General features: G+C 34.3%; 1 protein-coding gene across 2 annotated transcripts; it reads right to left on the minus strand.

The window, feature by feature from the left end:
* Window positions 1–33,977: 33,977 nt before the first annotated feature.
* LOC149937634 (uncharacterized) lies at window positions 33,978–92,274 on the minus strand. Of its 2 annotated transcripts, XM_090178339.1 has the most exons (10): window positions 92,208–92,274; window positions 77,333–77,421; window positions 69,649–69,734; window positions 55,163–55,266; window positions 43,185–43,218; window positions 39,732–40,068; window positions 37,896–38,113; window positions 36,112–36,237; window positions 35,981–36,029; window positions 34,095–34,363 (listed from the first exon to the last, which is right to left on the minus strand). In XM_090178339.1, exons 3-10 carry the CDS (start codon window positions 69,688–69,690, stop codon window positions 34,224–34,226), a joined length of 1,050 nt encoding a protein of 349 aa, XP_090034465.1. In that variant the 5' UTR covers window positions 69,691–69,734; window positions 77,333–77,421; window positions 92,208–92,274; the 3' UTR covers window positions 34,095–34,223. The 2 variants fall into 2 exon arrangements, with proteins under 2 accessions (XP_090034464.1, XP_090034465.1); XM_090178338.1 differs by having other exon boundaries at window positions 33,978–34,363; window positions 35,981–36,237.
* Window positions 92,275–144,179: the final 51,905 nt, after the last annotated feature.

Genomic DNA, 144,179 nt, shown 5'->3' on the forward strand with positions numbered 1-144,179 from the left:
TTATCAGTAAAACTATTTACTTTAAGTATTTTTTTAATCCGTTCGGTCTAATAGTAGATTACGCACCTATAATCCATGATGTTTTCATTTACCTTTTATAGTACTCTGAAGGGCTCTTAATACGTTTTGAACTTCCAAAATAAATTAATGTACTAAGTTACGTTTAAAAGAACCTTTTGTAACAATTCCAATAAATATATATATATATATATATATATATATATATATATATATATATATATATAAAACCGTGATAAATAGTAAAACCCACTTATTTTTCAATAAATACATTTCAGATACACAAATTAATTAAAGAAAAGTATTTAAATAAGAATTGCTTCACTAAATTATGCATTTGTACTTTAAATAATACCTGATTTTGAAATTATATTAGAATAATTATATTGTTAAACTTCTTTCATTTTTAAAAATGTAGTAGAAAATGAAAGATATTTTAATTAAAACATTTCTTAATTTCTTTATTACCTAAAAATATTTACAATATTTACAAATTTTTATATTGTTTAACTTCTTTCATTTTTAAAAATGTAATTGCTTGACTTAAATAAAGCGTGAAAATGATTAGTTTCAAATGATATTTACAAATCTTATCAACTCTAAAGTCTGTTTGTTTTATTTAAAAAATAGGCTTGTTCACTTTCGATTATTTAAACATTTAACAATTTTTATTTAACTATTGGTTATTTAAATAAATACCACTTTTATTCAAATAAATGCTTGGTTGGGTAAAAAACACAATTAAATAAGTTAAAATGATATTCTTTTTACCAACGTTTTTTAAATAAATCGGAAAGTTTGTGGATAAAAATTAATCGACTGCCGAACACTAGAAGCAATTCTAATTTAAATGCGTATATTTAAATAGGAAAAAATGAACGATTCGATCGGAGGCATATCATTAATTTAACGTATTGAACGTAGAGTAAGAGGCTTTTGTAGTAATTACTACCTATATTTGCATTTCAGAAATCTATTTAAACATATTGAACGCCAAGAAAAGAGGCTTTTGTAGTATTTACTACCTATATTTGCATTTCAGAAATCTATTTTAACATATTGAGCGCCAAGAAAAGAGGCTTTTGTAGTATTTACTACCTATATTTACATATTGGAATGTAATTTAACGTATTGAAGGTAGAGTATAGAGATTTTGTAGTATTTACTACCTACATTTGCATTTCAGAAATCTTTTTTAACATATTGAACGCCAAGAAAAGAGGCTTTTGTAGTATTTTTCCTCCTATATTTACATATTGGAATGTAATTTAACGTATTGAAGGTAAAGTATAGAGATTTTGTAGTATTCTACTACCTATATTGGCATTTCGGAAGTATATTTTAACGTGTTGAATGTAGAGTATAGAGAGTGTTGTAGTATTTTTCTTCCTACGTGACTACACCGGAAACGTCTCTGTGTTATTCGTTTTAGTAATCAAGCCGACTCTGAACATATGTTTTACTCTTTATTCTACGAGGTTTAAACATACACCATTTCAGTACATTCTTAACTTATTCCATACGCTATTTAAAACACATGCGATAAAGATAACGAGGAAACAAGTTAACTCTGAACATATATGTTATGCTCTATACGTGAAGGATGTTGTAAGCTTAAATTCATAATGGTTAATGTGTAGTATTTTTCTACCTTTTTACATTTTATAGTATTTCTTTGTCTATATTTGTGTATCGGAAATGTATTTTAACGTATCGAACGTAGAGTAAATTTTTTTTATATTTTCTTTATATATTTGCGTATCAGAGTTGTGTGTTGTCGTATTAAAAGAAGAAAAAGGAACTTTTCATAGTGTTATTCTACCTATTTACATATCGGAAATGTATTTATATTTTACCGTATTTAAAATATAGGTAATTGTTTTTATTGGCTTGACTTAAATAAAGCGTGAAAGTTATTAGTTTCAAAATGATATTTACAAATCTTATCCACACAAATTTAATTTAATTTTAATTTTAGTGTTTTATAGTATCTTTCTGACTATATTTGTGTATAAGAATTATATTTTACCGTATTTAAATAGTAATAAAAGCGAATTGAAAGTTTGAAGAAAATATGAATTAAGTTCGTAAATAAAATCCTTTTATAGTACTTTGAAGGACTCTTAATACGTTTTCAACTTGAATAAAATTAAAAACAGTAATCTAAGATACCCTTTAAAGTTAAATTCCTTTAGAGTTTATCAGTAAAACCACTTTAAGTATTTTTTCAATCCTTATACCTATATTTACATATTGGAATTGTTACAAAAGGTTCTTTTAAACGTAACTTATTACACTAATTAAGTATTTATTTAATTAATTTGTGTATCTAAAATGTATTTATTGAAAAATAAGTGGGTTTTACTATTTATCACGGTTTTATATATATATATATATATATATATTGGAATTGTTACAAAAGGTTCTTTTAAACGTAACTTAGTACATTAATTTATTTTGGAAGTTCAAAACGTATTAAGAGCCCTTCAGAGTACTATAAAAGGTAAATGAAAACATCATGGATTATAGGTGCGTAATCTACTATTAGACCGAACGGATTAAAAAAATACTTAAAGTAAGTGGTTTTACTGATAAACTAAAGGAATTTAACTTTAAAGGGTATCTTAGATTATTGTTTTTAATATTATTCAAGTTCAAAACGTATAAAGAGTCCTTCAAAGTAATTTAAAAGAATTTTATTTACGAACTAAATCCATATTCTAGAAGTTAGTTTGTATGAAATACTTACTAATACCTGAAAAATGGACTTTAGAGTTGATAAGATTTGTAAATATCATTTGAAACTAATAATTTTCACGCTTTATTTAAGTCAAGCAATTACATTTTTAAAAATGAAAGAAGTTAAACAATATAAAAATTTGTAAATATTGTAAATATTTTTAGGTAATAAAGAAATTAAGAAATGTTTTAATTAAAATATCTTTCATTTTCTACTACATTTTTAAAAATGAAAGAAGTTTAACAATATAATTATTCTAATATAATTTCAAAATCAGGTATTATTTAAAGTGCAAATGCATAATTTAGTGAAGCAATTCTTATTTAAATACTTTTATTTAATTAATTTGTGTATCTGAAATGTATTAACTGAAAAATAAGTGGGTTTTACTATTTATCACGGTTTATATATATATATATATATATATATATATATTGGAATTGTTACAAAAGGTTCTTTTAAACGTAACTTAGTACATTAATTTATTTTGGAAGTTCAAAACGTATTAAGAGCCCTTCAGAGTACTATAAAAGGATTTCATTTACAAACTAAATTAATATTTTCTTCAAACTTTCAATTCGTTATAATTTGAATTTAAATGAAAACATCATGGATTATAGGTGCGTAATCTACTATTAGACCGAACTAATTAAAAAAATACTTAAAGTAAGTGGTTTTACTGATAAACTCTAAAGGAATTTTGGAATTTTCTAGAATAGCAAAGTAAAACTAAAACGTAAACCAAGTTTAAAACGAAACTAAAAACTGGGAGAAAGGTTGAAGTAAGTAATTTTTTTGATTTTTCGTTAAGAATTATCACCGAGTATTCCTACTTACATTTTATTTTATTTCATATTTTATTTTATTTCATATTTTATTTTATTTCATATTTTATTTTATTTCATATTTTATTTTATTTCATATTTTATTTTATTTCATATTTTATTTTATTTCATATTTTATTTTATATTTTATTTAACGGTTCTTAAGCCAATCAATGACATACAATATTATCCCTTTACTTCTCTGCTCCCTTCCAACTATCTTGCAATATTTTCAATCCAATTGTATTTGTTTTTATATCTTTAACTTTATTTATCAGTACAATTTCCCTTTGACAAGCTTCTTCTAACTTCAATTCCCACTTTTTTAAATGCTTTTCCATTTCGTCCAAATGTTCTTTTATTTCTTGCATATCTAACCACGTCCTATTATACTCTTCCACTATTTCACTAACTTCCTCGAATGAATGGAAATCCATATGACTATAAGTAACAGAACACAATAAATATAAAACGTCCAGCAATGTTAAATGTTAGGTCACCAGAAAGACCCTTTCCTCTTGTTGTTTCTATTTCAGTGGAAACGAAACTTGGACTTCAAGACGCCCGCGTCTTTTACGTTTATATGGATTATTCATGACGGTTCAATTTTGATATTATAAATGGACACGTATAGTAGGGAGCTAGATCGAGAGTGTGGGGGATAAAAAATTAATCTAGGTGAAAAAATTATTATAAATAAATACCGATTCAATATACGAACGAAACTTAATTATTAATTTAATTAAACTCATTTATAAATTTTATAAATTAACTTGAAATATCGTAAAGCCAATAAAAATAATATAAATTTCCTACAAATCACCCATTTTAGGGATAAAAATGAAACGATTCAAAATACGTACAAAACTCAATTTTCATAAATAGACAATAGTTTTGAAATTAAGTTGGCTTATGGGTAAAATTAGAATAATTTAGGAAATTCTGTTAAAAATTAGTATAATTGGGGAAAATTGGTTAAAAGTTGGTATAATTTGGAGACTTGTTAATGTTAAAAATATAGAATTAATTAGGATACTTTTAAAATTGAAGAGATAGAAAGGCAATTACGAACGAGATGATGATTAAAAAAAATTGATTTTTAAATGAACTGTAAAACGCTTCTATAGATGGTAGCCTTGTCTCTTACCTATATTTAAATATTGGAATTGTTACAAAAGGTTCTTTTAAACGTAACTTAGTACACTAATTAAGTATTTTTAATTTACCGTTATTAAAATATAGGTAAGTGGTTTTTATCTTATTTTATACCTACGGAAGCGATAAATAAATTAAAGCAATAAATTTTTGGGGTTTGGAGATGGGTGGAAGAAAAAAAGGCTCTTCGTTTTTCCAACTGCTTTTCTGATGTACCCAAAAATGGACCAAATTAGACCAAAAGTACCCTAAAAACGACCAAAGTCACCATTTTCGGCCCTATGTACCCCATTTCGGACCAAAAGTACCCCAAACTGGACCTATTAGCTTTATTGTAATGTTAAACTCCCATAGAGATTCCCCTAAAAAGAAAAAAAACTTGCGGTCCAATTTTGGGTACATGAATTATTTCGGAGAGGGAATCCATGTTTTAAATTCAAATTAACCGCGCGCCCGGGCAATCCGCGCCTCCCAGGTAATCCGCGCACGCGCGCGCTATCTTCCTGCCTAGGTTATCAAGTATCATACAACTTACATAATTTCCACTTATTTCGTACGATAAAACGCGATAGAGATATTCGTTTTAAGAAATACTCGTGAGATTGTTTCAAGTGTCAAGCGTACTACAATGATATTAAAATGAAGTTTAAAAATATTTCCATTCTACTTTAACAACGAATATTCCATGACGTCAAAACACTTCAATTCAAATTAACCGCGTCCCCCGGGGTAATCTGCGCACGCGCCGCCTAGGTTTTCAATTTTTACATCATTTCAACTTATTCCGTACGATAAAGCTTGATAAGATATACGTTCAAGTGTCTTTCGAGATAAGCGTAGATAAATGAACAAGTTGGCCTGGACACAATATGTTGATATATGAGAAAACGAATCGTCGCGAGAAATATCATAAATACATTGACTTTTCGACGATTTTACCCCCATTTCATCCCTTAAATCCCGGATCTCGATCCCGAACCTAAACCTGAACCTGGGATCGGCGTCTCGCCCTCACTTTCCTTCTACTGTCTACTAAGGGTGTATGGGTTTGCCCACTCGAATACACTGATGTGGAACTAATATTACGGCCTGGGCCGACTTGTTCTATATTACACTCGAGAGCGTGCTGTGTCTACTCACGAAAAAAGGAGGACCTCCGAGAAATTCAAACTTTCTCAAAAAATAAGAGCGCAAGCGCGTGCTTTACTCTCCTCGGCAAAGGAGCGGCAAGCGTTGTCTTCCTGTTTTACGCTTTTTAGCTTGACTCTTCTTTCTTGACCCAAAATGTTTCCAAAAATAACCAAAAACCTGACCAGTTGTTGATTTCCATTTGTCAGAGTCAGATTCCTAATTTTCTTAACGGTTAAAATTTTTTGCACATAAAGAAATCCAACTATTCAACTGTTAAAGGGGTCCAACAGTGACGTGGCAGGAGTTTAGTTAAAATACAACTGTTCCGTCATTACATACCTTTCTATAGTCATTTGTTTACTTAAATTATTTGTATTTTTTAACTGTATGAACTTTAGACAAGCGCTAATACGTCATGTAGTGTTACCCCTGTGGAGCCATATGGCGAGAGAAAAAATAAAAATTTATCTAACCACATAAGTAAACAAGAATAAGTAAGCCTATAATTAAAATTAAAAAGGAAAACTAGTAAATCTAATAAATAAAATAAACAATTTCAAACCCATAATAAATTAAATCTATAAAATCATTGTCATAAATATTGTTTGTTTCGTTATTAAATGTTAAGTTTGTGTTTTTCGTTTCATATATCCCCTAAGTGAATGTTAATAGAATTAAGAATGTTTCTCATTTGTGTAATGTATCCCATAATCCTACCTTTGATAACTCCCCATAATATAACTCAAGTTTAATCAAAAATCCCCAATTAATTAAAATCCTTTAATAAACGTAATTAACCCCTACGATACTTGGTATGCCATGCGTGGTATGGTTAGAAAGCCCCAGAAAAATCCCAGAAAATAGATATAATTTTAAACTTCTAAATATTAAAATTAAATTAAACCCCATAAAACGAAAAAGTTTATTTAAAACCTTAGTTTAGCGAATCTATTCTATTCATTGTCCCACCTTCGTGTTACTTTCCCCAAGATAGAAAATCCGGCATCCAGAAAAATAGATTAGAAACCCAGAAGGCCAGATTGCACCATGAGGCGACAGTTCCAAACAGAAAGAGCGTCCCAATTTCCCCCCTTTTCCATGCAAACTATATAGCGGCCGACCTAACCCCTGCCTTACAGTGTGAAAGGTCATATTCGGCTCTGGAAAAATCCCTGAAATTTTTTACGACTTTAATTTTTTTTAAGAAAAAGCCCATACTAACAAAACTTTTGGACGTCACCTTTTAATATTTTTGAAGGCCAAAAAATCTTAAATAAGGCGTCCTCCAAAAAATATTTTATTTGACAATTGATTTATCTTGTTTCTTAACAAGTGTTTATATGAATTTTATTCGACCAATACGTAAAACGAAGACCAATTAAAGCTTAATAATTAACGTCTTAAATTCTAAATCTAAATATATTTCGGAGTGGAAATATTGGTCTCTTTCAAATGTAACAAGTAGATAATATTCTGTCAGGAAGAGCGATTGATACGGATTCACCCCCTTAATGGTTTCAATAGGCTTTCCTCTACCTGCTTAACCATGTTCAATTAGTTAAAAATAGTAGCTGCGATTCAGCGCTACAATTAAACCCACCTATAATTTCGTCGAAAATTTTATTCATGTTTTACGCACCATGTATAAGTGCCTCAGCAAAATGATCCTCAGTAGCGCATTATTTAAATAAAATTTCTTAAACATTGTTTTAGGTTTAAGGAGGTCCCCTTTAGGTATCTAGCTCAACACCGTGCGGTTGTCGGTTTCAAATATCCTGATTTAATCAGGAAAATTAAATTTATATTTCCGATTCCTATTTCGTACGTGCTCTAGCTTTGTACGGTTCCGTAGTTTTAGGGCCTCAAAATGGGTGTGCATTCTTGCCTCAACGATAAAAGCGAATGTATTCAATATTTTGGTCTTGCTCAACGAGGGAACCGTCGAACTGTCTTCTTTCGAAGAGCGAAAGGAAATTGACGATAACGGCGTTTTTGAGATTCATGCAGAAGGCGTTTTTAAAGAGTAAATACATTTTCTGAATAAAAATTAATATACTTTATATTTTTCTTGCTCACTTGATCATGGGACTTCAATAAATGAAACTTAATTGATGAAATAACGTCTTTAAGTATATTTAATATTAAATGTAGGTTTACTTGCAGCGTCTCACTGCGACTTTTATTTGGAGCGCTAATTTTATTGCGCTTAGTTTGTGACGTCATTGACTACGGTTTGGTCTGAATTATTTCCATTGCATCATGTAAATTATTTAATTCTCATAATTCTACCCAGTTCCTATTTGTATTATCATAAGGAAATATGGTGATGTCAATAAAGCGAGCACTCTAAACAATAAGCGAGAGCGCGTGGTTTTTAAAATATGTAATCACTAAATTCAGAAGTAGAATCCCATGGTTCTATAGCAAATTTTTCGGATTTGGCCACCGTATCAGTAGCATCTAAATGGTTGGTCCTCCCCACAATGTTGGTATAATTTTTCAATATTTAGTGAAATTGCGAAAAAAATACTTTTTTGTGTACTTTTGCTTAAACCTCATTCACTATGAGTCCTAGAGCTTCGAAGCTGGTCTCATTCGACTCCGGATGAAAAACGTCCACGGAAAGGACACCCCACTCGACCGGCGTTCAAAATTTAAAAAAAATATTTGGCAATTTAGTGACGAAACCACGTGGTTTAGATCAAATGACGTCATCTAGCTTCGCGCTGGGCGCTTGGTCGTTTCTTCCTTCAAACGAAACTAATGAAACCGATTCTTCCATCCGAACTTCAACCAACCCCAACCGATCTAACGATACCGAACTTCGTCTCTATTCGTCAAACCTCAACCAGTCGCGTTCCACAACAATTACCAACATCCATCACCGCTTTACATTCAGATAATCCGCCGCATCTTTTTCGCAATGTCGCACCGGTCTCCGTGCTCAAGTTCCACTCAATTACGGATTCGTCATCGATGCTTCATTTTTTCCATACTCGAAACAAGACTTTATTAATTAAGAAAGAAGTGGCCCCTCGACAATTTCACTCATTTTCAAGAGTTCAAGGTAAGTTCCAAATATTTTTTAACGATTCTGGAACACCTTCGCACCTACACAAATATTATTCCGGCCTTAATAAATCAACTGGCCTCCACTCACGCGAACAGCGGCCTATCCAATTTCCCCCCACGCCCCATCTACCAGTGGGAACGCAAGGTCACCGCTGCCACCATGACAGAACGGGCCCAGTACCATCTAAAAATAATTTTCCTTTTTGTTTGCTATTTACAATCTGTTTTCCTTGGAATTCACATGTTTTTTCTCCAAAATGTTAATTTTTAATGTTTTTGGTTTTATCACTTAACGCTCAGGGTATCGGCACCCCAACCCCGAACACGGCTGCCCCCCTCTTTGTTCGGGATTTGGCTCCCGACATCCTCTGCTTGCAGGAAACCAACATTCACGACGCGTTTTTTAAATCTCCTATTTGGTTCGATTGGTCTCTACAGTTTATTCACCTAACATGTCCGTCCCCTTCCGGGCCGGGCGTCTCGATAGGTTTTTCCCCATTTATATTCTCAAATATCGTTCTCAGAGACACAATCGCCTCAAACGGAATTTATGTCAAATTGGCTCTCCCTTCCCACTATTTCTTTCACATTTTTAAAATTTATGTCCCCACTTTTTCTAATCATAGTTATCCTTTTAACATGAATTAGAGCTTCCCCAATTGATTAACCTTACTTAAATTTAGGCCACATTTTCACAATTTCATACTTTTCCTACTTCTTATTTAACCCCCTCATTATAAAATCCAAGATAAAAGATTTAACAAATCATTTAGCTAAATAAAGCATTTTGCTTTGAAAGAAAACTATAGGAAAACCTATTGATTTATTAACTTTAATATAAGATAAGCGCCTATCAAAAGCATTACTTGGCCTAAACCCTATTTAAATTCTAAATTTAACTAAATCCTTCTGACAAAGTAATTAAAATTAAACTATAACCCCGTACAAAAGTCCAAAGGAACCTAATACTAAAGGTAAGATATATTTTCAAGCCAATATCATTAATTTATCATAGCGATAACGAGGAAAAGAACCACGTACTAAAAGAAAAGAAAATATAACAAAACAAAATGAAAATAAAATTTATTTAAAAAAAATAGATAACAACTTAATAAACTCATAAAAATAATATTACCATACTCTGCACTAAAAATTAAAGCAAAACCCCCTGCGCCATATTCAATATTAAAACCAGAAACTATTTCAGACTCACTCTCAGCAAAATCAAAAGGGCAACGATTTGTCTCCGCCAAACAAGATAAAACCCATACACCTAAATAAACCCCCAAAACCCCTAACTTAACTAAAGGAAAATCTCAACTGGACATTGAATTATAATCCCCTACTAATTGAACTACATTTAATAAAATAAGAGCTAGACTTACTTCGTAAGAAATAGTTTGATCCACATCACGATAACAATCTTATATTCTATAAATAGAATTAGAACTCCAACCTGCACCTAAAATAGAATAAACACCCAAACTATAGACAATACTAAAAAAACACCACCCCATATTGATAAAAAAATTGATCCTACCAAATTACATAGAGATCACTAACAACCCAATTACATGACTAAGATAAAAAAAAATTATCCTATTAGAGAACAAAGGCCAAAACCTGTTCTTTAACTAACAACTTAAGACCGCCAGAAAAAGGTTGTAACAAACTTAGAACACCTACCCTATTAGGCCCTTTTCAAATCTGGATAAAACCCAAAACTTTACGTTCTAATGAAGTATAAAAAGCCACTCTAACCAAGAGACAAACTAATATTAAAGTAAAACTTACGATCAATAAAATTATTAAAAAAGACACTGTCTAAAAAATGAAGCTTATATTCACTGCACTAATCTGCCATATTAATAAATATTCTATAAATCTTTTCAAACCAATTTAAATAAAATAAACAATTTATAGATTCTGGTCCTTTCGTACTAAGAAACTTTTAAAACACTATTGATAGAAACCAACATGGCTCAAACCGGTTTGAACTCAAATCATATATTTTTTTAATAGTCGAACAGACTAACTCTTAGAGCTTCTTCACCCTAAAATTTAATTAATTCAACATCGAGGTAACAAACATATTCTTCGATTAGAACTCCAAAAATATATTATACTGTTATCCCTGAAGTATCTTTTTTTTTACCAAAAGTGTATCAACATACCCTTAAATCAGCTTAGTTTAATAGCTACCGCCCCAGTATAATTCATTTAACTTTAAAACTAGAAAAAAATTCAAAGTTATATAAATCAAGATTTATAGGGTCTTATCATCCCATAGATATATTCTAACTAAAAATGTAAGTTCAAAATACTTAAAAAAGACAGTTCTATTCAATTTATCCATTCATACCAGATCTCAATTAAAAACCTAATGATTATGATACCTTAGCACAGTCAGACTACTGCGGTCCTTTAATTAAATCAGGGGGCAGAATTTACTTTGACTCAAGAGGCTCAAAGAAATGTTTTTGATAAAAAGTTAAAATAGATACTTGCCGAGTTCTTAAACTTAAATTAAAAATACATTAAACACCCCTCTAGAAAAAGGTTAACAAACTCTAATTTCTACTAATTAAGTCATTTATTTACATGGGTGAGCTTTCGGACCGTGGTACCTTTTCAAGCCGAGGATTACAAATTAAAATTAAAAATTCACAATCATAAGATTTCACACAAAATACATTTTTTGTAACAATTTTACGCGTTATCACTATTTTTTTAGTCAAATCTTCAAATTTCCCAAACTTTTAATATCTATCTGTCCGTTATATTGGTTTAATTCCCTTTTATTTTTAATATATGCTGCCTCCTTAAAGTTCCTTCTAAAACAATTATTTTCCTTTGATAATATTTTGGCATTTTCCCAGAGTATTTTATGTCCAAAGTTCTCATTTACATGATTGGCCAACCCGTTTTCAAGACTTAATTTTTTCACCTTCTCCATGTGTTCGTCTATTCTTTTTTTAACCTCTTTTAGTTTGACCTTCATAATTTTTATTATAGTTACATGTTATATTATAGACAATTCCTGTTTCATAAAATTTTTCAGTTTTCTGTTTGTTCTTTATCAGAATCGTTCCTAAGTTTCCAAAATTGTTATTAATAAGACCTATATTTTGTATCGCGAGTTGGCGGTTCGTTTTTTCGATAATTCCCTTAATGTTTGGTAGTACTTAGTTTAATTTTTCTTTTAATTCATTGTTTTTATCTTTTTTTTCCATAGGATCATTTTTTACTACATTTTCATCAAAAATATTTTTTACACAATTTTGAGGGTATTTACAATCTTTTAATTGTTCTAACATTAATTTTTTATCCCTAATCGTTTCTATTTTAAATTTTAAACTTTTAATTAGGCCAATTTTTATTTTATCCGGATGTGCCGACTCGTAATTTAAATTTTTTTAGCGTGTGTCGGTTTTTGATATATTTTCGTCACAATCTTATCTTTTTCTATTCTTAATTCTAATTCTGAAAACGGTTAATAACCCTTAGAATCGGCTTCATATGTAAATTTAACATCGTTATCTTTTCCATTAATGTTGTTTAAATTTACGTTACTACTTAATTTTTTATCATTCACAATTAAAATATTATCCATATATCTATTATATAATTTTATTTTAGGCCATATTTAATTAGCGAAAAAAACGAACTGCCAACTCGCGAGACTTATAGGTCTTATAAATAACAATTTTGGAAACTTAGGAACGATTCTGATAAAGAACAAAACAAAAACTGAAAAATTGAAAGAAACAGGAATTGTTTATAATATACCATGTAACTGTAACAAAAATTATGTAGGGCAAACTAAAAGGTTTAAAAGAAGAATAGACGAACACAGGGAGAAGGTGAAAAAATCAAGTCTTGAAAACGGGTTGGCCAATCATGTAAATAAGAACTTAATAACGTCCTTAACGGGGATCAATGCGACACTCGTTTTCCCAAATGTGACATCAATAGAATGAGTTCTTCATTATCAGATTGGAATATGATCAATAGTAGATAAAAAGGGGGCTAATTTAATGACCGCCCCAAAATTAAAAAATGAGTAATTACAATAATTCAATTATGCCGTTAACGAGGACCAATGCGACAATCTTTTTACAAATGCTACATCAATAAAAATAGTTCTTCGTAGCTAGATTGGTATGTGACTAATTTAAAGGCAACCCACTAAATGCGACGACATTATAATGCATGTAAAACTGACTAATATATGTACTCAGGTTTTACTTTAGAAGAAGTACATTTATTCTAGAAAGTACTGATGAAATTATTGTTTCTAATCATCTCGATACGAATATGATATCTAAACAACCTGAATGCGACATCATTTTATCTGAATGCGATATTTTGAATGAATGAGACGTCATTTTAGATGATTACGACCAACGGGGGCGCATTCGGGAAAAAATGTTGCTCCTTTCTTGAAAACGTTTCTTTTTCTCTACCTCCTCCTGCGCAGTCGTGAGTGACGTCTCTGGAAATCGTGTTTTCGGGAGATCGAATTAGAGGGGGCTTATAGTTTACTTCCATTTGTCTGTCATTTCTTTTTTCTTTCTGCCCCATTCTGATTTGTTTACAATATTGCCCATTTAAAAAAAGTTAATTGTTCAAAAAGATAATTGATAAATTAATTATATAATTTAAAAAACATCTATTTTGAGTCATATTTTAAATTATGTAATTGAATGACAACCATTTATGCAATTTTATTTCAAAACTATCCGATTTATTGGATTATTTAAATTTAATGTTTGGAAAAGTATCCAGTAGCGTATCTAAAGATCCGCAGACCCCGCGAGTGTGAGGGGGGCGTAAAATGTTCACTAAATAGGGGGTCCTTTCGTTTTAAGTATTCATTTTCAATAAATTTAAAAAATAATATTCAATTATTGGTAAATATGTAGAAAGTTATCAATACCTCAAAATTCTTATTAGGAAAATTAATACTTACAAAAACATCAATTTTTTCTTGAACAATGTTTCGTTTGTTTGTTGTTTTTTTTTTATTTCTTAACGGCCACAATTTACATTTGCCGTTGTTTTTTATCGCGACCAGTTAGAAGAAAAGCCTGAAAAGGAGTGTTTATTTTCCGTTTCTCAACTTTCCTCGGTCTTCACAATAAAAACTATTTTTTATCTAAATTGCAATACACGGTTAGCGTATGCGGTAGTAAATCTTATTGTCAGGTGACTTATGCTAGATGTTTCCTAAAACCCAACACAAGAGTATCCCACTTGATAATAGATATTAAGCGCGGTGCGCCTTCAGTCCTTACTGAATAAACAAGTGAAACCAAATAAAACTCCAGCGACGTCACTCGCGTTTGCGCAGTGAGATACATTTTTATAGTCGATTCTGACGACAAAAGGGAGAGCGACGACTTGTTGCCTGACATCCAGTGACGTGTTTTTATGGGGGAAACCGGATAACTTTCCCCGTTTTTTAAAGGGAGTGTTTGTTTATTTTGGTATGAAAAGAGGCTGTATGCGCCAACCTAAATAAGAGATTTTTCTAAGAACCATGGATTACGACAACATTTTACTTGAATGCGACGTCATTCTATCTGAATGCAACATAATTTTTAATGAATGCGACAATTTGTCTGAATGCGACATCATTTTATATGAATGCAAGAATATTTTATCTAAATGCGATATTATTTTATCTGAATGCGACATCATTTTTAATGAATGCGACATTATTTGGAATGAATGCGACGACATTTAATCTAAACGCGACATATAATATTTATCTTATACAGTCGGGTCATGTTAATTGTGGCCCACCCACCTTGGATTTTCAGTTAAGAACTAGCTCATAATTAGGCACCCATTACGCACCACTTATTATTGAATACGCACCGCACCGGCTTTCGAGTTAAACATTTTTATATATTTATGGCCAGTGCTACTCCATATCACTCCTAATTACGTAGTGCAACCTTTTGTGTGCAGCCTAGTGCAGGTCGGAGTATACCAGAAAGGTAGTACCAGTTAGTGTTCGTAAGTGTAAGCTTGAACGGCCCTAAAGGACGATTTACCGTAAAAATGCATGCAAGTATAAAGCTAGAGTAAACCCAAAGCCCGAGCACGTGGCAGTTTTAATAAATCAGTTTGAAAGGCCGTCCCTTTAAATTCCCTTTAATCTCGGCGTAATGACTTTGAAGTTCGTAACCGAGCAAGACCTATGAAACTTATAAAACGGGGTACTAGATCTGAAATCCTTTAATTTTCAATGTTTCTTGTATATTTCTTTTCGAAATAAATCGGAACCGAAGCGGATTATCGGAAAACTTTTACGCGGGATTACTTCCGGTTGACTGCCTGATTTGATCAACTACCTTACTTAGACCGTAGGACCAGTTTTTAGTTTTGACTAGCTTAGGCTGACGACGGATTTCTAGTCCGCTGAGGTCACTAAGCGTGCTACTATGTGTTTTTTTTGTTCCGGCAAAATTTAACATGATGACCAGTTTTAATCCTTTTTTCCTACGCGACCACCTCCCACGGACCTACAAGACCACGCCTATTGTTTAACCCCGTCCCAACCTTCGTTCCCTCCTCCCTACCCAATTTTTCCCGCCTTAATCCGACTCCTGCGATATTTTTACCCCAAATGGATTATTGACCTCTTTTGGACCACTTTTTTGCACTTTTTGGACCATTTTACATGTCCCCCGATAAATTTTTCCCTCATTTATCTACCATATCTACGTAATTAATCATCCTCTTTCAGCCACTACCTGGGATTGATCCCGGCTCCTTTTGCTGCAAAGCGAAAGTGCTAACCACTCCCCCCACCAAAAATAGGCCCACGAAAGCTCAGAAAAAGTCATCCATATTAAATTGTAAATTTTTTTGGGACATCAAACCCAAGTAACATCCTATCATTTCTAATAACGCATTTCAGGTCGTTTCAAGAGAAGTGTTCACAGTGTCTTAAAAGGTTCGAACGCTTTTGATTTACGTAATTATACACCTAAAAAATCTTTAACAATGTTTAGGTTTTGCAATTTGTTAAAATATTTAAAAATAAATGCATGATTATAATTATTAACTATATACGAATTATTTACGTGGTAGGCTTGGAATGTGTTATTATATTTTATATATTTTAAATATTTCTTACTTTGTACCGAATCGTATTTTTCAAAAAATTGTCAGTACATGTAAGGCTTAACATATGATTTTATAATAAAATGTGATGTGAAGGGAAAAAGCAAATATACTGCTCATTTAACATTTTTTATAGCCAGCTCGGCAGTATAAAATAAAACCTTGTAGTAAATGAATAAAAATCAAGGTACCTCTGGTTCAACCATTTAGAAAAAACTGATTAGTTCTTATGTTCGTTTTCAGTAGGTTTTCGAGAAAGTATTTTATGTTCAGTTGAATCCATTACAGGAGTAAGTTGAAATTTACTATAATTGTTTCCACTAAACGGTTTTCCAAAATGGTTTAAAGAAAAAGGTAGAAATACCATATCTGCCTCCTAAAACAAAACCATAAACCCTCTTCGTTATTAAAAAAGTTCGATTATCTCATACATTACAACGATTATCTAGGAAAACAAAACTGTTATTGTTGGAGCATATTAAAAGGGCGATGACTAGGACTATACTTTAACCAATGTTTAAGTGTTTCGATACGTATTTACTAATGTACCCACGATAGCTATAGTGCTATCTGATGACTTCGTCTTCGAGGTTAGTTTTTTAATTTTTACTAAAAATAATAAAAGTGTACGGAAAACGAGGTCTGCGTAGCTTTGTTGAGATAAAATAACGTATAGGGCCCTTATTTCTTAGCCAATTAAAATAAAACTTCCTTAAGACAAAAAAAAACACCCGCAAAAGTATTCCTCCCTCTGCGACAGCGATATCATATACAAACTTAATTACCTAATGAAGTAAGGTTAGTCTATCCCGCTTCTTCTCGGTTAAACAATATATCTCTGCAGCGAGATAGCACTGCGGCTGCGAAGGAGAGCTGTCTTTTTCCCTTTGAACTGGAAAAAAATGGGCGTATTTTTTTTTATGAAGTAACAGGGTTGCATAGGGTACTTCATATTCCCAGACAACAATTATCGATTATGGATGTAATTTATATTTTTGCCCGGCAATCCTTATGATTATGATATAATCCAAAAGTGCCCAAGTTCGCTTATTAAGCATCGGTGATTCTTAGCATCGCGATCGCTCTATTGTACAAAACAATTTTCGTTGGATATGTAGTTTTTCATATCGATGCAATTGTTATATTGCGAATTCGACGATAAAAATATACATTTGAAATAAAAAAGGGTTTATTGACATTTTAAATTGTTTTTTAAAGAAAGGGTAAAAAGATGTTTCTATCGTTGACTGGGCTACAAACCTGATCTAATGGGCTGGGTATTGCTGCAAGGCAAGAGTGCTATCCACTCCCTTAAACCGCCTAATCGACCCAAAGATAATTGGATCATTATCGTACATAATAATTGATATTTTAAATTGAACTATTTAATTAGTTTTGGTCTATTATTTTACATGGCATTGAATTGTCTTGATATCAAATACATCCAACGCATAGCTAATGGAAACAAAAGAAAAGAAAATAAAATCATCTAACGTTTTTAACGGAAAAAATTGGCTTTCTTGCTTATTAAAATAGAACGTTACCTTCCGTTTTTAATGTAAACATATGATTAAAGATATCCTTAAATTGAGATGGTTTATCAAAGCTGCACTTGAAAAAGATTTTAGTTTTGTCACTAAGAACAAAATATAAAGGCACCTAAAAAAATGTATCTTTAACTAAAATGTTTTATTTGAGTATTAAGTGATTTGTTGGCGCAATTCAATAGCCGTTAACCACGTTATAACGCCCAAAACCAATTTAACAGGGGTCCAGTACACTGTTAAAAATTGCTGTTAAAATTTACAGGAATTTACCTGGCAGAAAATTACCAGGAAAATTCCTGTAAAATTACAGGTATTTTTTCCTGTAACCGTAGCAAGTAAAAACCTGTTCTAGACACGAGAAATATAAAGTACCATTAACAGTAAATTTTAAATTGCTGTTGTTCCGACATGAAATTTCCCATTACGTTTACGGTAATTTAAGAATAAAACTTTATTATCCTGTTGTCGCAAAAATTATGCTGGGGCTATAGGCCTACCCAAAATTAATTCCAAATATTATTTACTACATGATAATTGTACATGAATGGCAATTTTAAATTTAAATAGATAAAACTAAATTATTGATGAACTTTTTTATTTGAAAAACATGAAACAGCAATTGAATCAAATCAGGTTATGTGAACAAAATTTTTAAAACATCAAAAAGTGCATAAACCTCACCAAGATTGTTTTTACTAAAAATACTTATACAATTTATAAAATTTAAAGTTCAAATTTTCAAATCAATTAATAAAATAAAATCTGTCAACGTTCGTTAACATTTGTTTTTCGGTGAAATTAAATTATAAACGTGAGTTTTCTGCTATTTAATACTCTAAGGGTTAGGTTTTCTTCTTCCTGTCACCCTTTAAATTTACTTTCCTGCCACACAAATATACTGGTGGTAGGCCAACTGCAGAAAACGTTGGCCTACCACCAGGGTATTTGTGCGGCAGGTAAGTAAATTTAAAGGGTAACAGGCAGAAAAAAAGACCTTTAATTTAATTTAACAATTGTTTTTTGAAATTATCAGCTTCAGCTTTCTTGTTTGATTGCCATTGATGGAGATACTCGAAATGAAACTTTAGTCAAATCCTGGAATCCAGCTGTTTCCATTTCTCAATCTTGATTTTAATAAATTCAGCCAAAATATTTTTCAATTTGAATTAAACTCTTCATCAGTGTTCAATGTCTTCTATGAGTGTACTGCAGCTAAACAATATAATAATTTTAATAACTGGAAATTCTTCATACAAAATCACAATTATTGAATTAAAAACATATGCACATTAAGCATAGTCTTTAAGATTTTAGGCAGGTTCTTTCAGCGGTAGTGATTAAAATACAATTACAATTATTTTTAGTAAAAAAGTTTAAATAGATAACCAAATTTCAAACTCAATTTTAAAAAGGGAGCTAAATGGATTTTTTTTTCACCTAGCTTACTCAATGGGTGACCACAGACTAAGATAAATAATTTTTAAAGATATTTAAAGGCAACTTCTCTTACATTTCACCCAGAATCACATTTATTGAATAAAGAAAATGTAATCCCCTACTTTAAGACTTGGGCAAGGTGGTTTTTTAGAGGTGTTAAAACAATAACTTAAATTTTAAAAGAAGTAAAATTTTGGTGGTATACACGCTAGAGCTTTTTTTTTCAATTTGATACCATCACTTAAAAACAACTTTGCCAAAGTCTGAATAGCTATGTAAAGTAATAAAAGGGGGGTTAAATATTTTTGGATTCAATAATTGTGATTTAGGGCAAAACAAATTGAATATATTAAAGTTATCGTAGTGAAATAAAATAGTTACCTTTAAATGCAGCTGAAAAGAAACAGCATTAGTTTGTGTTCACCCATTGAATACGGTAGCAGGTGTAAAATTTTCACTTCGCCAACTTTTTAAAATAAAAAAGTGGTTAAATATCTTTTGGTCCAATAATTGTGGTTCTGAGTTAAAAAAAAATCTTAGATAACAGTATTAAGTTGGTTAAATAAAATTTTTCATCTGCTACCATACCCAATGGTCACACATAGACTAACAAAGATAATTTTTAACTATATTTAAAGGCAACTTCCCTTACATTTAACTGTAAAAACATTGAAACTTCCTTCACTGCCATAACTTTATTATATGCAGTTTTATTTTCCAGAATCACAATTATTGAATAGAAAAAAATACGTAACCACCTTAAAATTACCCAACACAGGTATTCAGACTTTGGCAAGGTTGTTTTTAAGTGATGGTGTTCAATTTAAAAAAAATGACTTAAGCTTTTAATAAGATTTTATTTTGTATCCACCCTATATCATTTACATATCATTTTTTTATTCTAATTTAACCATCACTTTAAAAACTTTGCAAGTCTGAATAGCTGTGTAGAGTACTATTAACAGAGATAATTATATGTGATGATTCGAGTGAAAAATTTGCATTTGTTAAAGTTATTGGATTGAAGGAAACTTCAGTGTTTTCAGGGTGATAATTAAGGGAAGTTGCCTTTCAATATAGTTGAAAATTATCTTTTTCAGTCTGTGGTCACCCATTGAATATGTTAGGAAGTGAAAAAATTTCATTTAGCAAGCTTTTCTTAAATTTTAGTATCCACCCTGTATCACTTAAAAGCTCGAGCATTTTTTTTTCAAATTAATTTTAACCATATCTTAAAACAAGCTTCCCTTAGTCTGACTAGCTTTGTAAGGTAGTAATAAAATAGCGAAATATTTTTTGGGTTTAATAATTGTGATTCTTATTGAAAATTTTGCATATATTACAGAATTAGGCTGGCTAATTTTATTTTCTCCTGCTACCATTCTCAATGGGTGAACATAGAATAACAAAGGTAATTTTCCACTATATGTAAAGCCAACTTTCCTTACATTTCACTATGAAAACACTGAAGCTTCTTTCAATGCGAAAACTTTATTACATGCAATTTTTTCCGCAGAATTACAATTATTGAATCGAAAAAAATATGTAACCACCTTTGAATTACCCAACACAGGTATTCAGACTTGGGCATGGTTGTTTTTTAAGTGATGGTGTTCAATTTAAAACAAATACTTCAGCTTTTAAATAAGATGTTTTTTTGGATCCACCCTATATCATTTATATAAAACCTGAAATAATTTATTTTTTTGATTCTAATTTAACCATCACTTTAAAAACCTTGTGCAAGTCAGAGTAGTTGTGTAGAGTACTAATAACGTAGATAAATATTTCTTGGTTCAGTTATGTGTAGGGAAGCTTGTTTTAAGATTTGGTTAAAATGAATTTGGAAAAAAAATGCTTGAGCTTTTAAATATATGATAAAGGGTGGATACCAAAATTTCAAAATAAAATTTAATAAAAGCTTGCTATATGAAATTTTTTCACTTCATAACATATTAATTGGGTGAACACAGAATTAAAAAGATAATTTTCAACTATATTTAACGGCAACTTCCCTTAAATTTCACCCTGAAAACACTAGTTTCCTGCAATCCAATAACTTTGACTTATGCAAATTTTTCACTCAGAATCATCACATTAAATGTGATCCAATCTGTATCGTAAATTTAAAAGCTCAAGCAATTTTTTTTTCCAAATTCATTTTTAACTTATCTTAAAACAAGCTTCCCTAAGTCTGACTAGCTCTGTAGGGTAATAATAAAATAGCTAAATATTTTTTGGATTCATGAGTGAAAACTTTGCATATATTACAGTATTAGTTTGGCTAATTAATTTTGTTTCATCTGCTACCATACTCAATTACAATTATTGAATCGAAAAATTACCCAACGCATCTTATCAGACTTGGGCAAGATTGTTTTTAAGTGATGGTGTTAAATAAAAAAATATACTTCAGCTTTTGAATAAGATTTTTTTCTATCCTACCTATATAATTTATATGAAAGCTGAAGTAATTTATCCATTCAATCCAACAATCATTAAAAAACCAGGTTCAAGTCAGAATAGCTGTGCAAAGTACTAATAACGTAGAAAATGTTTTTGGTTCAATTGACCTGATGAAAAATTTTAATATGGTAAAGTAACTGGACTGTTGGAAGCTTCAGTGTTTTCAGAGCGAAGTTCACCCACTGAATATGTTAACGAGTGAAAAAATTTAATTTAGCCAGCTTTTACTAAATTTAAGTGTGAAATTTTGGTATCCATCATCTTGTAAAATATACTTAAAAGCTATAGCAATTTTTTTCCAAATTCATTTGAATCATAACTTAAAACAACCTTCCCTAAGTCTGACTAGGGTTATAATATAATATAATAGCTATGCTAAATATTTTTAGTTTCAATAATTGAGATTCTGGGTGAAATATTTGTATATGTTACAGTATTAAGTTGGCTAAGTTTTTTTTAACTGCTATTTTGCTTCATAGTGATAACTATAATATATACAAAATTATCACTCAGAATCATAATTTAAGTTTTAAATTATAGCGTTTAAGGGGATAATTTACAAATTGACGCGTTATTGAGTTAAGCCTAGGCGATTTGTTTATACCAATCAAGCATAAATAAATACATTCTTGACCAAATACACAATACATATATCTACTTAACTAAAATGGCCCCATTATTAACTTAATTATTACTTTAAAATAATTAAATTTAAAATTCTACTCACTATTTTGTATTTGATGACAATTTGTGTTCCGTGATACGATCATCTTCAATTGCACCACAGCAAAGCCGTTACACTTTGAAAATAGTGAAAACTGCAACCTCCACAAGATGGCGGGCTCAAGCCGTCGGTTACACGGTATTACCGAAAATTTACTGTTAAAATAACGGTTAATCGACGAACAGGACTATAGCTGTTGCGTACAGCAACTATCTAGTAACTCTAACGGTAAAAGTTGGTACTGGAATTTACCTGTTTAAATTTAACAGGAATTTAACAGGAAGCTACAGTAATTTTTAACAGTGTACCTGGGGAAAAATCAAAGGCAAAAAACAAACAGTAATCAAGCGCTTCTATTCATAGCGACTCTCTTGGCTAAATCCTTACCAATATTAAACTATCGGTCAAGTCAGTAAACCTTTATTGCAGTATTACTGATTTTGCGCTTCACTCACTTTGCAAAATTTTCAGAGACAACCTATGCTATTAAAACGTTATTTTAACGTCAAATTTAGCTTAAATTGACAAAAGCCGCTCATTTGTACATTTTTTCAAGTTATGTCTTCTATAAAAGCATGACTAGTCTTCAAGGCCGTTCAGAATTGTCGCAGAAAGAAAAGGGGGTTGCAAATCATTTGAAAAATTGTTTAAATAGCTAGGGGAGTGAACAATAATAATAAAAATATACGATTTCAAGGTGGGTGTGAGTTTTGAATAACTATTCAATTATTCAACGTATCGTATCCATAATCTCAAATCAGTATACATTTATTAAATTAAAAACAAACATTAAATATAAAACCAACTTCATTCATTAAATATAGCAAACTACACATAATAGTGAATTCGGCGCTGAAAATACAAAAGTCATTTGCGTGAACAAACTGCGTTTCTTTCAAACTTAGGGTAAATGGCTTATGGTACTATTGATAAAAAGAAAAGAAAAATCATAACAATAACAGATGCTATCTCCAATGATTCCGCAGCTGACTACGATGGTCTACACACAAAGCCCATGAAATATATAGTTCCATTTATATTATTACCCCTCATATTCTTAATACATTTATCTTTAAGTACCAGATTACTCTCGAACGTGTGAGTGTTCAAGTTGTTAATAGTTGCTTGATTTTAGAGCGAACGCCCAGAAGAGTCGAGTTGCCCCCAGCTACAGAGCGTGTTCCATGAGAGCAAGAGGTATCTCGCTCTGGGCTGGTTCGCTCTCGCTACGCAGGGCGTGTTCTCTCTAAGCGAAGAGACGCTTTGTTCTCTGAAATTCGCTTACGGCGTCTCGAGCGAGCTTATCGAGATCGGAAGGCTTCTTTTTCTTTTTTGGTGCTTTCGCCACCGAGAAAGGTCGATTTCAATCATTTTAACGTATACCGTTCACAAGTTACATTTTTTAAACCGGCGAGTGTTTTTTCGCGAACAGAGTAAAATTTTGTTATCTCCTATTGTTCTCGGAGCCGTTAAATCGGCGTCCGGCTGGCGGACAAATTTACGGCTTCATAATGTTGACCAAATCCAACCAATTTATGCTTTTGCATTAGTAACGGACTGTTTTATCACAGTCTAAAAGGAACTGCCTTATTTTTAAGCTTCTAATATACTCTGTTTTCAGTCAGTGGTGAAGCAAGACATTTAGTGACCTAAATATTGTTAATTGTCGATGATGGTACTCACACCGACGATGGTGGTACATGCACCGTCGATGATGGTACTAGGAATGTCGTTGATTGTACTTGGACCGTCAATGATGGTACTCGCACCGTCGATGATGGTACTTGGACCATCGTTGATGGTGCTTGGACCATCGATGATGGTACTTGAACCCTCGATGATGGTACTTGGACCGTCGATGATGGTACTTGGACCGTCGATGATGGTACTTGGACCGTCGATGATGGTACTTGGACCGTCGATGATGGTACTTGAACCGTCGTTGATGGTACTTGAACCGTCGTTGATGGTACTTGGACCGTCGATGATGGTACTTGGACTTTCATCAACGGTAGAAGTACCATCAGAATTATGCTGTTCGAGTTTCGCGCAGAAAATTACAGGGCATAGTTACTTTTAAGTTGTTTTCAATAATAAATAGGAAACTTGCTTGTTAGTGTGGTGTATTTTAGATAACCTGATACTACCATGAAACCAAAAGCTTTTTCAAAACAACAGTCGAAATGATTCACCGTAGCCATGGTGTTGACCGTGCACGAGATGGTAATAATCAGCTAGGCTAATACCTAAGGCACCACCTTAGGGATCGAACCCGGCTCCTCTTGTTGTGAGGCGAAAGCGCTAACCACTCCGCCACCCCAGATTAGTCGGTCATGGCCGTATATCTCGCGCACGGTTGCCCAGGTAAATCATTCGCTTGGTGGTTCATAGTTGTACCATGCCATCCAATACACGCCACAACCACGAGCTAGCTTCCTATAAATTATAAAAAAAACCACCTCAAAAGTAACTATTTCCTATCCTTTTTAGCGCGAAACCCGAACGGCAGAACTATCGCCGGGAGTGAGGTTTTATTGCTTTTTTAAATCGCGCTCTGTCTTGTTATTTATTAAATACATATAAGGCGTTAAACTTAAACAAAATCTAAATAAAGTTTCTAGAAATATTTAAAATTTTCTTATTAATATTTTTCGGCATCCCGTGAGAAAGAGAGAGAAAAGAACAATCCTAGTTGAAAGTTATGTCTCGAAATATACCTCATGGAGTACATGAACAAGATCTCACGGACATTTCCGTACACACAATCCCGCTGATTTTTGAAGAAAACAGTGTTACATAATACAAAAAGTCACACCAAAAAATACCAAGCATAATAAATTATCACAGCCGGATATAGAACATTCACTCAGTTCAAAAAAATCGTATCAATTGAGACTACTCAATTGCAATACAGTTCAGCACAAACCATTCACCCTGTATATAAATTCGCAATAAAAATTCTCAAACATTGTTAATAATCACAGCCCAATATAAAAAATTAACCCTGTCCCAAAATTTGTAGTTGGAAGTACTCATCATAGAATACAGTCCGACATTAAACATTCACCCTGTATAAAATTTCATATCAAAGAGTTCAAAACATAGTTTATAATCAAAGCCCAAATATAATATATTCACGTGATTCACTAATTGCGTACCCACGCGTGATCTTCGTGAATATTCGTGTAACTTTGTAGGCAAACGACGTTTCAATAAATTTCTTATCGAGTGCCGTTGACGAGCACTCCCCGACCTCGAAGTAACTTTTGCTTTTGGAGGACGAAACCTTCTACGATTAATAACAACGGCGCTGCTTTGGCGTAGTTATACAGAGGAAAATAATACCAATCGAAGGACGTATAAATTACAATTTTATTGAGTGCCGTTGAGGAGCAATCGACTTTTCACTAACGACGTAAGTCCTTTAGGAGGTAGCTCCACGCTAACGACACCGTTAATTACACCGAACACCATATGAGTGAAAATATCAGATTCAATTCCTCTATAACAAGTGAAACTAACAATCCCTCATTACCAAAACGGGTGAGGCTAACAATTCCTCTATAACAAGAGGGATGTGGCTAACAATCCCTGTATAACAAGAGGGCTGAGGCTAACAATCTCACTATAACCAGAGTGGTAAGGTTAAAAATTGATAGTGGTATAACCATAAGTGTATAATATTATTGTTACATAAGTGTGACACTTCCTTTTCTTCACAAGCAAAAGTTTTGCCGAGAGCTATTCACAAGACAGACTGCATTAAGGGCTTCGTCGACGTTTTGCGTCCGCTTACTAACGCGTCACACGTAGCCTTTGACATCGCCTCGATAGGAGGAGATTTTCTTCTTGTGATGACGTCACACGGTTAGTAACTCTCAGTAAAATATTCCCCAAAGTGACAAATTTATGGACCAATATTATAGACTTATGATATTACGACTAAAGTTTTCCTAAGTGAGCTGACCAGTAGTTAGTAGATGAATTGTGGTCTGCCAATATGAAACCATTAAAAAATGAAACTTGAAATGCTATTAGACATCTCTCACAATCCTTCCTAACGTAATTCGAGCACTAAAGAGGTAATAGGTGGTATGAAAATGACAAGATTGAAGAATCACCCATTTTCCGTTTGATATATATTTAAGGACACCGAAATAAACTAGCGAGGATAGCACTGTCCACTAATTGGTTAGTTATAATAGTTGGTTACGCTTTATTTTATTTTTAAACGTTTATCTCGTCAACACTATATAGTCGTGAGAGGTAAATTTGTTCACCGTGACGTCCGCAGCTGCACGCGAACCTGACCCCGATTTAATCCGTAGCGACATAATCCAGCTCTGAGAACAATCGGAGAGAACATCATTTCCCTCTGTTCGCGAAAAACGCTCGCCGTTCGAAAGAGGTAGCTTGTGAACGCCACGTCGAAATGATCGGAATAGACCACTCTCGGCGCGGAAAGCGCTAAATGTAAAAAAAAAATTAAAAAATAAGCCTTCCTCTCGCGCTAAGCTCGCTCGTCGCGCCGTGAGTCAAGCTGAGGTTAGAGAGAACTCGCTCTGCGTAACGAGAGCGACCCGCCCCAGAGCGGCATGCCTCTCGCTCGCAGTAAAAACGCTCTCTTAAAAATCGGCTACTCATGTTCACGCGAACTTTTAGGAGTATTGTAGTTTTCGCTGTTAGCAAGCTTAGAACAATATATTTTTGTTTGCTTACTTTTTGAGTAAACGTGATAAGGATAAGATTTTTTATCTTAATCTTTAAGCGATATTATTTATTTATGAACAATGACATCTTTTGCCCACCTCTGTTAAGTACCGGTAAATACCCTGAGAAACTTAAAAAAAAAAACGTAATTGTTTACATACACAAAAAAGGTGCTCTAGCTGATTGTCAAAACTATAGGCCTATATTGCTACTACCTTTTTTCGCAAAACTCTTTGACAAAGTCGTTTGTGAGTGACTTAAAACATGTGTCCGTGGAAAATTCCAGTATGTTATCCCTCGATGGTAATTCATTGTTTACAAGTGATCCGGTCGATGAAGCTGTAAATGCGTTAGTTAAACGGTTGAAAGAATTTGGTTATCCACCCAGTGACGTTAAGGATATAACGAAGTTGGTACGTTTTTGTGTTACATCGAGCAATTTTATTGTTGATGGTGATATTTACCAACAAGTGTCGGGTTTAAGTATGGGAAATTCCCTTAGCCCCCTCTTGTGTAATATATTTTTGCACTATATCGAGGCACAGGTGTTAAAATCGGATAATTTTTTCAATGAGTTCCATAGAAGATACGTAGATGACATTTTTCTAATTGCCGACAACGATAAGAATAATTCAATTATCTTTTAATAAAGTCAATATCGCTATCCAGTTCACCTTAGAGACAATCAAATACCGTTTCTAGACGTATTAATTCAACGAAATCAATTTAATACAATATCAACAGAAGTTTATAGAAAACCCGGCACGGTTAACTTATTCCCCCATTCCAAATCGAGCTCCCCCTATGATCACAAAATTGGCGTTTACAAAACTATGCTCTGCCGAATGAAAAATGTCTGCTCGGACGATTTAGCTGTAGAAAAGGAATTATACTACATCAAATCTATAGCATATTATCGGGGGTTTAACCCCGAAATAATAGATAAAATGTCTGTGGGTGGGTCTGTCTGTCTGTCAGGACTGCGAACGCGTTCGCATTTTCGGTGCAAAGTGTAATCACTGCGTACGCAGTTTCTCAAAGGGTTGGCAAAACCACCGTGTGACGGTGAGCGTTAACGGATGCATTTGCGGTTTGGTTTGGATGGTGTTTTTTCGCTCACCGTCGTGACGGTTTGGTGTATTACGTTTTTGTAATGTTTATGCGTAGGTTGTGAGTGTTGAATTTGTTGTGTTTGTGTTCTGATGGTTGTGCATGTTCAGTCTGTTGTGTTTATATGGGCGTTTTCTCTCCAACTTCTTCTTAATGACTTTGGGACGGACCGAGTGCTGAGTGTAATGCTACCTCTCAACGTCCAATGGCAGGGTTTCCACCAGTTGTACACGGTATTCGTCTTAGTATCAATTTGCGATCGCATCGGGCGGGATTTGAACCCGAGACCTCCTGATTGGCAGGCGGACGTTCTACCACAGAACCACCGACACTTGTTACGCCTTATTGAAAATTAGACCTTCAGCTTTATTGGAAGCGTATTTAATAGAGTAGGAAATTTTGGTTTAATTGAAATAGAATTGAAATTGAAATTATTGCATCGAAGAAATTCTAATTTAGCGTTTCTCTATTGATTAAAAACAAATGCGCCACCCAGGTTTCGAACCCAGACCATTCGGCTTGGCAGTCGAGCGCTCTACCACAGAACCACCGATAGCTGCTTAGATTCATTAAGACGGGCATCGTAAGCATAATAGGTAATAAAGTCTTTTTTTATTAATGAATTTATGAAGGCCTAATCTGGTATTTTTTAAAGGTTAAATCTTGTTTTAGCGCAGTCAGCCGAGATTAGAGGGTTAAAGGGTAGACCCTGTGGGTGGTCCACTTTCTTAACGACCTATATATAGTTATGTTAATTCAAAGGAGATAATTTAACGTTAATTGCTTTAAGAGCTGGCGGTTAGTCAAGTGGCTCTCTGTGCTTTGTTGATGGTAAGGTTTTTGCTTCTTGTAAATACATTTGGTGTGGATATTTGGATATCTACGATTTCTAACGCAGTCAATGATTTCTTGGGTGTGCGAGTCATTATATGATATTGGAAATTGGACGGCATTGGTCTTTTTCATGTGGTATGCGTCACAACGTCAACAGGAAGTGAACGAGTCGTCCACTACCAGATATCTACGGTATCTTCATCAAGGGCGAGTGTTGAAATAAAATGAGCGTTAAAGATGCGGCAAGTATTTCGTAAGCGAGTAATTCCAAAAAGCCTCTGTAGATATTTCTTTCATTAAAATTTGCTTCGTATTATATTTAACTGATAAACTTGTTCTGTAAAAGGGTTTAATTCAAATGTGCATTGTTATAGTACGTCTAACTTACTGTTGTAACTACTTAACTTATGATATTCTGAATAAATTAAAATTGGTCGTTTCGTCTCAATTATTTTAATTATAATAAAAATTTTATACCGGGCGGGATAGAAATGGGTTAATATTTTTAACAAATAACTCTAAATTGCGGAGATATATCTTTAAGGGTTATCTCGAGAAATTAATACCACTAGGGACAATTCTTCCGAGGAGAGGTATATTTTGGCTTGCCAACTTGTTGAAAGCAACATTAGGGAGAGTATTGAGATTTTAAAAAAAGGAAACAACAAGTCGGCCAAGGCCGTAATATTAGTTCCACATGGATGAATTAATTAATTATTCTCTAAGCCTTGGCGCGTGTCAAAAGGTTAAGCATTACGTCAGACGTAAGCTTCTTTATCTGTATTGTAAGTTTGAGCTCCGTATCTCAAATCCACTAGGAACTACGAAGAAAATTCACATACGCTCACTAACCCTTGGCGCGCGTTAAAAGAGTTAAACATAGGGTCAGACTTCAGCTTCTTAAATGTATAAAAAGTTTGAGCCCCGTATCTCAAATCCAGTCAAGGCTGCGTAAAAATGCTAAGCCTTCGTTAATTTAAAATTAAGTCTGGTAAAATATACGCAATACCTATCCTAATACCTACATCAAGTTTCAAATCGCACGCGAATAGCGTTAAAATTAGGCCAAAACAAGCTAAGCCTTGGTTAAATTACAATTAAGTCTGGTAAAATATCAGCAATGACCATCCTAATAACTACATCCAGTTTCAAAGTTATACCTCGAATCGCACGCGAATAGCGTTAAAATTAGGCCAAAACAAGCTAAGCCTTGGAGAAATTAAAATTAAGTCTGGTAAAATATCCGCAATACGAACCCTGATAACTATATCAAGTTTCAAAGTTATACCTCAAATCGCACGCGAATAGCGTTAAAATTAGACCAAAATAAGTTAAGCCTTGGTTAAATTAAAATTAAGTCTGGTAAAATATCAGCAATGACCATCCTAATAACTAAATCAAGTTTCAAAGATATTCCTCAAAACGCACGCGAATAGCGTTAAAATTAGGCCAAAGCATGCTAAGCCTTGGTTAAATTAAAATTAAGTCTGGTAAAATATCAGCAATGACCATCCTAATAACTAAATAAAGTTTCAAAGATATTCCTCAAACCGCACGCGAATAGAGTTAAAATTAGACCAAAACAAGCGAAGCCTTGGTTAAATTAAAATTAATTCTGGTAAAATATCCAGAATACCAACCCTGATAACTATTTCAAGTTTCAAAGTTATACCTCTGACCGCACGTGAATAGCGTTAAAATTAGGCCAAAGCATGCTAAGCCTTGGTTAAATTAAAATTAACTCTGGTAAAATATCCGCAATACCCATCCTAATAACTTCATCAAGTTTCAAATTTATACCTAAAATCGCACGCGAATAGCGTTGGCAATACACGGCTTCGATAAGTGAGTGTCACACTTATTTGTTACTTCTGGTCATACATAGCTTCGATAAGTAGTGTCACACTTATTTGTTACTTCTGGCTATCCACGGCTATGATAAGCAAGTGTCACACTTATTTGTTACTTCTGGCCATACGCGGCTTCGATACGTAAATTACGCACTCTAAGTGTCACACTTATTTATATCTTCTGGCCATACGCGGCTTCGAGACGTAAATCACGCACTCTGCGTAAGGCAAAAACGAACGTCAGCGGGAATGTGGTTTATGCGGCGCCCAAGGGCCCCTAATTTTCCTAGGGCACCGAAACCTGGCAAACCGTTAGAGCTAAAATAAATACGTAATTTAAAAAAGAAATAAAATTTTTAAGTCACTCAGTTGGGGAATAATCAGCGTGCGTAATTCAACGCTCACAATCGGAAAAGGGGGGCTTTTGCGCCCCCTGTTTCCACGACAGAGCTGAAACGTGCGCACATTGTAGAGGTATAGCGGTTATATAGATTAAAACTGAAACGAAATTTAAAAGTCAATCGTAACCAAAATTGCAAGGCTGCGACTAAGGGGGGTCGGATAGAAGGGGCTGGCAAAGCGCCGCTAACTAAATTTAACCCGTGAAACTTGGTTGTGCAGATAGTGGCAACCATATTAAGCATTCTTAGAAAAAACGGTGGGGTTATGTCACCCCGTTCAAAAGATATGGAAGATGTTGCAAATGTGGACGACGACGACTACACTTCACAACATTCTAACGAAAACAATAGTCCCACTCTATATATACATATAGGTGTGGAACTAAAAAATGAATAATGACTTTGGCCCCTTTTCGGACTTTGTATGGCCAGATCTGTTTTAACTTTTTTAGTTTTTACCTGGTTTTGTTATTTTGTAATTTTATCCTGATTGTTGAATCAAACAGTTACCCTTGAGAATGGAACGAGGGTCGTTCCGAAACTATAGTCGGGTTTTTTGACGTCGTATTGTATACGCGAAATCCTTTTAAATTAATTTTAATTAAAAACTTAACTCGTGCAAATAATGAAAGTTTATTTTTATTTCTATTTATTTATTAAAGCCGTTAATAACCGCTTAATATCATTTACCTCACAACCTTATATCAGACTCGCAATTCAGCTTTAGGGCAGGTAGGGGAACAATGTCGGCCATAAGTGGGGCATACAAAAGTATTATGAATTTTTTAGATAAGAGCCAAATATGTATTGGGGTTTTCTGGACTTGAGAAAGGCTTTCGACTCCATTTCACACAAACTTAATGAACAAATTAGGCGCAATGGGTATTAGGGGAGTTTCGGGTGATTGGATCGCGAGTTATATAAGTAAAAGACCTTGTCACACAAAAATAAAATTAAGACTGTTCAATGCTAGATTTCTAGAAAAACGGAGTCCCCAGGGGTCCGTAATGTCCCCCCTGCTATTCAACCTCTACATTAATGATCTGACAAACACAATTAAAAATGGTCTGTTTTGTATGCGGATGACACATTATTTCTATATGGGGGGAAGTGTGTTAATTACGCAATCAATGAAACTAATATATTATAAAATAAAATTAGTAGATGGCTGAAAAATCTAAGTCTAAATCTAGGAAAAACAGAAAACATAAAATTTAGTAATATAGGGAAAAACACAAATAATAATACTGATTTACAAATAGAAAATTAAAAATTAAACCGGGTTCAACAATATAAATACTTGAAATGGAATCAATTTTGATGAACATTTATATTGGAACTACCATATAAATACTTTATGCAACTTCCTACTAAGAACTTGCGCTAGCCTGTATGAATGTAAGAATATAATAACTCACAAAACATTAAAAGAAATATATCACGCCCTCTTTGCATCTAAAATGAGCTATGGTCTCTGCATTTGGGGAAATACCTCCGCAAAAAAACTTAAAAAGAATTAGTGTCTTACAAAAAAGAGTAATAAGATCAATAAACAACGTACCATTTCTCACCCACACATAAGACTTATTTTTATAAAATTAAATTTTAGCTTTATACCAACTATACAAATATTCTTCAATTACATTCTTATATAAAGATTATCATGGCACACAAGAATTTTTTAATGTACATAAACAACGAAAAATACTACAAGTAACTGGAAATTTAAATTCCCCCAATGCAAAATATCAAAAAAATATCATCACTCATGTATAACGGAATAACCTTTATAAACAACGCCCTCGAATTTCTTGACATAGAGGAGGAAGAATTCAATTTCAAACGAAAACTCAAAGCTTTAATCTTAACAAACATTGTGTGAAAATAAGTTACATATTTCTATCTTTACTCTATCGTTATTGTGAAATTAGTGCTGTTGTTTTTTTTTCTTTTTTCTTTTATCCTTTTGTTAATTTTAAATGAGAATTAAATTAATAATTAATAATCACCTAGGCTAATGCCCAAGGCACCACCTTAGGCCTAAGTCATCAAGCGACTTTTGAAGCCCTTAATTCAGGTGGCCGGGTTACAATGCGTAGGAATGTGGTGGGAAGCCCTTCATGCCACGCGAGCCAACAGCTCCTTACACTAACTATTACCGTTAACCTCAACAAGTCTTTATGGAAGGGGAAACCGAAGAACTCGGGGAAAAACCCCTTTAACCAGTTGGGAGATAACTTCCAAATTCAATGCAGGAGTTGTTCCGAATTAATCTTTTGGGTGTTTAAATATAATAACTGGGCTCACAAGTCACAATGATGACTTAGTCCAACCACTCTGTAAATATACTAATATGTGGTTTTAAATAAACTTTGATAAAGTCATTTGCGTGAACAAATTGCCTTTCGTTTCAAACTTAGGATAAATGGCTTTTGGTGCTATGGATAAAAAGAAAAATCACCGTAACCTTATAACGGCCCCAACGGAAAGATTGCATGAGAAAAATGTTTAGTTAAATTGTTTTAAATTCGCACGTGCCATTTTAAAATAGCGCGATTTTCTCACTCTTTGTATCAACAACTATTCACTGAAGAAATACATACACCTAATCCGGTAAAGTGAGAAAAAAATTACGATTGTATTTTGGAATTTAAGAAATTCATTTAATATTTTTTGTAGTAATGTAATCCAGTAAGAAATTAAAACATTTCACAAAGAAATCTCAAAATCTGACAAGAAAATGGAAATCCAGTTAATCCTGTACACATTTTTGTTTTTAAATGCTATAAATAGTTTCAATTTCATTTCTATACATGTGTAGAGTGTAATTTTATTTCTATATAAAGTTATAATTTATTTTAATTTCATTGGTAAACGTGATAAATTTGCTTAACCATATTCTCAAAATAATTGTAAACTTAATACGACTTAACACTGTTTCAGGAGGTGTGTCTGAAACAATGATGCTGGATGATCCATCCTTAGTTGAAGTTGTTGAAAATTTGACAATAGACCATTTCAACGATGAGAGTCGCCATTGATAGGATGATCCCGCTTAGCCACAATTTCAAAATGGGCGCCAGGAAATGAATAGTCGTCTCCTTAAGACGAGCTGCATTGGGTGCTGGATTTTTAGATTTCGGATAACGAGAGTAAAAGTTCCATTCATATAGTTGCTTTTGCACAGTTTCCACGTAACGAGATACTCTGAAAAAAAAGTGTTACTCAACACGTCATCAGTGCCGGAAATTTAGGGCATGCAACTGCCTATACGGTCCCAAGATGTTTTGGGGCGCAATTTTTTGAAGAGTTTGAGTTGAATAATTTTATTTTGTTGCCTGTCAGATCGTAACTGGACGTTACAACGGAATGCTGTGATAGTCATGTCTTCAAGTGGCAGAGTCAGCCAATGATCGGGTTCACCTCTTGGGCGAAATAGCTACTTGCTGCTTTTATAGGTTTTTTGCTAGGATCCCTCAAACAAAAACAATAAACATGTTTAAGCATTCTAATCTTCTCTGCTTTATCATGAGGATATATTTTTACCTCCAACTAATCTGACATTCTACTTAGGAAAACCTTTTAAAAGAACCCCCTCCCCTTAAATTGATTTCATACCACTCCTTTTACATAGAGTTATCTCCCCACTGGTTAAATAGGTTTTTCCCTCGAGATATTCGTTTTCCACTTCCCATAAGAACTTGCTGAGGTAAACCGTAATAGTAAGTGAAGGCACCTGACGGTTGGCTCGCGTGGCATTAAGGGCTTACCGCCACCCTCCTACGCATTGTAACCGGGCCATCTGTTACTTGATCACGCACAAGCAAAATTAATTAAGTGGTGCCTTGGGTATTAGCTCTATTTAAAAAAAATAAAAAAAAGTTAATTAAAAAATATATGTAATGTGATTAACCATAAGTATACAATATTGTGGCCTTAACTGATACTGGTTTAATACCGAAAAGAATCTTTTTTGTGTCAGACTAAACAAGAAGAAGTAGTCGTTTGTGTGGATGGTAGATCGGACTCACGGAGGTCTTAGCTAAGTATGCAGTGGCGTAGCCAGGGGGCACAGCGAGCATAGGACCCCCCCGAAACATAGGGTTGTATATTAAAATTTTGTATTTTTTGTTTCATTTTATTTCCTTGTGTCCCCCTCCTTAAATCAAATCTTAGCTACGCCACTTAGTATGAATTATTCAACACAATGAATTTAAAAACGAGCAATAGTTTGCACTTCAAACTTGTTTTGGTAGAAGTTTTTTAATTCCAAAATCAACGTTACCTGGCACCATGGGCAATTAAATATAAGTCTCCTCTAGTTATTTTTACTATAGCATATTTAAATTCCATAAAAACATTGCAAGCCTCGGTTAATAAGAATGGTTTATTCCTAGCCTTTTGACAGAAACGAATTTCTGAAAAATTAACGTGACCAAAAACTGATTTAATTAGTTAATTAAACTTAAGTATAGGACAAAGCAAGGGCGTGAGAGTGGAAACAGACGTATAAGGAAGTAGGTGCGAACGTAATTACGGAAACAGCTAGGAGCAAGAAGCGTTTCCCCTTTTGGTTTAACACTTTAATGACGAGAGAAGTCATTATTCCAAAAATACACGGAGTTTGCCAAAATGGACCGAAAGGCTTGGAAATGATTTCGTGTTTATTTATGAATGTTTTAAAAATTACAACTTTAAATATTTTAGTTAAGTTAATTTTGAAGATAAATCAATTAAAAGTAGGTAACTCTCCACAAGTTGACGTACTTTCCGCGTTTGCCAGCAGATTTATCTGTGGTATTTGAAAATTCTAAATCCACTCACCGATAGTCCACTTCCTCCTTAAACCACAGCGGAAGTCGCCGAGAGACCACTACCACAAATGACGAGAATTGGTATTCAGCTTGGCTTCGGTAAATATTTTTGCAAAGATTCTGATTAAAATAATTCAATACATAATGCATATCGTCCATAGATCCATATAGAACCGCTTGACTATTGACGATGCTATCGAGTTTGTGATCTTCAGGATCCATTAACTTCTTCAAAAAAGCATCGGTGGCCGGGTTTCCCACCTGCGCCTAATGCAAAATATGGAACATGGTCAGTGGTACTTTAGTTCAGAATGTGGATTCATAATTCTATCCAGATATCGACTGCTAGCTTCTTGCTCTAAGCTGAGATAATTCAGTTTTATAACTTTATATTTAATTTTTAAATGCACGATGCCTGCATGTAAACGGATTGCTTAAAAATCTGAATGTAATTTAAAGATAAAATTTTTTCCGTTTATTGGTCTAACCTTAATTTGATTTGAAAAAACATATGATTGTCGTATTTAGTAGTTCAGATCATAAAAATTAAAAGCTTTAGCCAAGAAGACTTCAATTTCGTAGTAACTTAAATATGCTCTTGGTTTGATCGGTATTTAGTAATTAATTTTTGCCAAAACATAAAATATTTCGTAGTTTTAAAAAAGTGCATATACTTTATAATTTACAGTTATAAAAATTGAAATAATAAACCACTCAATGTACGTAATAAGAATTTGTAAAAAATTAAAAAAAACGACAAGTTTCGCGCTATATACAGAGGCATCATCAGGTCTGGTAGGGGACGTATGAGTACAAATTTAGAAGTTAACTTTTTTGTTGTCAACGAAAAGGTGTCTGATATTCGTTGTTGCGTGGGTGCGACTATTTAGAAATAGCGCCGCTAAACAATGATGGACGACTATCGCCATCTATCGATTAGATAGTGAATCTCCCCGTATGTGTAATGATGTTAAATGCCGACCAATTAAAGCCAAGCTTATTTAATATTAAAAGGTATTAAATAAGCTTGGCTTGAAGCTCGCCAAAGATTTTAAATATTTTAAATAGACATTTTAGTTATTACGTATCTTGTTAATTTGATTTAAATAATTTTTATTATAGTATAAAGCCATGTCTGAAAAAAAATTATAGTTCAAGGCTTTAAAAGTCGCTTGATGACTTGGGTATTAGCCTAGCTGATTATTATTATCTCAGGTAAGTGTGATTTCGAGTAAAATTTCCAAATAATTTAAAATAGTGTATTTATTATTTTTGTTAACAAACGAGTAATAATATTAAAGTAACCACTCAAAAAAATTCACATTTCTTGATATGCCATGTAAAAATTCAAATTTCGACTGAACGGGAAGTGATCTGAGGTATTCTTGCAGCAACTGTACTATTTCGCCTTACTTAGCCTGCAACTGACAACTGCCAGTATAATAAGAACTTGCGCGCTCATAAACATAATACACTATACAGTTAATCAGACCACTTCACTGTATCTTACTAATTGTCAGTAAGAAAATTACATAGTGTGAACAGAAATAATATAAACATTTGTTAAAATTATTCTGTTTACGCCAAACAATTTTCTTGCACTACTCTTGGAAAGTTGGGAATGCTCAAGTGTCAAATCGTGTTGGAGTAAAAAACATTAGTTGAGATCGATTACAGTAGACTTTTGTTATGATGTAGTGGGATACGCGACGATATAGAAATAATTTATGGACCGAACTAAAAATCGAAACTAACCGTAAAGTTTCCGAAATGGAACATTTTAATTTTAGTTAATTTTTAAAATTTTATGCGTCTTAAAATTATCGCAAAGTTTAAAGAAAGCTGTTAAAAAAGATTATGTTTTTATCATTTACAATAATCGTACACCTTTTGTCAGTAGAATTGATAATTTTAAAAAAAGTTACCCAAACGAACAAATCCGTAATGCTAAAGGTATATATAAATTTTATGTCTGTCGATGAAATAAGTTCGTGGATGGTGTCAATGTGCGTCACTTTGAAGAACGCTATTTCCCCTTTCATATTGCAAAGATATATTTTGTTCAGAAAGAATCCGCAGGCCAGCAACCAGCTGCCGACAAGAAATCTCCCAGACATCATTTGCAAATTCGACTCTTCAAGAGCTAGAACAAAGACGAGCAGTTGCATTAAACGATCACCGTCATTTTAACTCGATTTATTTTATAAGGTTGTTTTATAGACATTAAAAAAAATTTAGAATTTGATACACGAAAATAGACAGCAAAACAAGAAATATCTTTAAAATGACTTTACCGATATTGAAAATCTTAAATATGCAAAAACTTTATAGATTGTTGTAATTTATAGAATTTAAAAAAAATACATGGACAACCAGTAGAGCAACCCTATTAAACATTTTAAAGAAAATATCTTTAGATAATTCTATAAAATAATAAATAGCGTATAGGGGACCATAGACATTATATAAATCTCTATAAAGCTTTACAGACTACTTTTTTATGATTCTGTAAGGGTTCTACTATCGCCAGAGCAGTCACGCACGGAATATCAAAACACAGCAAGGTTGTTCATTCTTTTCTAAGACTATAAAGCGCATTTTAAAAAAATTACATAAATCGTTACTTTTAAAATTTTGTTAAATATAGGTGCAAAAATGTTATAACTGGTAAAGGTTTTCACATTTATGGAAAATAAAAGACGGTGGTGGTCAGACAACCGGGAAGTTGGCCCTTCAAATCTTCCTTGTTTTACAATTGAATCTGGATTGTTAGGTAATACAATGTATTTAAGATATGAATTAAATTAATATTTGGGAAATGGACGAATAATTAAGGTATGAGTTGGCCCAAAGTAGGTTACACCTTTTTGTTTCAAAATAAAGACGATTTATCAACTATCACATATTTACGAAAATACCAAAAGTCGTCCGCACTGCATTTAAGTCGGCTGCCGACAGAGATCATTAAACAACTTTACAACCAATTACATCCCCGAGAAACCTGACGGGGATATTTTTAACCTCAGGCAAATTTTTATTTTATTTTTTTGTTTATTTGTATTTAGTTTACCAATTAATCTGATACAATTTAAAATCCACTAACAAAAATAAAGTAAACCCACCTAGGATGATTCAAGCTACCTGGAGTTGTTATCACACCTTTTAGGCATGGCAGCAAAAATTCATTAACATAGCAAAGTATCGCCATTTATCGTAGAAATTTTTCAATTTCAATTGCTTTTGGCTGCTAGTTTTTCTGTTCGTTTATTTCTAGTCTCGTGTTTCCCGGGAATAGACAATGTACATTTCGTTGCTAACAAAATAAGTCCTATTAAAGCAACGTGGTTTTTATATTCGAAAACAAGCAGACGAATTTAAATAAAAAAATTATTATTATGTCCACGATTCCGGCTCAAGTTGTATTGCCGTAGAGAGAGAGAAGGGAGCCCGTAGTGGTGGAATACACCTTACTATTCCAGAGTATGGTTTGTTTTCATGTTCCTAGAACCCACATATAAGCAAAAGCTAGAAGGTTGGGATTCACAATTTAACATGCAAAATACACGACTTAAAAAACAAATTGTTCGAATTTAAAATATAAAAACCTAGAAACAAAAATCTACATTAAGTAATTTTTTCATAATTATATCGTTAGCAACTAACCAAGATAGAACTTTCTATTTAAACCGAGAACTATGACGTTCGTTATTGATTTCAGATGGCATGCAATTAAACATAAAAATCTTAAAATTCATACGTACGGTTCAAGAGGAGATGCGATAAGTAGAAGTAGCAGCTGTCCAAGAGACGTTTCGAGAAAGTGTCCCTTCGACCATTTCCCGCAATTCGAGTGACCACTCTTTTAGACTGGAATGCGAAAACCGTGAAGAGCGAGATTATAAGAAGAGATAAAAGAAGAATTGACCAATTGGCGTTTCCGAGGGTTTCGTCGGGCAATAGAACCTGGCTGCTTTCGTCCGGTTCGTCTAAACAACTGTATATTTGGTTGGCGAAGAAATCGTAAGGTTGGGTGTAGTGCCACTTTTTCTTTATTTTGTAGTCGCTGATATTTATGAACTCCACTTGAACGTAGTGTTTCTGTTCAAATATAATTTTCTTTTCTAACTATTGCCATGGTATTTCATTGTTTTACCAAGAAATGTTTTTGAAAAAAGGCCCTCTTTGTGACACCGAAAACCAAACTCAAAAAAAAAAACAAAAAGGTAATATCAAAAACAGATTGTATTTATATGTATTTTGGGATAATTAATATGTCGCGACCACCGTCGGGCAGTTTAAATGATTTTCCCCTGTCTCGGGCGCAGGGGCAGAACAAAACGCCACCGGCGTGTGAGTAAGTCACTACGGGTGAAGTTAAATTTACGGAGGCAATTAAATTCCGGACGTGAATTGAGAGTAGCGCTTAAAAACTCTCGATAAATTTTCATTAGATCCAGATAAAAATAATTACCTTCTTGATCACATCAAGTTAATAAACTTTATTGCTGAGAATAGAGTTGTAAGTGAGAAAATAAGAAGTTTGGAAAAATTTCTGGAAAGAACCGAGGCCTCTTTTACTGAAAATGTGCCATATTTTATCAAGAAGAAAAGGAAATTATGTTATTCCGTGATTTGCCTAATATTGTTCGATAAATGAAATGGATCAAAGTAAGCCAGTTTTGTTTGATTTGGCTGATGCGTTTTCAGGTATTTCAAAACCTTATCAGATCTCGTAAAGTAAGTGTGACTTCCGAAAACCTTGGAATAAATCTTGAGCAATAACTCACAAAACCTAAAAGACTAGGAATATCATAAATACATGGTCATAAATCTTAAGTCGTTTTTGTAAAAATTTGCATTTGTTTACATTTAACGAGATATTATTTTCTTGCAGTAGAGTTAAAACTTGATGCAAGGCTTCATCATGTTGAGTATCATTACCTCCAAAAACCAAGTGATCGTCGGATATGTTTAGTGATTGTGGTATGCTTTGAATTAGAGATCTGATAATTTGATGAAATGCTTCAGCTGCAGAACAACAGCTGAAGAAAAGTATCATATATGGAAACAGTATTATTTCGTGAGCCTTCATCCAACTCTAGCTGATGATAGCCTTTATTGAGGTCAAGCTTTGAAAAAAAAACTTTCGCACCCTTTAGTTAGTGTATGACACCATCAATAATTGGTGATACATGTCTCACGAATAATTGCATGATTAGGAAGGCGCAAGTCACCACAATGTCGTATCTTGTTTCCTTTCAAGAATAGAACTATTGGTGATACCCAAAATGTTGGTCCAGTTACATGTTCGACTAGATCGGCAGCAAGAATATCCTTTAATTTCATTTCTAAGGATTCACTGAAGTTAAACTGAATTCGTCTTTGGAGTTGTGCAACCGGCTGAATGATTTCGTCAATGGCCAGCGTGATTTTGACGTCCTTGACTTTGCTGATACTCTAGAATAAAGTATAATTATTTTGGATTACTTCATGATCGGTTTAAAGATGAACATTTGGGTTAAACTCTTCTTGTAATTGCTGGCGATAGCTGTCCTCTGTCATTTATGACCGAAAATCGGCTGAAGTCTGGACGTTGCGCAGTGACACCTTTGCCTTAAATCCTATTAATTTGAGCTGCGTTGAAGAGCTGTACGGAAATATTTTCAGATCAAAGGGTTGAAGCGGTGGCTGGTGATGCAACAATTGATATGCAATTTCGTTGAGGATATTAACTCTTGCCCAAGTGTCATTAACAACTTAGTTTTGATGTTTCCAATATTTGTTCGGTCTCTTCATCGTCCCTGGAAAAAGATGTAGTTTTCACTGCACGCCGACTGTTGTACCGCTTAACACTCATTGAGTAGTTCTCTGTCTTGGTAAGTTCATTCGGTTTATTGGGAAATCGACACACACTTCGAAAATGATTAACTTTCCGACAGTTGAAACAGGTTTTGTCTTTGGCAGGGCAAGGTTTTTTATCTGGAAGCAGAAACGATACACCACAAAGGCCACAGGTTTTAGGTTGGCTATCTAGATCGGTTGGTTTTTGTGTACAACCTTGATTTGTGCGTCGATTCTGATTAGGGAATTTTTTAGCCAATAATAAGAAAATAAGCATCATCTTTGGCGGTGGATTCTTTCTTGATGAAGCTCGCTTGTGTTTCTGAATTTGCTAAAAACGTCCAAATTCGAGCAATTTATCTAAAGTGAGAGACGGATCTCTTAAAGCTTTGCTTCTCCATGTTTTGGAGACACAAATTTAAACAATGTGACGTTTCAGCTCTTGATCAATATCATCAAATTAACAAAGCGAAGATAGAGATCGTAACCAAATATGATATTCATCGATAGTTTCCGTCTAGAGTTGCTTAAACTCGCGGAATTTGAATACATCAAAAACCACATTATGTTTAGGTGCAAAATAGCCAGTTGACGGACATCAGCGGTTAAAACAGATGCAATAAGGTAATAGTTCAACTTAAGACACCATTTTTTCCAAGATGCGTTAAGATTAGCAGTGTGAGTTCTATCATCAAAATTTTATGTACCATATTTGGACCTAAACAAAAATGGCGGCAATGGTGATCAGCGATAAACGGTGATGATGAGCACTTGTAGCCGTCAAAACAAGAACGGAGGCAGCGAAGATCGATAAACCAAAATTCCAGCGAAAAGTTGAGAGGACTGAGAAAACGCAAAATAGCCCGTACGCAATTGCAATAAAAATTACATAGCGCGCCTCACTCCGTCCGCCCGGTACTCTCTTGTCTAGGAATCAAGGTTACGTGTATAGAAAGATATAGCGTCATTACACGGAAAAGCGAAATTACAAAAACAAGGACTAGAGTTTCGGTTACAAGTGTCAATTTTACAATGTCACGTCGTGGGAAAATGCGGGCTGATCCAATGGCTGAGCAGAATTCGAAATGTAAACTGTGGGAATTAAAAAGGGGATGTGTAATATGAATCGTAAGAGCCAGTGTCGTAGCTTGAATTTCGTCAAAAGGGTGGAGTCGTGGTAAGTGAATGTTAAGACTGGGTCGATAAGAGAGTGAAATTTATTAGAGTTAAAGACACTCCGAAAGATAGGGTTGGTCCCGGAACCCCCCCACCCTTGTCTACGCCACAGGTAAGATCCTGCATACCAGCGCTACCGGAAATATGGAAATGACTCTTACAACATGAAACTTAATAAATAAAAAAAAATGTCTTACTTTACTCTTTTTATTTCCCCTGTTGTACACCAATCTGTAACAAGATGACGTGGCGGTTAATAACAAAAAGTTTTGTACCGAAAATGCCACAAAAATAACTGCTTATACCATGAAATTATTCAAATAACTTATGAATTAGGAACTGGCTTTAGCACTTTCAGGATCACTTCGTTTTAGGGTTAGGACTTAACGCCCTACCCCACTAACATTGCGACTAAAAACTATCATATTCTAAAACCTTCAAGTAGATTTTCGAATTACTTTTATCATCTCCCTTTAGAGTGTGCGCAATTTTGGTAAAAGTTGGACCCCTTGCTTCACTCAGTTTTAATCTGTCCCATTTAATTTTAAAATTTATCAATTTCATTCGGTTTCATTTTCAGGTTTTTAAAAAATTAAGTTATGTTTGGTTTAGAAAAATTAATTCAATTCTTTTGGGTAGTCGCAGTGTTTTCATTAAACCCTTATACGTTTTTGATCTGACCAATTTGATGCAGGGTGTTTCAAAAGATAATGCTAAACATGAGTTTAGAAGTATACCGGTTTTTGTCCCATTTTCCTACAATGAGGAAAATTGGAAAAAAATAGGGATACTTCTCAACCCACCCTCTACAACTCCTTAAAAGTTTGCATAACATTTTCAAACACCCGGTTAAAACAATTGATCAAACCATCCAGATTGTTTTTGTTCAATTAAAACAAGACGTACAATGGTCCGAATACTCACAATCCTCCTTATGTATTAAGTTGGTTTGACACAGTACCTTGCAACGAATGGTACCGTAAAATATAACAGTTTCGATAAATGTGATGTCACCCTTATTTGTAATTTCTGGGCTTACGTTAAAAACAGCGCATACCACTGAGATAAGTGTCCCACTTATTTGTTACTTTTGGTCACATGTTGCAAGTGAGGCGTACTACTCCGATAAGTGTTACACTTACAAGGAGACGACCCGAGGTGGTTCTCACCGATTTTGTTCCAAGTTGGGGTATTGTTAGACTTAGATGTAAAATGAGACCCGTTAAAGGGAAAAGTTAGGATGAGCTTTCCTTTTGTCATGGCAACCAAAAAAGTTTTTGACAACATAAAATGAGGAAAAGTCTACGTAAAATAACTTGCCCCCCCTTGTGCAAAACTTCAATAAATCAGAAAAAAAAATATTTTTAAAAAAATTAAAAAAAAATTAAATTTTACATTTTTGGGTTACTTTGGACAAATAGGGGGGGGATAAAAACCATTTTGAGTGAACTCGAGCTTATTAAAATAAATACGTCAAATTTTAGGTATAATACAAAATATTTGTAAAACTTATGCCGTGATAACTGCCATATATATTCGCCGAGAAATCTTTAAATTTCTACATTACATTATCTGAACGATGTTAACAGATATTTAGATTTCGATAGAAAAATGACGCCATTTTATAAAATTGCGGATACAAATATAAATCATGGTGCAAAAAGGAACGTAATTTGTATCCGATTAACCTGAGATTTTCTACGTTACATTATCTGCCCGAATGAATTTGTTCTATAGATTTTTTTAGAAATCTGACACCATTTTTCAAAATGGCGGATATAAATAAAACTAATCGTGCGATAAGTTCCGTAAATATTCGTCGATTATTCAGAAATTTGCTACGTTTCGTTATCTGCTTGAGTTAATTAGACCTATGGGTTTTCCAATAATAATCCGACGCCATTCTGAAATATGGTGGATATAAATATAACTTATGATGCGATAACTGCCGAAATTATTTGTCGATTTACGGACCGAAAAATTAGCCCCTTACGCTGTAATAGAAATCTGACGTAATTTTTCAAAATGGCAGATATCAATATCTCATAATGCGATAACTGCCGAAATTATTTGTCCATTAATTTGAAATTTTCTGTTTGCAAAATAGCGCATAGCAATATATCTCTTGATGCGATAAATTTCGTATTGTTATTAGAAAAATTATCGGAAAATTTATTTAAAATGGGTACATTTCGGCCAATTCAAATAATATTGTGGAGTAAGTTCTTATATCATTGGGTTAACTGAAATAATTAAGGTTATTTTCAGATTAAGGGCCCGTTCCAGAGGCGAAATATCTTCGTTAAAAGGGCTTGTCTAGTTATTTACCGAAGATTTTCAAAAACGCGTTCCAAAGATATTTTAAAGAAACAAAATGCTGGGTTATTGAACGAAATACGAACTGGAGCTCAGAAGCTTCCGTTAACACGTTCGGAGGCGAAAATAATGAAAAAATGGCGGTGTATTTTCTTCGAGCTAACGTGATCAAACAAGGTGTAAACAATATCGAAACAGATGTCCTGCTGAAAATAATGTATCGTGGGTGACCCAGTACTAAGGATTGATTATAAAAAAAGGATTTTGGCACTTCCAATCAAACATATACCTGAAACCGCGTTTATAAAGCTACAAATGGGAATGGCCAAGGCCCGAATTCAAGACACCCCATAGATTCTGCTACGCAGGTAAGAATTCGTTCAACATTATTCTTATTTAATATTAAAACGAAAAGAAGAAAGAACGATCTTTTTTTCGTTTTGATATATTTCAAATGTGCTCTGGGAGCAATTGTATTGTAAAATAATCTTATTATAGATCCTCATAATCATGTGCTGTATTTCTTTTGGAAGGACGGAAATTTGTGATCGACACAAAACTGTCAAGTTGAGTGTTTGTCGAATCATTCACAACATCAGTCAAATTATTTTTTGTATTACACCTTAAAAAAATATTTCAATTCTTAAAAGAGAAGTATTTATTTATTATTGTAGCTATCATTTAAAATGAAAGGGGACACATCTCCATTTTGACCTGATACCCAATGATAAAAACTCCCAAATATACTTAATGAAATGTTTATTGAGCCCCTTACTACTTTTATGGGTAAAAATTACCGAAAGGTAATAGCCACCTTTGAAAAATACCCTATTGAAATTCAAATCTACCGCCAAACTGTTATTAAGAGAAAAAACCTGCATGAAGATGGAGACAGCTCCGTTGGACGATGGGTCAGCTGACAATAGTAATAAGTAATATTCATTAAATTTATATTAAAGTTGTAGACATACTGCTGGTAAATGTAATTATGTTTCAGGGTTATTAATTATTCGTTAATAAAGGCGAGATCACTGTAATAAAATTTTCATTTTCCTTTCCAGTCTGAACAAAAGAGTTTTGTATGACCAACAGAATTTTATTCCTATTTACCAAATTACTGGAAAAAGTGAGAGAAAATTGCGCATTTCATTAAGAATCATTTCCTTAAGCTCTTTCAATCTTTCTTGATTATTTACTACAGACAGAGCAACGTGGTCTAATGTTTCAGGAATGCTAGTAGCATTAGGTTTGGAGAACACGGATATGATGTTTTTATGGCTTCTTTTATCATCTTCTACAGGTATACCAAATTATTATTTAAATGAAAATAAATTTCAATCTATTTTTTCAGAGAATGTAGGAAAAGATATACGTTAACAATACCAGTTTTGGATTTTTCTTGTACCGTTGGCCTAGGCGGATCTGAAAGTGGGTTTTCAGTACTGCGTTTATTTAAAAAAATGTAACTGAGCTATATCTGCTAGTAAGTAATACATAGTTTTCACCTAGGGGGGTTGCCAGATATCCCCTATTCCGCTGATTCTGGTAAAGTGCTGCCAGGCATCGTTTGAGTCAGACAATGCAGACGATGTTTATAGCTAGATCGGCAGACTGCCTTATTTTGCCGCGTTTTCCCTTAGCGTCCAAGGCTTAGTTAACAGTTGGCTACGTTTTGCTACAGTTTAGTGTAATTTATTTATAAATATGGTTGTTTGTTCGGTTTTAAATTGTAAAAGCCGCAGTGAGAGAGCAGAAGGTTTGTCATTTTATGTGATTGCTACTGTAATTACCAATCAAGGAGCCTACGTAAAACAGGCATCTACAAAATGACGGAATGCTTGGATTGCTGCTTTAAACCTGGAAAGGTTTTCTAGACCCGATTTTAAAATACAAAATTGTAGTCGACATTTCATATCATGTAAATAATTTTATTACTGAAGCAAATTTAATTATTTTTCCTAACACTATTTCTCCTTAGGCAAACCATCTCTTTTACACGAAGAGTTACACCCTGATTGGGTTCAATCACTCAACTTAAACTATAAAAATTCCTTTAGCACTAGTACTCCGCAATCAAAATTAGCCAGGTATAACAGAGTCCTGGATCGACCCAAGAGAAAACGAGTTATGGACAGTGAAGATAAGCTATCTTATACAGATGAAAGCACTTCTTTTACTGGTACTAGTAATGAGAATGACAAATCAATAGGATTTGACGAAGCAGATTGCATGATTGTCAACGAAGGCATTGGGATATCAAACAAAGGTGTTGGTACTTTTGATGAAGACATTGGCACAACTATCGCAGATGGAACTTTTGATGAAGGCATTGGGAAATTTTCAGTTGGTTAGTTGCGTCAACATTACAAGGGTTAGTTGTTTAATTACCTATCTCAGAATTAATCTAGAAAGCGTTTTTGCTTGTCTATAATAACGGCGAAATTATTTGAAAGAAACTACTATTACACAATAAAATTTTATTGTGTAATAGTAGTTTTTTCAAATAATTTCGCCCCTACCTATCTCAGCATAAGATGGGGAACACTGGCATGAAGATTCATTTAATCCCAGCAAACACAAACACGTCCTATGGACATCCGATAAACGTCACACTCGGATCTTGCCTTCGTCCGTAGGACATCCCAAAATCCGGGGTTGACGTCGGTTGGACGTTAAAGGACGTCCAAATGTCCGGTTTGTCTATAGCCGTAGTACGTCCCGGGGACGAGTTTTCGGACATCCAACGGCGATTACGGCGGTCGTCCCCTGGATGTCTTTCTATAAAACCTAGAGATGTCTTTAGACCTTTAATTTGGTTCAATCATAGCTCAATAGGGATAAAACTAGGACGTTCATTGGATATCGTATTCTGAACAAATAATTTAAAAAGCCAAACTTGATATTAAAATTTTATTCAAAACATTGAAATACAAGATAATGGAAAAAATCCAGCAACAAGTGTACAATTTGAATGTAATAACACGAACTCTGCAAGTATTAGCAGTTAACATATAAATTTCGAACTAAACAATTAAAAATTAAATAACCTTCCTTATACAAATGTAAAAAACAAAACAATAAAATTAATTTTTAAATCAGAAGCAAAATAAAACTAAGCCATTTAATACTATTCCTTAAAAAAAATTAAGACTATCGGATGAAAAATGTACTCTAGAAATAACTGTTTCTCGAAGCTTAATCTTAATATTTATCCAAATCTTACTTTTGGAATAACAATTAAACTATATAATATATCACAGTATAAAATAAAGCTTTAGGCGAACCGTCCAGTGAGAGTAATGCATAATTAACTTAAAAAGTTAAATTGAAACATGTACAGGTCCAAAATGAACTTTAAAAACAGCGGCACTTCCCTAACATTCGGAGAATTCAACGCGAATCTTACTTTTGGAATTCCAAATTCAATATACAAAATATAACAAAATGAAATAAAGCTTTAGCTGAACCGTTCAGTGAGAGTAATGAATAATAAACTTAAATTGAAACATGTACAGGTCCAAAATGAACTTTAAAAACAGCGAACCTTCCCTAACATTCGGAGAATTACACGCAAATCTTACTTTTGGAATTCCAAATTCAATATACAAAATATAACAAAATGAAATAAAGCTTTAGGCGAACCGTTCAGTGAGAGTAATGAATAATAAACTTAAAAAGTTAAATTGAAACATGTACAGGTCCAAAATGAACTTTAAAAACTACGAACCTTCCCTAACATTCGGAGAATTCAATGCAAATCTTACTTTTGGAATTCCGAATTCAATATACAAAATATAACAAAATGAAATAAAGCTTTAGGCGAACCTTTCAGTGAGAGTAATGAATAATAAACTTAAAACGTTAAATTGAAACATGTACAGGCCCAAAATGAACTTTAAAAACAACGAACCTTCCCTAATATTCGGAGAATTCAATGCAAATCTTACTTTTGGAATTACAATTTAACTATATAAATTATCACAGCATAAAATAAAGCTTTAGGCGAACCGTTCAGTGAGAGTAATGAATAATAAACTTAAAAAGTTAAATTGAAACATGTACAGGTCCAAAATGAACTTTAAAAACTACGAACCTTCCCTAACATTCGGAGAATTCAATGCAAATCTTACTTTTGGAATTCCGAATTCAATATACAAAATATAACAAAATGAAATAAAGCTTTAGGCGAACCGTTCAGTGAGAGTAATGAATAATAAACTTAAATTGAAACATGTACAGGTCCAAAATGAACTTTAAAAACAGCGAACCTTCCCTAACATTCGGCGAATTACACGCAAATCTTACTTTTGGAATTCCAAATTCAATATACAAAATATAACAAGATGTAATAAAGCTTTAGGCGAACCTTTCAGTGAGAGTAATGAATAATAAACTTAAAAAGTGAAATTGAAACATGTGCAGGTCCAAAATGTATAGACTTTGATCAAACATATTTTCTTCCTACCTCTGTAAAAATCGAGTTAAAATCATTTAAAAAATCCAACAGTTTTTTAATAAAATACTTATTCTTATGATATATTATCAGCAATACTAGAGATTACTATGTTATAATCTTTAACGTTTGTGTAGAACGCATTATGTACTTTATGGTGACCGATTCCAAACTATCGAGTAATGGCGTCGTACAAAAGAAACTACAAACTGGGCTACCAGATATTTTAAAAGGACTTTAGCGCGGCCAACTTAGATCAGCTTTTTCGCAGTAATTGGCTGTGATTGTAGAAATAATTCATCAAATGAAAATAATGGAATTAAAAATTAAGAAAATAATAATATAAAGAAATATAAAAATTAAGAACAGAAAAAATTAATTAAATAATTAAGTAGTTTTGATTTAACACGTAATTTCATTAATTCACGTTAAATAAACTCGTAAATTTAAATAATAATATTTTTAATAAAATTAATATTTTGTGGTTCATTAATCATTATCAGCTCAAATACAAATACAGGTGAAAAAAATTAAAATTAATTGCTGATAAACGCACATCTAGATAGCATTGATGGACGAAACATTTCGGACGAATAGTGGAGATCCATGCGACGTCGATTGGGCTGAATATCGGATGTCACGAAATTGGTTCTACGAAGACTAAAATGGGACGTCCGTTATTCCTCCCGTAGGACGAATTTTGGACGGGACCAAGCTGGGCTCTAAGGACCATGCTGGGACGTCCCAGGGACGATTTGGGTTTGCTGGGATGTCTTAAAAGTTTCAACATTACAAGTCGCAGAATCTTTTTGCTGCTTTAAACCTTTCCAGGTTTAAAGCAGCAATCCAAGCATTCCGTCATTTTGTAGATGCCTCTTTTATGTAGGCTCTTTGATTGGTAATTACAGTAGGAATCACATAAAATGACAAAGCTTCTGCTCTCTCACTGCGGCTTTTACAATTTAAAACCGAATATTGCGAACAAACAACCATAATTATAAATAAATTACACTAAACTGTAGCAAAACGTAGCCAACTGTTAACTAAGCCTTGGACGCAATGGGAAAACACGGCAAAATAAGGTAGTCTGCCAATCTAGCTATAAACATCGTCTGCATTGTCTGACTCAAGCGAAGCCTGGCAGCACTTTACCAGAATCAGCGAAATAGGGGATATCTGGCAACCCCCCCTAGGTGAAAACTATGTTTACATCTAAAGTGAGTGTTTCTAAATATACCCATTTCATTGACAATATCTTGAATTGTCAATCTTTGTTGCCGTTGTATTGTCATCAATATGAAAAGCCTAATTAAATTTCAATTGAATAATGATACCCTCTTCTTTCTAGAAATATTTTACGTCTCTCTGAAGTCAAATTAAAGGGAGCACTACCACCCACGCTCGGTGGAGTACTCATAAGAGTAATGTGAAAACGCCCCGCACTTGGTGTACCAATAAAAAAAACAATTGTTCTCGCTGGTGGTGTGTGAAACTGCTAGCGCTTGTAGAAGGTACAAGCTTTTATGTTTATTGTTTCAAATTGTAAAGTATATTTAACAACTCAAATTTTATATTTTAAGGAAATGAAATGCAGTTTGATGTACTTGTTTCTTCATTGCGGTAGTACTCATGCGATTGTCAACACCTGCTATACCACGAATCATAGTTTCACCACTCTATCCTCAGCCGCTTTTATGAGCCTTATGATAGCTTGGGCCAGTTTCTTTACTATGTTTTTAATTTGTAGGCCAGTTCTTTTGGTCCCCTTACCACTTCATTTGCCATCTCTTTCCACGCTTTTACTATATTTTCGAAGGCTTTCACTATTTCTATAACTCCGTTGACAAAACCAATTCTAGCTTCAAGCACAGCAATAATTGCTTCCTTTTGCCTTTCGTTCAACCGGGGTTAAACTTCTTTGCTTTCCCCATTTTTAAAAAAAAATTCGCCTTTATGAATAATAAATGTAAATATTATGTAAAAACAAACTTAAATAACCAACAAAAATTGTAAATATATAAATAAAATTTAATAAATATAAAATAACTGATAACTAGCCGAGAGTACGAAGACGAAAATTGCCGTTGTTTACAAGAAAGAAATCAGAGACAACGCTAAGGCTTAACTGAGCGATTGAAGTGACCCGCTTCCAGCCGATATTTTCCGGCGTTTTTATTGGCTCCAGACGGGGGCGGAGCTTATTTAAAAAAAGCGAAATAACGGAAGCGGGAGTTAACGAAGTCGCATTAAAATGTCTGTGGAACGCGTTTTCTTAAGTCTAGTCTGGGTTTCGTGAAATCGGTTTCGTTAATTTAGACTTAACGAGACTTTTGAAAACGTCTCTAGAACGGGCCCTTAATTAGGAAAGGAATACATTTAGGTAGATTCGTTTAATTTGGGTAAATTGAAATAACATTAAATTGGTTTAAATTACATTGTTGACATTCATATAAATTGGCATAAATTCAAACTATATATGGTGTTTTTAATAATATTTAGTAACTTCAAATAATATTAGGCTTATTCAAATAATTTTGTTTAATGAGTAAATTTAAATATTATTTGGTTAATTGAAATAATAGCGGGCGAATTTCAATAATATTGTGTATATTTGAAAAATATTGGTAAAATTCCAATTATATTGTGCAATTCACGTAATTTTGTTTACAGTCTATTAATTTTCACTATACACTCGATGAAAGAGGCATGTTTCACCTTTGCCGCAAGTGATTCGATTTCGTGTAACCGATGTAACTGTTTTAATTGTTCTCAATAATACCGTTTTTATGTTGTTGTTTTTTTATTATAAATCAAAAAGGAGTCGAACATATTTTCATTATATTACACAAGTTAATATTATATATATTTTCTAATAATACTAACCGGGGTACGCAGTATTATCGGATTAATAGCAAACATGTTATGGCACGGTGATCGATTTTTAGCCACCATTTTTTAAGATGGCTGGTTTTGAGAGAACGTAGATGACAACCCAACGTACAAGAGGGTTCCAATTATCAACTTACTTTTATTTATGTCCAGGTCAAATGCTATTATTTCTATACTCATTCAAAGTTACTCTCCCGGGATCAAACTTAAAGTGATTGGTTAAATATTATTTCAATTTACCAATTTTATATAATATATTATTTCAATTAACCAAATATTATTGGAAATTACTCAAAATTGATCGAATGTAAACCAACTTGTCTGAATTGGCCTAAAAGTATTTGAATTTACTCAATATTATTCAAATACACAAAATATCATTTCTATCAATGTCTACAATTGAACTAATTTAATAATATTTCAATTAACCAAAATTATACCTTAATGATGAATTCAACCATAATTATATCAATTAATCCAATGATATAAGAACTTGTCCAATATTATTTGATTAAAATTTACCCAATTTATATAAAGTTTCCTATATTTTTTAATAACAATAACAATACGGAATTTATCGCACCAAGAGATACATTGATGTGCGTTATTTTGAAAAACGGCGTATTTCTTTCAAAAGAAATAAGACTCATTTACTCGGTCAGAAAAAGAAGGAAGGAAATTTCAAAATAGTTGATAAATTATTAGAAAATTTCACGTAAATCGACAAATAATTTCGGCAGTTATCACATCGTAAGTTATATTTATCGACCATATTTCAAAATGGTGTCGGATTATTATTGGAAAATCCATAGGTCTAATTAACTCGGGCAGAAAATGAACCGTAGAAAATTTCTGAATAATCGACGAATATTTACGGAACTTATCGCACGATTAGTTTAATTGATATCCACCATTTTGAAAAAAGGTGTCGGATTTCAAAAAAAAATCGATAGAACGAATTCTTTCGGGCAGTTAACGTAACGTAGAAAATCTCAGGTTAATCGGATACAAATTACTTAATTTATTGCACCATGATGACTTAGGCTTAAGGTGGTGCCTTGGGTATTAGCCTAGCTGATTATTATTATTATTATTATTATTATTATTTGTATCCGCAATTTTATAAAATGGCGTCATTTTTCTATCGAAATATAAAAATCTTTTAACATCATTCAGATAATGTAATGTAGAAACTTTAAGATTTATCGGCGAAGACATATGGCAGTTACCACGGCATACGTTTTACAAATATTTTGTATTATACCAAAAATTTCGACGTATTTATTCAAATAATCTCGAATTCACCCAAAATGGTTTTTATCCCCCCCCTATTTGTCCAAAGTAACCCAAAAATGTAAAATTTATAATTTTTTTAATTTTTTTTAATTAATTTTTTCTGATTTATTGAAGTTTTGCACAAGGGTGGACCCTTAGAATTGGAATTTTCGCATGTTATTTTACGTGGATTTTTTCTCATTTTATGTTGTCAAAAACATTTTTGGTTGCCATGGCAAAACGAAAGCCAGCGTAACTTTTCCCTTTAACGGGTTTCATGTTACATCTAGGTCTAACAATCCCCCAAATTTGATCAAAATCTGTGAGAACCATATCGGGTCGTCTCCTTGTTAGTGGTTTTTCTGGTCATACGACTTCGATCGGCCTTGAAAACGCGTGAGATAAACTTTCGGATAGAGCTCTATAAACACGCGGATTTACCAAGTTGCATTTAACGGTTTGGCTTATACGTTGTTGAAAATCCTAACTTAGAATTAACACTAATCAACGTAATTGCAAATCTAAGATATATGGCACGCACAGCTATTTAAAAATATTACTTTCATGGAAATAGGACTTCAATTAAGAAACAGTGTCAACACTTTTGGACAAAACATTAAATCACGAAAATTGGGATCCCGGATATTACCCCGAGAACTTAACTTAAAATTAAAATTTTCTCATGAAACCAAACTGAATCCTAACCTAACCAAAAAAATTTCACGTTATTGGATTTAAATTTTAAAACAAATCTCTACGACCCAAAGAAAAACCATCGAAAACAGTAAATTGGGCAAATTCCCAACTTCTAAGGCCCTGATTTCACAATTTATTAAAGGCTAACAATGGCGGGATGTGTAAATTCGAACATGATACCTTTTATCGTTCTAGCACTCACCATGAAGAGATTTGCGTGACAAGGCGGCATCGGCACCGGCAACACTGTACGCGAAACTAGTACACACAAATCCTAAGGAATGTGTGTAAGATCGATATTTATTCTTGTAGGTAACGTTTTCCTAATAAATGTTTTTCCAGTTTCCTTATTTTTCCCCCTCAAACTTTCATCCTACCTTGCTTCAGATTTTAATGGAACAATATAAAAAATAAACGAATATAAATTTCGCATGAGTTTTGATATACCATCATATCTGAATTCTATTTTAATCTGTTAAAATTATTTAATTTAATTAAGTATAAGATCCACACGTTAGATTATGTAAAAGAATCACAAATAATTACTTGATATTCGGGAGAGTTCGAAATACGTATCGCATTATACAATTAGATGCATTATACAAATCCATTAAATTGGTACGAACTTCTCTGAAATTTCGGGGACTCATCTATGAAAATGGAATTTAAATAAATAGCCAGAAGAACATGACGCACAAATCCCGGAAAGCGCAAATTATAATTTACTTTGCATTTACGGTCCCTGCTTAATAAGGGAATTAGGAGAAAAAAATATTTTCAAGATTTAAACACCAGCCAAGTCGGTAAAAAAAAGACAATATAAAAAAAACACTTTATATAGATGAAACAATTAGTTGTCAGTGAAAATCTGTGAGGAGGAAGATCATATTAATCGATCAAAACCTTATATAATTATTCAATAAAAACAATATATAAGTATTTAAGTTTGTAGGGTAAAGTGCTATAATAAATGCAGTATTATTTTTAATCAAGGAATAACACGAGAGTGATTGAGAAAACTCAAATTACCTCGGGCAGGAATAGGGCATCCAACGACTTCCTGAATAAGGCAAACGGGTTACCGATTCTCTTATCAGATATATTTTTAGCTATAAGCTAGTGATTTATTGGACAACCTGGCCCCCTTTTTACTCACCTACGGCTATTTGGTTTTGGTAGCTAACGCGGGAACAGATATAGAAAGCAGTTTTTTCCCGGATAGGTGCTTAGATATCTGTCCGTAGGAGTTAAAATGATAATATTATGTATTTCTGGTAGTAACAGGTAGGAATCGAATTTGCGAACCTTGGGTTACCTTCCCAACGCCAATACCATTAGACTACAAAGGTCACGTTTCTCTATTTAATAAATAGGGTTTATTAAAGGTCGATAATTCATGGTATTGTGTAAGAGCGTAAAAAAGGTTTTTGAAGGTATAATAAACGGAGTTTCTATTTACCCCCAACTTTCGGGGGAAAATAGCCTTAGTCTATTTCCCCTCTACTTTTGGGAGTAACTTGTGAAGGCTCAGGTGAAGGCTATTTACCCCAACTTTTGGGGTTTAAAGCAACGACCGGCTAATTTACCCCAAAAATTAATGATTTTTTGGTATCTGTGGGAAATAGCCTTTACCGCGCGTATAATGCTATTTACCCCCGCAAATCTTGGCTTGCATTATCAGCGATAGTTTGAACAAAAATAATTGAGAATTGAAATTTTTTACGATTATTACAATTAAGAGAAGAAACCGTATCATTACTTTAAAAAATAAATGTTATTACGCTAATAAAAGAGGAATTACACTGGGATCTTATGTATCGGTTTTGTCTGAGATTTGGTCAAGATCACCGTCGCTTTACGAGATTAGGTCCTTGGGTCAATTGGCTACTCGGGGGCAGATAAATTGGACATCCGCTTAATCTCACCATTAAAGATTGAACGGAAAATGATACATTCATCGATAGGACATGACTTCCTCTTCGCTGTTGCTTTATCAAGTTCGCCCTTGGGGTCCTTAAATTGGGAATTGCCTGCCTCACGTACTTTTAAAGATAGAAATTAAAATGATACACGAATAAATAGGATCGTCCTCATCGCAGTCGATTTATCAATTTGGGCCATTGTGGTCTCATAATTTCCATTATTTATATATCGCAACGCTAATGATAAAATATAACAATTAATAGGATATATTGTCTTAATCACTGTCGCTTTATGAGTTTGAGTCCTTGAGTCAATTTGGCTACTTGACGGGCCCCGAAATCGGGCATCCGTCTTTTCTTTCATTATGAAATATATAAAGGAAAATTATTTATTAATAGAAAGTATACGTCTTCCTCTTAGCTGTCGGGCCCTTATGGGTCCATAAATTTGGCATTGGCTGCCTTTCGTATAGTTTAGGACAGTTTATATTTAGGAGCTTGAAATACAGTCGTCTGTCACGGGTAAAGAAGGGAACCCGCATACCAAATAGGTACCATTACCCGCCCGAAATATAAAAAAAAACTGTTAAAAATACCCAACCGACCGTCAATAGAAATACCCTACACAAAACCGACCGGGTAAAGTCGATAAAAACGACACTCAACCGCGGGTATCCAAGGTTACCCGCGCATTATTTTTTCAATAGATTTACAATGAAAGAGTGTAGACCAATTTGATCAGAGTATATATAAAATATGTATAGATTGTTGTCGTCAAATATTTCTAGCTCAAAACACAAAAACAAAATAAGGAAAACGTCTGTAGATCATATAATGGGTTTTGAAGGGTACCCGCATTACCCACCCACCCTACGCGTACCCGCAGTACAAATTAGTCTACAAAAACAGTAAAACCCTAAATTGTGTCTACCCGCTTGCACCCACCAGCTTGTGGGTGGGTTTTATTGGGATTACCCGGTATTTTGAATGCTGTTTTCCACCTCTAGTCAAGGGAGATAAAGAAGTAACACTTTCTTCTTATCCTCAAAACTGATGAAAAAAAGGGTCAATTAATGATGGACCTTTACTTAAACTGGAACTTTAAGAACGACATATAAGTGCCGGATTAGCTTTAAATAATTTTTGTCGTGTATTTCAGTTTATGATTTTGTTCTAATACGGTTTTCAATCTTTTACCATATGGAATATTTATTTTAATTTTGAGTCCCAAAAAATGTATTAACCATTAGGCAAAGTAGGCACGTGCCTAATGCGCCAATTTTCTAGTAGCGTCAAAATTATGAGATCGTTTTTACATTTTCTCAAACAGCTAGTTTGAAGTTTTGAATTTTTTCCATTTCGGTAGGCGAAACATTATGTAAATATAAGTTTAAGTTTTAAGGATATATCCCCTAAAGAATCATATTGCCTGATAGCCCCTGACCAGTAATGTGTTTAAGAGATTTCTAAAAAAATCTGTTTCAATATTATCTTTAACGCGAAAGATTTGGAAAAGATTCTAAAATTTTCGAATCATATTAAAAATTTTCCATACATGTATAACTAAGTGTTATTCAAATCGTGAATATTCTATTATGGACGTTCTATCAGGGAACACTTAACAGAGGGAATAAAGCATCTCGATAGTTTTTAAAAGTTCTAGCGTTTATTGCTATAGCGCATGCGCGCGCTTTTAACCAGCACGTAGTTGTTCACGCGGTTGCTGTTATATTGTCGACTGTTTATGTCAGGGAACATTTAACATTTGGCGTTTTTTTAAATTTCCAAAACATTCATTTACGTAAAATCTTAACAATGTCAGGGGCAAACTGTTGCTACCGAGGTTGCAAAAACGACGTTCGATTTAAAAAAAAATATTATATGAAAGGGATATTCGTTCTCCCTTTCTCAAAACCAAAGAGAAAGATAGAACAATGTCGGCGTTGGATTGCCTGCTGTGCTCGACCAGACTTTCTTACTCCTGAGAAAATAACTAACAATAGGTATGTGAATTTGGAGATACATATATATGAAATAAAATTATATAATAAATGGGTTTTACAAATATTTTCATTGTTGAAGATACGTATGCTCTGTTCATTTTGTGGGTGGTGCTGGACCCACAAAAAATCATCCAGATCCTGTGCCATATCATGATAATTGCACTGACGATACTCATACCACTTGCAATCTTAATAGTTCCGTATTTTCTAATGAAGAAGAAATTAAAGGTGGTAATTTAAAAGCTCTACCATCTTTAAAAGATAGTGTATTGGAAAATTTTACACAGACTGAAACTGCTAGACCTAATAGCGATACTGGTGACACTATCATACAAAAATCTAATGTGGAAAATATAATGAGATTGGTCTCTACAGAGAATGATAATTATAATAATATTAATGACCAGCCATCGCGCGAAGCAGAAGATTACGTTGTAGAAGTCAACAAAATTGAAAATTCTTGTGAAACGGATACAAAAAAAAATTATGTTCCTCGTTCTTCCAGTACTCCCAGCATCTCATCAGATAACGTTAGGTCTAACATTCTATCATTTAATGTGAATACCACTGAGGACCTTATAAAATTCATAGAGTACCAGTTTTATGTAGAAGATTTTCAAGTAACCTGGACTATTTCACGAAATATTATTACTTTTGAGCTGAACATTTATAAACTCGGTACTCATCATATCACTGCTATTCAAATCAGGGTTTTAGTAAATATGAGTTACAAGATAATAATTTATGGTAGATCCCTAAACAACATTCAGTCCGAATTACAAATGGGATAATTTGAACAAAAAATTTGTAATTTAATTGATTATTTAATTTAATTGATTCATTTCAATTATGTAATGGATGTGGTGATGAAGTAAAAGATGCACAATTTACTGGACGAAGTGGCTTCAGAAACTAGTTCACCGCAGCACTACATTCTATTAAATGTGAGTTGCTTATTACAAGTGGAAAATATTCGAGATGCAAAACCTGCAAAACATTCAGAAAAACTTTGCTTGCAAAAATTAAAGAAACAAGAAGACCTGGTCCCAAATTTGGATCCCTATTAAGAAATGATATAGTTGCTACGCTTAAAGCAAAGAATATGGCATTAAATAAGAAAGTGCAACGTCTACAATTGGCTTTAAAGAAAGCAATGAACCAATTGAAGATAGCCAATGAACCAAATGAAAATATGTTATTGGGTGAAACCATAGCTGGTGATTCATTTTGTACAAAGGAAACCTTTTTACGTCTGTTATTGAAAGAACCAAATCTTCTTCTGCATACGAAACTTTACGTGAAATTCTACCTCTTTCTTCTCGGCGAACGCTGTTAGGCTACACTTCTGAATTTTCTTGCAAAAATGGATTTTCGAAAGAAACTATTTTGGAAATGAAAGCTAAAATAGATTTAGAAGGCTCGGAGGATTATAAAAAGGTACTTCTCTTTAATTGTGGACGAGATGAAAATAAAGGAAGATCTTTTATACAAAGCAAGTACTGGCGAAATAGTAGGCTTTTGCCACTCAAACGATTCAGGAGATATGTTTAACGAGGCTGAGAGAAAAAAGAATGCAATACGTCTACAGATTTCCCTATAGCAAGCCACGTAATGTCTCTGATGGTTCGTGGGTTGACCACTAACTTTAAACACACTTTTGCGTACTTTCCTTGCCATGAGATGAAAACCGAAGAACTATTTATATGATCATGCAAGAGGCAATTGAAATTCTAGAGTGTAATAGGTTTCAGATACTGACAGGAGTGTGTGATAAATCAGCTATCAATCAGAAACTCATTAGACTAAGTACACAAACTGAACCATACTCGAACATCCAATACAGAGCCAAAAACATCTATGCTATGCGAGGAGATGAGCGGTACATTTGCTATATTTCAGACCCTCCGCACCTCATCAAGACGGTCAGAAATTGTTTTTCAAATAGCGGATGTAACAGTCTAGGCTCTTTAAAAAAACAACAAACATATCCGATGGTCCCATCTAATTGAAACATTTAAAAAAGATTCTGTTACGCATTTTCGCCTTTGCCCAAAACTTACAGAAAATCATGTACATTTAGGACCTTTTTACGCTATGCGCGTTAAATTCGCAACACAAGTATTGCGTAACAGTGTAGCATTGGCTATGGAACAGCTCGTCGGCGAAGAGGCTTCCGAAACAGTGAAATTTATTCAATATTTTAATCGCTTTTTTGTTATGTTGAACTCGAAAAATATAGCCCAAGGGAAGCAGTGAAGAAACAAAGATATTGAGCCTTTTCGTGACATAGACGATTGGAGGTTTGAAGTAAGTATTAAAATTAAAATAATATTCAATAAAAAGAAAACTAAAACACATGTCTTTAGTGGCTTAAGGAATCCTTTTTGGGTCACCTTACTGATTGGGAAAAAGAAGTCAATGCATGTGATATTCCAGAGGAGGAAAAAGCAAAACAACAGCTTAGCAGAAAAACATTAAATGGACTATACACAACTGGTATTTCAAAATGTTCCTGAATCACTTTAAAATTCATGTTGAGCATCAATTTTTTTCCGTTCTAGTTTACTCAATTGTTGATGCGGTGAAACATTTGCTTGGTAAAGGAGCATTATTCGTACTTACAGAGAAGCTTAATCAAGACCCTTTGGAGAGACATTTCGGTAAACACCGTAGGTCTGCCGGGTGTAATGAAAACCCAGACTTGCTTACCTTTAGCTATAGTGAGAGGAAGTTTAACACTAGTAAATGTAAAAGCAAGAAACTAGTGTAGTTTAAAAATTAATCAGTACACTTTTTAACAGAGGAAACCACATTGACGTTTTAAATTAAATGATTTAAAATGAGCTTGTGACCTGCGGGTTATAAGGTCAGTTTATAAGATTTAATTTTAAACGTGTAATTATCATTTTATTAAAAAAAATTTGGTATCCATTAATAAAGTAAAAAATAATATCACAGACAAAAGGCTTCTTTATATATCACAGTGATAGTTAGGACAGTGTTTGCAAATTAGTTTTCCATATTTTCTTTAAAGGATTTTTCTCTGACCCTTTCTTACGGCTATATTTTCCCTTTGAGCTTCGTTTAGTTTCATCTTAAAAAAGTTTTTCATAGCTTTGCCTCTACAGTTATAAAATGTCTTAAATACTATTGTCTTAGCTTTTTCTCTTTCCAAGAGATTTTCCCCCCCAAAGTAAATTCCATTTTTTTAATATGTTTTCCTTTTTGAGTATATCTTGCGCCAAATTTCTTCTGTTAACATTATTCTTTAATAACAAACTCTCGAATAATGGTGCTAACTCTTTTTTTAACTCGGAATAAATTCATATGCCAATTCTGTTAATATTAACAACCCCCCTCGACTAAGTTTGGAGGTCCAGTTATCATATTTATCATTTTATATATCTGATGGTTTTATACAGTTTTTGTAAAATAACGGATTATCATAAACCCTCAAAACCTTTCGTAATATATAACCACCTATATGATGCACTACTTCTGAATTCTTTCTCTCAATTTGTGTTTTCGAATGTACTTGTGGCTCTGGACATTCATGCCTTGCGTAATTTGTTTCGGGTTTTGAATTTACCCAAACCACTAAAAGCGCATCTAAGAATCTTCTGATCCACGCTTTAAAAATAATTAATTGATTTTTAAGATCATCATCGTTAAAACCCTCTAATACGTTGAAGACTATTAAAAATTCTTCTTGTTATTATTTGCTTTCTCTTAACTCAAGAGAAATTTTCAAAAACATACTAGGATCTTTAACTTTTTTCTATTAAATAACGTCAAGTGTTTAATTATTTGAGATTCAAATTGTAAGTGTCTGGGATTTGATATGAGGTTGGTTACGATAATTTCAACGCTTGGCTGCATGTCGTTGTTGCTGATAAAGTTCTCCATTCGCTTAGTAGCTTCAATAGATACACTTTGAATATGTTTTTGAAAATAATCTTCATTAAAATCTGGAAATTGTTTGGCCAATGTGGTATTACAATTAGAGCTCGGTGTAACAGATAAATTAATCGCCGAAATTTGAATTAAAATTTAAACATGCAAAACTCGAATAAATATAGGTTTATTTCAATAAAACCTACATTAGTCACCTTTTACTTACGAATGTAATCTTGTTTTGTCGGTTTAATTTTTAATCATACTAGTAAGGTGTTTCAAAACAATATTTTGAAAATTTCGATTAATCATAAAAATTTGGATAGTAGATAGTGAATACTTAAAGACGCGTAAAATGGCGGATTGAGGGGGTCTAGCTTTAAACAGTGCATTTTAACCCCCCACGCCTTACAAATCCAAGATGGCGGCCAAAACCTTCGAAAACAGTGCTTATCACCACTTTTTTGACCCCCCTTAACTTATTTAGTTTTGAAAGTTTTGATTGGTCGAGAGCACTAACGAGACCACTCCCTTTCATTACAACTACATTTGAATGACGTCACAAACTTGTAGAACTAGTTCAACATTCCAACCTTGTTTTTGTGGGCCTTAACACTTGTATAGATACTCCACCCATTAATTCATTACAACTTTGTAAATATAATTGTGTTTTTACCAACTTACGAAGACGTAAATTGTGTATTTACATCTGGTTATATCATCTAACATTTTTTCCCTCCTCATAATATTGAGTTAAAAATTAAAAATTCGGTTCACGTTCCACTACGGCGTTAAGACCCCACCATAACATTCCAGATTATAAAAATTGATTAATTAAAAAACCTCTAATTTGAAAAATTGTAAATAAAGATTCGTTTCAATAAAACAAAATTTTGAAAACATTTTTATGAATATAATAATAAGAATTACTACATTTAAAATTATCTACAAAAAAGAAAATTGGGGAAGTTATTATTAAAATTTAACAAACGCTGAAAGATTTAAATATTAAAAAAATATTTCAAGGTGAAAATTCTTTATCTTATCGTATATTCAAAAATCACATCTAGAAATGATTTATAAAAAAATCAAGATTCGGAATGTCTCACTAAAATAAAGATAATTTTCTCAAAAATAATTTCATTACATTATAATTATTTAACTAAAAGGAGTAACCTTGTATCTAAATATCGATACTTAATTACACATATTCTTTTAAATATTAAAATAGGGTGTTCTCGAAATTATAATTAATAAGTGTAACCCTATATCTAAAATTATCGAACTGTAATTATAGTAAAGTTTCTATATTCCAATATTAATAACATGTGTAGTATTATACGTTAATTCTACAGGTCGACCGAGGCAATATTTAAGGATTTTTTCCGTAAAAGTTACTTATTTTTGAAAATGGAAATAAAATAGGTGAAAGTATCAGTCAGAATTAGTTTAATCAATCACGGGAAAGACGATTATAAAACTTTTAGAAGTGATAAAATATCATAAGTTATTTGTGAGAGGAATGTGAAGTTAGTTTAACTATTCGCACATTTAAAGTTCATATCTACATTACATAACACATGGATTTGTTTCTTGTGACTGACGAATATTAATGATGGATTTTAATTTATGTAAAATAAATTGTTGTAGGTTTCTTTAAATGTTTTTATTTTTCTTAATATATAATTGATATAAGCTAAAAACTGTTTTTAACTGTAATAATTAACAAAAGATAGTTTAAAAAAACTTCATATTTTTGTAAATTGGAAATTATAGATGTAATATGTATTTGTTTTAATTTAAACCAGTTAATAATGAGGTATAAATATCTACTAGAAAGCACTCCCAATCAAATGATTATCTTGGTATATGTATTTAAATCCTTCTAAAACCGGGTCATCAACATTTATGGGTGCTTGATCGACATATTTATTGATAAAAGGAGATAAAAAACATAAGCAAAAAGGAGAACCATGGTTTTTAACCATCTAAAAATATAAAAGTAATGATAAACCAAGAAAGGTCAATTTTATTGCTAAAGCATATTTTAGTTTTGAGTAACCTGTTTAGATTGTAATACGCTTAACTAAAAGAAAACAAGTTGGCAAGCCAAAATATACCTCTCCTCGGAAGCATTGTCCCTAGTGTTATTTTATTCTCGAGACGTCCCTTAAAGATATCTCCGCAAATCAGAGTTATTTACTAAAAACGTTATCCCGGTTCAATCCCGCCCGGTATAAAATTTTAATTGTTGAATAATTGAGACGAAACAACCGAGTTTAATTTATTCAGAATAATATAAATTAAGTATTTACAACAGCGAGTTAGACGTACTAAAGCAATGCATAATTGAATTTAAACCTATTTACAGAACAAGATTATCAGTTAAATATAATACGAAGCAAATTTTAATGAAATAAATATATACAACGGGTATTTGTATTTTTCTCGCTTACGACATACTTGCCGCATCTTTAACGCGCATTTTAATTCAACACTCGCCCTTGATGAATATACCGTCAATAGCTATATTCGACCATTTCCTTAATAAAGGGCACGTTTTATATAAAACACGTCAAAAATATTATTTTTATTGTTATTATCATTTATACATAACATGTTAAAAGTATTATTTCCCGAAATTCTCTTCAATGTCTAGTTTATTGACTATGCGCGAAAACCGTTATTTCGAATCTAGGATACGAGTGTTATATTATCTTTTGTCGAAAAGGCACGAAAAAAATAAATCTTTATATTGTCAAAACGCTGAAATTGTGTATAAATTAAAATTTTTACAGGTGATAATACTCCCGAATAACAAAACAATTAAGAAGCGTTGGAAGAGATTAGACTAGTCGAAGAATAATGAGCCACTAAATATTTATTATTTTACATTTTGTAGTTCAACATTAGATTATTATTATTTTTTAACAATTGTGTATGAGGGAACGGGTGCAGACTTTAGTATTGGAGAATAAATTAATTGAGCTAAATATATTTAGAATATAATTTGAAGAAATTGTGGCAGTTGGCAAAATTTCGACATATCGTTAAGTGGTACAAACACAATTAGCCCCAAAAAAACATATTTTACTTCAAACATACACGCTGATTTTGCGTTAATTATTCCAATTTCTATAATAACATTTAAAGCGGGAAATGGTTAGATTTACCTTCCAATGTCAAGATACAAATTTGGAAAAATTATAATTTAATTGACAAATTACACTTTTGAATGGCATATCTGAAACATAAGTTTTAGATCTAGTATTAAAAAACAAGTTGACTAGATATTCGGTTGAAACTGTATGTTATTTAAAACTAAAAAGACTACCATAAAGTATTATAATAATTATTTTTATATTAAATTGATTCTGTTCTTCGAGCTTTTCGCCACGTATTAAATACTAAAACCAAAATTGTGCAATAGTAGTGAAAATGTTGCATCTATATATCTTCGGAGCGAGCTTCTTTAATTTTACCATATTATTGTGATATTTTCCAATACAATACCCGTGTATTTATTTCTTCAGCTTTAAAATACCACAAAAAAATAACTAAACCTTAAAATAGAAATTGCGTACTTATTACAATATTTTAGAAACCGTATAAATAATACATATTTGATCAAATCTCATTATCGTGATTATTAGCGTTAATAAAAGCTTTACATACCACAATTCGTAAAAAATTTCAAACGGAACGAGGAAAAATTGAGTACCAGCTATCCGGTAGAAGCGTTTATCAAAACACATTTTAGCCTACGGCGATACTATTAAGGGATAGGTAATTGACTTCTATTTGTTTTACGAGCGAGTAAAAATGATGAAAATTTCAACCATAAAACTTTAAATAATATTGTGAGGTTAACGTGTTGCTGATAATATTGACCTTGGTATTCTTTACTTATTAATGTGTAATTTTTATAGTTCGTTGTTGAGCGTTCACATTTTACTCCTATATGCTTTAATAGAATTTATTAACTGCCGTCTTGATTGATGATTATTTATAACTATTACCAATACAACAATAACTTTTATTAATTTATTCCAAGATTGAGATTTTCCAAACATTTAACAACATTATATAATTGAGGTTTTAAATTTTAGCATGGTAGATTTGACATTTTCATAATGTGAGTTTTTAATGTAATATGGAATTGTAATTATAAAAGTGGCAGTCCATCTTATTCAGTTAGAACAACAACTTTAACAATAACACAAGATAATTTTAATTAATGGTTGGAATGTAGACTATTTTCTAAACATTCTAGGATTTAGGGTTTTTATTACTATTGGTTCGTTTTACTACGAAACCCAAAAAAAAAGGTTTTTGAAAACTTAAAACGTTTAACGAAAAAAAATGGAAAACCACCAATTTTAAGAGTTCCCTTGCGTAAAAATTTTAATTTTATTTAAATTTTTGGATTATTTTACACTAATAAGTGAAATAAAAACTATTTTTGAATGAACTCCATCTAAATTAAATAAATACGTCGTAATTTATATAATATTAAATAATATCAGAAAATATTTGTAAAATGTATGTTGTGCTAATTAACATATATTTTTCACCGGAAAAATTAAAACAAAATTCTACAATACACTATCTGAACGATATAAGAAACCTTTCCAATATTTCGGTGTCCGAATGTGAAAAAAAAACAAAAAAACACACAAGGTTAACAAAATAGCTTGTTTAAATACTTATTTTGTGTTTGTTAAACATTCCTCCAGCTTAACGAGTAAGATCATCCAGATATCATCCTGCACCGGTAAAGGGGTTTCCCGAGAATTGATATATTTCAATAATTCTTTAACGCTATTCAAATCTATACCATCTGGAAAATTTTTATTACAAGTTAGGTGTTTCTAAAAAACAGTCTTATTGCTATTTAATGTCAATCTGGCTACCTGTAAATGAATTTTTTATTTTACAAGTTTTGTATGGTAGTTTCTGGTAGTATGACTTGACAATGCTTAATCCACATTTATCAATTGTATGGTTTGCTTTTTTTGGTAGAGTATTCAACGTAGTCGTAGCAATCGTTAAATTTTTCCGCGATCTTAAACAGGTTTAACTGTCAAGCTGTTATGTTTTTGTCGACAACAACCACTTCATTTGGTCTTGCACATTGGTCGTCCAACTATAATAATGTTTTTTATTATGCTATTTAGAGAAATATTTTGTTGGTTTATAAACCACAGATAAAATACACCAAAAATTCACCTAAAGACCACATAAATATTTATTACTTTCTTTTAGTTTAGCGTATTACAATCGAAACAGGTTACCCAAAACGAAAATGTACTTTAGCAATAAAATTGACCTTTCTTGGTTTATCATTACTTTTATATATGTCCATCAAGCACCCATAGTTTTAGAAGGATTTAAATACATATACCAAGAGAATCATTTGATTGGGAGTGTATTCTAGTAGATATTTATACCTCATTATTCACTGGTTTAAATTAAACAAATACATATTACATCTATAATTTCCAATTTACAAAAATATGAAGTTTATTTTTTCAACTATCTTTAGTTAATTATTACAGTTAAATACAGTTTTTAGCTTATATCAATTATATATTAAGAAAAATAAAAAACATTTAAAGAAACCTACAACTATTTATTTTACATAAATTATATGTGATCATTCATATTCGTTAGTCGCCACAACCAAATCCATGACATCCTCTGTTAGTAACAAAATGGTGTGTTATGTAATGTAGATATGAACTTTAAATGTGCGAATAGTTAAACTTACTTCACATTCCTCTCACAAATCACTTGTGATATTTTATCACTTCTTAAAGTTTTATAATCGTCTTTCCAGTGATTGATTAAACTAATTCTGACTGATACTTTCACCTATTTTATTTCCATTTTCAAAAAGAAGTAACTTTTATGGTAGAAAATCCTTAAACATTTGCCTCTGTCGACCTGTAGAATTTAGAGCTAATTGGCAGAAAATCATTTTACCCGTCAATGTAGGAAACAATTGATTCTCAGGGTTGTTTCCTCGCAAGGAAAATCTTGGATTTTATATGAATTGTAAATTAACGTATAATACTACACATGTTATTAATATTTGAATATTGAAATTCTACTATAATTACAGTTCGATATTTTTAGATATAGGGTTACACTATTTAATTATAATTTCGAGAACACCCCATTTAAATATTTAAAAGAATATGTGTAATTAAGTATCAATATTTAGATACAATGTTACTCCGTTTAGTTATATAATTATAATGTAAAGAAATTATTTTTGAGAAAATTATCTTGATTTTTTATAAATCATTTCTAGATGTGATTTTTGAATATACGATAAGGTAAAGAATATTTAAACCTCTCAGCGTTTTTTTAAATTTTATTAATAACTTCCCTAATTTTAAGATAAAATTTTTAGATAAAAAAATGTTGTTTGCTAATTTTAAATGTAGTAATTCTTATTATTATATTCATAAAAATGTTTTCCAAATTTTGTTTTATTGAAACGAATCTTTATTTACAATTTTTCAAATAAGAGGTTTTTTATTTAATCAAGTTTTTATAATCTGGAATGTTATGGTGGGGTCTTTACGCCGTAGTGGAACGTGAACCGAATTTTTAATTTTTAACTCAATATTATGAGGAGGAAAAAAATGTTAGATGATATAACCAGATGTAAATTAACAATTTACGTCTTCGTAAGTTGGTAAAAACACAATTATATTTACAAGGTTGTAATGAATTAAAAGGATGGAGTATCTATACAAGTGTTGAGGGCCACAAAAACAAGGTCGGAATGTTGAACTCTCAAAACTCTCAAAACTAAATAAGTTAAGGGGGTTCAAAAAAGTGGGGATTAGCACTGTTTTCGAAGGTTTTGGCCGCCATCTTGGATTTGTAAGGCGTGGGGGGGTTGAAATGCAGTGTTTAAAGCTACGCTAGTCCCCCTCAATCCGCCATTTTACGCGTCTTTAAGTATTCACTATCTACTGTGGATAACTGTAGATTTATGTATCTTTTCCACGGTTAAAAACCAATAACTAAGGAAAAAAGCATAAAAATAAGTAATTATTTTAGGTTAATATTTTGTTTTGGATATAACACAAGTAAACAGTGAATTTTTGTCCTAACGTTGACCTCTAATAACAATAGATAATAAATTTAAGGAAGTTCGATTCAATTCAGTTTGAAGAATTGTTTACTTAAGACTTACCATGATTTCCAAAAGAGTTCGATTTTTGTTGTTGTGGTTCATTTTAAATGAAAAAAGTCCAAAATGGAGACTTAATAGATTTTTATCTAGAAAATGAATTCATTTGGTATCATACTTTAAAAATGTTATATAAAATATTTTAAGAATTTATTGTACAGAAAGTCACTGATAGATGACTTGAGTTCTTTACCAAAATGTGGTACTGGATTAGGCAGGCGTTGTCTGTCTTGTGAGGTTACCATATATTTTACTCTGATTAAACGGACACATATTTATGCTAAATCATACGTTAGGTTTTTTTTCTATTCCGCACTATCGACGTCGATAACGCTAACTGTACCCACGTCCCCCGTTTTACCCTTTTCCCACCATTTTTTCTCGTTCTAAGTACCATGTTCAAAACCATATAAATGGTCGTAAGTGAAGTGCATGTGCCCTTATTTGGAGCAGACCCTTCACTTTTCTCACTAAAAAATACATAAATATACAATAAGTCAACTACAGAAATCGGAGGTAAAATATAGGTTATAAAATTTGAAACACTTCATTAAAAGATAGAAAATCTTTTACCGGGTATACACTGTGTTGACAGATGACATTTTTAGGATAAAATATAAAGCGTATATACCCACACCATGGGGGTATTCTCACACACTCATGAATAAAGAACGTCCATATATCCTCAAACTACAAATAATACTAGTTTTCCCGTTTTATTGGCATGAGGAAGATGTCTTTCTTATCAGCTTAGAATTGGCCAATGGTGGTCGTGCCATTGGCGTTCTTAATGCAGTTATCTACCTCGACTTCTTATTCGTCCTCAACGCTCGCCGCAGAGGCGCAGGACTCATTTTACTTGGCAAATCGGTCATGATAGTATTAAAGCCGGTGTTTATGGATATAGTACTAGATTCACGGGTTCCAGTTCCAGTAAGCGTTCCCTATATTAGCAAACCGAAACAGTTTAGGGTGAAGTAAACTTGTACTAGTTATAACTGTACTGAGCAACAATCCGAGGTAAAGCGAGAATTCCTACACAGTACTGATGAGCCCCAAAAAGGGCGAAACCGGTCTGCTGTACGGAATTTCTGGCTTCTATTCTTATTATGGTATTCACAGGATCCTACACATATTGTGCTTTTTTTATAAGTTTTCAAAGACTTAAGACGTTAGCGTCAACTGTAATGTATTTCATCCACAGTTGCAACTACATATTTTTCTTTTGATATATATATATATCATAAGCCTATGCTAAGATAGGTAACCACTGAACATCCTAATTATTTCTACTAAAGCGAATTTAACGAAATCCTCTCGATAATCTGGTGAAGGAATATTATTTATATAAAGCGATCATGAAACGAAAAAGCCTTATAAGTTGGAAGATGGATTAGGCCTGTATCATTAGCTTAGCTGATTATTTTAATTAAAATTAATACATCTGTTATTATTTGAAAATTATTATTTCAATATTTCAATTTTTATTTCAAAATTATTATTTCAATATTTCAATTTTTATTTGAAAATTATTATTTCAATATTTCAATTTTTATTTGAAAATTATTATTTCAATATTTCAATTTTTATTTGAAAATTATTATTTCAATATTTGATATTTTATTTGAAAATTTCAATTTTTATTTGAAAATTAATATTTGAAAATTTCAATTTTTATTTGAAAATTTCAATTTTTATTTGAAAATTTCAATTTTTATTTGAAAATTTCAATTTTTATTTGAAAATTATTATTTCAATTTTTATTTGAAAATTATTATTTCAATTTTTATTTCAACAGAAATTAATTGCGCTAAAGATCGGTGGTCACGTGATCTCGTGAATTAAGTCCATGGTAAATCTCAAGGTTGGCCAAAATTGGAACGTCGTTATGTTTTGTCTGCTATTAAAAAGCGACGACGCTTACGCGAGCTTACCCTGTAAAACATGTGTATCCAAGTGCATAACACGTGGGTCTCGCTGCGACTGTGTCAGCAATCAAATTTAAGTAGAATGCGGTTTTCCCAACCATAACGTGCTCCCATGAGTCTCTACGCGCAAATCAATTTTCAAAACAACTATTCACTAAATGACTTTTTTTTTCTGAAAAAATTTCCACATTTATCTTAAAATAATTTACTTAGACATTTTCCTAGCAAATAAAATAAATATTCAATTGATTTGGGCTAATGCGTTTAAAAAAGATTTAACATCGAGTCCCAATCGATCGAAAATACCCTAATTGTGCGGTTTACAACCCAATTGCACGTTTATAATTTTTAGAGTACTTCGAATTAAGGTTTTTTTTATAAGACGTTTTTTAAAATAGGTTTCCTTCTTATAAAAAAGTATTGATAGTCTTATTGAAGCCAGTTAGATTTAAGCTTATATGAAGTGAAATTTTTTATAAATAACAAGTCACTTTTCCAAAGAAAAAAGCAATTTATGGCTCTTTTGAAGGAGTGTCGGTCCCCTCGTATAAAACGGTGCCTACGCGCCTTCGGCACGCGTACATTGATCTAACCTTACCTACAATGCCTACGCGCCTTCAACGCGCGTACACCACTCTCACGTAACCTACGGTGCCTACGCGCCTTCGGCACGCCTACAATAATCTAACCAGAAGGAGATAAAGGGGAAGGATGGCACTGCCCATATGCTATAATGCTTTACGAGTGTAACAACAGTTCGACCAACCTCGAATTTCGTGATTTTTTCTAATTGGCTGACAAGCGTATGCCGTAATGATGACATACGATGTCGTCAGAATCGTCAGCTCACGTGACTCACTGACGTCGCGAAAGACGCGAAAATAGATTGCTATGGCGGCGAATCTTAGTAAATCTGTTCAAGTTGATTTGATTTCGCGGGGTAAAAGGTTTAAATCTACCCAAGTTAATATAAAGCCAAGTCAAGTTAAATGTTTAAGTAAATACGTTCAGGAAAGCGATAGTAAAAAGAGGGAACTAAACGATTCGGTAAGCCTTGTTTAATAACTAATTTTCTATCTTTGATGCTAACTCAAACTAGTCCTTAGTTTCCGGTTTTAATAATTTAATTATAAACAAATACTACTTTAAAAGGTAATAGTCAAAACTATTAATAGTTTTAATTAAAATCTGAGATAAAATACATACCTCCAGCTTTCCAAACAAACAAAGTCTACATCGTCCAGCAGACAACAAGGCGGAATTGTACCGCGGAGATCTCTCGGGACTACGTTTATCTTTGGGAGTAAGTTGGTTTGAAAAAGTGTGTACTCCCGCCATATTTTCGCGCCTTTTAGAGGTTGGTCGGACTGCCGTTACAGTAGAGAACCCTGGTGTTATCCTTCCCCTTTATCTCCTTCTGATCTAACCTTACCTACAATGCCTACGCGCCTTCAACGCGCGTACATCACTCTCACGTAACCTAGGGTGCCTACGCGCCTTCGGCACGCGTATACCCATTAACTTAACCTAACACCTCTTTTGAACGAGTGTCGAACCCCTCGTATACAACGGTACCTACGCGCCTTCGACGCGCGTAAATCAAGTTAACTAACCTACGGTGCGTAACCTAACCTTATCGTTAGTACACCTGTACTAATTTTGTTTAGGTATAATACGCAATAACGTCCATTTCATTAAAACGTTTTTCGCGTACCCTGCTTTATCTCCGGGCAGAAGTAAAAAAAAAAGGTCCCAATGAACCTAATCCGCCTTTTGGGCTATTTTTCGGAAACATATTGAATTCGGTCGAATGGGAATATTCCATTCTTTTTATTATTGGGTTAAACTATCCTTGGTTAATACATCTTAACAATTTCCTTGTGGGTGAACCATGGATACTTATCACCTCTCGTGATAGATGAGGTTGCGTTTTTGGTATTTATTCGGGAAGAAATTTTTTCAGTTAAAATAAGCTTAAATCTAACTGGCTTCAATAAGACTATCGACACTTATTTATGTTGACTTCCGGCAAGAAACATCCGGGTATTTTAAGTCCTGGACATAATCAATTTTCGACGAGATTTTTTTGTATATTCCAAGACATAATTTTTTTCGACGGTTAAACTGTCCCGGACATATTAATTTTAAGACGGGGTCTTATCTCTTTATTAAATGATAATGTCCAGGAATTAAGGGGTAAATCTCTAACCAAAAAAGATTTTTTCAAAAATTATACGGGAAACACCAAGTACAATTATTACGACAGTTTCAATGTTTAGTCCAGGACATAATCATTCTTTAGAAGTAAAACCATGTTAAAAATAATTTTGTTAGAGATTATACGAGGTAAGCCTCGTCTTAAAATGAGTATGGTCTGAGATAAAAGGCGGCAGTTGACCACGATCACCAGGAGATAATTAAGTTCTTATCTTGATCTGTAAAAACCACCAACAGAAGTACCATAAGAACCTCCTTTGCCGGAAATTCAGCATTTTATTATTTTAAGAAACAAGTTGGCCAGCCAAATTATACCTCTCCACGGAAGAGTTTCTAATTTTCATTCACGCGTAACATGTAACTGTGGTTCTGTGGTAGAATGCTCACCTGTCGTGCTGGAGGGCTTAGGTTCGAATCCCGCCCGACACTAACCCAAATTGAAATCAATTTATATTACACCCAATGACAAAAAGGGGGCTATTTTGGAAAAAGCTTTTCCCTAATTCCAAGAAACTGCGAAAAGCAGTGATTACACTTTGCCCCGAAAATGCAGGCCTAACAGACCCACAGACAGACAGACACGGTGGTTGTATAACCCCTACTAGGGTACAAAGTCCCCTCGGAGAGGTAAAAATATAACAAAAATTAGCCTATTAGTAAAAAATACACATATTAATAATAAAACAGTTACGAAACATCATTTATAAAAATAAAATATAGAATTGCAACGAAGAAGGGATCAATGAGTAGAGGACAAAATACCAAATTCATAAATCCGTGGTGCCGGTTCAATTCCGAACCGATGAAATAAAGATAAGTAAAATAAAAAAGATCTTAAAAAAATTAAATTTCTAATTTTAAATAAGTTTTGGTGAGTATGTGGTCTTGTTGACTGCTCGGGTTCAAATCATTACCAAAGGAAAATTATATCACACCCAATTAAAAATATAGGGCTCTTTTAGAGAAACCTTAAATTAGGGCGTCTCAAAACCCGAAAGGGGCATTTTTGACAAAACATTGAGCGAATCGCGTAAGTAACAATAGTCAGTCATGCATAAGCCTTTTTATAAATAAAATAGTAATCTTAAAAAATTCATGGAACCGATGACAAAATATAGGCCTCACCCTAAGCGGAGGTAATCTCTTTAATATTCATTGAACTGGTACTATTACACTGTTTCACTATGTGTATCAAAAATTGGCGACGATCAGGTGACGGTTATGTGGTTTGTTTACTTATTGTTGAACAAAGAAACGATAGAAAGAGGTAAATTGCAATGCTCGCCTTCACTTGGTTCCCCGCGACATTTTCTTTCTGTTGTTAGAGGCTCTTTCGTCACCAAATCTCTCGTTTTTTCCGCTGGGTTTGGCTTTCCCGCTTCGGATCACGCGACCCTAAGGTTTCTATGCTTCCATCCATTTTCGCGCTCCCCGAACATTATTTGCTCCCTTAACGCTGCACGATGAACAGCCGAACGACAGCACGACACCACCTTTTTCAGTCAAGTCGCTGTTGCTCCCCTCTATTCACGACGATCAGACAGCCAGACAAAAACAGACATATTTTCTACTGAAGTCCCTGCAGTGGGAGCTTCGCTAGCTCAGCTCAATTATTGGTTATGTTGGGTTACGTTGGCTTAAGTTGTGTTCGTTTGGATTAGACTGGATTCGCTTGCTCTAAGCCCTTTTCACAGAAGCCCACTTTTTAACCACTAGTTAAGTTACGAAAAATAGATCACTGACCCATTTTTTCTCTTAAAGTTAGGTTAAGTTTCAACTTCTAAGTAGTTTAGTCTACGAAAGGAACTGTTTTCGTGGTTCCCACTGCAGTTGAAGAACATAATGTTAAGTGTCAAATTTTATGTTTAAATTTTAAAATAAGGCTTTAAATGTTATAATTGAATTTTCACTAGATGTTATTCAAAAAGTAGACAAAGTGGTTTAAGAACCCACTTCAGTAAAATGCAAGAAAAAAGGCCGACATATAGGCCATATCCTGAAAATGAAAACTGTAATGCTAATAGACATTTTTGTTTGTCGCTGTTAATTTGTTTAACTTTTAATATTTTTTTAGGAAACAAAAATTACTGTTAAACAAATAGAATTCAAAGGTATTGAACTTAAAATTTACAATGGCATAATATATCAGATTGGTATAAAAAGATTGACACTGAAGGATAAATTGACACGGTTGAAATAATAAATACAATATAAATTAATTTTTCATAAAATATTTTCCCCTAAACTCTTTTAAACAACCAATTTAATAAATAGCCCTTCTTGGCCGTAATGAAACGATACACAAATAGCTAAATAAATATTTTCATATAAATAGGGCTTAGAACCCTAAGAGCTTGTGGACGCTGGCGTAGGGCATTCTGATGATAGGCCTCCGGTGGTGTGGTTTTTTGTTACCGGTACACCGGGCTATAAATTCTGACAACATGATTCTAAGAAATTCAATATAAAATTTTTGTACGAACCCTGCACTACGAAAACGAATCGAACAACAAGAGTAAATTCAGCTAGCGTATCGCGACAAATACATCGTGGTTCGACCTTGTTCGGTTATAAGATGGAACTGGTTAGATATTCGGTTGTTAATAGCCTTTAAGACTATTTTTCGTTGAAGAACGATTTAATTTTTCACAAACTGTAATGAATGTTGGGAGGGAGAACTTTTGAAATGAGCTTTGTTAAGTCGACGTAGAACATTCATTTCCTAATTTATTTCGGAGTGGGGAAAGTTGTATTGCTAAATGAGAAATTTATGATCAAAACACAGATAAGTAAATTGACTCAAGGAAGATGAAGTTTGTATTAGACTTGGATTGTGTGTCGAGTTATATTAAGGGAAACTAATCTTTGAGATCGAGCAGCGATTAATGTAAAGTGTACGTTAAAAGCTTCCTCAACTAATCACACGTATTCCCGGGCTAATGTCTTATTTGTATGTTTCGTTTGCACTTATTAGTCTAGATAAATTAGGTTTTGACCAGGAACAAATTAAAGGCAAGCAACATTAAATGGGATTAAGTTTGATAGACAGAGTTGGGCAAGAGAAAAAGGTTTGGTGGTCCTTGGAAGGGTGGCACCTCCAAAAAGTGACCGTCATCTTAGATTGCAAAATCTACCAGCTCAAATAGATTTTACAATTATAACAAACGAATAAAGATGTTGTAACTGAATATTTTTCAAATTATAACATTTATCACGGCCCAAAAATTCATGCTCTCGGTATAGCCTATCGCAGCCATTAAATGACAGTCTAAAGAAAAAATTAAGAATTTTTATATACATTTTGATATCAAATAAAGCAATGGTATTTATTTGAGTAATTAAAACTCTTCAAGCTTTGAAAATTTCAACTTTTTTAAACATTTTTTTCGGAAATTAAGAGAGAAATGTGTTTAGATGAATGTCCTAAGAAAGGACCAAAAAGGAGGAAAAAAACATTCCGCCATTTTGTCTAAATTGAAAGGGATATCGCGTTTTGTTACTGAAGGTAGTCCTTTCATTGGTCTATCGAATGGGATACTTACATTTAAATAGTTCCGAGCGGCGTCTATCGGGATTAGATGTCAATTTTCTAATAAAATGTCTGATTTTCTATCACTACAGTTGGAAATATCTATAATAAAGTGAGTAATATAATATCCATGCAATATATCCTTGTTTATTCTTTTGTAAGTTATTGGTTAGACCAGGAAAAAAATACATCGATTTTTAAAAGTTGCAGCCGAATCTATTTACATTTTTAAATAAAACTATTTTTGTGCACTTTTAAAAGTCGTTGTATTTTTTCGTTGTCTTATTAGTAATTTTTGTGCACATCGCTATCCAAAAACTAAATACGTTATTTGTGTTAAGTTTTAAATAGTGGTTTTACTAATGCTTATTTTAAAAACTTGTTTGATGGGTGGTTTGGGGGACATCAATTTTTCAAACACTATTAAATGGATTAATAAGCCTTTCCGTAAGATAAGCTACGCTTCCTTAACTTGTTTTTGTACTGCATTCGTCACGAAGAAGTTAAGGATTTCTTTAAAAACAGGGTTCTTAGCCGAATTTGTCATTATGTCCAGATCCTTTTTGTAGTGAAACGTCTACGAAACGTCATCTGTGACGCAATAGTAACATCAATGGAAACGTTTTGAAAAGATGTTAGAATACATAGTTCGCACATAGCCGACTAGTTTATATTTACAAAGTGTGAAATTTAATATTATTTGTGGGGATAAGGGTATTTTCAACCATATTTCTATAGATTGAGATATGGAAATTATTTGCCCTTAATTTTGTGTTTGGGAGAAAACTCTTTTTAATCATGTTTCGTTGCTAGATAAAACGCGTTCTTCCGCTTTCGCTTTGAAAAAAAAAAGGTGTTGGTGTAAACATTTCGTAGGTTTTTGCGCCTCGTACAACCGTTTATTTTTTATCACAAACTTTATGTAGTTGGTTTTTAAAATCGGCATCTTATTCTTCGCCTAAAACTCACTTCACACTTTACAATTAATTAAGCCATATTATTGTACTAATTAATTGTAAATCAGAAAACTGTAAAGTGTGTTACTGAAAATCATACCCATTAAAAAGTATAAAAGTCATGGCTTTAATACTATGATATATCTTCATTCACGAGACGCAATACAACATGACTTCATGTAGTTTCGTGCCTCAGAAATGAACATATATTACAGTGTTACTGAAAAATTGGGAACAATTGTTTTCATTTATTTTATTTATTATACAATTTTCTTGCTCACAAAAAGCTTGTGTAATTTGGCCGTCGTTCTTGTTAAATAACATTAGACTCTTATTTCTTAGTGTTCCAATATACTTGTAACTAATTTAGCATGGTACTATTTTTCTCTTATTTCGTATTCGCAGAGTGTTCCAATATATTTGGCTATTAGCTTAGATGATTATTAATATTATTACTTGTAACTACTCTAGCCGATTGTAGACCATTGGACCGAAATCCCATTCGTCGGAATGTACCATTTGTTAAATATAGCTTATTTCTGTATACAAATTTGTCTTTGTATTGTATTATGTAATTGCTCGGAATACGAATGTATAAAAAGCGGAAAGCTTTTAACTCATACGATGTGCCGAAGTGACGTGGGAGGGCATTCACACTGAAAATGGGTTTCTATAGACTGTAGCATTCTTTTCATTGTTTGAAATATCTACTTAGGTGTCTAAAAAGGGGATAATTGTTTAATGTTAGAGCCAAATTCTATCGTGAAATAAAATTATTCAATTCGTGACGGATTTTTTAAACCCTTCATTAGAGCTCGACGAAACAGATAAATTAACCGCTTAAATATCGATTAACTATAAAAATAACGATTAACTGTTTATCCGTGGATATTATCCAGACTAAAAAGCAATTTAACATGTAAAAATAGTTAATTTTTTCGGATAATTTGTGGATAAAATTGTGATTTGGATAAAAAATAAATAAAGTGAATAATTATTATCCAAATGCAGAGCTCTACCCTTCATCATTCCCACACCAGACAATGAAATATTTCACATAAAATAGGGGATAACGATGAACCAATTGCTTGGCCTTGGGTTTGTTTGTAGTACAGTCCCTCGAACGTAAAAAAATAATCCCACATATAATCGCACATGTTTATCCATGCGAGAATTTCCGTGAGGCCCTTTATCCCACAGTCGAACCACCGCAGTAAGGCCCTTCTTCCCCGTTTTCCCATGTTATAATTACCGTGGTACCCACCTGCCCCTTTTCCCCATGTTATAATTACCGTGGTACCCACCTCCTCCTTTTCCCCATGTGATAATTACCATGGTACCCCTACCCTTTTTCCCATGTGATAATTACCGGGGTACCCTTCGCCGCTTTTCTCCATGCGAGAATTTCGGTAGTACTCCCCTCCCCCTTTCCAACGCGAGAATTTCCGTAGTACTCCCCTCCCCTTTCGAACGCGAGAATTTCCGTAGTACTCCCCTCCCCCTTTCAAACGCGAGAATTTCCGTAGTACTCCCCTCCCCTTTTCCTACGCGAGAATTTTCGCAGTACTCGCCTTCCCCCTTTCAAACGCGAGAATTTCTGTAGTACTCCCCTCCCCCTTTCCAACGCGAGAATTTTCGTAGTACTCCCTTCTCCCTATCCAACGCGAAAATTTCCGTGGCACCCTTTACCCCATAATCGAACCTCCGAAGTAAGGCTCTTCCTCCCCTTTTTTCTCATGTGAAAATTACCGGGGTACCCCTCCCCATTTTCCCCATGTGATAATTACCGGGGTACCCCTCCCCATTTTCCCCATGTGATAATTACCGGGGTACCCCCTCCCCATTTTCCCCATGTGATAATTTTGTGTTTGGGAGAAAACTCTTTTTAATCATGTTTCGTTGCTAGATAAAACGCGTTCTTCCGCTTTCGCTTTGAAAAAAAAAAGGTGTTGGTGTAAACATTTCGTAGGTTTTTGCGCCTCGTACAACCGTTTATTTTTTATCACAAACTTTATGTAGTTGGTTTTTAAAATCGGCATCTTATTCTTCGCCTAAAACTCACTTCACACTTTACAATTAATTAAGCCATATTATTGTACTAATTAATTGTAAATCAGAAAACTGTAAAGTGTGTTACTGAAAATCATACCCATTAAAAAGTATAAAAGTCATGGCTTTAATACTATGATATATCTTCATTCACGAGACGCAATACAACATGACTTCATGTAGTTTCGTGCCTCAGAAATGAACATATATTACAGTGTTACTGAAAAATTGGGAACAATTGTTTTCATTTATTTTATTTATTATACAATTTTCTTGCTCACAAAAAGCTTGTGTAATTTGGCCGTCGTTCTTGTTAAATAACATTAGACTCTTATTTCTTAGTGTTCCAATATACTTGTAACTAATTTAGCATGGTACTATTTTTCTCTTATTTCGTATTCGCAGAGTGTTCCAATATATTTGGCTATTAGCTTAGATGATTATTAATATTATTACTTGTAACTACTCTAGCCGATTGTAGACCATTGGACCGAAATCCCATTCGTCGGAATGTACCATTTAACCGAATCCCAATCGACCGAAAACCGCGTTTTGCGCGGTTTTCATTCAATATAACGTTAGTGATACATTTTTAAATATCGTAGAGTACGTGACGATAGTATATCAAATTTGGACAAAACTATGTCTTAAATATTTATTATTTCGTACCGATGTGTATTTTTAGACCTTTTTCCCTTGGAATTCGATATTTTCCGGGTTTAATTTTTGAAAATAACCTTGATAAGACCCGACGTGAAATAGTTGCCTACCATATCTAACCTAACCCAACCCAATCTAACCTTACCTAACCTAACCTAACCTATCCCAACCCAACCCAACCTATCCTAACCCAACCCATTCCAACCTGAACTATCCTACCCGAAGTGAAAACGAACCAGATTTAAAATTCCCGTTCAACCGAATCCCGCTATAAACAAAAAATACGTTTCGGTTCAATGGGATTCGATGGAACGGGATTCGGTCCAATAGTATACAACCCTCTAGCGGCTTACTATATTTTTTTCGGTTGGCGACTTTTCATTATTATTGCACAAAAGCTATTTCCGCCGTAAGGTGTTAAATCTAATGGTGTGTTGAAGCTAAATAATAAAAAAAATATTTCCACATTACCTTTCGTGGCCTGTATTCAAAAATTTGGGGGTCTGTAGAACACCGTAAGCTCTTCACCAATACTTACCTTAACTTAATGCACTGCGTTACCACTAATAAAACCCAAAACACACAGTGTAAATATACTTTTATAAAATTTAAATTAACAAATCTAAACAAATCGTTTAAATTTTGAATTTAATCATAAAGGTAGGTCGTTAATATTTTCTAGTTATATTTAAAAATTTAACAAATGTGATTAACTACATCGTTAGCGTTTTAAAAATGTTCCTTTAGCACTAAAATGACTGTTATTTAAGAGAAATGCTTTAAAGTGTATGCTTATAAAATTTTCTTTTATTTTTAAAGGGTTAAACATTCAAAGGCAATATTATATTTAGAAACAAAATTCAGATTAGATGGAAGTAGTAAAAAAAAACTTATTTATTTCTAGTTATATCAAGAATTTATTTATTTATATTTAGGAAGAATTAATATGTTGAGATTAACTTTCCGCAAAACAAAACGTCACCAGCGTCGGTTTCACTCGCGTAGGGAGACGTCATTTTACGGAACCAATGAGATAGCGGGATGTATTGAACTATTTTAAGAGGAGGAGCTATGCTGGGGCCACAACGGATGGAAATCGAGAAACGCGAAAAGTCGTCGGGAGTTAAGCCTCGGTCACAGGTACCCCTCGAAATCGCTTTGTAACTGGTTATCATAGCATTCACACTTTCAAGATAACGCTTCAAAACGTTTCGAAGCGGTTTCGAGGTGTACGTGTGAACGCGGCTATTGTTATTCTCCCTGACTATAAATTAACCAAATCTTGGTTTTATATAATTAAGAATGTATTTATTTATACTTAGGGAGAATGATTATGTTGCGACACTCTGCAGGCACGTAGAAGCGCTTGTCCCTCTTCTGGCGCGGTAGGAAAGAAAAAACGTCGTCCGCTGTTGATTCTACGGCGTCGGATGACGTAAATTTTACGGAACCAATGAAATAACGGGTTGATTGGATTTATTTTAAGGGGAGGAGCGATCCTGGGGCCACAACGGGTGGAATAAGAGATACGCGGAAAATGGTCCCGACCTTCTCCCTGGCTATAAATAAATACATTCATGATATAATATAACATTCTCAAAAAATATTGCCAAAATTGTAAATTAGTAAAGACAATAAGGTAGGACTCGCGATTAACTACCTATAATTGTATATAATCCACACAAAAACTATTTCTTTAGCAAAACCATAAATAAATTTTAACTATGCAATTTCCGTTTTAGGTTTTTTTCGGAGCATGTTTAGATAATGACGATTTCTTATTTGGTTCTTAACAAGATTAAATTGAACTTATAAATATAAATTTTTTTAAACTTTAAAGGCGCTACCGCCTAATTACTCTCAAAGGTAAATTAATAAAGGTTATTGGATAGCTTTAAATGTTTCAGTTGCATTTTTTCTATCCAAAACCCTCACTCCCAGCAAACACAAACACGTCCTATGGACATCCGATAGACGTCACACTCGGATCTTGCCTTCGTCCGTAGGATATCCCAAAATCCGGGGTTGACGTCGGTTGGACGTTAAAGGACGTCCAAATGTCCGGTTTGTCTATAGCCGTAGTACGTCCCGGGGACGAGTTTTCGGACGTCCAACGGCGGTCGTCCCCTCGATGTCTTTCTAAAAACCTAGAGATGTCTTTAGGCCTTTGTTTTGGTTCAATCATGGCTCAATATGGATGAAACTAGGACGTTCATTGGATATCGTATTCTGAACAAATAATCTAAAAAGCCAAACTTGATATTAAAATTTTATTCAAAACATTAAAATACAAGATAATGGAAAAAATCCAGCAACAAGTGTACAATTTGATTGTAATAACACGAACTTTGCAAGTATTAGCAGTTAACATAAAAATTACAAAACTTATATAGTTATTTAATTTTTATATAACAAAATAAATTTCGAACTAAACTATTAAAAAATTAAATAACCTTCCTTATACAAATGTAAAAAAACAATAAAATTAATTTTTAAATCAGAAGCAAAATAAAACTAAGCCATTTAATACTATTCCTTAAAAAAAATTAAGACTATCGAATGAAAAATGTGTTCTAGAAATTACTGTTTCTCGAAGCTTAATTTTAATATCTATGCAAATCTTACTTTTGGAATTACAATTAAACTATATAATATATCACAGTAGAAATAAAGCTTTAGGCGAACCTTTCAGTGAGAGTAATGAATAATAAACTTAAAAAGTTAAATTGAAACATGTACAGGTCCAAAATGAATAGACTTTGATCAAACATATTTTCTTCCTACCTCTGTAAAAGACACATTAAAAAAATCGAGTTAAAATCATTAAAAAAATCAAAAAATTTTTAATAAAATACTTACTCTTATGATATATTATCAGCAATACTAGAGATTACTTAAAAATGAACTATATTTCTGGTATAGGTTTATGGATGATATTCTCACCTTAAAAAATAATACCTTAAAAATTGTAACATTAACAGACATCGCAAATTCCATTGATAAAAATATACAATTCACGAACGAAATTGAAGTTAATCAAGAAATTCCATTTTTAGACATAAAAATCAAAAGAAAAAATGATAAATTTGTCTTGTCTATTTTCCAAAAACCGACTCACGCTGAAAATTATTTAAATTATTACTCAGCACACCCAAATAATATAAAACTAGGCATCCTAAAAATTTTAAAACATAAGATAGAAACCATTTCAGATGAACCATTAAAAGATAAAGAAATATTTTCATAAATTACAAAAATGTAATTATCCTAAAAATTTTATTGATGACATTTTTAATTCGCATATTGTAAAACGTGAATTGTTAGAACGTAAAAATGAAAAAAATGTGAATAATTTAAGTCTACCATATAAAAAAGGCATAACTGAAAAAACAAATAGACAATTAAAAAATATTAACATTAACTTAAAAAGCAAAAGGTCGGAAACTCTAGCTTCCACCTTAATTAAAAATAGACCTAAAATCGATAAAAACAATGAAACCGGTGTTGTCTACAAAATATCATGTGATTGTAATATGTCATACATAGGCGAAACGAAACGAAAATTAGCAGTAAGAATAAAAGACCATAAAAAATGTATAAAATTAGGAGAACAACACAACGGAATCGCGAACCACGTTTGGAAAACAAAAGGACACGACATAAAGTTTGACGAAGTGGAAATTATAACTAAAGAACCACAATATTATAAAAGACAATTTAAAGAAGCAATAGCTATAAAAAACCTAGGACAATTAAATTTAGATAAAGGAAAAATTAGTATAAACAATTGGGGTGTTTTAAAATAAAAAATTAAAAAAAAAAAATTAAAAAAATACTAATTTTAAAAAACTAAATGTTTTTAAAAATTAAAAATTAAAATTTAAAATTAAAAAATATACACTGATAAGAGAAATGTAAATTGAATTTAGATTTTAGAATCATTGTAAACAGAACGCCTGAAGAGGGGTTTCGACCCGAAAGCTAGCGTAACCTTTAATTTTAATAAAATATTGAACCATGAAGTATCCGTCGTGCAATAATTTTGTAAATTTAGTATAGAGATTACTATGTTATAATCTTTAACGTTTGTGTAGAACGCATTATGGACTTTGTTGACCGATTCCAAACTATCGAGTAATGGCGTCGTACAAAAGAAACTACAAACTGGGCTACCAGATATTTTAAAAGGACTTTAGCTCGGCCAACTTAGATCAGCTTTTTCGCAGTAATTGGCTGTGATTGTAGAAATAATTCATCAAATGAAAATAATGGAAATAAAAATTAAGAAAATAATAATATAAAAAAATATAAAAATTAAGAACAGATAAAATTAATTAAATAATTAAGTAGTTTTGATTTAACACGTAATTTCATTAATTCACGTTAAATAATCTCGTAAAGTTAAATAATAATATTCTTAATAAAATTAATATTTTCTGGTTCATTAATCATTATCAGCTCAAATACAAATACAGGTGAAAAAAATTAAAATTAATTGCTGATAAACGCACCTCTAGATAGCATTGATGGACGAAACATTTCGGACGAATAGTGGAGATCCATGCGACGTCGATTGGGCTGAATATCGGATGTCGCGAAATTGGTTCTACGAGAACTAAATTGGGACGTCAGTTGTTCGTCCCGTTGGACGAATTTTGGACGGGACCAAGCTGGGCTCTATGGACCTTGCTGGGACGTCCCATGGACGATTTGTGTTTGCTGGGCTGCTTTGAAGTATACTTTTTTTTTAGAATGAAGCTAATACCCAAGGCACCACCTTCGACCATAAGCAATTTTGCTTGTGCCTGATAAAGTCTCAGATGGCCAGGTTACAATGCGTAGGAGGCTGGTAGCAAGCTCTTCATGCCACTCGAGGCAACCGTCAAGTACCTAGAATTACTATTACCGTTAACCTCAGCAAAGTTTTTAAAGAAATTGGAAAACCTTTTAATCAGTGGGTAGAGAACTCACACACTCTACGCAGAAGGAGGGGTTCCGGATTTTTCCACAGTGCCACTAGCTGGGATAGAACCCAGCTCCTCTTGCTGCGAGGCGAAAGTGCTAGACACTCTGCCACCCCACCTTACTTTAGACGATGTCTTTAGATATTATTTCAGAGAGTAAAAGCTTTTTATCTTCCGAAATACAGCCACCGCTCCGCCAAGCGAAGTTTTGATTCATTAATTACATTAGTTTACGCAGATTAAAAAAAAAACATTTAATGAGGTCCACTAGGAATAGAATATAAGCCTTTGCAGTGGCGCATTCACATAAGGCTCGAAAGTCTTAACCCTAGGGGCCCGTGTTGCAATTATTCCGCCACTGCATCATAAAGGGTGGATCGCAAATGAACATATTTAGCTGGAAAATAAATATTTCGACGTAGCATCTGTTTCTTCACTTCCGCATATATATATATATATATATATATATATATCAATGCTGTCACGAGGGTTAAAACGTCACAAACAGTTTGTTATTTCTAAAGGTATTACTAAGCCTCTTCTACGGACCCTATTTTATGGGGAGGCTATATGGAAATAAGTAAATTAAGTTGTTATTTCAAATCTATTTTTTATTTGTTACGCTTTAAGGGAGTATGACATTTATAGACATATAGGGGAAAACGTCTTTGATTCCCTTATCCGCGCAAGATAAACAAATTATAGAAGTATTTTTGGGGTAATTAATAGCAATTAATTACTATACATTCGGAAAAACGATAGGCTCAATGAAATTTTTGATATTCCATTTTGGTGAAAGTTCTTGAACCTTCTAAACCTAGGTTTAAAGTGCCATGTTTATTAATTAATATCTTTTCTGTATATTTCGTTTAAATGTATGTTTTTCTGTGATAAGATTTTTGGTTATTTAAGTCGATAATTTGGCCGGATTATAAAGTATGTATTTATTGGCTATAATTTTGGTCTTGTTTTTTGATTGCATTCATTAATTCGGGTGTATCGTTTCTCCGACATATGATTTCGGGCATACACCACTCGGGATCTGAACTTTTTTATCAACAGGTTTTACATTAATCTGTTTTAGTTTTCGTTTCAGTGCTTAATTTGAATTGCCAAGATAGGGGAGTTTAAGGTATATAGGGTTTGGTTTTTTTAACATGTGTTTGCAGGTATGTTGGTTAGAGTTAAATCAAGATTTTCGAATGATCCGGCTTGGGTACCCACTATTTTTAAGTTGATTTTTGATAATATCTTTATCCTCCGCGTTATGAGAGTCATATTTATTTATGCGTTTGTGTTTGTATAAGCTATATAACTTTTAATTTTAAGGGGTTGGTTGTCTTTATGAATCTTAGGGTTGCCACTATTTTGACTTAGTTTATTGGGGTAGGTACAGTCCCGGACAAAGGTTCCAGGCCGTTTTGTTTTTGTTACCATTTTTGTGTAGTTCGAGCTAGAAATTTCAGTGATAGCTTTTTGGAAAGAACAACATCGTGAGAATACAAATCTTTTAATATATTTGCTGTAACGAATATTGCGCCAAAATCAAACCGGATGTGGTCAAACCCCTCGAAGTCAACTTCTCATAACTCCCCAGGAACGCTTCTACAAGGGTTGCATTATACGCGCCTTGTTGCACGAATTCTAATATCGTTACAGATTTAAAATCGCTGAAGTATTTCAAAATATATTAAACAAACAATTCAGCTTTTAGACTAAAATTTTAACCCTTATGTCTAAAAGCTGAATTGTTTGTTTATTATATTTTGAAATACTTCAGCGATTTTAAATCTGTTTGTTTGTTTCAATGGATTGAGTTTACCAACTTGTTTGTTTCAACGGTGTTCGAAATGACCAACTTGATTTTTTCAATGGTTCGAATTGAACAACTTGTTTGTTTAATTATTCCGAATCGAAAGCATCACCTGTCCGAATTCTGTCACGAAATTAGTATTTCTTATTGCTGTTTTTTGGTCCGCATTTTTTTAGTGAAAGAATTAAAAATTAAAACTACATTGTAAATATCGTTGTTTCTTCAAGTGGTTTGTCCTAATTGCTGTTATATCTATATATTGAATAAAAACAGCGATATTTTACTTCATATTCGTTAACGTGTTTCACCTCTTTTGATCTCGACGGTAAAAGCAAAGGGCTGACCATGAATGTTACGGGACCGGGGAAATTAGGCGGTGTAAAGGGTGGGGGAACATATGGTTTTACTATTTCACCAGGAAAGTATTACACATAGAGCTAGTTTTATTGAGGCAGTAAGCTGAGCGCGCCAAGGTTAAGTGATGTACGCGTGCCGAAGGTGCGTAGGCACCGTTTTATACGAAGGGTCCGACACTCCTTCAAAAGAGTCGTTAGGTAAGGTTGATGTATGTTGGCTTAACAGTGATTTTTTGTTAAATTTAATAAAAGCTCTATCTATGATATAAGGTTTAAAACCTCTATCTTTGGCTATTTGTTAAATATAGCTTATTTCTGTATACAAATTTGTCTTTGTATTGTATTATGTAATTGCTCGGAATACGAATGTATAAAAAGCGGAAAGCTTTTAACTCATACGATGTGCCGAAGTGACGTGGGAGGGCATTCACACTGAAAATGGGTTTCTATAGACTGTAGCATTCTTTTCATTGTTTGAAATATCTACTTAGGTGTCTAAAAAGGGGATAATTGTTTAATGTTAGAGCCAAATTCTATCGTGAAATAAAATTATTCAATTCGTGACGGATTTTTTAAACCCTTCATTAGAGCTCGACGAAACAGATAAATTAACCGCTTAAATATCGATTAACTATAAAAATAACGATTAACTGTTTATCCGTGGATATTATCCAGACTAAAAAGCAATTTAACATGTAAAAATAGTTAATTTTTTCGGATAATTTGTGGATAAAATTGTGATTTGGATAAAAAATAAATAAAGTGAATAATTATTATCCAAATGCAGAGCTCTACCCTTCATCATTCCCACACCAGACAATGAAATATTTCACATAAAATAGGGGATAACGATGAACCAATTGCTTGGCCTTGGGTTTGTTTGAAGTACAGTCCCTCGAACGTAAAAAAATGATCCCACATATAATCGCACATGTTTATCCATGCGAGAATTTCCGTGAGGCCCTTTATCCCACAGTCGAACCACCGCAGTAAGGCCCTTCTTCCCCGTTTTCCCATGTTATAATTACCGTGGTACCCACCTGCCCCTTTTCCCCATGTTATAATTACCGTGGTACCCACCTCCTCCTTTTCCCCATGTGATAATTACCATGGTACCCCTACCCTTTTTCCCATGTGATAATTACCGGGGTACCCTTCGCCGCTTTTCTCCATGCGAGAATTTCGGTAGTACTCCCCTCCCCCTTTCCAACGCGAGAATTTCCGTAGTACTCCCCTCCCCTTTCGAACGCGAGAATTTCCGTAGTACTCCCCTCCCCCTTTCAAACGCGAGAATTTCCGTAGTACTCCCCTCCCCTTTTCCTACGCGAGAATTTTCGCAGTACTCGCCTTCCCCCTTTCAAACGCGAGAATTTCTGTAGTACTCCCCTCCCCCTTTCCAACGCGAGAATTTTCGTAGTACTCCCTTCTCCCTATCCAACGCGAAAATTTCCGTGGCACCCTTTACCCCATAATCGAACCTCCGAAGTAAGGCTCTTCCTCCCCTTTTTTCTCATGTGAAAATTACCGGGGTACCCCTCCCCATTTTCCCCATGTGATAATTACCGGGGTACCCCTCCCCATTTTCCCCATGTGATAATTACCGGGGTACCCCCTCCCCATTTTCCCCATGTGATAATTACCGGGGTACCCCCTCCCCATTTTCTCCATGTGATAAATACCGGGGTACCCCCTCCCCATTTTTACCATGTGATAATTACCGGGGTACCCCTCCCCATTTTTTCCATGTGATAATTACCGTGGTACCCCCTCTCCGCTTTTCACATGTGATAATTACCGTGGTACCCCCTCTTCGCTTTTCCCGTGTGATAATTTCCGTGGTACCTTTTTCTTTGCAAAAATAACTCAAACTCGCAGTCGTTCCAAAACTCCTTTTACCCCTTTAAACCCCCTGTATCCAGTGGCTGATGCATAAAGGCCACGGGACTAACGTACCGCGAGCGGGACTTTCAAATCGGAACGACCCCGAAACCCCCTCCCCCCAGCCTGTTTCTGAAACTCACAGGCCTTCTGATATTCCCCGCACGATCCCCCCTCCGAAATTGCGTGTTGGGACAAACACGGCGAATTCTCAAGGGCGACAGATTTTGAGCATTTTTAGAAACAGACATTTGCATCACTTTAGAAAATTTGTAATAAAAAACTAAAAACCAAATCGGAAGTCGAAGCCGACTGGATGCGGTAACGAAAATCGTAGCGTACGTAAAAAAATTTATCATTCATCTTCTAAATGTTATAGTCTGTGCACTTATCAATTCTACTTCACAACGCGAGGTAGAAATGTTAGAGCTAATAACTGTTTGATAAAAGTGTTTGATACAGAGAGACTTATGACGAAAAACATGAACGTTTAAATATACTTAGGAAAATTATGCTTTTAACATTTTATGTATTTTTATATTTTGATTTTTATGATTTACTTTAATTTATTTTAATCGGGGCAGTGCCGCATGCCTAGTTGGAACTGAATTTTAACTGCACAACGCGTCACTCGGACCACGGCGAACCCATTCGTGAAATTCCTTGAGCAAGTATTTTCCCTTTATAAACTGTACTATAACCTGTAGGAGTTCAGCGCCACGCTCGTTTTTATATTGGCTTCAATACAAAAGCTATTCTATAAATAATATTCCGCTAGGGGCGCTCAAACCATACACATATATTTTGCTCATAGGTTAACATAGAAACGTCAACGAATAGGTTGGCCGCTGTAGCGCGAACATCGCGTGATCAAAGTTGGCCGTGCTCGGACTCACACCTACAATCGGGCGAAGAAGAAGGTGGGGGAAAAACAGGCAAATCAGGTCATCTCTCAGTGACGAATTTTTAATTGTGGCCGGTACAACAAAGACCATTATAAACGATCCCGTTTATGAACTAACTACATCAAGGATGGGATAGGAAAATCACGGAGTCCCGGGAAAATTGTGAAAAATATTTTGAAAGCGGCAAGGCTCTTTTATTCGTTGTAAGACCTTTTCGATGAGAGTTGAAACCTAGCTATTCTGTGACAATGGCCATGGCTCTATTAACTCAGTACCATCTTTGATGATATTAATTCCAGGTGGGTATTTTACCCAACATACCCACATTATCCACCGGCCCTGAAAACTAGACCTTTTCGTTTCATCCCGTTCAAAAAACAACCCCACATTTCCAAATAAAATAAAACCCCAACACATCAAATTCGTATTCGTGCGTTTTAATGTTAGAGAAAATACGTGTTAACTCCAACACAAGCTTTTCCGTGCAATGTAGCACGGATTTCGAAATTCGGTTTACTCCAAACATGAATTAAATATACCTCCGTGAAAACGTAGTCATCGAAATATCGCACTGAACTTTGGATGTTTAACCTCAAATATCATTCGATAATAGGGTAAAAAACATTTATTATTTCTTTTCAAAATTCTAAAATAATGTTATATATACACTATACAGGGTATTTAAAAAGGTTATGCGATAATGTTAAGGAGTTGTAGGGGTGAGTTGAGAAGTTTGCAGGTTTTCCCCCCCATTTTCCTACGATAAGTTTAAAGAGAGAGAGTTTCCATATGTGTTCTACTAGCTCCTGGAAATAGGCTGCAACAATCGCAAAAACAAGCAACGTGGAAATTCGAACATTAAGGTTTTGGTTCGTGTGATAGGTAAAAGAAGACTTTGTAAACTAATCGAGGTAACCAGCGTAAATAAGTAAACTTAAACAGTATCTAAAGTCCGTGCTGCTGGGTTTTGCGCTTGCTGCAGCTTACTTCCAGGGGCTAGTAAGCCACACTTTGAAGCACTCTGGCGCTCTTTTAACTCATCTTGGGAAAACGGGAAAGAAAAAAAGCATACTTTGCAACTCAACCCCTACAACTTCTTGAAATTGTTGCATAACCTTTTGAAAAACCCTGTATATCTGCAAAGGCATACTAAATTTGCTAAGCAAAATTTGTAAAGTAACGAGGATTCAAACATTATATATTATAGCTTTTTTTAAAAGTGTTTCATTCAATATCCAAAACAATTATTAACATAATGATGCTCATGAAAAATAAAGAACAATATCACGTTGGCCTATGAACCTTACCTTAACTGTAGCTAAAATTATTTCTTGGGTGAAGTTAACCATTTTTGGAGAAGCTGTTATTCAAGGCTCTAAACTAGAATGATTCAAATATCCGATGATTATCGGAATCAAGCGAAGCACTTACTAAGGTAAAGGAAGAGGTTTCCTTTGTTTTGATATAAATTAATGGCTCTTCTAACGATATATTTCAGGTTTTAGCAACAATACTATATTTACGAAGCACATGTGTCATAGCTTGCAATTGTTCGAGATGATTTTTTAAAAATTCAACGTAATATAATTGTATAGTCAATAATTTTAGGGCCAGCACGCCAACATGTTTGCGAGAGTGAGTCACGGATGTAAATGAAAAGCCTAATATGTATCCTTTTTTTAAAAATATATTGCTCCCAAAATTCGATATTTTTATTTTAAGAAACATACTGAAACGCACAAATACAAGACGACAACCATTTAATTTTACCGATGCTCAAAATAAGAGAGGTTAATCTCGCGTTTCAAAACGTGTAGGGGTCTGTGTAAGTTAATCGGTGTGCGTGCAGTACACCACTTTACTATCCTATACGTTTCCAATACGCTTTTTTAAGCGTGGGTCTAACATTTCTTCTCTAGTTTTATCACATTCTCAAATTTACGACTTTGGTTATGATATCAATATTCATTTATTTTGTAAAAATTTACAGTTTTAAGAATCAATTTAAAATTGAATTAGGTGGTTGGGGCTCAAATAAATAATTACCAAAAATGTTCTTTTTAAAATAAAACTAAATGATATGATATTGTAAGTGAAATGGAGCCACATATTTAAATTCAATTTGAATACTATGAAATATTAGTGTCAACTTTAAAAATGAAATACATACGACTATAATAATAGCGTAAACTTAAAAAAGGTATAATAAGAGCAATCATTTATTCCCACTCTTAAGCCCGCCCCACAATACAAAAAAATGTCTTCAAGTTGACGCTGGCGCCGGATATCATTTTTTCAAAACACGTTTTTGTCGTCAGCGCGAAAGAACGCTAGCGCTGGCGTTGGCTTCATTTTCGGTGAATCGCACACTAGCAGGTCGCTACTATAGAAAACCGGAACACCATCGGATGCACGCGCAGTCGTTTGTTTTGATATCCGTCGTGTCTGTCGCGCGGGTATAAATATCGTTTCGTATAGTTATTTTTATTTAATTTATCATTATTATCTTTAAATATTATAATAATTTTGTAATATTTTATAATTTTAAAGTAGGTGTGTGTTTATTATATTATAAATATGAAAAAAAAAAAACCCGGGTTATTAAAGGGTTAAATATATTTTACTAAAATATTTCATCCAAATTAAAACTCACAGTCATTTTCATCGTTCATTGCATTTTCACGCCCCTCATTATTTTCAAAAATAATGGTCCTTATGTCATCTGTCACAATATAAGCCGGCTGATAATAATTAAATTCAACAAATCAACCAAAATAAAACATATCCACGTGTTTCGTGGCGTGGTGCAATCTCTCTTTTTGGTGTAAAAATCTGAAGTACACCTTTCCCGGGCGAATGCTTAATGGATAAAATGGGTAGGAATGTAGTGACGTCAGAGACCGAAGCTGAGCTGACAGGAGCGTCAAAATGTTCAGGCAAATTGAAGTCGGTATGAAACGTACGTTCGTCCGAACAGCAGGTCGCCAGCGTCAGCGCGAAATTAGGATATTGTAATGTGCGATATAATCTCGCCGATACCAGCAACGGTTGCTAGGACGAGCAACCGTCCAGTGTGCGACGGGCTTCAGTTTAAAAGTTATATCAGAAATGCATCAAATAAGGAGCAAAACTAAGGTGCCTTTCAGGTGTAATATTCAAACTGAGATTTCGTAAAATTGATTGTTGATATGAGCATTTACCGTAGAGAATAGTATTGGTTCAATACTTTGTATAGCTCTAAATTCAACGCTAACGTTGATAGTAGAGGAAAACCATATTTGGCTGCTTATTTCCGACCATAAAATAATTGCGTATAACCCAATCATGTAAATTTTTATATCATGACGTTTTAAGCAATCTTAACGGAAGACCCCTTATATTTTTCAAATTTACCTGTACAGTGGCGCCAAACATTTTTAAAGCCAAATGAAAATTTAAGCAACAACAACCTGGCTGCGATTTTTTTTACATTAGGGTAAATGTTTGACTGAAGTTAGCGAACTATATAGCTATTTATATCGGAACCGAAAGGATTCGTATCTGATCTTTAATAAATATTATTTTGACTAGGTTAGTAATGTGTCAACTTAGAATAACTTTATACGTACCTTAATAGGTTTGTTATTATCCTTCTAATACAAAATGTTTCACGAGGAGTATCAGTAAAATTATTTCACCTTCTTTATGGATCAAATAAGTAACCTATTTATCAAAGGCTATATATTCGCTTCGCTTACTAGACAGGCGTTTTCTATTGCTCAACTTGATACCGATTGTGGATCCATCTCGACGCTGGTCCAAATTTCCCCTAGCTTGAGCTGTGTTACTAGTGGCGCCTCTAGCCACGGGTCCAAATATTACCCCAGTTTTTACAGTGCTACAGAGGTGTTAACAGAATTTTTCCTAGGAACACGCCTGTCAAGTAAGCGAAACGTATATACAGTCTTTGATATTTAATCTAGACGCTACGATCCATTTGGGACTTTAGTATTCCTTAAGGTAAAAGTTTATCCTGGAAGAATTTCGGTAGTACTAGGTGTCAGTAGAATGAAAGTAAGGTCGACTCTCGGATCCTAGGATCGAGGATCCAGGATTTAAGGGGTGAAATAGGGGTAAAATCGTTGAAAAGTCAATGTACTTAGGGTACTTTTCGCGACGATTTGTTTTTGCTCATATCAACATATAATGTTCAGGACCAACTAGTCTTACGTAATCTTTATCTCCGCTTATCTCGAAGAGTACACTTATATGGTACTTAAACGTACGGCTTGTTTATCTCGCGTTTTATCGTATGGAACAAGTTGAAATTATGTTATGATACTTGATAACCTGGGTGGAAGTTGGTGCGTGCGCGGATTACCCGGGGCCGGTTTATTTAAATTTAAATGAAAACATGGATTTGAGTGTTTTAAAAGTGGATAAATCAACATACATGTATTCATTCCTATCGCGGTAGTGAGGGTTCCCTCTCCAAAATACTTAATGTGCCCAAAATTGGACCGCATGTTTTTTTATTTTAGGTGAATCTCTATGAGAGTTTAACATTACAATAAAGCCAATAAGTCAGATTTAGGATACTTATTGTCCGTTTTGGTAAATTTTTGGTTACTCAGGACCGGCTTGTTCCGCATTATCTTTACCTCTGCGAATCTTTTTCGAAAGTGTTTGAATACTTTAAAGATATAAACTGTTATATAAGACGTGTGAGGGGATAATTAAAATAAAAACCTCTCGACTAGCTCATTTCAAATGGGTATACGAATACGTTACATTAGATTCCGATATACAAATATATATATATACTTGACGTTCAATACGTTTAAATAGCTTTCCAAAATGCAAATATAGATAGTAAAATACTACAAAAACCTTTTACTTTACGTTCAATATGTTTAAATAAATTTCAATACGCAAATATAGGCGGAAAAATACTACAATAACACCTTAGCTTGTCGTTCATTACGTTAAAATACTTTTCCGATACGCAAATATAGGTAGAAAATACTACTTAAATCCCTTTTTAAATTTGATAAAATACATTTCTGATATGTAAATAGGTAGAATAACACTATAAAAATTCCCTTTTCTATTTTAATACGGCAAAACACAACTCTGATACGTAAATATATACAGAAAATACAAACAAAATTTTACTCTACGTTCGATACGGGCCGGTAATGGTGACTTTGGTCGCTTTTAGGGTAATTTCGGTCCCGATATTCAAATATTTAAAATACTTAATTAATGTTCTAAGTAACGTTTAAAGAATCTTTTGTAACAATCCCAATATGTAAATATAGGTATAAAAATACGATAAAAACCACTTACTTATATTTTAAATTCGAGTAAAATACAATTTTTATACACACATAGTCAGAAAGATACTATAAAAACATAAAAATTAAAATTAAATGAAATTTGTGTGGATAAGATTTGTAAATATCATTTTGAAACTAATAATTTTAACGCTTTATTTAAGTCAAGCAATTACATTTTTAAAAATGAAAGACGTTAAACAATATAAAAATTTGTAAATATTGTAAATATTTTTAGACAATAAAGAAATTAAGAAATATTTAAATAAAAATATCTTTTATTTTCTACAACACTTACCTTTTATTACTATAAATATTTTAATATTAAATGTGAACCGCGTATGCGTAACAATTTCAATATGTAAATTTAGGTATAAAAATACGATAAAAACAACTTGCCTATATTTTTAATACGTGTAAAATACAATTCTTATACACATAGTCAGAAAGATACTATAAAAACACAAAAATTAAAATAAAATAAAATTAGTGTTGATAAGATTTGTAAATATCATTTTGGAACTAATAATTTTCACGCTTTATTAAGTCAAGCAATTACATTTTTAAAAATGAAAGACGTTAAACAAAATAAAAATTTGTAAATATTGTTTTTTTTATTACTATAAATATTCCAATATTAAATGGGAACCGCTGCCCTAGAAGAAGTGGATTCGGAAAAAACTTAAAGTTGTGCAGAAATTGGCTATAGACAGAAGAATTGTCCCTAGTGGTATTAATTCCTCGAGATAACCCTTAAATATATATCTCCGCAATTCAGAGTTGTTTGCAAAAAATTTTATCCCAGTTCTATCCCGCCCGGTATAAAATTTTAATTATAATTAAAATAATTCAGACGAAACGACCAATTTTAATTTATTCAGAATATCGATATTTAAGTAGTTACAACAGTGAGTAAGACGTACTATAACAATGCACAATTGAATTAAACCGTTTTTACAGTAAAAGTTTATCAGATTAATATAATGCGAAGGGTATTAACTAAAAGCAACCTCGAATATCAATACACGTTAAATGAACGCCTTCGTTGTATTACAACCATATTTAGGACGATTAGAAAAACCATAAATAAATAACAAAAAACTTACAAAGTGGATCACCCTATAACCCTCTTATCGCTGCTGACTGCGCTAAAACAAGATTTGACCTTTAAAAAATGTAGACACTAACAAGTTGGCAAGCCAAAATATACCTCTCCTCGGAAGAATTGTCCCTTGTGGTATTAATTTCTCGAGACAACCCTTAAAGATATTTCCGCAATTCAGAGTTATTAACGTAAAACGTAAGCCCGGTTCAATCCCGCCCGGTATAAAATTTTTATTTTTATTAAAATAATTGAGACGGAACAACAGAGTTTAATTTATTTAGAATATTATAAATTAAGTAGTTACAGCAGAGAGTTAGATGTACTAAAACAGTGCACAATTGAAATTAACCCTATTTACGGAACAATTTTATCAGTTAAATATAATACGAAGCAAATTTTAATGAAAGAAATATCTACAGAGGCTTTTTGTAATTTTCTCGCTTAGGAAATACTTACCGCATCTTTAACTCTCATTTTATTTCAACACTCGCCCTTGATGAAGATACCGTAGATATCTGGTAGTGGGCGACTCGTAGACTTCCTGTTGACGTTGTGACACATACCACGTGAAAAAGACCAATACCGTCCAAATTTCAATATAAAATTATGTCTCGCAAGAGAAATAGGCCTGTATATAGATAAGGAGATTATGGCTCTATTTTATAGATAAGCAGGAATATAGATAAGGATCCATGATAGTAGGATATACCACAATCTTTGGCACTTTTCAATGTACAGGTAGAAAGGGGGTCGGCACCGGAAGTCCCCGCTTCCTTCCCCCTTCCGGCAGGTGGCGCGGGGGGTCGACATTTTCCTCGGGGTCATTGACCTCCGCAGAGTGGCGCGCGCGCTGATTGGCGCGGTTACCACGCGACGCAGATACTGCGCGCTGATTGACTGGCGCGGCGGGTGTACTGCGCGCTAATTGGCTGACTCGAAATTATTTAAAATGGCGCTGATTGGTTGGTGTTTTGACGCGAATAGGGGTCAGTACTCCTTTAAAGGAATTCCCAGGCTCGTTATAATCGGTCCCCGTTTTCATTGTTAAAGTGGTGACAGGTTTGATTGATTGAGCAGGTGTTTATCGAGGAATGCGCCGTTGCTAGGTTACCCAGTACGCTGTTAGAGGAATCTCTAGATTTTTATTCGGGACGATTTCGAAAGAAAAATGGCTGCGTTAAATAGCCACGATATTCCTTTAAAATGTCTTTCGAAAAAAAAACGATTAATGAGTTTCGTTAATTGGAAGGTACCAGGTGTACATAAATCAGACTTGGCCGCGCAAGGGTTTTATTCGTTACCAGACAGCGTATCGGTCAAGTGCGCCTTCTGTCCGCTAGTCATAACCGATTGGAAAAGCGTACCCCTCATTCGACACTTGGAAAAGATACCGCTTTGCCCTTTCATGAAAGGAGAATCTGTAGGAAACGAAACGAATGTCGAGTAAGGATGACGGTAGCTTACTTGGTAGGACGAACAACTTTGTAAATAGCAAATTAAAATAGTCACGAGTTCGAATCCCCTACAAATAAAGAGACCGTCATTCTTTTTATAAAAAAGGTCGACTTTTACGTAACTCTACCGAGTAACGCCTTTATCGACCTCTATCCGGCGAATACTCAGTCAAACTTTAAAGTAAACTTGGGTCGTTCTATAACACTACCGGACAAATTTGTTGTTGGCGTGTCGGAAGTAATTTTGCCTCCCAACTGGGAAAATATCACGGATAAAACTAATAATTTTCAATTAAAACGGTAGCCCCTGACTATTATAAAAAACGACCTTACATTTATAAAATCTCATTAAAAGTCGCTAAATTGGAAGCTGAAAAAGACACTGCCGGATTTGTCATCAAATATAGTCTGGTTAAAAAAGTTGTACGCGCTATTAACGAAGGAATAAGGGAAAATGGACTGGACGCCTACATTTCTTTCAAAATCTGGGAAAAACCCGATGGACTTTATTGGATTTACGATCCGATAATACATAATCCGGCTGACCCAACCAAGAAGAAGAAGAACAATTTCGAGTTATTTATTCCTGACGGACCTTTGAAAGAACTGTTATGTTTCGAGAGCAAGGATGACACGGGATATCAATCGGGGGTATATCAGCCGTCAAAACCGGTAACCCCCTATACTAGGAGCATAATTTTAAATCATCTAAATTATATTGAAATCAAAGAAAATCATCTACGCGATATGACTTTTACACGCAACGTAGAAGTTGACTGTAATATTCCGATTGGAACTTATTTAAGTATTCAAGCAATATTAGACGCCATGTCAAACACTATCCCTGATCACGTGAGAAACCTTGTTCATTTCGGTATAAACCCCAATGGCACAATCCATGTAGGAGCTGATCACGGGGCTGTGACTATTTTCTTCAATACGAGTAAGAAAGGCGAATTACTAGGATTTACGGATTTCGATTTTGACCTGGTTGGTCACGACAGTACTTATCCGGCCGATTTATCTAGAGGCGCGAGTACGCTTTATCTATATTTAATATACCCCCAGTATACCGGAGATACTTTCGCTCCTCTCATGAAAATTATACCGTTAGCGAGCAATGATCAGCCTCGTAATAATTCTATTATATACGACAAAATAAACTATTACCCGGTTAAAGCAACAGAGCTAGAGTTGATGGAGATATACTTAAAAACTGATTTTGGAGAAAATTTGATATTTAACGCGGGGAAGACGGTCGTTCGACTTCATTTCAAGAAAGATGTCAGAGAGTGACAGTTATTTCCGTTACTATAAGTCTCAATATGGGGGACGAATGTTTGCCGCCCCCGTTTACCAGAGAGGGCGTGTTTTGGGTGGAATATTTAAGAAATTAATGAGATATATTACACCGATGATAATACCTTTACGCAGCGAAGCGCTAGGTCTCGGAAAGCGTATGTTCGGTGATTTGGAATCCGGTGTAGATCCGCAATTGGCTATCCGCAACAATTTACGATTAGCCGGAAGCAATTTGTTACATAAAGCCGCTGACAGAATGAGTAAGCCCCAGTCAGGCAGTGGAACTCGTAAGAGACGCGCGCCTCCTAGACAACGGAAAAAGAAAACGAAAAAATCAAGGACGAAAGACGATTTTTTGGGATAAGAAACAATGGCGCTTCGAGAAGGCATGCTAAGTTCGTTAGACTTGTTCGAACGACCCGTGTTAAATACCAACATATTAGCTACAACCGAAATACGATATCTACCCACGAATAACGTGACCGACAATGGACCTCTCGAATTTTTTATTCCGGCATCTGATGACTTATACATTGATTTATCCAAAACTATGCTCAAACTAAAAATGAAACTCGTGCATTTCGATGGTACAGACGTACCAGCCACTGAAGTGAATGTCGGGGTCACGAATAATCTTATTGGAACTCTTTTTTCGCAAATCGACGCTTATCTGGGCGACACGTCTGTGCAATCTACAAATAATCTTTCGGCGTATAACGCGTACTTGGAGAAATTGCTGAATTTTGGTGAAGACGCTAAAAAAACGTAACTCGAAAATGGAATGTATTATATGAACTTGACCTGTAACCCGCAAGACATGTGGGAACCTGCTTTTAACAATGATCGTAACGGAATGCTGAAGAGATGCTCGCGAACGAAAGAATCGAACACGTTTGAGTTAATGGGTCATTTACCCCTCGATATTTGCCACATGAATAAGTTTATTGTCAATCAACTACCCGTAAGATTCCGCTTAGTAAGAAGCCCTCGTTTAACTTGTATAATAGCTTTAGAGCAGGGAAAAGATTATAAGCTAATTTTAGAACAGGCGTATTTATACGTTACTAAAGATTAGTTTAGCCCACGCTAGGATGTTAGAAAGCGGAATACCAGCTATTTATCCCATTACGCAAACAATTATGAAAAGTTTTTCTATCGCTCAGGGTCTGAAAAACATAAATCACTATAACGTAATACTCGGGAGAATACCAAAAAGGCAGTTAGGTTATTGACCAGAAATAGCTTGCAATTTGAACATTTAAATATCACCGACTTATCTTTGTCAGTCGGACCGGATAGATACCCTCCTGACGGCTTTCAAATGGATTATGCAAATTCAAATTACTGTTTACCTTACCAGGCTTTATTCGAGTCAATGGCCATAGCTTCCGAAGATAGGGGTAATTATCTAAATTTTGCGAATTTTAAGGAGGGGTACACGATCTTTACTTTCGATATGTCGCCGGACCAGAATTCCTCGGCTGATCATACGAGTATTTCTCGACAAGGGTCTCTACGTTTAGATGTTCAATTGAAAGACCCCCTACCGACTAATGTCGTGTGTATAATGTACTTTGAATTTGATAACGAGATTTTAATTACCCGGGACAGAAAGGTGATATATAGTATCGATTAAAACGAGCCACCCTGTTTTCTATTCGATTAGTTCGACGCGAGCTTTTGTTTGAGAATGACACGCCCCCATTTTCTCTCCAACCAACTCGACATTTTTTTATCGGCGAATCTCGCGGAGCCTGAAATTTTAATTAACCGTCAAGGACATAGAAAATATGTCAATTTTAGCGTAAAAGTGTGGAAGAATCTCTGGAACTATGAACAAGAAATTGAAAGATTTTTCAAAACCACTACAGAAGCTATACGTTTTCATAGCTGGTTGTCGGATAATGTCAGGTTGGAAGAATTCTTCTCTCAGCGTGGAAGAATTATTGATATTCGCGGGTCTAATTCAAATTACGACGTTGTGTATTCCTCCGCCAACGGGGTCGCCCTCGATAAAGAAGCCTTGGACCGTTTGAAGATGATCCGTACGAGTCTCGATAGAGATATAACTGACCGAAAAGACGCTTTTGAAGGAATGAAAATGTCTATTTTAGACGAATTAAAAAGTGTATTATTTACGTTAACCGAGGCATGCCCAAACCTGACCTGCCATAATCAATTGGCCCGTCACATTTCTGCGAAAGACTCGAAAAAAGTGTCAAGATCCCAGCAAACACAAATCGTCCCTGGGACGTCCCAGCTTGGTCCCGTTCAAAATTCGTCCTACGGGACGAATAACGGACGTCCCATTTTAGTCCTCGTAGAACCAATTTCGCGACATCCGATATTCAGCCCAATCGACGTCGCATGGATCTCCACTATTCGTCCGAAATGTTTCGCCCATCAAAGCTATCTAGAGGTGCGTTTATCAGCAATTAATTTTAATTTTTTTCACCTGTATTTGTATTTGAGCTGATAATGATTAATGAACCACAAAATATTAATTTTATTAAGAATAATATTATTCAAATTTACGAGTTTATTTAACGTGATTAAATGAAATTACGTATTAAATCAAATCTACTTAATTATTTAATTAATTTTATCTGTTCTTAATTTTTATATTTTCTTATATTATTATTTTCTTAATTTTTATTTCCATTATTTTCATTTGATGAATTATTTCTACAATCACAACCAATTACTGCGAAAAAGCTGATCTAAGTTGGCCGAGCTAAAGTCCTTTTAAAATATCTGATAGCCCAGTTTGTAGTTTCTTTTGTACGACGCCATTACTCGATAGTTGCCGGGAGTAGTGGCTCACTCCTGTAATCCCAGGCGTCCGGGAGGCAGAGTCCCCACCCCTGTCCCCACGTATCCCCCCGTTGGCGTGGCCGTTACACATATCTCGCCCTGATTAATCAGTTATTGTGAGTGTGCTGGTGTCTAAGGCCTCGGGTCCACACCGATGCGTGTGTATCTCAAAAAAAAATTACTCGATAGTTTGGAATCGGTCACCATAAAGTCCATAATGCGTTCTACACAAACGTTAAAGAATATAACATAGTAATCTCTAGTATTGCTGATAATATATTTAAGAGTAAGTATATTATTAAAAAACTGTTGGATTTTTTTAATGATTTTAAATCGATTTTTTTCATGTGTCTTTTACAGAGGTAGGAAGAAAATATGTTTGATCAAAGTCTATTCATTTTGAACCTGTACATGTTTCAATTTAAATTTTATAAGTTTATTATTCATTAGTCTGACTGAACGGTTCACCTAAAGCTTTATTATATACTGTGATAATTTATATAGTTAAATTGTAATTCCAAAAGTAAGATTTGCACTGAAATCTCCGAATGTTAGCGAAGGTTCGCTGTTTTTAAAGTTCATTTTAGACCTGTACATATTTCAATTTAATTTTTTAAGTTTATTATTCATTACTCTCACTGAGTGGTTCGCCTAAAGCTTTATTTCATTTTGTTATATTCTATATATTGGATTTGGAATTCCAAAAGTAAGATTTGCATTGAATTCTCCGAATATTAGGGAAGGTTCTCTGTTTTTAAAGTTCATTTTGGACCTGTACATGTTTCAATTGAACTTTTATAAGTTTATTATTCATTACTCTCACTGAACGGTTCGCCTTAAGATTTATTCCATACTGTGATAATTTATATAGTTAAATTGTAATTCCAAAAGTAAGATTTGCACTGAATTCTCCGAATGTTAGGGAAGGTTCGCTGTTTTTAAAGTTCATTTTAGACCTGTACATATTTCAATTTAATTTTTTAAGTTTATTATTCATTACTCTCACTGAGTGGTTCGCCTAAAGCTTTATTTTATACTGCGATAATTTATATAGTTAAATTGTAATTCCAAAAGTAAGATTTGCGTTGAATTCTCCGAATGTTAGGGAAGGTTCGCTGTTTTTTAAGTTCATTTTGGACCTGTCCATGTTTCAATTTAACTTTTTAAGTTCATTATTCATTACTCTCACTGAGTGGTTCGCCTAAAGCTTTATTTCATTTTGTTATTCTATATATTGGATTTGGAATTCCAAAAGTAAGATTTGCGTGTAATTCTCCGAATATTAGGGAAGGTTCGCTGTTTTTAAAGTTCATTTTGGACCTGTACATGTTTAAATTTAACTTTTTAAGTTTATTATTCATTACTCTCACTGAGTGGTTCGCCTGAAGCTTTATGTTATACTGTGATAATTTATATAGTTAAATTGTAATTCCAAAAGTAAGATTTGCATTGAATTCTCCGAATATTAGGGAAGGTTCGCTGTTTTTAAATTCATTTTGGACCTGTACATGTTTCAATTTTACTTTTTAAGTTTATTATTCATTACATTCACTGAACGGTTCGCCTAAAGCTTTATTTTATACTGTGATAATTTATATAGTTAAATTGTAATTCCAAAAGTAAGATTTGGATGGATATTAAAATTAAGCTTCGAGAAACAGTAATTTCTAGAGTACATTTTTCATCCGATAGTCTTAACTTTTTTAAAGGAATAGTATTAAATGGCTTAGTTTTATTTTTCTTCTGATTTAAAAATTAATGTTATTGTTTTTTTACATTTGTATAAGGAAGTGTATTTAATTTTTTAATAGTTTAGTTCGAAATTTATTTTGTTATATAAAAATTAAATAACTATATAAGTTTTGTAATTTATATGTTAACTGCTAATACTTGCAGAGTTCGTGTTATTACAATCAAATTGTACACTTGTTGCTGGATTTTTTCCATTATCTTTTATTTTAATGTTTTGAATGAAATTTTAATATCAAGTTTGGCTTTTTAAATTATTTGTTCAGAATAAGATATCCAATGAACGTCCTTGTTTCATCCCTATTGAGCCATGATTGAACCAAATTAAAGGCCCAAAGACATCTCTAGGTTTTATAGAAAGACATCCAGGGGACGACCGCCGTGATCGCCGTTGGACGTCCGAAAACTCGTCCCCGGGACGTACTACGGCTATAGACAAACCGGACATTTGGACGTCCTTTGACGTCCAACCGATGTCAACCCCGGATTTTGGGCTGTCCTACGGACGAAGGCAAGATCCAAGTGTGACGTCTATCGGATGTTCATAGGACGTGTTTGTGTTTGCTGGGATGGCGATACCCCTTATGAACTATGACAAAGTAATTAAGGCGTTTTACGTCAACTTTCCCGACTATAAACTGGGGGTAGAAAATTTATATCATAATATCATGCAAAATGAATCTGAAATTTTATCAGAGCTAATGTATTAAAAATTTCCATTAAAATGTATAAGAATGTAAACTGTGCTGGTCTTTCATTTAATAATGTAGCACACTTTGAACTGTTAAGACATGAATATATAATCTATTTATTTTGACTCAGAAAATCCCGGAAGTCTGGGAGGACTAAAACGTTTATCCGAACAATTACCCTCTATTTCCAAGAAAAAATTAAAGATTGGGCGCTGACCCAAGACGCCTATACGTTGCACAAAGTAGAAAATTTAATTTTCCTAGAAATAGGACTTATGTCACGAGCTTGAACGAAGAACACCACGCTGATTTAATCGAGTTAAACGAATTAAAAAATATTAATAAATTTAATTATATTCTTACTAATATCGATATTCTGTCCCGATATTTATTCGCTATTCCCGTGAAAAACAAGAGAGCGAGCGATATATTAGCTGCTTTCAAAAAAATCCACAAACAACGTAAGCCTTTGAAAATTAATACTGATCAAGGTTCTGAATTTTTAAATCGTAAAGTGCAACGCTATTTCAAGGACCAGGGGATTAAGTATTTCGTTTGTTACGGCGATAAAAAAGCAGCGTATGCGAGAGAGTGAATAGGACGCTTAAAAATAAAATTTACAGATTTCTTACCAAAAGTAAAGGAAAAAATTTATAAATGAACTACCAAAAATTGTAAAGTCCTATAACGACAGCGTACATCGCACGACCGGGTTTAGACCTAGCTAAGTAACCTTAGCCAATGAGCATCTTGTTTGGCAAAAATTATTTGGAAAAAAAGCGAAAAGAGAGGAACCGAAATTCAAGATTGGCGTACACGTGCGCATATCAAAAACCAGCAAAGTATTTCGTAAGGGATTTAGAGGATATTGGAGTAAAGAGATTTTTACCATATCGAAGGTGATAAATAAACCCCGCCCACTCTACCATATCAAAGACAAGAATAACGAGAAAATATTGGGGTCATTTTACCCCGAAGAAATTCAAAGGGTTTTGCAATGAATACTTTTCAATTGGACGCCTTTTTAAAATGCGACCCGAGAACCAAACCTTTTTTTCTGGGCACATTTTCCAAAGATATTTTACCTCGAGATTGTCCGAAAAAAAGCCCTTTTGTTTGGAGGTCAATGTACAAGACTCATCCATGCCGGGAAGCCATTGGATAGGAATCTTTGTCAGTGCTAAAAATAAGAAAGGACAACGCGTGGGAGATTTTCTTGTTCTTTCGGTCAACATTTTGATGTCTACGGTTTTAAATTGGATCATTTAGCTCAGAAATGGTTTTATAATAAAAATATAATTCAAGATATGAACCAAGAAACTTGCGGTTTGCACGTTGCTTCGTTTCTGTTAAATAGGTCTGCTGGATTAAGCTTTAAGAAAATTTTAAAAATGTGTAATAATGAAATATATATGAACGAAGTAATTTCGCTACTGGCATTGTGTGTACATTTATTTAATCACGAAAACAGATTTTGTAATCAATAGTGTTTAATAAAATTTTTTTTACAAAAAACATTAATTTTCCCATTCATTAATTTCGCAATCGTTAATTTCACGATCTTTAGAATACGCCCAGCGTCTTTCTTTGCGGCCTTGGCGGGTTGGCAATTCCTTTCCTGCCAAGAGCGGTCCTACGAAAGGCAAGGAAACAGGTTCAGTCGTATTACGAAGGGTGGAATCCGAGGGCTTATAGCTGCTGTCTTTGAAAGTTGGCTTGCTATATTCATCGAGACTCGTTTCGCTTCGAGATTTACGTAGCTCAGCTGGATTAAGCTTTAAGAAAATTTTAAAAATGTGTAATAATGAAATATATATGAACGAAGTAATTTCGCTACTGGCATTGTGTGTACATTTATTTAATCACGAAAACAGTTTTTGTAATCAATAGTGTTTAATAAAATTTTTTTTACAAAAAACATTAATTTTCCCATTCATTAATTTCGCAATCGTTAATTTCACGATCTTTAGAATACGCCCAGCGTCTTTCTTTGCGGCCTTGGCGGGTTGGCAATTCCTTTCCTGCCAAGAGCGGTCCTACGAAAGGCAAGGAAACAGGTTCAGTCGTATTACGAAGGGTGGAATCCGAGGGCTTATAGCTGCTGTCTTTGAAAGTTGGCTTGCTATATTCATCGAGACTCGTTTCGCTTCGAGATTTACGTAGCTCAGCTGGATTAAGCTTTAAGAAAATTTTAAAAATGTGTAATAATGAAATATATATGAACGAAGTAATTTCGCTACTGGCATTGTGTGTACATTTATTTAATCACGAAAACAGTTTTTGTAATCAATAGTGTTTAATAAAATTTTTTTTACAAAAAACATTAATTTTCCCATTCGTTAATTTCGCAATCGTTAATTTCACGATCTTTAGAATACGCCCAGCGTCTTTCTTTGCGGCCTTGGCGGGTTGGCAATTCCTTTCCTGCCAAGAGCGGTCCTACGAAAGGCAAGGAAACAGGTTCAGTCGTATTACGAAGGGTGGAATCCGAGGGCTTATAGCTGCTGTCTTTGAAAGTTGGCTTGCTATATTCATCGAGACTCGTTTCGCTTCGAGATTTACGTAGCTCAGCTGGATTAAGCTTTAAGAAAATTTTAAAAATGTGTAATAATGAAATATATATGAACGAAGTAATTTCGCTACTGGCATTGTGTGTACATTTATTTAATCACGAAAACAGATTTTGTAATCAATAGTGTTTAATAAAATTTTTTTTTACAAAAAAACATTAATTTTCCCATTCATTAATTTCGCAATCGTTAATTTCACGATCTTTAGAATACGCCCAGCGTCTTTCTTTGCGGCCTTGGCGGGTTGGCAATTCCTTTCCTGCCAAGAGCGGTCCTACGAAAGGCAAGGAAACAGGTTCAGTCGTATTACGAAGGGTGGAATCCGAGGGCTTATAGCTGCTGTCTTTGAAAGTTGGCTTGCTATATTCATCGAGACTCGTTTCGCTTCGAGATTTACGTAGCTCAGCTGGATTAAGCTTTAAGAAAATTTTAAAAATGTGTAATAATGAAATATATATGAACGAAGTAATTTCGCTACTGGCATTGTGTGTACATTTATTTAATCACGAAAACAGATTTTGTAATCAATAGTGTTTAATAAATTTTTTTTTTTACAAAAAAACATTAATTTTCCCATTCATTAATTTCGCAATCGTTAATTTCACGATCTTTAGAATACGCCCAGCGTCTTTCTTTGCGGCCTTGGCGGGTTGGCAATTCCTTTCCTGCCAAGAGCGGTCCTACGAAAGGCAAGGAAACAGGTGCAGTCGTATTACGAAGGGTGGAATCCGAGGGCTTATAGCTGCTGTCTTTGAAAGTTGGCTTGCTATATTCATCGAGACTCGTTTCGCTTCGAGATTTACGTAGCTCTGCTCGAGCGGGAGAAGTGAAAACGTTGCTAGCGCCGTTCTTCCATTTTCCCTTTTGGTAGCCTGGAGTACTCGCAAAGTCAGACTTGAATGGAATATTTCGTGACGTCACGAAATGCGGCGGGGCAGCAATCAAAGTTTTATGGGCATAATCGGGCGATTGACTTTCGTCCAACCCAGAAATGCCGGAGACACTCTGCCATGGTGTAGAAATTCCAGGATTTATCGGTGATGCTGGGAGGGGGCTGTTAAAAGCCATTTCCAGTTGGCGGAGAGGTTGCTGTACGGCTCTTTGCACCTGTTGTACGGGCGGCGCGGCGAATAGTTGATGGAGCTGATTTGGCGTTTGGGGAGGCGAAAAACACTTGGCGAGGCGAGCGGCGGGTTACCGAATGAAACGTTAGGTACAGCGGGAGGCTGGTAGATCGCACCGTGTGCTAACTGTATCGGCGCTAACGTACTCGAAGAAGGTAAAGGGGGCGGTTTTATTTGAACGGCTGGAGCGCCGTCGTAGTCTTTAATTCTGAGATACCGCGCCAACATTGCCAGATATTCTCGTAGTTTTTCTTCTTCACTACCGTCTCGAACGGATTTGTTAAGAATACTATTCATGTGTTCTTGTATTAAATTTAGCAATTTTTCGGTATCGGATATTTAGCTATCCGCGGGTAGCAAGACAAATTTCTTCATCGCGCCGGATTAATTATACGACACAAGATTGGCGGGATAAGCGAATCGAGAGTCGCCCCCCAAAAACCCAGAAAACACAAATCGTCCCTGGGACGTCCCAGCATGGTCCAAAGTGCCCAGCTTGATCCCGTCCAAAATTCGTCCTACGAGACGAATAACGGACGTCCCATTTTAGTCCTCGCAGACCCAATTTCGAGACATCCGATATTCAGCCCAATCGACGTCCCTATTCGCCCGAAATGTTTCGTCCATCAATGCTATCTAGAGGTGCGTTTATCAGCAATTTATTTTAATTTTTTCACCTGTATTTGTATTTGAGCTGATAATTATTAATGAACCACAGAATATTAATTTTATTAAGATTATTATTATTTAAATATACGAGTTTATTTAACGTGAATTAATGAAATTACGTGTTAAATCAAAACTACTTAATTATTTAATTAATTTTATGTTCTTAATTTTTATATATTATTATTTTCTTAATTTTTATTTTCTAAGTTGGCCGAGCTAAAGTCCTTTTAAATTATCTGGTAGCCCAGTTTGTAGTTTCTTTTGTACGACGCCATTACTAGATAGTTGCCGGGAGTAGTATTTTATTTTTATTAAAAAAACTGTTTGATTATTTTAATGATTTTAACTCGATTTTTTTAATGTGTCTTTTACAGAGGTAGGAAGAAAATATGTTTGATCAAAGTCTATTCATTTTGGACCTGTACATGTTTCAATTTAACGTTTTAAGTTTATTATTCATTACTCTCAATGAACGATTCGCCTAAAGCTTTATTTTATACTGAGATAATTTATATAGTTAAATTGTAATTCCAAAAGTAAGATTTGCGTTGAATTCTCCGAAAGTTAGGGAAGGTTCGCTGTTTTTTAAAGTTAATTTTGGACCGGTACATGTTTCAATTTAACTTTTTAAGTTTATTATTCATTACTCTCACTGAACGGTTCGCCTAAAGCTTAATTTCATACTGTTATATTTTATATATTGAATTTGTATTTCCAAAAGTAAGATTTGCCGTGCATTCTCCAAAAGTTAAGGAAGGTTCGCTGTTTTTAAAGTTCATTTTGGACCTGTACATGTTTCAATAGATTTTTTAAGTTTATTATTCATTACTCTCACTGAACGGTTAAATTGTAATTCCAAAAGTAAGATTTGGATAGATATTAAAATTAAGTTTCGAGAAAAAGTAATTTCTAGAGTACATTTTTCATCCGATAGTCTTAATTTTTTTAAGGAATAGTATTAAATGGCTTAGTTTTATTTTGCTTCTGATTTAAAAATTAATTTTATTGTTTTTTTACATTTGTATAAGGAAGGTTATTTAATTTTTTAATAGTTTAGTTCGAAATTTGTTTTCTTATATAACCAAATTAAAGACATCTCTAGGTTTTATAGAAAGACATCCAGGGGACGACCGCCGTAATCGCCGTTGGACGTCCGAAAACTCGTCCCCGGGACGTACTACGGCTACAGACAAACCGGACATTTGGACGTCCTTTAACGTTCAACCGACGTCAACCCTGGATTTTGGGATGTCCTACGGACGAAGGCAAGATCCGAGTGTGACGTCTATCGGATGTCCATAGGACGTGTTTGTGTTTGCTGGGAACCGCCCGTTTGCGAGACTAGAATTCTTCGTCGATAACGATCACTGAGATCTCTTTTACCTAGTTTTCTAAAAGATTTTTTATATCGCTGTAATTGCCGTCGTTTATTCTCGCCAACGGGTAAAGCTCCGCGGCAAATATTATGACAGATATTCGCGATTGAGCCAACCTGATCTCGCGTGGCGTTCTTAAGTAAAAATCGTCTTTGATTTGGGGAAGCCTTTTTCAATAAAGTTAGATACGGGCGGCTTTCTATAATTGACCTGGGCAAAGGCATTTTACAGAATGACGTAAAATTCGAATAAACACTTTGTTATATATTCTGATTATTACAATAATATACATTTTCCTCTACCAAAAATGATAAATACATAATACAAAAAAGCTAATTTTCGGTAAATACTAGCATCGGTCCTTCTTCCATGAGCCCAAGCGTTCTAACTTTTAGAAATTCGGGAGTTTTTTGTTGCAGGTCAGCAACCACGTTAGAATAGGGCTTATCCGACGTTACGTAATTATAAACGTTGCTCAGAAAATTAGGGTTATGCGGAAAAATCTGTCGACTTAAATGTTTTATTTGTGATGGATCACGGGGGCTTCGGAACAGGACTATAAATGAGACGTTAAGCGAAATGTCGCGCGAAAATCTGCCCTGACCAAAGACGTTCTGGCATAAGAATACAATACTCAGATTCAGATGATGCGAACAAACGCGAAAAAGTTCAGATACCAGCGCGTTGTCTAAGCACTCGCTCGAAAGGTCGTCTAGCACCAAGAGGTTGTTTTGTCTTTTGTCAAACAAATCTTCGGGTTTTTCGCTAAAGAGCCGTTTAAGGAATTCAATTTCGGGGGCGAGGGTTTTTAATTCGTCAAATTGATCGTTCCAAAGATTGTAGCAATATAAAAATTTTTGAGGTGGATTGTCGAACATTAAATTTTTATTTTTCAGGAGATTAAACGTCCAGTGACTTTTTCCCGACTAACTGGGGCCAGCCAAAAGAAAGGTACAGGGGGTTTGAAATTTTAGTCGTGTGAGAGACATGAATATCCGTAGGGAATAGAAGTACCGTCTTTGAAAAATATACGTTTCGTCGACGTAAATCCCACGAGTTTTTCCGGCTTGTCTGAGGTACAAGTGCCCGCTTTTTTGTCTTTTCACGTTAAAGGGAATCTCGACTCGGTATTTTAATACGCGGTTCTCGAGCGCCAACTGCTTTATCGTGTCAAAGTTTAAGATGGTCTGATTTTTTTTAATAAAAGTGACGCCTTTTATCTTGGTTAAAATTTTGCCCGATTCGAAAACGATAGAGTAACCCTTGGGGGCTATCGTGGTAAAAGCTTTAATGGGGTCATTAGGATATTCATCCGTTAGTCCGCCCAAGCTGCTTGATAAAGTTAAATCTAATTTCTTATCGTGTATTAGAATACAACTGTCCGTATCGCCATAGGCCAAATTAGGCCCTATTTTAGCCATAAGATTATATAATTTAATACGCCCATACGAGGCGACGAAAATGCCCACAGTTGGGGAACCGTTACGTTAAGCCGGGACGTGGTCTTCGTGATCTTTGGTCGTCACGAGAGCCATTCCGTTTTCTAGGAGTTTTAAATCGGTCAGCTCTTTCGTTTTATCAGTTAAAAATTTTAACCAAGTCGGCGTAGGAATTTATATAAGAACTATTATTTTGACGTAATTGAATTAGGTGACGCCCCCAAAGCTGGTTAAGGGAAAGCTTGCCAAGCGCTTTGAGAGCCGGGTTAGAGCTAACCTTTTCTAGGCCTATTTTTATCCCGTCCTGTTCCCAAAAGTCGTTTAAATATTTTTGTTTTTCTTCTAAGGAGTCAACGTTTTTAGGAAAACCAGCGTATTATGTTTTCATTTTGTAAAAATCTCTGACGTAATCGTCAAATAGGGGGGATTCGGAGTCGAAAGTTTCGCGATAATGCTGCACTTCGTGAATTTGTAAAACTTTATAATTATATTGAAGGGATAAATAAAACTCGGGGGTAGTGTACGTATCCGTAATCGCGCGTTCCGCCTCGGTATGACGACAGTCGGCTATATTATAGAGGGCGCACGTTCTGCATAGCGTAAACATTAATTTATCGCCAATCAGGGAGCCCAAGACGGGGAGATATAGATCTTGGGTTGGGACAAGAGTCGCTTTGATCAGCCCGAAATAGAAATCGGGTTCGTAATTTAAGTTGCTAGTTAAGATTTCGGGGAGCCCTTTGGGGTAGCGGTAATTTTTAGACATGGAGACAGAGGGTACATGCTGTTAAAGTCGTAAAATTTAATAGGCCTCTCGTGGGTGGATTCTATATACAGTAAAAAAAATTCAACGCGCTCAGAGCGCTTCGCGAATTGATCGGGTCAGAGAAAGCCAGTTCGTCGCAAAAAGAATTTATTTCGGGGTTTTCTTTTAAAAATGTGTCTCATTCACATTCCCATATGGTAATAAAACGTGCGTTGGGGTAATTTTGACGATAAAATTCGATTTTGTCGAGAGTTTTTAAGTAATTATTGATATTAGATTCTTTAAGTTCGTAATTGTACCCATTATGGTCAGTGTGATTGGGACACCCGTGCTAGAAACACCCGAAAAATTCCCCAATTATTAAAGGGTCATCGCTGTAAATGTCGGGGTGGTAGGGAGCTAAATACTTTTCTCCCTCCAAAGATCGCGCCGTTTGAAACTTTACGTGCATTTTTTGCTCCAAGTAAGCCGCCCATCTGAGAGCTCTAACGGAATGCTTACCCCTGTACCCTGCTGGCGGGATAATTGCTATGGTATTTGGTTTCAGATACCGGCTCAAAAATAAATCGGTTAAAGCTCCCGGTAGAGTCACGCTTTTTCCCGCCAAAATGTCGAAATTGACCTTTTCTCTAAAAAGATTTCTGAACCGGTCAAAACCCCTCTGTAACAGCTTGACGTCATCAATGGCGTACTTTGTCAACACTTCTTTTAAATCAAAAACGGTAAATTTTTGGGCGTCGTACCAAGTTTCGAAATTTGCCAATTGGTCGGGGGTGAATTTATCTACTTCGAAAAAGGTTTTTTCCGGTACGACGCCGATATAGTCTAAGGTGTCTTTTTTAAGAAGGAATACGGGAAAAATCCCTTGCTTTCGCTTAAAGGTTTTGGAGAAGCTTCTGAGAGGGGCTGGAAAATAAGAAAAGCTATCTATAAATCTTATATTGTATTTGGAAAGAAACATCGCGAGAAGTTTGCAGCCTTTAAAGATAACGTCGGGGATTATTAACCGGGTCAGAACTCCTTTTAATACGAGTAAACTATCAAATCCAGATCCAAAATGCGAAATGCACGTAATGTTTATACAAAGTGGTTCGACCTTTGAATATTTGGTCTTACCCTTTTTTGCAACGACCTGACTCTCCAATAAGTAATCTTAAAACGTCTCGACGCAATTAAATTAGAACAAACTAGATTATATTAAAAAACGTATCCTAAGCGTTTTATTAAATGTTACTTAAACTCTAATCCCAATTAACCAGTTTCAGAAATAAATTTAAATAACTTTCCCAATTTGTCATGAATTACAAAAACAATGAAGGTTTCACTAATTCGTAAATACCTTAAATTAGTTAATGGAAAAGTGTAAGAGTGAAAATATGTAACCTTTGTTATTTGACTTCGGAAAAAAGGAACACTTTTGTTTTAATAGAAATTTTTTATGGTGTTTCAATATTTATGTTTCAAATATGCCTATTTCTCGTGAAGTAATGGGGTATTTGTGAACATCATCGCTTTCTTTGCAAATATTTAAAAAAATATTTTGTTTGAAATGTCTTTAAAAATCCTTTTAATTAAGACTATTCCCCCGTGGTTAATTTTTCACAATTTTCCACTTTTCGCGTGGATATCTTAAACTTCGGGCAAATTAGCGATTTAAATCACTGAACATTTTCTGGTAAATTTGTATCATTGGTGAGATATGGCATTTTTAGAAGGGGTAAATTTAACTCTGGTGTTTGCCTCGATGGCAACGGAGAGTTTTCACTAAACATCTTCATAAGTTGTGGCAAAGGATTATTAGGAGATCTCAAATTCTTTTTAAGAAAATTTAAGTGATTTTCAAATTCAAAAGCGCTAAACTGGTCTAACGGGCCGTATTTTCTCACGTCATTAGCTATATGTGATAACGCATGCACATTCATAACTACGAATCCTTTTCCATATATTTTAGGCGCTGTTTCAATAAATGAAACGAGTGGTATTTCAGCATAGTCTGTATATAATTTGCAAAGATCTGGGCTAGTTAATATATATATATCGAGCAATGTAACATTAAGAAATGATCCATAATTTCTTTGGAAATTATTACTCTTGAAAACAACAGGGCCGGTGTGTAATAGAAATTGGCGAAACTCAGTTGCTTTCCATCGGTCAATATAATTTATTCCCCGACGTTTTCTACCAAAATCGCTGGGAATAAAATCTCGTATTTCATTTAATTGGGCTGATAAACTAATTTAAGAATTTGTGCCTAGTCTAACATCGCGTTTCCCATTCGTTACCCAAGATTGCAATAGCTTTTTAGTAACACCATGGCAAACTAGATGCATATAATCTAATGGAAACTGTGAAACCATATCAATATCTAGTTCTAAAAGTGGCGAATTTTCCCCAACCAAATGATGCCCAGGATCCAATTTATTCTTAAAATCCTCATTACTTCGCAAAGAACAATTTAGATCCAGAAAAACAGTCCGGTTGTCATATCGCTCTCCTTAAACTATGCATTTATCACACGAACTAAACCCGGTGTGTTATTTGGTATCCTTTTACAAACGCTGGAGCTGGCGTATCTAAATTAAGTGGCCCTTCAAGGTTGACTGTTTTAAGTTGATTACCATAAATGAACGCATTGTCTTGTAACGCTCGCAGATCTGCTCTAAATTTCTCAAGAAACTCATATAACAAACCAGGCTTTTTATTACAACAAAATATACCAATCGGAAAAGGTTTTCCAACCATTCCTCTATCAAAATGAAAAACACACCCTAAAATTGGCCAGAATTGCATATTTGTGCTTTTATGTATCGGCACACCATCTATATTAAAAGCCAAAGATATTGGTTCGTCGTAATTAGGATTGTTTTCAAAAAACGCCGTCAAACCCAAATCAAAGCCAATGTGCCAATATTGTCCATTAACATTATTGGTTATATACGAACTGGTATCACGCCTGGTTTTTAAAAGTGTTCGGGCATCTTTTGGAAGATCGTGCCCATGTTGTCGTAAAACTACAAGTAGATCACTCAAACTGATATTATTCGTATTATGTTTTAAAGCCCATTCTCGAATGTCATGCTCGATATTAAATTTGGTTTCCGAGATTGTTGAGTCAGAACTTGAACTAAAGTAATTATTAGGAATATCTGAATCCGATTAACTAAATAGCTCATTTTCAATCTCTCTGTCACTAACTTTTAATTGCAGACCTTTATCTTCTAACTCCAAATGTACAGGTTGTAAACCCACGCCTTCTTCATATTCTACTCTTCCCCTATTCCTTTCTAAATCTCTTATATTTGTATTTTCCTCAGGTGATTTTCTAACCTCAAAATTGCCATCACTCTCTACTTCTGAATCATCATCATTTGATTTATTGCCTACTTCTGGTTGACTGTCTGAATTTGAATCATTATTTAAATCTGAATCATTCTGAGAGATAATACTTTCAAGTAATTCTTTTTTCTGCCTATGCCTTTGCCTATAAGAAATATCCCGTGTATGTTTGTAAGGCGACCTTTTCCTTTTTCTATCCATTATAAAAAGGCTTAATTATTATTTGGCGGCACGTGGGTTTAACTGGGTTAGAGACGTTATAGTCCTAAGCTTAAACCACTTGTATCTTTATACGGAAAAGCTTAAGTTTTTTAAATACATATAGTTTATGATGGAATTATTGTTCCAGAAAATATAAAATACCTTTAGATGTATTTAAGTTCTAATTCTTGATAAGAGATATTATAGGAACTGCACCTAAGTCGTTAGTAGTACAACCTCACTTTCACCCAAGAAAACTAGTACTGGCTCTCTCTCGAAAACGCCGATTTATAACTAAAGCTAAGTCAGTAAAAGTAAAACAATCTGTCAGAAAAGACGCCAAATAAAATTGACCAACAATATATTTCAAATCCAACCTTTAAAACAAAGTATGAGAAAATTACTAAGTAAAAAATAAAAGAAACGAAGAAAAAATATTAACATATTTTTATCGATCAGTCAAACTTAAGTTATTTACATTGAAACATTTAACACAAAACCGCCCAATTGGTGGTTTTTTCAGCAAATCTGGCATCCGTTAGACAGATTGGACAAAACACGAGGTTAAATAAGGTCGGCCCGACGTCGTACATATAGTTGCGCCGACTACGGTAGATATCGGTTCTAATCGGCGGGCATTCAGCCATTAGAAAAATCGTTCTAGTTACCTTCTGATTTCCATGATATCGAGTCGACAAATTAGATAAAATAATATAGTTTCAATCTATGATTGCCCGAACTGTGGGGTGGCGGAGTGGTTAGCAATTTAGCCTCGCAACAAGAGGAGCCGGGTTCGATCCCAGCTTGTGGCACTGGGTGAAAACTCGGAACAACTCCTTCTGCGTTGAGTTTGCAAGTTCTCTCCCCACTGGTTTAAGGGGTTTTTCCCCGAGTTCTTCGGTTTCCCCTTCCATAAAAACTTGTCGAGGTTAACGATAATAGTTAGTGTAGGGAGCTGTTGGCTCGATATCGTGGCATGCAGGGCTTGCCACCACCATCCTACGCATTGTAACCCGGCCACCTGAAATTATGGCTTCAAAAGTCACTTGATGACTTAGGCCTAAGGTGGTGCCTAGGGTATTAGTCTAGCTGATTATTTATTAAATAATTGACGGTGGTCTGACATACCTTTTACTAGTGTTCCTCATTTTGTATATTTTTTAACTTATTTAAAATTTATATGGAATAAAAACGTGTAAATTATAGTCGGGCCGACTGCGATGAAAAATTTTATTGAAAGGTTCTAGTCGGCATAGCGTTGGCGTGACGCACAAAATCTGACTTCGACCTTTAATAGAATGTTCGACCCAAATCTGACCAAAAAACGGATGTCATGTGCTACCAGGGGAGTCACTAAGCGCAGTCTTAGCTTCCAAGTTCTTTTAACGTAGTTTTTAATTAAAAATATCGTTTTAATTATCTTATAACACAAGTATCATTTCTGAGCTATTTATTTGGAGTAGATGTCGATTAATAATAGGGTAGCGTCTAAGCAATTTTTAATATTTCTTACTATATAGCAATTTTAAAAGAAGATCGCGAAAAGAAACAAGTCAAAATACAATGGCTCGAACAGATTGGTGTTACAGAGTTTTACAGTGAAACATAATACTATGATTATGTTCCTGCAAAAGCCATTCTGTGTTCTGTTACATTGCGAAGGCAGCTTAGAAGTCAAAAACCACTACTTGACCAAAAAACAAATTAATAATTGATACTTCATTGGATAATGGTTGTGATTCTATTGACCAGTAAGTTTTTATCAACTCATTTTTATAATAATAACCTATTCTATAAATTCAGTAAGTAAACTATGTTTAAAAAGTCTTCGACAGATGAAATTTTTACCCTCTTTCTAATTCTGCTAGAAAACTATAATATATAGATCGATGAAACCAAATGCAACTATTATTTATTTTCTAATATCTTTCGTTATTTAATAGTTTAGGCGGGTACCGTCAAAACTAATTTTGACAACTTTTTAAATATTGGTTCTACGGAACTGACTAGCGCGTTTTTGAATTCTCAATGGTTGATTCATATTTAGAAAGTGAAAAAATAACCCCTCTACAACCAACGGTAGAGAAGTTATCGCGTTTATAAACTTTCGTTAAAACAAGGAAACACCTAAAATGCATCCAGCGATTATTAATAACGCAGCTTCGACAGCTATTCAACAACATTGAAAATATAATCAAAATCGAAATTTCTAGGACAACTTGGCAAGTGGTTTTAAGAATATCCTTTTTTATACGCTAAAGCTTTTAAAAAGCTATATGCGTTATAAATTGTTTATGATAATTGTTAACACAATTTTAAACTAGCCTTTATTTAAATATATGTTGTTGGATCGCTGTCGTAGTTGCGTTATTAATAATCGCTTGATGCCTATTAGGTGTAGAACCAATATTTTAAAAGTTGTCAAAAATGAGTTTTGACGGTACCCGCCTAAACTATTAATTTTTGGCAGACGAAACCGTTAAATAACGAAAGATATTGGAAAATAAATAATAGTTGCAATTGGTTTCATCGATCTATCTATTATAGTTTTCTAGCAGAATTAAAAAGACGGCAAAAATTTCACCTGTCGAAGACTTTTTAAACAGTGTACAATGGCTAGTTATTACATAGAGATTTTAAAAAGTGAATGATTCTGCGAAAATGGTAAATATAATAAGTTAAAGATCCTCTCCGGCGTTTGAAAAATCAATCTCAATAATATAACGTGGCCCAATTTAGTAGCAGACCGGTGGCGGCGGCGGCGGAATTTTTTTATTGGGGGGAGGGGGGTACCAACTTAAAGCAACTTCAAACTTAATTGGTCATTTCCCCTTAAGTTTTTGAACTGGACGTTCAATCAAGTAAGGATTAATTATCTGGGTCTGAAGGATTGTTTGTGGCCTGTTCAATTAATTTTCAAACAATTCTTAAGGTCTCTAGGAAGCTCACTTTTACCAACCCCGTAGGTTACTTTTGTCGAGGGTTGGGTCTGAACTTAACGTACACGTTTGAGTGGTACACCCGTTTATTGAGAGTTTCATGGGGCATGATGGAAAAATTCCTGGGGGCCATTAAAGGGAGAAGTAATTGCTATTTTTGGGCATACTTTCAAATTAACCATTTCTAACTGGGTTGGTTTCTTTAGTTGATTTTACAGCCGAGCTGAAGACGATAAACAAAACCTAGAGATTTAAAATGACACTGTTAGGAGTATGAGAGTAAAAACTTCTAAAGATAGTAAAAATCTCCTTTTCAGGTGTATATTATCTTGAAGTGTAGTTTCATACTGGTAAAGAAATAATTTTACACTGCCAATGTTTCATTTTACACCGCTATGTGGAGGGTGGGGGGTTCCATTCATACTACTAAAAGTATTTTCATACAGCTAATGGAGTAATACACATTTTAAATTTTAATATAATTTTTAACTGAGTTCCAGGTCATTTGGCTCTATAAAGTCAAATTATAGAGGGTAATATTTCCATTTGCTTATTTCATTGGCCTTTTTGTATATTTACTTAATTTCAGTGGTGGTGAAAGGTTCGCTTTTTAGGGGGCTAGAAACTATCGGCGAAAATAAACAAGCTTTAAAATATTCAAGAAATATATAAAGTTTAAATTATTTTCTCATATGGGGTACTTTATCTATTAACAAATAGACTTATTTGGCTGACAGAGTTGGGTAACAGCTCTACAATAAATAAATAGAACAAATTCAAAATTCTTTATTCCAATGATAATTTCGTTTTTCAAAACATTTCATATCCCACGAAGTTACCTGTGTAATGTTTGCAACGAGTTTTATTAGATTTATTGGAATTTACAGAAAGTGTTCATCTAAATTTGAGTTAGAGCTGTTTTATCCAGAAATTTGGTGGTTCAAGAACATACATTGCACTCCTGTACCCCTCATTCCGCTGTCCCTGCTTAATTTAGTAAATATTTAAATTTCATTGGCCAAGCGAGCGAGGTGTTAAGCTTAATTGATTATAAAGGGCGACACCGTTTACAAAATCTGGCTAAAAATTCAGTAGTAGTATTAAAGCACTTTCATAAATACTTCCAAAGGTAAACGTGAGGGACTGATAACTTCCTTGATTATCAGGATAGCATCACATGACTAAATCATGATAAAATATAGTTTAAATAAAATCTTTAGCTTTGCTGAAAAAATGAATAATACATTATATAATAATAATCATGATTATTAGGACACTGCTACAGTGACCTGCATCTCGGGATGCCTTTAAAATTTAGACGACAACGCTCCACTTCATTAGCAGCTGTCAGTTCTGTTAATTTAGTTTGCTTAAAATGCATTAATATTAGGAACAATCTAAAATGATCATCAACCCCGTAGAAATTGAATTTCCCACATTCGGTGGAAGGTGATCCGATTAGCAGGGATCCTACTAAGCCATCCACTGTGAACATTTGAGTAGGATAACGTAGTGCAGCTTTGACTAAGTGTGAAATGGGGATTTGAAATTAAAATACTGGTCTCAAAACTACTACCTCAAAATCTCTTTACATAAACAAAAATGAGGGCCTACTTATTTAAAAAAAATCTTGACGTCCCGAAAGTTTCGAAAAACAAAAAAACATGGTTTTTAACCTCGTTTATGGGCCTGCTTTGCTTCTATAAATATATATTTTTTCAGAAGGTAAGGTTCTACTTTTCAATTACTTATAAACAATTTTCAAATTAAAAGTTTAGATTTGGTTTTAAATTGGGACCAAAATAGTCTTAATTTTACGCACTGAATTTTGTTTTAAGGGTTTTTCCACAAGTCAATTTAATCCAGTGTTTGTTTAGAATAAAAAGTTCCATTTTCAGGTATATTGGGTGTCTTTACGTCACCCTACTACGTAATCATGGTGTGCGTCAAGTTACCTAGATATTTGTGTTATTGTAGGAAAATTATCTTGTAAAAAAAACTTACAACAAGAACGATTAAAAAATGTCAAGTTGGCAAGATATCGTAACTTATGATGTAATCCTTTACCACTCATAACACTTAAGCTTCTGATTAAATCAATTTATTTCATTTTTAAAGGTAAAGCTAACTTTTGTTTACAAATACCTACTTAATTTAAAACAACCTATAATCAGTAAAGAATTGTAACTTTTGCCTACAAACTGGTAAAGTCTAATATTTTAATTACTTTTAAATCTTAATTTTCACAACTACCTTGTTAAAAACTTAGTTTCCAGTTAAGAAAGTAGTCAAGTTAAGCAAGATTGCTTGCAAGAAATCCTAATAACTAGATGTACCCCTGAATTCAAATTTATTTTATGTGCAATGAACTGTTGAACATTTTTTCATAATTTTTCCTTTCAGATTTGATCAAATGATGTGAACTTGAAAGACCCAAATATAGTAAGAACTGTTGAAAATCATGTTCCTAAACATGATATTACAATTGAAGATCCTACCGATAAAACTTCAACTGTGATGGAAAATAAACCAGTTGTTAATGACAGTATCCCCAAAGTGATAACAATTAAAGATAATATTCCAACTGTGATAGAAACTACAGAAGTTCCTAATGACTGTATTTTGAATGTTGTTGCAACTAGTAACATTCCAAGTGCTATGGGAACTGCCAAGTTTCAAAGTACAGTATTCAGAATTTATTTGCAACTTCAGTAACAAATACTATATCTACTGTGATAGAAACCGTCGATAATTGCACCACTGTGATAGATCCCGTTGATAATGGCACCACTATGATAGATCCCGTTCACGATAATGGCACCACTATGATAGATCCCGTTGATAACTGCACGGCTGCGATGGAAACCATCGATGATAACTGCAAAAATACTAATGCCTGGAAAAAAGACTTGAATGTGATAAAATCAAATGAAAATTATCCTGTGATGAAAACTGTTCCTAATGCTTTTACTAATGACAATTCGTCTTTCACGGATAAAGTTTCTAGTCTATATACATCAATGGAAAGTACAACAGAAAAAAATGGGTATACGTCAATTTTTACTTATATAAACTGTGTGTTCTTTATTTAATTTTTCCTGACCAACTTGTATAACATGTTCCTTTCCCGTCACTGAAACATTGTACTAGCAACTATGACCAACTTCATTTATGCATCACACATGTTGACAGGGATATCTGCTAGTTACGCGCCAGAAACGTTTTCCTTTACCCTTTTTTCTTTTTTCTCAAATTTATAGAAAGTGTATTTCAAAACAAGTTTTTTGTAAAGATGGTTTTTACATACAGCTCGAGTGAGATGAGGTAGTTACTGACTTTTAGTTGCTCCTTCTTACTCAGGTTCTATTAAAAAATCATGGTCTTGAAACGAAATTCTTGTCAACAATTGATCTTTAATCTAAAATATTTTATTTTGCAGTAGCTTTTAAACCTTTTTTCTATTTTATTTGGATCTTAAAGTTGTTTTGTAAGCTCAAGTGGCAGTTTTTAATCCTTAATTTTCTTAAAGCAAGTAATGGCTCTAAGCAGGGTAGTTAAAATTCTGAGCCATTTGAAATTAAATAATTCCTTTTTCGAGATTTAGTTCGAAATAACTACATTATTAAAAAGAATAAAATAATAATAATAATCAGCTAGGCTAATACCCAAGGCACCACCTTAGGCCTAAGTCATCAAGCGACTTTTGAAGCCATTCATGCGACTTAAGCCAACAGCTCCCTACACTAACTATTACCGTTAACTTCACAAGTTTTTATGGGAAGGGGAACCCCTAGGGCTTGGGGGGGGGCGAACCCCTTAAACCAGTGGGGAAAGAACTTGAAAACTCAACGCGGGAGTTGTTCAGAGTTTTAACCCAGTGCCACCAGCTGGGATCAAACCCGGCTCCTCTTGCTGTGAGACGAAACTGCTAACCACTGTCACCCCACCTACAAAATCAAAAAATGGTCAAATACTGCATGTTGATTAGCATTCGCGCAGCTCTAGAAATTATACCCCAAGACATTTCTTTAACATCTGAAACAGATTCTGAAGATGTTTTACTTGTTTCATTTTCATGCGCTTTTAGTTAATTTTGATCGAAGAAGAATCCAAAAGTGGTCTAACGTAGGTTACCAAACATTATTCTCCAATCTTTCGAAGTATCTTTTTTTTTATTTTGACAAATCAAAACATCACTGGTTAGTACTTGAAATAATTTACTGAAGACAATATTTTAAATTTATACTTTAAAGGCCCAGTTTTTCTTCTGCATATCCACTTTGAATTTTTCTTACCGGCAACACGCCCCTTGCATTTATACTTTCCGCAAAACATGATTTTGGCGAAGATTGAGCGTCGTGCCTGCTTCTGCGACCGGGACATTTTCTGCCTGCCTGTTGGCACCCCGCTGAGTTTGGGGCGGGGTTGCTCGGGGATGCTCGCTGGTCTATTCTTTTCGACCTCTCCCTCTTCACCGGACAGCCGGCTATTATAATACTACTACCTTCGCCTTACTGCAAAGTGTAAAACACCGAATTCGTAGAATTTGAGGTATTGAACTCATACCTCCGGTCACAATGGGATAAATTTTCACTACCCTCGCCTTCGCTACTAGGTAAAATGCGCCCATATTTGGCTAATTCACCCACTATTTCGACAGGGAAACCCTTACATGAAACAAATATGATAGAACTCAAATGTAGGACGAAGAGTTAAACCATGTTCGCACTGAGTATTCCGACTTGACTTAGTGGGGTGAGCTCACCCTCCCAGGGGAATCGGACGACTGTTCGGACGTCGGGTTTTTTTCTTCGATTTCTCCGAATTTTGGAAAGCCGAAAGTCGTTCGCACGTGTCATTTTCTCTCCCATTTTTCGATCAGTGCCATTTCCAATATTTAATTTTTCGGGCATGGCTCATGAGGTGGAAATTGAAACTATTATGAGTTTGTTTATAGCAATTCAGACCATTTCAAATTTCTGAATAATTAATCTAAGTTTGATAACCCATCTGATAAATGAAAAGAAATCTATAAACCGGAAAAGACAATTTATAATGAGTCAACAAAGACAACTCGATGCTAAACGGAAAAGGTAAACTACATATAAATTAATTTCATAGAGGACAGCAGTATTACGATTTCATATTTTGTTTTAAATTTTGTTAAGTGGGTGTGGGGGGCTTCCCGTTCTGATTTTTTACCACATATATTGAGAAAGAAACTACAGAAAGCCATTCACACATGCATATTTTCTCTAAACTGGACTTTCCATAATCCGTTAATTGTTCACACGAATGCAAATTTTTCGTATCTCACCCCCCTAGGTAACGAAAATGTCGGAGACGAACATCTTCAAGGTTCGCCTCCAATTTTTGGTTCCGTCTTTTCGAGTAGCGTTCGGACGACAACGGATCTCGCCTAGGGGGGGGGTGAATTGACCCTCCCAGGGTAGTCGGGGTTCTCCGTGCGAACAAGGTATTAGACGCGCTAATATCTTTGGTTTTACACCAGTGTACAAGCCTGTAGCTTTGACTGCACTAAATGATTACGTAAGTGAGTACAGAATTAGCACTACGAAAGGCTGTACTCATTTTCATATTTATGTAATTGGTGTACAGATATTCAGACAGTGGCTAGCCCCTCGTTTGAAACGTGTTTTTTAATTATAAAACACTTGTAAGTACAGTTTTTGTTCTACCGGAGGATACTACTTGCAAAATAAATTTGTACGGTTTTGTTCTGTTAAAATGACTTTCTGATATGCCTGATGAAAATGATTTACAATAATTTTCGTCTTTGAAATCCAGTTTATTTATTACAGGCCAAGTTTCACTTCGAATCCCGAAAAAAAAAGGGTTCAGGCGGGTATGTGCCTACCCCTTCTGACCCCTCTATTCATGTTGGGCTCGCGCTGACCGTCCCGCTCTCGCCACTAATCGGAATATATCTCCTGATCTTCTCCACTCCAATCACGCTACAGTTTTAAACTGTCGCAGAACATAAGCAAACGTGTAAAAACCACACGACAACTTGGTAGCGCCGTCATAAACTGGGCAGGTAAAGATTTTTCTTCAGCCAGTCCCCCTTGAAAAATTATCTTACCCTCAACACTTTCTCTTGCATTTACGCTTTCCTCAAAACAGTTTTTTTGGAGAGGGTCGAGTGACGTCCCTCGGACATTTTCTGCCGGACTGTTGACACCCCGCTGGCTTTCAAGGAGATCGCTTCGATTGCTCACTCTTTTCTAAGGAATTTCGCTGGGCGCCGCCGTTTTGGCCGAGCTTAGCCTCCCCACTCCCCGCAGGTAATGGCGGGGAGTAACACTACCTTTGCGTTATTGCAAAGGGCCATTGACTAATTTATAGATATTTCATTGCCTAACTCGCGTCAATAGTCAGCAGGGACAGCCTGTATTTCGATTGGAACGTGAGGATTATCTTTTTTTTTCAATTGAGGTTTCATCGTTTCGAATTCTGCTATATCCTACTTTTGGAAGGTGTTGATTTTCAGAATCGCAATTTTCCCTCTCAATAATCAAATCTATAGATTTGTCAATGATTTCAGCCGAGGATTTTTTTATTTTTGCTTTGTTCCAGTTTTCTTCAAAGCATTTCTTTCTAAATTGGTTAGCAAATATATCGATATAGTTTTTCTGGCTTTAGTTTGATACTTGTAGGTTTTAACACTTCCATCCGAGAGCCTTTTCCGCACACAATTGGTAACAGCATTTGAAATATCACACAAAGCCATATTAAAAAGCTAATGGTATAAGTATATCGAATTGTTTCAGCTGTAGTTTTTCAAAGATTTATTTCCAAACAATAAAACGACCATGCTCTTCTCACTTCCTGAAGGGGTCACTAAAGTTGTAAGGGGCCACCAAATAACTAGCCCACATGTGAAAAAAACTTAGCGCCGCTACTGCATATACTCACATATATATAGCGAAGGCGATGGTAGTGAAGCTTTATCCCATTGTGACAGGAGGTACGAGTTCCATAACTCAAATTCTACTAATTTGGTGTTATACATTTGGCAGTAAGGCGAAGGCAGTAGGTTAATTATCACCGGCGAAGAGCGAGAGGTCGAAAAGAATAGACCAACGAACATCCCCGAGCAACCCCGTCCCAAACTCAGCAGGGTGCCAACGGGCAGGCAAAAAATGGGTATTAGCCTAGCTGATTATTATCTTACCCATTAATCTACGACCACTTAGAAAAAACCATTAAATTGCCCCTGTACTTACCTGGCTACGCCACTGTATCAACCACTACTACTAAACATTGTAAATTAACTCCTACTTATGAAAACAAACATACTAGAAGCCAATTTTTAAAGTTCAAGATTGTGTTTTGTTCTAACTCTTATGCGGAATATTGAAGACAATTAATTAATAGTTATTATTATAATTATAATTATTATTATTATTAGTGAAAGGGGTGAAGGGCTAAGGACAAGCCCATTCGCGCACTTCTACCAGAGGTCCATTGTGCAAACCCGAACCTTAAGACTTAAAAAGCCCGACACAAAACGGAGAATCCTTTTGGCTGGTATATTATAGAAATCAGAAGTTTCCAGCTGATGCATACCAAGATGCTCGAATCTTTGGGCCGCGTAGTAATCGCAACTACAAAGCACAACAGAGGCGGTTTCCTCCCTAGCCTGACAAGCCCTACAGAATGGATTATCACTAATTAATAGTTAAAATTATTAAAATAAAATTCATGTTCAAGGGCGTGTTGTTTTCATATAACACTGGCTCTCAGGTTGCAGCATTCTCATTGGCTTTGGTCCCAGTATAGTATAATTATTCTACAGATAACCAATAATGAAGCTAAGCTTACCCCACATGAACAAAATAATAATAGTAGTAGTCAACAAAGGTGAATAAAATCCAAAACCCTGTGATCCTAGCAGCACTAGTTCTATTGACTAATTCTAGAACCAGTTAGGGAGCTGCAACATTCCCCCTCGGTACTGCTAGTTTTTTATTTATAAACAATTTATTTATTATATAAAGGTAAACGCCATCTGCATATATGTTATATTTTTTACACCAATGTCGTACTCGTAGCGGTCCTCTTAAAAGATTAATTTGTTTAATGGATTATGGAAACGAGATAAATAGGGTAATTCTATAAATAAATAGTTTTTAGAAAAAGTTTTCTGATATCTAATCTCAATCGCGGAAAGGTAACAACCAAGATTTTATCTCTGCCTCCTTCCCCCTTTTTCATCTCCCCAATCGCCGGAATATAATCGCCAAGATTTTTCTGCTTCTCCCCCATCTATAATCGCTGAACGGTAATCACCAAGATTCTCTCTGCTCCCCAATCCCCAATCGCTGTCCCCTGTTCTCCAGAATTTGTTTTCCTCGCGTAGATTTCTGGAGGACGGATTTTACCCCTACCCTCTCCCCCGTTCTCCAGAATTTGTTTTCCTCGCGCAGATTTCTGGAGGATGGACTTTACCCCTCCGCTTTCTCCCATTCTCCAAAATTTGTTTTCCTCGCGCCGATTTCTGGAGGATGGGTTTTACCCCTCCCCTCTCCCCCATTCTCCAGAATTTGTTTTAATCGCGCAGATTTCTGGAGGATGGAATTTACCCCTCTTTACCCTTACCCCTGATCGCTATAATTTCTTTATCGCTTCCTAACCCTTTAATTTCTAATCTATAGGCAATAAAAACAAGTTATTTAAATTTAAATTTTTTATTTTAGAACTTCGCTTACATGATTACGTAAAATTGGTTCTATGACTAATTCGACATTAAATATAATCCGTTTAAATCGTATCATGTATGCAAAATTGGACCGCCAGTTTATTCTTTTTAGGGGAATCTCTATGGGAGTTTAACATTACAATAAAGCTAATAGGTCCAGTTTGGGGGTACTTTTGGTCCGAAATGGGGTAAATAGGGCCGAAAATGGTGACTAAGACTCCATGGCACTTGTAACATCGTACATCATCGCCACGTTGAATATAGTATAATCCAGCCTTCGCTAGTTAACTTTAGTGACGTGCGGGTTTTTCCAGTGACGAAACGTTTCAAGTCGATACGTATAATTTTCCATAGCTGATCTAGACACAATATGTTCTATAGTTTCAAATGATACATTATCTAAGCCTACATGCTAAGCCTAAGGGTCTCACTAAGCCTACTAAACCAAATTTTATCAATATGGTTAAATTTCTACGCTAAAATTCTCAATATAAACGCTTTTTCAATAGGCAAATTGTTTGGAAAATTGTCTACAAAATAAAAATAGTAACTTACTTTCTACGCTAGTCTTACCCTATACAGCACCTAATTTAGGCCTAATTTTCTGTATAAAATATAAAAAAACGCATAAAATTTTCATTTTAAATATAATAAAATAGAAACTGATCTCCTAGTTTCTGCCTCTGTCTTTAGTATTTATAAATATTTTCCTATCCATAAACACTTTCCTAACTGGTGGACTTTGATAAGACTAAAATTTTACTTAAAATAATACGCTGAAATACATTTTCCAATACGTAAAAAAATAAAGCTAGACCTAAAAACCTGTAAAGTGTAAAAAGCTAAGACTAAATTTCTAAGCCTAACCCATGAAAGTACATTTTCCGTAAATCATATCCTAACATGAATGCATTTGTTAAGAATAAATGTTTTTTTTTAAAATACGCTAATTGATTTCGTAAACAAGCATAAATTTTAGATCGCCCTTCCTCCAAAATATCTAATAGAGATAGTACATTCTCGATAAATATGTATAAAGATAGTATGAATCCGGCGATTGTTATAGTGAAAAATCAAAGCTAGACCTAAAAACCCGTAAAGTGTAAATAGCTAGACTAAATTTCTAAGCCTAACCCATGAAAGTACATTTTCCATAAATTATACAATATATCATGGTCATGGCCAAATCGATGTAAGAGTCTCCCGTACCCGGTACCGCAAATTCGATGATAGAACTGCTGTCGATAGACGAGATTGGTTTGTACCATACTGTTTGACGCTGAGTTCAGTCGGTAGTTCGTTGAAAATATTTAATTAGCTTTTAAGTACTTCCAATTTCGAGAGCAAAAATATCGCGAACCGTACGCGTGAACTTGCGGCGTTTAACTAAACTCTTTTTCTTAGCGCGGTGCTTCTTGAATGCTTTCTTCTTGCGCAGCGATTTCGTCCACAATTTCTGTCATCCGTTTATTGGCTGACGTTTTTTAGTCCTGACCTTGCAAGACGTCTCCGAGTACTTTCTTTCCTGTACAAAGAGCCCTTTTTCCCACGTATTTGGCAGACTGTTTTAGGAATGGGAATACAAACCTAGCTAGCCCTGGAAAAAAGCTACCAATTCCGTGTCCTTTTTGTCCCGCAAACCCAGAAAAATAAGGTAAATCTACTCCTCCCCCCGCCTGATTTAAATAATATTGCATGTAGGGACAATTTCTATCAGCGAACTGATAAGCCATTTTTTACGGAGCTCGTCGTAAATGTACTTTACACCTGACTGTACCAATTTGAAATGGCACGAATTCACCTAAACTAGTTCTTATATTAATGTCGATTCTGTCAAAATAATTTCTACTCAGTTTAAGGTAATGCGGATAATCGAAAGTTTTTAAAACGGTTGATCCATGGGGGGCGTTTTGGTCTACAACAATTGTTCGCAAAAGGGGAGCTAACGGATCACCCACCATTTCAATTCCAACCAAATCGGAATACACGAACATAAGATCGGGGACGAAAAAGTTTAATTGCATAGGGGTATCTGATCTGATGGCTTGCTTAGGTTTAATATTAGTAAAATTATCTCTAAATCCTAAAATTTTCTTCAACTCCGACGTTAACTCGAGTTTGCAATAATGTTTACTATAGGAAGTGTATTGTACGTGTCCACTTTCTAAACTTTAGTAAAATTTTCCTAATGATTCATTATCAAACTCGGAATTAGCACTTTCCGGTAAACCATGGTTCAAATTTTTAATACTTTCATTAAGTACAGCCAAAAGTTCATCAGGATTTTTGAAGTAGCCCTGAGGTACCTCGCGGAAGTCGTACGTATATTTGTAATATACTATGTGGGCTGGAGGGTTCGATAGTAATTCCTTAATTTCTATTCCGCATCCCATTGGTTCGCTTACGTTATTAAAAGATAAAGGATAAATAATTTCTACCAGGGCAATTTCCCAATATCCGCGTAAACTAATGGGTTTGGCAAACATTGTAGAATACGAGGCTAGAGTATTTTCAAGATGTTTTTTATTCTTATCTCTAGTATTACTAGGAAGAGTTATGTAAATCCCAGACGTCATCTTGATTCACCCAACTATTAAACGATGGAGGATATCCTAGCCAACTAACGTACAATTGTTTTACTCCGTTTTTAGTTCTTTGTCGTAAAACCTTGTTTAACTTGTATGAACGAGGCGCACTGACCCTTTGAAGCTCTCTCGAATAGAAAGTCCCTTTTATATCGATTTCTGATAGGTCTTTTATTTTATAAACGGGAGGATGTCTTTTAACTATAGCTACGACTTTAAATATTTCTTCGGTATAATTAGCTTCGAATCCCTTTTGAAATATCATTTTAGTTGTATTTATTCTAACCAAATCCCCTACTTGGAATTGCGGTTTCATTTTCAGTTTCTCGGCATAATATTTAGAGTAAATATTATTGTACACACGTAATACGTTAGTTTCCGAAACGTCATTAGGGGCCAATTTAATTGAGCTATGGTAAGAGGAATTGTACGCTTCGACCAAGTCCTGTAAGACTTCCAAATATCTATTTGTGGAGTGATGGGTAAAATATCTATAAATTTTGGTTTTTAACGTTCTATTAAACCTTTCTACGATAGAGGCTTTTATCTCGTCATTTACGGTACTAAAAAAATTTAACTTTATTCTTTTTGAAATATCCTTGTACTTCTTTATTCCTAAATTCCGTGCCCTTGTCCGATTGGAATTTATCCGGAATTCCGTCTTTAAAAACCATTTTTATATTTTCCAAAACCTCTTTCCCCGATTTAGTTTTTAGAGGTAACCCCCATGCTTTTCTACTAAAACAGTCTATAATTGTTAAAATATATTTGTATCCGTCATTATCAGCCTCTAACGAACGCATATCGTTAATATCCGCCTGGTGTTGTTCCCTTATATAACTAATTACTATTTTATTTCGTTTAAACTTTTTATATTTCGGCCTATGCATCGTAAAAGCGTCGATTCCTCTTAACCATTTTTCTACAGTTTCCCTACTTAGACCGTGAGACTTTACGGACTGGAATAACCTTTCAGCGCCTCCGAAAGACGCCGGATGCTTCGGGTCAAAATATATTTTTTATAAAATAGCTTATCCCATACTTTCAACTTTCGAGCGCGACTCCTTGTTTGTTTATACGAGTGATGAGAAGATTCCCCGTCAGACGTGGAGTGATCTCAGTCGAGGCTACTAGCGGAGCTGGGCTTATCGGTCCTACAAGCGCGCCCTCTTTGAGGAACCGGATACTCGCGCTTCACATTTGGCTTAACGGGAAAACGTCGGTGTGGTGCGCTCGGAGCTAGCGGGCCGGGAAAGCCGGGGATCACCGATGAAGAGTTAAATTGGGTTAAATTGGAAATAAACGCGAAATATCCGATAGGTTTTGGGTAGGTTTTACGATTTAAATACACTTTGGTAATTTCGCTAATATTGGAACCTTTAATTGGTCGACCGTTTATTACGAGTTCCCCGTTTTCATCCCACCGTATTCTATCGGGTACAGTTTCCAACTGATCCACCATGCTTTGTGCTTTATGGTAATATATCAAAGGCAAATCGTCTTTCCAGTCCCTACTTAAAGAGTCGAGCTCGGGTGCAATTTCGATTTCTTTAGGAGCCAAGGCCTGTTTACGTAGATTTCCGTGTCTCATTAAAGCTTGTTCGTATAAAATCCATTTCGAGGCATCGTCTAAATCTTTCATATTTAATATTTGGTCCATCTTAGCGTCTAATTCAGAGACGGTCAGAGCGAGGGGGAACTGGTCGGGCTTTGAAACGTCCCTAGGGACGAGAATCATTTTTCTGGCGTGTTTCATTGTTTACTTCCGAATATAGAACCAAGAAGGGTAGAAACGACGGGTAGAAGAAACGAGAAAAAACCACCCCCAGACTGAACTAACAATTTCTTTTTACTTCTCCAAGCTACGCGCTTACTGGCTAATTTTCTAAGGGTATTTTTATGACGAGATAACCTGGTTTTCTGCGTATTTGATAGTTTTACGTTAACAATTAAAGTATTATGAATACACTCGGCTATTGCGTCTATGATGGATTTGTCGGCTTTAGCTAAAATGGCTTTTCGTTGAACGGGTTTGCAACGACCGAGATATCGGAGAGCGTCTCTCTTGATACGTACTCTACGAGACATGATTCATAACTGATTGAAATTCCGAAATGTTAGTTCTATTTATTTGGGGAGATATGCATAGCACGTTTCTCCTGGTAGAATATTAGTTAAAATTCTTTGATATTCGGGACAAATTTGAGTTAAATTAAATACTAGTTAACCGTGAGGTCTGGAAGTCACGTCTTCGTAAGCGTCTACTACAAAACGCCATTTATCCGGGAACATTTGTCTAGCGAGATAAGCTACTTGCTGACGGTCTCGGGGGCTTTTCAATAAAATAATATAATGCGAATTCAAGGAAATTGTTCTGCTATCTTTTGATTGATGGAATAAGTTCTGTGAATAAAAATAACGCTTAGAGAATGGTGATGCGTCCCTTTCCAGAATAAATCGCCAATTTGACCTTTACTCTCGCTCATCTGGTCGTTGATAACTAATAATATAGGGTCTTTTCCGTCATAGTCCGATAAAACAGGCAATCCTTTAAAAACTACCCTATTTTTCATTTTATCGTATAGAGCTTGCCATTCTCCGTAATACTAATGTATTTCTTTGAAACTCGGATCAAACATTTCCTCTTCGTGATTAATTATAGATTCAATTAAATCTGCCGCGGCTGGGGCACGATTACTGGCTCGTTCGTTTCTCCGTCGACGCCTATCAATCTTTTAAGCGTGTCCATATTAACCAAATCTTTAATGCCTTGATTTATACGGAACCCTTTGACCTTCATTTCGTAGGATACTTTACCGGTCGTAGGGTTCAGTACTTTAAAGGCGTAATTTTTTGCACCCCCAGTAGCGAATTCCTGGATGTACGAGCCTTTTGCGTACTTTTCCAACTCATCTGTCATTTATCCGAGATAATTTCCCGTCTCAATCTCTATCCCATTACGTAATTTAAGATAAATGCAGCTGTCCCTATCATAATAATACGAAAGCGGGCCTAATCTCCTTAAATAAGAGTATAACTTGATCCTAGCCATTGCCGTAGTATAGGCGGCAATTACTACGTTCGTGTTTGGGTAAACAAGATCGATATCTTTCAAAAACTCCCATTTGACCACGCAATGCGTTTGACTTAAGGGGATAACCGATTTAACTTCTATGTCGGGGTCTAAGAATAAATCGAAAAACTTTTTGGGTTCGCTAATAATAGACGATTGGACTTTGCGCGGGTTAAGACCGAACCGTCCCCCAAAAGAGTTAAGACAAAGCTTCGCGATGGTACGAAGTCCGGGGTTCTTTTTAATATTGGTAGGATCAAGTTTTACTCCTTCCTTATCGTAATATTCGTCAACGTATTTCTTAATCTCTCCATCGGTCTCTATGCTCGTGGGTAAGCCGCTGGATTCCTGTTTGAGTTTAAGAAAAGCGTTGACGTATTCGGAGAATAGACCACCCTCTTTCGATAACGGATCGTATTTTACTACCTCGTATTCCCAAATTCCGTGAATAGAAATGACCTTGTAACCCATTTCGATTGCCAACTGTACCTCGTCAGAGACCCAAGTACCAGTTATTTTTCGTTCAGAGTCTTCGTGGGGGCAATCCTGCTGGTTTCGAGACTCGCTACATTGTTGACAGTTGGCAAACACTAGTTTCAATCCTATTCTTTGGGGTAAAACGGGATGGTAGAGATTGAGGCGGTAACATTGTGGCTTTTATTAAACCGTTTACGGTAGAAATGTCAGGGAAAGGAGCTTTTACGTGTATTTTAGGGTGTCCCACGGGTAACTTGCAATACTTGTTACACCACGGATAGAGTGAACAAATATCAATGTATTTGATTTCCTCCCCCTCTTTACACTTGTGATGTCATTTCAAGGCTGAAGTACGTCCTCCGAAAAAGGCTTCACAGGGGCGGATTGACTCTTTAATTTTAAATTTTGAGTAGACAGATAGGCATCGATGGCAGGGCTAGTACGCCTCTCGGCTTTGAAGGTACATTGAAATTTCTCATGGACAGTGCATCCCAATTACTTCAAGCGGTTTGTGGTAGTAACGGTTGACGCGTATCGTGAATTATGGGTCTGTGTGTGGTCGCCGTATAACACTAAGTTTCTATTGATAGGAAAACACTTTTTACAGCCGTGATAATAACAACCGTGATATTGAAACACTTCGTTATCGAGAAGTCCATCCACGTTAATGTTAAGAATTCTAGGTTCAAATCCATTCAAAGCAGACTGTATTTCCTTCCCTCGTAAGTGAGACTCCCATTCAAGCCATTCGATTGCGCCAAAACTCTGGTTGCAGTTCATACGATAGCCGAAAGGGGCACTACACCAATCGTATCGGGCTTTAAAAAGTGTTCCCTAAAGATAAAACTGCATACTCCCGCAATCGTTATCGCAGTTAAGAAAGGGTCTATTTCGAATTTATCCATGAAAATAGAACGATAAGATAAACAGCCTTGCAAAAGAATGTTTACGTCCTGGCGGCAGTACCTGATTAAATCTCTTTTATAATCAAAATAATTAAAGTTGGGGTCCGAATTACTGCTAGCTTCGGACAGGGAATCGTTATACCACTGGAAAAATTCATCTTAGGCCTTACCGCTTGAACGATTAGTTTCGTACGCTTCGATCGGAGGCATGTCATTATGTAGTACGTAATTGGTTTCGTTCGACCGGGCGGGATCAAATTCATGGTCTACGGTATTAAGGGGGAAGTGTGAGGTAAGTTCAGAAAAACATGGTTTTTTCTTGAACTAGTTACAAAATAACTAATACTTATAAAAAGAAACGGTTTGCGGCGCTTTGAAGTAAAAGGTTGGAAGTAGTTAATGAAAGCTTTTCGTAAAGTTAATACTAAAATTTATTTAAATACAAATGAATAAACGTAACTTTCTATTTTTCATAATAATTCAAATACGGCTTGTCAGATAACTATGGTTGAACCTTTGACAAGTAGAGAAACTAACAGGGTATTTAATGAATCTTTATCAAAGTAGAGATAAAAATTGTTCTATTAAAAATTAATGTTTTACTGAAACCCCACCGCTTTTTCGTGGTTTAAATCGAAAGATTAGAGATGTCGCTACTGTGAGATATTTGGAATGTCTAGGTCTTTCGAAGATTGTGTCAATCACTTAAGCGACAAAAGAAAATCCCATTTCCACGAATTACGACCATTGGAGGAGTACGCGCTATGTTTCGGTAGTCACAACAGGGAGTCTCGCGGGCCACCGCACCACCCGCCGGTAGCAGGTAGAAAAATGTCCGTAGGCTAGGAAAGGGGTGGATAAACAAAGAAAGGGCAAAGGGCGAGTCAAACATTACTCTGGGTATAATGGGGGGCTAGAAAGTGCAAAATTATAAATATTTGGGAAAACAGGGGATTTTTCTCGTCTCGCTAACGTAACGTCATAGGACCCAGTCTCATTTGAACATTTGATATCAGCTATCCACCGATGAAATTTAAGCCTTCGTGTTGTGTAAAATTTTATTAAAGAATACGGGTAAATATCTATGTTTTGGTCAATGTCTAAATTGGTTTCTATATAATAATAAATACATTTAAATATGTCATTTAAATTATAAATTATCTTAAACAATATTGTTTAAAAATGGTTTCACTATCTAAATTCTTTGAATTTTACACGTACTTAGTAAAGCTTTTCGAATTAAATTTACAAAACATGCTCGAATTTTATTCAATTTAAAAACTTGATAAAATTTCATCCAATTCACAGTAGCAGATAAAATTTTACCCAATTTACATTACCTGATCAATCTACCCAAATTTAGACATTTGATATGAATTTTACCAATTTACCTGAATTTAGATATTTATAGTAAATTTACTAAATATACCCATTTGAATTTAGATTTTTTCCCAAATTTATTGGGCTTTATCGACTAGAATAACCCTTAAGACTAATTTTTATCCAAATCTAAAAAGGTAGGGTTATAAATTCCAAAACATTCGGTTGATTTGTCGTGGAATGACCCCAAATTTAGAAGTTTACCAAAATGTAGATATTTACCCGAATTCAGATATTTAAAATTAAAATATTTACCCAAATTTAAATACTTTATTACGACACTATAAACTTCAGGGGGGTTTTAGGGGAGTCGTGGAGATTGGAAGGGAGGGAAGATTCAAAAAGTTCCAAATGTAACCTTGAGAATCTGACCCACGCACTAAACTCGAGGGAAATTTAAATAAATACTATTTCCCCGTGCCGTATGTATCGAATTTATTTGTTCGGGATCCGTAGAGTCGTTATTGTTACGTAGTAGGTAAATTAAACCAATAGTAGTTATGCAAAAATAGTAACTCTTTATTATTGTACTTGGTGGCAACGTATGGAATATTGCAAAGGCACTTAAGGATATGGCGGTCGCTATAAGGCCCGATGGGTCGGTAACAGATTGAAATTAAACAGTTCTGGTTAGTTGAGTTTCCGGATATTTACAAGAGAGTTTAATTTTGGGCTGGAGGACTTGGTTTATTTTATACGGATGAATCAGTTAATGTTCAAAATCTGGTTAGTTGAGTTTCCGGATATTTACAAGAGAGTTTAATTTTGGGCTGGAGGACTTGGTTTATTTTATACGGATGAATCAGTTAATGTTCAAAATAATAATTTAAAAGTACTTATCAATCTTCTATATACAAAGTCTTCTTCACAAAACACAACACCATTATGATGGTCACTCGGCATTCGCCAACACACACAACGTCCGACACACGGTACTAAGATTACCTTGGTTAACCCGAATAATACACCATAATTTAAACATTAAACTATAACTCGATAACTCAATAAATAGCAACATCCTGATAAATAACACTAAACGTTAATGAAAATTATAACAAGGTATTAATTAAACTGTAATCTGACAAACATCATAATCTCAAAAATAAATAATTAATCTTTCCAATAATATTTCTAATAATTCTTTTTCATACTAATTCTGTTTCATACTGTCTCAAAATAAAGCTGACTTGGCTTTATATACGGAAATAAAAAAAAAAACTATTATCTTTTCAGGGTTCGAAAAAACGAATTACGGGGCTGCCAGAATAGACGCGATTCATTTATACAAAATGATATTTTTAGCCGGCCCCTAGATGGCCATACTGAGGGTAGAAAATCAAAAAATGTTATAAAATGGCAAGATGATCACTCCCGAAAGTTAACGGGTCGTGATAACTTACCCAAATTCAATTTCAATATTTAAATTTAAATATTTACCAAATTTGCATATTAAGCTGAATTAAAATATTTACCAAAATTTAAATATTTACCAAATTTAGATATTTACCCGATTTAAAATATTTACACAAATTTAAGTACTTAACCAAATTATTACCCAAATTAAGACATTTATACCAAATTTAGACATTTACCCTAATTAAGATAGTTACTCAAAAAAATAGTTACCAAAAATTACACATTTACTCAAAATCAGATATTTACCCAAATTTTACCATCTTCGTTTAAATTTTTTTTAATAATTTCTTAAGGTTAATTTACATTAGGAATAAAATTAGATAGCAATTCTATATGCGTTGTTAAAATTTGTTGAGAATAAAAAAACTTCGTTAAATTTGCATATATGAAATTTTTAATTAAAAAGGCTTTAAGCCTTGTCTTACTCGGTTTCGATCTGCTAAGCAGATCATCTTCAGAGACAATTTAACTCCAAATTATGTCAATGTACATAAAAAAACGAGATCGGTCGACAATAAGAAACAATGAGTTCAAATTCCATAGTTGTAAAAAATTATACAAAATTACTTGATTTTAAAAAACCTACATGATTTAGTACATCTGAGGTTTAACAAACAAGCAAAAACAGTACAGAATAACTTAGTCAGTGTGGGATTAGGAACAGCAACCAGGACGTTGTTTTTTTTTGTTTTGTGGCCTTAATATAATTTAATTCTTTGTCTAGGGATATATTATTGGTGTTTTTCAAACCTTAATTTTTAGAGCTCTAAAACTGTGCTCCGATAATATATCCCTAGATAAAGAATTAAATTATATTAAGGCCATTGCCTTGGAACGGGGCTATAATGTAAAAACCGTCAACAAAGCACTGTCAAAACAGAAAAATCGCCTATGTATCAAAAGTAAATTAGAAAAAGAAAAATCAACTAATAAAAAATTTTAATATTTAGGAGTAACATATGTAAATGCAATATCAGAGAAATTTAATAATTTTTTCAATAAACACAAAATAAAAATAGGGTGGAAACCTAGAAATAAATTAAGTAATTGTTTTAAAAAAGGCAAAGATAAACTGAAAAAAATGTAAAAGAATGGGATATATAATATTACATGTTGTTGCAAAAAAACCACATTGGTCAAACTAAGAGAAATCTAAAAATTAGAATTAACGACCACAAACGTAATTCTAAAACTAGCACTAATTGCGAAAATTCGGCCATCTCTAAACATGTATATCAGTCCAAGCACCAAATAGATTGGAACAACATTAATTTATTAGCTCAACCCTCGAATGGTCTAAAAAGAATTGTTAGAGAAGCGATAGAAATCAAAAAACATATTGTAAAAATGAGCGCGTTAAACGAATCTACAGGCCACCACTATAACGCCATCTGGGACACTTTCTTTAAAGACATTACGTAGTTTTTTCTGTTTCGCTTGGATTAGACTTTCTTTGTGAACTATTTCTAAATGTATATAATTATTCAAAAAAAACCAATACAAAACAAAACAATACAAAAAAACAACGTCATGGTTGCTGTTCATAATCCCACACTGACTAAGTTATTCTGTACTGTTTTTGCTTGTTTGTTAAACCTCAGATGTACTAAATCATGTAGTTTTTTAAAATCAAGTAAATTTGTATAATTTTTTACAACTATGGAATTTGAACTCATTGTTTCTTATTGTCGACCGATCTCGTTTTTTGATGTACATTGACATAATTTGGAGTTTAATTGTCTCTGAAGATGATCTGCTAAGCAGATCGAAACCGAGTAAGACAAGGCTTAATGCCTTTTTAATTAAAAATTTCATATATGCAAATTTAACGAAGTGTTTTTATTCTCAACAAAAAATTTTTAATTTACATAGATAAATATATTACTTCATATATTAAACTTATTATTTACCATGGTGAATATTAGTCGAAATTATGTTTAATTCAGAGAAAACGGTATGGTATTAGAAGATAAAACTTTATTTTAAACAAGACGTTTCGAGCCGAGGCCCTTCTTCAGCCGATCGTTAGTTTTAATTACTTAAGTTGTCAAAAACGTTTTCGGTTGCCATGGTAAAAATAAAGCCCATCGCATTTTTTAAGTTACATGAAGGTCTACTTAATCCCTGAATTTAAACAAAATCGATGAGTTACACCTCGGGTAGTCCCTTGTTAGTTATACTTTAGACCAAGAAACACATAAGGTTATACGCATATAAGGCATTCATTGCCACATTTTAAAAAATAAAAGTATTTCACAACATAATTTGGTTTGATCCATTTTACTTTCCGAAAGACGGCATCGCAGCGGAGGAAACTTTGGGAGGGAGGGAGCGTTTGACCTTACATTACCTACCCTCCCCCTCACCCCATACTCCTATGCTGGTGCCTCATGTTGGCAAGCAGGGCTTTCGTCTGTTTATAATCAGCAGCGACCCCTCGCTGCGCGTTGTCACCGTTACGATCCTCCGGTAGAAGCTCTATTGTTACTCGCTGTCAATCAATGCTTTTAGTTTTAAATTCACCCGTTCAATCGAAAATATTTACCGGCAACACTGCCATCTAGTATTTTTTTCTCGAAACACAAAACCTCAGACTTCCCCCTTAAATAGTAAATGCGGGAAATGTCCCTTATTTAAATTATTATCTAAACCGAATATGGAAACGAATTGAGAAAGTGCAAAGGGCATAAAATTTAAGGAATCTAAGAATTTTAATTTTTTATATGTACATTCAAGAATTTGGTCCCGTCTGTCAAGACTTTAGGAGTCCACTTTAAATCGACCATTTTACGTACTATAAATTGTGCGTCGTAACCTTTAGCGTTATGGGCGAGACATATTATCTTATCTGCCACACTGTTAAGCGTACGAAGATACTCCAGAAAGTCGCCGACGGGGTCTTTTGAGAGAAATACTTTATCCCGAGGACCTCCACCGCATTTAGCGCATGCGTACCGACTATCTTTTCTTCGAAACAGAATTTACACGCTTTTTGCGAAACGCATAAAATTGGTTCGTGAATCAAAGCATCGGCGTCAGTACGATTTGTTTGTATGCATTCGAGGTCATAAAAACAAAGACTTCCGTTTTTAGAGTACTTCTCTTAGTTGGTGGTGATTGTTCATTGTCAGATTCGTAGACCCGTTTATTATTGCTATTTATTTGAGAACGAGTATTTTTTTTGACAGAATCTTTATGGTCGGTCTTTAAAGGTTACATGTAACATAAATGACCTGCGGGGTTAAATTCACTACACAAAGGCAATAGGTCTCTCCGCAAACGTGTACTGTCTCACGCTTAAACATACTGACATATTTCCCGCAAAGATTACAAACGTTAATTTTATTACATAAAGACTCGGGTCCTGATTAATGATAATCGTAACAATTTTGATTAGGGAAAACTCTTAAACATGTTTAAAAAGTTATCTTATCTACGTCCTTCCTGCAATCTTGCTGTCTATGACAACTACGACAGAAAAGAACGCATTTATGGTCAGTGAGATGATTATATCCTATCAAACATTTTTCGCAAAATCTATTAAGCGCGAAGAGGGGCTTGGGGTTAGTAATTACGTTGAAATGTGTGTCAATATTTAAAAGGTAAAGACGTTTGCGGGGAGGCCCTTCTCTTTCCTTCTCTTCATCTACGTCACCGAAAAACAATTACGGGAGTCGGATCGCGTAATCGAAAAACGATAATACTGTATTCGGGCAAGATTTCTTGGAACCGAGTTAAAGCGTCCGGCCACGCGCATTCGTTATCAGATAACGCAGCGTAAGCTAAAAGTTACCTCGCCCTTTTGGTCTGTAACTGAGATTCAATGTTTTAACCTCTACCAAGTGTTATATTTCCTTTTTAGTTCAGAGTCGTTCTTATTATTTATATACTCTCGGTGAGCTATAGCGACTATAAGAGCACGAGCTAAACAAATTTTATCTTGGTTATTGATATTAATGGTACAATGTTTATAGAAAGAAAACTCTTTTTCGAGGGAAATACCTAACCCCGCAGTTCTAGTTCCTCCTTGGAGTAATCTAACTCGATTAAAAGTAACCGTAACTATTCCTTCAAAAAAACTGCCGTCGTTCTCGGATCTATAGCTCTTTTCATCGATATACGTCATCAACCATTGCAAATCTAATTGGTCTCTACGCCGGAAACTGACGTTAATTTGAAAGCCAGGCTAAGTGACGTTCACGAATGAAACTGAAACCATATCAGAAGGCAAACAGTCTTCCAATAGGGTTTCCATCAATGTATAAATACCGTTTTCTATATTATTTTCTAATCGGACATTTAAAGTCCGTCCAAATAGTCCAAAATTTGGGAAATTTTGGACATTATTATTCAATATTTTAACAGAACCTGGTTAATTAGGAAAGGATGGAGGAATCGGAACGTCAACTAAACCACCTCCAACTTGCGTAGGAGGCGACGCAGGAGCTGCCAAATTCGCGATTTTCTCAGCAACTATTGCCTAAGACAAGGGTGGCGAATACTGCGGGGCTCGTGAGGGGCCAGCGACAGCTATGGGGTCGTTATTATGCTGAGGGGTAATATTAAGAATTGGGCTTTTAGCCGTACGGGCAGCCAACAACGCTTTACCTTCCTCAAACATTTCAGTCGCCCTAGCAGCAGCGGCAGTAAGTTCCTCCGCGTCCCATCGGGCAACTTCAACTTTCTCAGCTAAGCGCTAAATGCTGTCCGTACTGGGCGACGACATGGTACCCCAATCGTCTACGAAAGAGTTAGGCGATTCTAGAAAGGGTGAGGGAGCATCCGTAGACGTATACGAGGGCGAATTTCGTACTTCGTTGGGTTGGTTTGAACTAGGTCTTAAAAGGGGTGAAGGTAAATTAACTATAGGGGTGTACTGATTTGACGGGTTAGTTGATATTCTCTAAGATAATATCGTACCATTGTCATTTCTTTTAAACTTTCAACCTATGAATCTGTTACTACAGACTCTGGTGAGGGGGGTACTGACTCAAGGCTATCTGTTAAATCTATTATTTCCATTTCTGGAGAATCAGGTAAAGTAATTATGGGTACTTCCGGGAGCTCGTTATCAGTTATATCGATCAATTCAGGGGAGTCGATTAAAATCATTCCCGGAGTGTCAACTAAAATAATTTCAGGGTGCTGTAAACCTTTCATTTTAATGCCAATTTTCTTTGAAAATGAAACCTTATTCAAAAAATTACGATAAAAAAATCAAAATAAACTTACGTAGAGAGAGCGCTTCAAAAATCCTGGTACTAGACGCACAAAGAACAACAATAGAGTGACGTTCCCCAGTTCAGACACACCCTTATATACGGCCGAGGGGAATATAGTAAGCTTATCTCTTATTTCCAAAGAACTTGTTCAGTTCTCGAGAATATATTAGGTTATATTAGGGTTAGGCTAAAATTTATACTAATTTACGAAAATATTCCATTTAACTTCATTTCCAATATGGACTCTGAAGTACAAACATCGGCCATAAACGCCGTCCTGAAACAACCATCTAAAATTATTGCCGTAGTGATAATTTTAATTAGAATTTTCTTATTTGAGTTCATTTTGTGGTATTTTGAAAACGTTTCTACCGCAAAATTGTAACTTTTTTGTCACTGTAGTTCACAAAATGGTGTTAATAGTATACTAATTTAATGTTAATTTCTATGAATTGCATTGCTTTCTAGGATATTATTGCATCACAATGGGTTTTTTAAGTGGGTTAATTTTGTGTCGTCAAACAATGGGTACCACTTTAGATATTAAACTTGGTTAATTATATGACGTCAAACAATGGGTTTTTTTCAAGTGGGTAAAATTATATGACGTCAATGGAAATCATTAGTTGCAGATCATGAGACGGCTTA

This window comes from Leiobunum rupestre, chromosome 6 (genome assembly GCF_980474605.1).
Source record: "Leiobunum rupestre chromosome 6, qqLeiRupe1.1.hap1, whole genome shotgun sequence".
Taxonomy (NCBI): Eukaryota; Metazoa; Arthropoda; class Arachnida; order Opiliones; family Sclerosomatidae; genus Leiobunum; species Leiobunum rupestre.

Coding starts and splice junctions, on each gene's coding strand:
- LOC149937634 (XM_090178338.1), bottom strand. CDS start 69,690: ATGAACCACAACAACAAAAATCGAACTCTTTTGGAAATCATG. Junction 55,267..69,648: donor GAACTCTTTTGGAAATCATG/GTAAGTCTTAAG, acceptor CCATTTTCATAG/ATGAGTCCCCGAAATTTCAG. Junction 40,069..43,184: donor GGGGAAATAAAAAGAGTAAA/GTAAGACATTTT, acceptor ATATTTGAACAG/AAACACTACGTTCAAGTGGA.